This window comes from Rhamphochromis longiceps, linkage group LG15, assembly GCF_057381845.1.
Source record: "Rhamphochromis longiceps isolate RC_006_pf linkage group LG15, R_longiceps_female_GT1.1, whole genome shotgun sequence".
Lineage (NCBI taxonomy): Eukaryota > Metazoa > Chordata > Actinopteri > Cichliformes > Cichlidae > Rhamphochromis > Rhamphochromis longiceps.
In genome coordinates, this window is record NC_140571.1 from 35212130 (window position 1) to 35333697 (window position 121568).

A 121568-nucleotide genomic window follows, 5' to 3' on the forward strand; every position below is an offset into this window, starting at 1 on the left:
TCCCTCTAGCTTTGTCTTCAAACCACTCAACCTAAGTTGTCTCTCTCCAGGTCAGCATCCTGTTTTTTGTTTGTTTGTTTGTTTGTGTTTTTGCATTATACTATCCTTCTGTCACAAATCACTTCTGGCACTTATCTCCTGCTACTCCACCCTGCCTCCCCTCACTTCTTTACTTGTCTTGTATGTGTCCGTTGCTTTGGATGGTTGACACCATGTATTTAAACTCTCTGCTGTTTGTATGTTCATATTTCCACCTGTCTCCCTCTCATGCACACACAGATATTCTGTCTTGGTTCTAGTGACTTTCCTTCCTACTCTCCAGGACATACCTCCACCTCTCCAGACTCTTCCACCTGCTCCCCAGTTCAGTTTCAGTTTTATCATTTTTATTTGTCATATGCAAGTTAACACAGGGTCAACATTGCAATGAAATGTATTTGAAGAGCAGAAGACAGTCACTCAGCAGTATAGTAGGGTGACGGAGGGAGGGTGGGGCACGTAAACGAGAATGAACAGCTTGCAGAACTGGGACAACCAGAAGGAGTGTGGTTGGAGGCGTGGTCCTGCTCCTGAAATTCCGATACATAATCTCCAATACTTTTGTCATCTAACACCATCACAAAAAAAGGGAGTCAGAGCCGATCCCTATATAATCCCACCCCAGTGCAACCCCTTCTGGCTTTCTCTGATTCTAATATACAGATCTTTTCTACTCTCCCCGAGTACTCAAAGCACTTAATACATCATACCACATTCACCCACTGACACAAGCACTTTCTTCTATGATTTAAGTGCTTACTGAGTAACATTCACACACATTCATACTCCAGTCAGATTAGGTTAACATCTTGCCCAAAGATATTTGGCATGCAGCCTAGGGGGAGCCAGTGATTGAACTACGAACCTTCCGATCAGTAGATGACCTGCTCTACTGACGCTCAATGATCATCACTCTTTTCTCAGTTTAACTTCAGCAGCTGAAGTATAGCTTCATAATATGGTTCATCAACTTTGTCCTCCTGTAGTTACTTACCTTCCTGCCCATCTGACCCTCCCTGAGCTTGGTTTTTCGTGAAAAAACCTCATGTTAAAAGTGAGTTTTTTCTTCTCATTGTCACCAAGTGCTTGGTCATAGAGGGTTGTCTGATTGTTGGAGTTTTCTTTGTATGGTTGAAGGTTCTTCATATTACAATATAAAGCACCTTAAGGAAACTGTTGGTATCAACAGCTCTATATCAGTAAAAATGAGTAGAATTCTTTAAAATAGATACCAGTTCTCAGTCTCTGGAATTGTGTTATAGAGTCTGGTCAAAAAGTCCACTCTCTTTTCTCCTAAGCATCACCTGTGGAGAAAAAAAACAGGTAATTGATCATGTGCGAAGGAATGATTTATTTGAAGAGTTTCAGTCAGGTTTTAAAGCTAATCACAGTACACAAACAGCTTTAGTGAATGCTGTGAATGATCTCTGTGCTTATGCTGCTACACCACATTGCAACGTTCAATACCACTGACTATAGTATTTTATTACAGTGATGAGAGCATGCTGTCCGTATTAAAGATGTTGTTCTATTTACATTATGCATTCTTCGTTTAGGCTTTAGGCATCATTAAAAGGCATAGCATACATTTTTACTGCTATGCAGATGAGACCCAACTATTAAGTATTGTCACAGGAAATTAACTGTCTGCAACACAACCAATCTGACTGTAGTTGATTGTTTCTCCAAAGCTGTACATTTAAATGCACTTCCCAAGCTTCCCAGCTCCTCATTAACCATGTCTTTCAGCTGTACAGCGTACTATTTTTCTTTGTTTCTGACTTTGTCTCTGAGCAGTTCACCTCTCAAGTTTGGAAGGAGTTTTGCTCCATTGAGACAAGGTAAGTCTGTCTTCTGGTTTCCACTATCAAACAGCCAAACTGAGAGACTTACCATGACCTGGAGTCTGCACTACAGTGTGTGGTCCAGCTAAACTAGTCCACATAAACCTGGCTTTAGCTGAGTATACACACAACTGAATGATCTCTTTAGCCACCGTGTCCCCTGTAGAGGCTCACATAGGATATCAACCACCTCTGTTTATGACCCAGAGGAGCAAATCGTCATCCAGAATCATAAGCAGTGCTTATAACACAAAAATAAAACAAACATGAAACTTAAGGTCATGGGACCCCAGCGACTGACTACTCTCCAGATTATAAAGTCTGATTGTCTATTTGAAAGATTAAATTCAAGTTGAATTCAAATTCGAAATTATAACAACAGTTGCCTCAAGGCTCATTATATTGTACAGAGAAAATTCCAACAATCAGACGACCCCCTAAGACCAAGCACTTGGCGACAGTGGGAAGGAAAAACTCCCTTTTAACAGGAAGTAACCTTTGGCAGAACCAGGCTTAGGGAGGGGCAGCCATCTCACTGGTTGGGGTGAGGGAAGGAAGATGGGACAAAAAACACACTGTGGAAGAGAGCCAGAGATTAATAATAACACATTACTAAATGCACAGAGGTGTATAAACCCTCGAGTTTATAAGAGAAGGAGAAGTGCCCAGTGCATTATGTGAAGCCCCCAGCAGCCTAAGCCTATTGCAGAATAGCCAAGGTCACTAAAATCCAGCTCAAGTGACGCTATGTATGTTTTGGGGGCTATTTTTGCCATTTGGTGTTAGTGAAATACGAAGACAAATTCCCCACAAGACTTACAAGCATATTTCCTATAGTAAAAACAAAAACATGCCAGAAGACTTTTATTTAAAACACACAGACATGCACACAACTCTGAAAAGGTCATATCATATTTATTCACCCCTGGATTTTTTATTTACTCCACAACTAACACACAAAGTATTGTTAAGGTTTTTACTTTTAATCTTGATGGATATTCTAAGGTGTTTGTGTTCATAAAAGCCTGGCAGCTGCACTCACTAGCCACTTTAGTAGGTATACCTTGCTAGTACTAGGTTGCACCAGTCTTCTATTGTCCAGTTCTAGTAGTACCCAGAATGGTTCCCAGGGTGGTCTTTTATTGCTGTAGCCCATCTCCTTTCAGGTTCGCTGAGCTTTTCTCTTTTTCATACCTTTGTCTGTAAACCCTAGAGATGGTTGTGTAGGAAAATCCAGCCGATGAGCAGTTTCTGAAACATGCAGACCAGCCAATCTGGCACAACCAAGTAGCGTTCAAATTGTCCATGTCTACATACCTGCACTGGTTTGCGCCCAAGTTGTTTTTTGATTAGATTAAATTTGGAACCACTCAACAACCTGGGTGTGTCTAATAATGTGGCCAGTTAGAATATACACTCAACAAAAATATAAACGCAACACCTTTGTTACTGCTCCCATTCCCCATGGGATGGACGTAGAGACCTAGAATTCATTCCAGATACACAATATAACCATCCCTCCCAAACAGTGGTCACAAATCAGTCCAAATGTGTGGTAGTGGGCACATCTGCTATATTGAGATAATCCATCCCACCTCACAGGTGTGCCACATCAGGATGCTGATCTGACATCATGAGTAGTGCACAGGTGTACCTCAGACTGCCCACAACAAAAGGCCACCCTGGAATGTGCAGTTTTGTCTCACAGCAATGAGGGAGCGTGCAATTGGCATGCTGACAGCAGGAATGTCAACCAGATCTGTCGCCCGTGCATTGAATGTTCATTTCTCAACCATAAGCCGTCTCCACAGGCGTTTCAGAGAATATGGCAGCACATCCAACCGGCCTCACAACCGCAGACCTCGTGTAACCACACCAGCCCAGGACCTCCACATCCAAGATCGTCTGAGACCAGCCACCCAGACAGCTGCTGGAACAATTGGTTTGCACAACCAAACAATTTCTGCACAAACTGTCAGAAACCGTCTCAGGGACGCTCAACTGCATGCCCGTCGTCCTCATCGGGGTCTTGACCTGACTCCAGCTCGTCGCCATAACAGACTTGTGTGGGCAAATGCTCACATTCGATGGCGTCTGGCACGTTGGAGAGGTGTGCGCTTCACGGATGAATCATGGTTCACATTGTTCAGGGCAGATGGCAGCTGAGAATGTCCCAGTTCTTGCATGGCCAGCATACTCACCGGACATGTCACCCATTGAGCATGTTCGGGATGTGCTTGACCGGCGTATACGACAGCGTGTACCAGTTCCCACGAATATCCAACAACCTCGCACAGCCATTGAAGTGGAGTGGACCAACATTCCACAGGCCACAATTGACAATCTGATAGACTCCATGCGACGATGTGTTGCACTGCATGAGGCAAATAGTGGTCACACCAGATACTGACCGGTTCTGGGTCCCCAGACCCCCAATAGCGCAAAAAACTGCACATTCCAGGGTGGCCTTTTGTTGTGGGCAGTCTGAGGTACACCTGTGCACTACTCATGATGTCAGATCAGCATCCTGATGTGGCACACCTGTGAGGTGGGATGGATTATCTCAATATAGCAGATGTGCCCACTACCACACATTTGGACTGATTTGTGACCACTGTTTGGGAGGGATGGTTATATTGTGTATCTGGAATAAATTTTAGGTCTCTACGTCCATCCCATGGGGAATGGGAGCAGTAACAAAGGTGTTGCGTTTATATTTTTGTTGAGTGTATGTATTGCTTTACTCCTAGATTTCTAGACAAGTCCAGAAGACATTTATATGTTCCTTTGAATACTGTTGACTCCATTCCACTGAGTTTTGTTTTTAATGTTGTGGCTACAGTACAGTGTTTGTTGACGCAGCAGATGAGAAATTAATGTATATGAGATCAAATTTAGGGAGCATTATCAAAAGCCCGACGGAACTTAAATCCCACTATATTTTTACCTGAAGGATGTGATTTCCACCTTGCTAATACACGATTAATGATACTGATTAGCACGCAATGTTGATTAATACTGCAAATATGTGACAGAAATAGAAATTGGCAATATGATTTTAAGATAATATATTGTTACTTTTTGCTGGTTGTGATACAAAACTCTGTGGTTTTTGCAGGATGTAGAAGACATATTTAACAGGCGTGCTGTGAACAAGGGTGCAGGCTGCCAACGCACTTCACATGAAAAAGTTCTGAAAACTTGTAACTTGAATTTGTGACATGATCTTGTGCAATTATTATTGTTTGAATTATTTCTTGTGATTTATATTATAAGTTCTTATTTTGCCAAACCATTAGAAAAGCAGCCAGCAAACAAAGCTGTGCTACAGACTGTTGTACTTCTAGTTTGTAAGCCCATTTTTGATGGTGGGAAACTATAATTGTTGTGTTTATGTGGCAAGAAACTGGCTTCCCACCCATGTGAACTCTCCAGCTCTCCGCCCACATGCATGCATGCATGCAATGCACACTCATAGACAGTGGACAAACACACACTGACAGCCTGTCATTGGTGGTGGCTCAGATTTTTACCTTTTAATTTGGGAGAAACTGAGAGACCTGCAAACTGTATCTCAGTGCGTCAGCTGCATTATGTGCTATATTGTGCCTTTTGTGTGTTATTGAAGATCTAAATGTGTTTTTTAAAAGGTTCAGTGTCTACGTATGTCTAAAATGATCCCTAAAGTGTAGATATAGTGTATCGACAGAGGCAAGTAAATTTAAGTCAAGGCCTTGTTGACCTCTGATGTCCTCTTCTTTCATGCTCTTTTGAAACAGAGTCTAGAAAGTCTATTGACACCAGTACCACCTACAACTCAAAGTTAAGATGCTAACTTGCAACAACATGACTTGTTGGTAGGGCATATATCAGATAACTGCCTTTTAATGAGGAGAGGTCATTTGGAAGAACTGGACATAATTTTCTAAGAAACAAAATTCAATTAATTTATTTTGCCTCAGTGGAGTTGGGGAAGAAGCAGGTTGCAGATATAAGAGACTGAAAGACAAAATGATAGGGAAGGTAGTCAAGAAGCATGGATGTAAAGAATAGACTAAACATCCAGTAAAGCAGGCGGATTGGTGATTACAGGTCTTCCTTACTGAACTTAGGCATATGCTTCATCTCTTGTGCTACAGAATTTGCCAACAGATTTCCTTCAGGAGTATTTAAGTCAGCATCATTTAAGTCAGCATCATAAAGTCTGCAAAGAGGTTTAGTGATATAAACAATAATTCCATTTAAATATATAAAGTCTTAGAGGCAGGTAATACATACTTGATCTGCATAAAACATCATTTCTTTGATGATGGCTGTTTGCAAAACTGTCCTTATCGCTACGCTTTAACTGACCAATAAAGCAGCTGTAAATAATGTATTCACACCACTGAGGTCAGTTATGATTTACACATTTAAGATGCATTTTGGGAAAGGAATTTGAATTCATGTTACAATGAAAAGAAAAGAAAAATTACCCTTAAAACATAATTTTTGCAGAACTCGCACGCTTGTGCTAAGTCTATATGCACATTTAACGTGGCAAGGCCAGAAAAAAATCTGCTGTTTCAGAAAGATTTGGATTTGAAGGAGGTACAAGCTGTATAACAGAAGTGTTCTAGTTATGCATATATAATCACACATAAATGATATCAGTAGTCAGGTTCTTCAAGGGCCTGTTTGCAGAAAACACCCATGATGGCCAAACTGTTAAATGAGAACACAGGACAGTTTGGAAAATCTCTGTATTTTTGTTCAACAAAGTGTTTCGTCCAATACCAGCTATATAGTCGAGGGTTTTTATCTAGTGCAGTTCAGTAAATTTACACTATGAGCAAAACAGGTACATGTACAGTCCTGCATGCACTCAAAGCAATGACTCATAAGAAAAGTGTTCAAAGCAAATCCAAAAGCACATAAAAAAGCCTCTGCTCAGAACGAAAGACATGTCGGTCAAAGAGTCATTACTTCGAGAGCTGGGGTGACTCATTTCTAAGTGATTCATCAGACTTTTGCGGTCACCCAAATACGACCGCCAGCCAAAAAGAACTTCCATGAATTTGCTGGATAAGGAGTGGGGCAAGTCCAGACAGAGGCACAATCACGTAAATGCAGTGCTGTTGTCAGCCAGCAAGCATGCCTTGAAGCCAAATGCCTTTGATTACATCAATAGCTGCAAGTCTGAGAGGGACCCAAAGACCCAGCTAACCACCATTCATAACAGGGGCTTCCACAGACCGACCCGTCAGGCTCGTGTTACCTTCAGGCCTGAACGGTATTCTTGTGTTTTAGGATTACGGATCAGGCCTGAGGGTTCCAAAGGTTCCACTAGCATCCCCTCACTACACATCACTGCATGGACCTTCTTTTTTCTGTCATGAAAAAACGGCATGCTGTTTTTATTAGGTCTAACACTTAGACTTCCTAGATTATTCCTGTGTAGGCTCTGTGTGGTAAGGCTAGTACATTGTAAACATTTCCACTACCACTCCTGCGTTAATCTGCCACGGTTTCCTCCAATTCCCCCACTCAGCCCATTTCAGTCATCTGCCTGTCCTGAACAGATCGGGTCATTGGGTGCAGGAATGGCAATGTGTGTGTGTGTGTGTGTGTGTGTGTGTGTGTGTGTGTGTGTGTGTGTGTGTGTGTGTGTGTGTGTACTCTATAATTAATACTCTATAATTAAATTCTCTGTATGCATTGGGAGAATGAGCATATGGATGACTGTCAAAAATGCACACTGAGACACAAAGACGTGACGCTCATCTCCCAACACCCTTTAGACACAGGGCTGCTCCCACCTCCTGAAGGCCCCCGGCCCGGCTTTGAAGGCCCACGGCTTTGCATATAGGAGCTAAAAATCCTCATATGTCCTAAAGGTTTTTGCAAAGATTCATATGAATATGAATATCTTTACTAATCTGGGGGATTAGCTGCTGCATTGTCAAACAATGTCTTTAGACTCCCAAAATCACCCTTTGACAGACTTCTTTGCTTTTCAGTTGTCATTTAGCTCCTTATTTATGGGTGCCCTCATTTTCCTCTTCCACATTTGACGTTTAAATTATGAGTAATGCATGCTAAAACGTGATTTTCCTCCAAACCTAACAAGGTAGATGGAGTGGCTTTTAGTATGTGGGGTTTTTGTTTATTTGATTATTTATTTGACATTTTATGTTAATTTTATGATTTTTTTCTTTATTTAGTTCGAAAGCCCGCCAAAATATTTATTTCTTATCTAGGCATTGCAGCTTTGATCATCAGAAGGATGATTTCTTGACATATCCTTTAATTAAGACAGTCCATGTTTCATCTCTGACTGTTTCATTATTCTCTACATGTTAATTGCATGTTCAGTGTTCATGATCAGGGCTTACTTATTTACAAATTCTTGTTTATGAGTTATACTAGAAGAAAATTTATAAAATGAACTCACAGTCATGAATTATTATCACCACCTCCCTATTCATACTGTACAAAAGTATAATATCTCCCTGCCTTTTATCTGAACACCTTAAAAACTGCTGGCTTTTTTATTTTGATGTCAGGAACAGTACAATTTCAGATTGTTGGTTCAATGCTATTCTCTGAATGCCACTCAGTGGAATATCCAGTATCCAATATCCAAGTAAATTGGATATTGGATACATACAGCCCCACAAAGAAGGGGCTGTATGTTTTACAATGATAATTCATAATTATATGCAAACTCCCCAGGGGACATTTCTCCCGTTAGAAATTAAAACATCTCCAGTGAGTGTTTACTTGTCCAAAAAGGGTGCGAGTGCCTTCCAGGTATTTAAGCTGAGCAGAGTTCTTCAGCTTACTCCCCTTTCACAACTTCGCTCAGCTCATAAAGCACCATTCATTTGCATTTCCGTTCGCGAGAAAAAACGAAGTGGTTTTTGCACTAATTACAGTCTCCAGGTTTGAGTGTGCACATTACAATATTAGAATATATTCCTTAAAGAGAAATATGAGCACTCATATTCACCACCATCAAGGCAAACTGGCAACAGCCCCACAGCCTGACGCTTTTTGGTTCCTAAGACCTCCTCTGTGTCAGATGTGAGGAGTTGATCGAATTTTTGTAATAAGTTGTGGCCCAACTGACAGTTGACTGCAGTTCAACAAAAGAGCAACTTGAATACATCTGAATTGTTTTTAAAGAACATATGAAATAATACTGTCAGCTGTTTGAGGAGAAAATAGAGACATTCTTTTGTCTTCTGTCCGTCCTATTGTACAATCTTTTTTTTAATGCCAATGTGTTACCAGGAAACTAACTATATTTAAAATATGAGACACGCAATGAAGTTTCAGAGCCACATGTTCGAAACAAACAGTAGCACTGAGAGTAAACTCAACTATAAAATAATTAACTGGAATTAAGATGTCTTTTTACCACTATGTTTGATCAATTCTAAAAGCAACAATTTTCTGCAGCATTAATCTTTTGTCTTATTTGTAACATCACTGCTTTTTACTGTTGTATGTTCTTTAGAGATTTCCAATCACCATTTTCTCATCGCTATCTGATAATGTCTCTGATTTGAGAAGGCTGCACTGATAAGGGTCATTTTGTGTGAAGAAGAATAAATGGCTCCTCCAAGGTGCTCAGGAACTTTTACTCGTGCACCATAGAGAGCATCCTGACGGGAAACATCTTAACCTGGTTCAGGAACAGCACCATGCAGGACAGACGAGCTCTACAGAGGGTTGTGCGGTCAGCTGAGCGCACCATCCGCTCCGAGCTCCCTGACCTGCACTCAATCTACAGCAGGCGGTGCTGGACCAAGGCCAGGAAGATCGTGAAGGACCTCAGCCATCCCAACAACAGACTGTTCTCTCTGTTGAGGTCAGGAAAGCGATTCCGCTCCCTGAAGACCAACACAGAGAGACTGAGGAGGAGCTTCTTCCCGCAGGCGATACGGTCTCTCAATCACACCACCACACAGTACTGACCCACACATATGGTTCTTACACACACTGGACATTCTGGACATTGTTTTCACTTCATTACTTAAATCACTTTAAGCATATTTGCACTGCACAAGACATAATGTGGATTGCACAACACTGGTCACTATATTCTTCATTTCCAGTTAATACTTGTACAGCTGCTGTTATTGTGTGTGTGTGTGTATATATATATATATATATATATATATATATATATATATATATATATATATTTATTTATTTCTTCATACATTCTTATATAGTTCTATACTGTGTATTGTGTATTTTGTTGTACAGTTATTTCATTTTTAACCTTAATTTTTTATATTTTATTCCTTCCTAGTTAAATTTACCCTTTTTAATTTTTCATATTTATTTCCTATCTTATTCATAGCCTTTCCCTTTTTTTTCTTTAGGTCACGAGCAATTGTCTAAACATTTCACTGCATATTGTACTGTGTATGACTGTGTACGTGACAAATAAAATTTGAATTTGAAAATGGTTAATAGACTGGTCCGCATATACTGCTTTTCTACTCTAGCATTCAAAGTGCTTTTCATTCACCCAATTTTTTCTATGTCAAAGTGTTTTCTCTCGCAGATTCAAACTCCAGGAGCATCAGGAGCAACTCGGGGTTCATTATCTTGCCTAAGGACACTTTGGGTTAGTCAGGGATCAAACCAATAACTTTACAACTACTAGATGCCCTGCTTCACATGCTGAGCCAAACCTCCTTTGAGTAGGATGGAAAGTTAATAACTTTCTCTTAATTGCTGTGATACCTGTTATCTCCAACTGGAGTTTTAGGTTTTTTCAAGCCAGCTAATGCAAAGAAAGCTTGGCATAGTTGAACTTCATTTGCACAATATCCCTTAGATGCTTACATCTATTTGTTTATTTATTTATTTAGTAGCTAAGTTATTTAGTAGAGACCCACTTTACACTGCACACAAAACATGTGCGTTATAAACATTAATTAAAATGATCACAGAATAAAAACACTGAATTTCTTAGGTGACAAATTTTTCATTAGTTTTTCATGATTTCATTTTTGTTTTTTAAGAACTTACACTAGCCAGAGTGCTACAGTACTGTCAAACTGTTGTCATGACAGGACATGGAATATAACTTTTAATAAAGTTTAAACACTTTATTGAAGTAAAGTTTTAGTGTAGTGCTATTTTACTGTATTTCTGTGATATGATAACATTGCACAGTTGTTGCAAATTTGTTGGCGACACTTTTAAGATGTGAATGTCCTGTTCCATTACATCCCAAATGTCTGTTTGTTCTGACTGTGGTCATAAATGGATGGCTATAGTCGGAAAGAACACTCGGATATGCTGTGGCAACTAAACAATGCTTACTGGGTACTAAAGGCAATGGAAATAGCCAAAAAATATCAACCATGCCATGACAAAAGACCATCACCAGCACTGAATATTGCAGTACAATTTAAGACTCGTCATGGCAGGCAGCATTTTTTTCCAATCTTCTGTTAACCAATTTTAGCGAGTCCTTATGAACTGTTGCCTCACTTTTTGTTCTCAGCTGGCATGTGTGGCACCTGGTGTATTCTTCTGCTGCTGTAGCCCATCTGCTTCAAGGTTTACTGTTGTGTGTGTTCAGAGATACTCTTCTGCATAACAAGTGGTTATTTGAGTTGTCTGACAATTCTCCTCTGATGTCTGACATTAAAAGTGGCATTTTTGCTCAAAGAACTGCTTTCTCATTGAATATCTGCTATTTCTTCACACTGTTCAATAGTTGCGCAGGAAATTCACAGCAGATCAGCACTTTCTGAAATACTAAGAGTAGGCTCCTTCAACCATATCAGCTTTAGCGTCACTTAAATCACCATTCCGGTCCATTCTAATGGTCAATTTTAACCTCAACAGGTCATCTTGATCATATCTACACATCTAAATGCATTCAGTGGCTGCCATGTAATTGGCTGATTAGATATTTACTTTAACAAACAGTAGAACAAGTATCTAATGAAGTGGCCAGTGAGCTTTGTGTTACACAACATTTATTTTCTAAGATTATTCTTACTTATTATTATCCACATTTAAAAATATCAGTCTTCTTAATATAAGTTATAAGAGATAAATGTCTTTGCCAACTGTTGTTGTTGTTGGGCACTGTACAGATAAATTCTAAATGAATTAAAAGTTATCCCATGTACAAGTAATTTAATAACATTATAGCTATAAGTAAATAAATAAATAAATAATTTATAAATAAATAATATGTGATTCTGAAAAGGCTGAATCTGCCTAATGATTATTTTTACTTTGGGTACTTTTAAGTATATTTTCTGATACACTGGCGTTTGTGTTGTTAATTACGTGGAAGTTGGGAGCTGAAACTATTAATTATTCTTTTTGCAAATGTGTGTCAGGTAATGAGTTCAGTAAAACACATTAATAAATAGAAATGGTAGAGGAGCGTGTGAATAATAAAAACATTAAAGAAAATAGTTCCCACACTTGAAAAGAAAATAGATAGGTTTCAGTGTTCCCTTATCAGGCTTTTAATGCGATCGGAAAATAAGTCAGCTAAACATCCCCTTTAATTGTTCTCACATGCGAAAAAAATGCCTTGTGTCATCATTAATCGTAATTTTCCCGCTGCATTCACGAGAGGGGGGAGGGAGGACCAGGAGAAAGCATGGTGTGCAAGGGAGGGAGGGAGGGAGTCCAGAAAGCCGAGGGGGAGGGATTTGAGCTAGAAAGTCAGAATAGTGCGATTCTCCAAGCTCCGTTGCGCACTTTCGAAGGACTACGCACCCGCTTCCCGCCGGCTTCAACGCAACGCCGCGTCGCACTAACGATGTTGTGAATGAGAGGATGAGTGACGTCAGCGGGCGAATGTCAACAATGTAGCGACTGAGAGTAGGCGTTCCAGTCGAGTGTAACAAACAGCAGAGAAGGAGCGGCACGCCGTGCAGGATCAACACGCACACACGCGCGCGCGCACACGTACACAACAAATCGTAAAATCACAGACACTGTAGCGTGTGTGTCTGTCTGTGTGTGTGTTTTAAATAAACATTCTTGTAAGTGACAAAGAACCGAGTTGCGGCAGCGAGAGAAGTCATCCATCTGCAATCAGGAGGGTTTGAGGAAACGGCAAACCGAGTCATCATGTGAAAGAACTTGTGGGAAACGGACAAAAGGGCTGGAGTACGAGCAGAATAGGACGGAAAAGGTGAGCTGGCGTGCACGTCTTTTTCCTCTCTGACCACTCTCTCTCTCGCTCGCTCTCTCTCTCTCTATCCTTTTCTCGCTCTCTAGCTGTTCTTTTTGTTAGCTTTCAATCTCGGTCTATTGTTGATGCTCTCATAACCGAGACGCAAACTTGCATAAGTGACGCAGTGGTAGTGGGCTACTACCAACAGAGCCCCCTGCTGAGATGCATAAAAAAATCGACTTTATAGGGGAAAAAAGCAGAACCGCACGCATGAATCTTGAAAGCCTGGCGCGTGGTACGAATATTGAAGCCTGTAATGTGATGGGGTGTGAACGCGGGTTCAGGAGTGAAACACAACTCTGTACCGCATCCTGTTATGCTTTGAGTCACCGCTCTCTGTGTGCTCCTCTGTACTGTTGTTTTTTTGTTTTTGTTTTTTTTATCCAATATGGTAAAGTAGTCGGTGGTGATCCGTCAGGATGAGCTGCCACATGCAGAGTCATTAAACACCTTCCTCGTTCAATACGTGTGCATCTAGTTCATGTGGAGCTCATTAGAACTGTTACTACCGCTATTCCAGTTTATTTCACTCTGTGTGAAATCATTGTATTACTGTAGGGTCTTTACCTTAAAATATAAAGCCCATTGGGCGTTGTGATTTGGCGCTATATAAATAAAATAAACTGAACTGAAATAAGCACACCTTATCATTAATCCACATTATAACAGTCAATCCCTCGTTTGACGTTAAACCCATATTTCATTATTACATATATATATTTCTTAGTCTGCCATCATATTCGAGAATATAAAATAGGCATTTTTAAATCAAACTGCACCCTTGTGCGCGGAGCTGCATTGTCATGTGAGGAGATGCTGCAATCGCGTCTTATTCAATCTTGAGTCAGTAATGTGCTGAGATGCACCTCAGTCGATAAAAAGGGGCATTTTTAAGGTGACTCTTAAAAAAATTGTGATCGTGGATAATATATATATAAACAGTGTTGTCTCACGTGCTGCCATGCATTACGACCTTTAAAAGATTTATGAGAATGTGCTTCGTTTGTGTTTACAGTAAGATTAGTTGGCTTCATATCGGTGGCTGCAGGCACTCGCGTTTGCATTGTTTCCCTCTGTCGTTAAAGAGACGCGTGTGTGCAGGCAGGCAGGGCTTTTTCTTAATAGTGTTTGTTTCGTCATGACTATTGTTTGATGGCCATGTGTTTGCCTCGGCAGCGGAGGAGCCTGGAATCATAAGGGAGCGGAGTGATGCTGCTATAAATGCGGTGATGCAGCATTTCGAGGAAGCATACCATCCTCTTTGTCTGATAGTGCTGATGCAAAGCAAACGGCGGAACGATCGCAGCATCATGGATGGATCCTCCATCATCATGATCAAGAACCTTTGTCATGATGCGTCGCGCATTCTTTTGAAACGCCCGAAACGCCTTGACTCCACGCAGCCGCCACAGGGATGGGTTTAAGCTGTGCCGAGAGCAGGTGCATAGGTAATAGGAGCTAATAGGATCTCACTGGTGGTGTAAAGGCAGCTGACGTGAACTCACATTTTCACAGACAACGCGCTGCTTTGGCGACGCGTGCACGGCAGTGGCACTCATGCGCAGTTTTACGCACGGAACCCTTTGTTCTCTACAGTAGCCCCCTGCCTTTCTTTTCCCAGGCATGGCAGTCCTCTGTGTACTGTGAGGAGGAGAGGGGGTGGAGTCCATACTGTAAACCTCATAGTGACTTTGTCAGCTTACGTCAAGCTTTGGTTTCTTTGCTCATTAGTATAAACAAGACACGCGAATCGCATAAAAATAATACTTTCATAATTGCGTGTCACATTTTATTGTAAGCACGATCAGTTTAATAGATCACCACTGAGAAATCTCTTTATTACATCACTCAACAATCATTAACAGCAAGAAGATTTTCAGTTCCAGCTGGTCTGTTCTCTGACCAGCGTTTAGTCTCGTGTTCTAACCATGTGGAATGATATGTGTAAACCAGTGACTGTGCATTCAGAAAAAACTACAGACTTTATAAGAACCAAAGAATTCAAGATCCTTGAATGAAATCTAGAGGAAAATTTCACAACAGCAGAGATGGTGAAATAGCTTTTTAAAACCTTATGATGGGGCAGTGTTTGCAAAGTTTTAAAGCCATTATTATTATTATTATTATTATTATTATTATTATTATTATTATTATTATTATATTCAGCTTGTGATTCTATATTTGTAGTTTTTATGTCCCAAAAACAACTTACATTTAAGTAATGATTCATAGTAACTGCCCAGACGAGTTTTACCACAGCTAATAAGTTGCACTGCATAAGCATCAATTTATTTGTAATATATACAAATATACTTACACTAGGTGTCCGTAACAGATCAGAGCAGTAGTACAGTCACAATAGACCTGGAAGATTACAATAATGCTTATCAATTATCTGCAGCCTTACAAAACCCAGCAATAATGACTGCGATGAAAAACTACCATATCTTGTTTGTTTCTTTATTAAACTCTCTTCTAATTTTGGCAGCATCATTACACAAAATTAGAATTGTCTTGTCACACTGTAATTCCCACAGACAACAGTAAAACAGGAATATTGAATTGTTGCACAGTTATTGCATCACGTTTTGAATTTCTCTCTCCCTTCTGCCTCCTTAATTACCCCAAAAACCTGCAGCTTGAAAGTCAAACCAGTGCACAGGCTGTAGCTTGTAACCGCAAGCCTTGTTTCTACCTATTTTAATGTGCAAGTAATATATAAAATCCACCCATCTTCTTCTGTTTATTCAGGGTTGCTATTATATGATATAATACATCTGTAATAGGAACAAAAAGTACAAACTAGTCATATGTTCAGTAATATGTTTTCTGTAATGCGATGAGATGTAATTTATGATCAATTGTTACTTGTTTTATTGTAATCCTTGTTTCCATCAAATTTTGTATTCAATCCAAAAGGACTGAAAAGAGTCTGTAGAATAAATAGTGGTTAGATGGGGCTAATGTCATCACAATGCAGTACTTCTTAATTGTTCAGAGTGTGATTAAGAGCTGAAAGAACATTGTGAGGACAATGGCATCACTGATGATACCTAAACCTAAACCTAATTCTGTGTTTGAGCCCAAAAAAGGAGACACACTTGTGTACAGCCTCTTTAAAAAGTCAACAGCATGCAGCCTCATGTTGATAATGCTACATGACATGTAGGTAGATTTCTGACTGACTGAAAAGTTGTGTTTCAGGTATTTCCCACTACTGACAGTGCACAACTACAGCACAGTGTATAGATGTGGGTTAGTAAAAGCTCTGCATATTACCTATGGACAGTCAGCTCACTACAATGGCAGGTGCTTTGGGGTTAGGATTAGGAATATTCAGATGTCAAAGGGTAAATAGTTTATTTTTATATTAAGATCCCTTCCTTTCCATGGCACTAAATAGGAAATAGGAAATAAATAATAACAAAAACAAAGCAAACAGAAGGACATTGGTATCATGATGTTAAACCATTGTAAATGTTTAATTGAATAGTTGAATTAGTTTGCCATAACCCCCAAATGGCTAGATTTTTGAATTTTTGTGCTTTGCTTAAAGCTTCCAGATTTATTTTGGACTTTTAAATACTTTCTATTTTTTTTTATCTCTATGTGCATCCAAATGAAAAATGAAGAAGGCCCTTCTGAAATCTGTTTAAAAATACATAGGACCATCTCACTGGTATTATATCAGAACATCTCACTGTGAACAGTGCTGTTCTGGGGATCTGCTCGAGTCCCTCAGGATTGTCTTCGACAGCTAAAATTCCGAATAACAACAAGTTCCTGTCATGTGACCATGAAGGGATCCTGAAGACTAAAACAGTCTAAAACATCCAGGGCTAGCTCCTCATTGTTTCTGCTGAGCCACATGTAATCATCCTGCTATTCAGCTAATTAAAAAATGACTGGAAATAAATGACTGGAGAAGGTGCTTGTGTTCCAAATGAACCAAGTACTGGTGGGTTATTGATTCATGAAATTTCAGCTGGAGTAGGACAACATGAAGTGATCAAATTCACAATATCAGCAGCCTTTTAAGGTCTATTATTTCTGATTTATGTGAAGAAAAAAGCAGATAGTGTATGCAGCAGGTCCCATCTCTCCTCTCTTTGCATCTTTAAAGTCTTCTTTGCATCACTAAGGGTATCTGAGTACCCCTGACCGGCTCAGTTGAATATCCCAAGTCACTGCCTTGGCTAGGGAAAAAAAAAGATGTTGCTATTGCACTCTCAAAGGCAGGTGATTGGGCATCTGCCAGTGATGGCATAGCTGGAGAAGCACTGCTTGGAGAAATCTCAGATTCTGTACATTACAGCAAAAGCTATTGTTTCCTTCTCCTTTTCTCCCTGTTGTGATCCCTTCTTTCCCCGTGTCATGTCATGGCTGCTCATTCTTCTTCTCTTTTCCCACTTTTCTCAGTAGTGATGTGCACTGGTGTTCTCATCACTTGTGTGAAATCAGATTGCATTATACACCCAGCCCCAGCTGCCATCAGTCTGCGGCTGCAGAGTCAGGGCCTGTCTGTGTGTGTTTGACTCTTGCCAAGAAGCTAGCAAAACTAAACCACCACAGTCAATTTTCTGATTGTTTTGGTTTGTGTTTGTGCCTTTGTGTGCCTGTTAGAAACGATGGAGTAAATGACCCACCTATTTGATGACCTCTTCCCTGAGTGGAGGACTTCACCTTCTGAGCTGTGAATGAAAACTCAATTCAGTGAAGGGAAAGGAGGGAGGTTTGGTGTTTAGAAGAATGTAAAGTAGCATTCAGTAAACAAAAAGAAATCATTTAGCGTAACCTGTTTATATTAGATTATTGCAGCACTGTTACTGTTGGCACAGTTGACTCATCAGAACGAGGCTGAAAGCTGCTTTAGAGAAAACCTTGAAGTGCTCTGAACAAGGGAGGAAACTTAGCCTCAGTGTAGTAAAATGGTTGTAATATAGTAAAGTTTTCTGATTTCTGTTAAAAGACATTTCCCAACAGAGAAGTCCAAGTATATTTATAATTCATCCGTTAAACAGTACCAGTCAGAAGTTTGGACACAGTCATGCACTCATATCAATGAATGAGTCTTCAGACATTTAACTAGTACTGTATGTGTTATCTGCATTTGTAAGAACTGATTAAAGTGGCATGAGTTCAAATTATAATCATATTTAAAGTTTAATTTTCACGTTAACCTAATTCTGGAAATCTTAAATCTCAGAAACCAATCTGAGAAAATAAATAAATAAAAAACCTAGATTTAAACCCATTAACCTTTCCTTAAAAGTCTGATTTCACCATTGATCAGTTAAAGAGTTTTGTAAAACTGTAAATTGGAAATTGTTCAATCTTATTTTCTTGTCACAGTTTGACTTTTTCAGCTCTCTCACGTACATGTGTTCCATTATCTGTCACAAGTTTAAACATAAATTGAGAATATGAGACAAAATTTACAGTTACGCCCCAGACGCCCATTTACATTACGACTCAGCTCAGAAGCAACAAGAAACTGACATTAGAGTTTTAAGAAGTGTAGTTTTATTCTAAATGACATCCTAACTTAGCTAAAACAACTGGTACCCCAAAAAGACAAAACTGGTGTGTGTCTCTGTAGAGTGACCCTCAGTCTTGCCTTTATCCACACCTTACCAAATATGGTTAATTAGCAGTGAAGCCCAGGCAACCTTAAGAGAATATAGGTTGCAGAGGGACGTAACACTTACATAAACTTAGCTTCATTCACATCTTGATTCCTAAAATAACTTAGCAGTTGTTTCAAATATCAAATAGTTTCATAAAACCATTCAAAACCACAAGGATGTGTAGCAAATTCTGGGGGGAGGGAAACAGACATTTTAGTTGCAGGTTTCTTTCAGCTTTTTCCTTTTATATTTAATGGCAATTCTCAAATTTTCTTTGTAGATTTTATTAAATAATATTCCTTTTTTCCTTTTCTTGTGGAAAAGAAGTCTCATTTTGTTGCTCTCATGTAGAGACTTCACTTACGAGTGCGCCTATAGTTTGATAAAAATAGCTATGTGTTACAGTTGACGCATTCTCATTTATGCACATGTGAAACACACGCCTCCACATTTAAACAAGCTCTTTGATGAAGCTTTTGCACGCTGTTTTTCAATTCCACTGACTTGTGTGTGGTCTTTGTTTTATTTTTTCCAAGCATCACTAAATGTGAATGACATGTGCGCTACAGTGTTTCTTCCCCTGGGCCAACTGGCAAAATGGCGGCTAGAGAGCCTCATCCAGTGCTTTTGCAGCGTCTGGATATTCACCACGGTGACGATAACAGAGCCTATATGGATGCGTCCAGCTTAAACAGCTCCTCCATATAAGAATGCTGGATTTTCTCAGCATTGCTTGGGTTATTCTTAGTAAGGACTGTTGTCTGTGTGGTCCCCAGAGCCCATCCCCCTGCTGCCACCATAGAAATGCTATGCATACCATATCACATTAGAGCACTTTGTGGTGAAAATGAGGCAACGTAGACAGAGAATTTCTCTGGGGTTAGGCCCCCTCGTAGTCCTCCCGGGGAACACTGAAGCACAGAAGTAGTCTTCTGGTTGCTCTCTGGAGCTGCTGAGTCACATGTGAAGTGTATATATTCAGTATATATATACGTTGTCTTTGCTGTTTTCTTTTGACTCATCAGGATGTTCTTCATGGCAGATCTGATGATTACACTTTCGCTGTCCCAGCCTATATTTCTGGTTGACAAAACTATTTTACCTAATTTCTGTTTTGTTCCCCTGATGTTTATTAGCATACGGATTTTGTTTTTCGATTTGGCAATAAGCTTTAAAATTACCTTTTTAAACCACAAAAGGTCCATAATTTATTTACAATGTGGAGTAAAGATCCAGAATGGCTCTATAAGTACAGAATCAACCAAATAAACTTTTCTTAACATTTCTTACTAATTATTATATCTTGTAAATTCATAAAAATATACTTTTTCAACAGATATTAATGATTCACACAATGAAAACACGTCAAATGGGAGCTTCGTTATAAATATATCAGGGAAAGGAAAGCTTTAAATCTTACAAAGACTCACTTAATTAAGCCTGAAACTATGAAATTTATCATCAGTAAATATTCCACCAAATTAAGATATTGAGCTGAACTGCTAAATAGTTAACATAGCGGCTAACAGAAAAAAAACTAGTTAATTATAATTAATTATACTTATTTTATCAATCCAGTAAAATGACCTTGCTTTGCTTTTATGTATAGTAGAAAAGAATCAGTCTGCACAATGAGAGTTAACTCATTCTTTTTCCAGCTATAAAGGTTCTTCTACACTCCTGAATTTGATATTGGCTGTTGACCACAAACATTTGTGGTTAGAAATATAAGGATGTCTCAATGAGACGTGTTGGTTTTGGCTGGTTATTCGTGCTCCCGCGTTAGAAGAAGAACGCTGCTGTGTGCTTTTTTCTCTGAAGCCTGAGGTCATTTAGTTCTGTGTAGCACCCTTTTATTCCACACGCTGACATCACAGGTTACACATTGAAAAGCTCGCCAGTGCTGCTGCAACACTGCCTTCCTCCTTCTGCCCAGTTATTGGTCTAACATTAAACTAGTTCCTGATAAATACTCAGGACTGCAACATTAATATGTTATTAAAACATATCTAACAGCCATTTGTTAGATGATAAACCAACCAATAGGACCTTAGGCTGTATTCAAGCATGTAAATGATTCCCGTGTTGGCAATATAGTTCAATTCAGTTCAATAATTAATATATATCTTCACGAATAATATTAATTTGGCACAAAGCACAATATAAAATAACTGTCATTTCACCTAAATGCAACGATGTAACAACACAGAAAATATCGTTGAAGATTTCTGCCAATATAATGGATATATGGTTAAATGATTATGTATAGTTTAAGGATTCTGTGTGTATTAGTCTAATACTTTATTATAGTGGTCTTGACCTTACAATATAAAGCGACTCAACGCAACTGTTTTTGTGATTTGGTCCTGTATGAATAAAAGTGAACTGAATTATATCAAAATGTAAATTTAAGAGGTGGCAGCACGGTGGTTAGCACTGTTGCCGCACAGCAAGAGGGTCCTGAGTTCAATTCCACCATCAGGCCGGGGTCTTTCTGTGTGGAGTTTGCATGTTCTCCCCGTGTTTGCGTGGGTTCCCTCCGGGTACTCTGGCTTCCTCCCACCGTCCAAAGACATGCAGCTTGTGGGGATAGGTTAATTGGATAATCTATATTGCCAAAATTATTTTATTCAGCTACTCACAGAATAGAATACTGACATATCAAAAGAAATATAGCAAAAAATATCTTTCCCGAAATTATGATCCCAATATGATGGGTAATCCCCGTACACTGAATTTCTTTTGTACAAAAAATATTGTTGATGAACATGGGTATCTTTGAAGCAGACGTCTGTATAGAAAATTCTAGAAGAAGATGAGTTTGGGAGGAGCCCAATCTTTTAACGAGTGCTCGCTTGCACTTGGAGACAGTTTACAGTAAACCAAATCTTCACTGATGTTGTTGAAGCAATGGAGTGTAAAACAACAGAGCACATTCAGTATGTGGTTTGGCAAAGACGTGCAGCTGTAAAGGAGTTTGTGTTGCGGAGGAAAGAAGGCTTTAGGGGTGAGGGGGGTTCATCCTGTGAGACCAGCACAGGTGGTTAGGAGGGGGGTTGGTGTAATGGAGGGAGGGAATAGGGCTGCTGTGGGCGTGGAAGTGCAGTAATGTGCCCACTTCCTGCATCAAACCCCTGCGCAGCACTGTAAAAACCATGAGGTTACAACAAGATCAGCACAATTTGCTGCTCTTGGCCTTTTTTTTTTCCAGTTAACAGCAGGCAGTCATGGCTGACTTTTTTTCTAATCATAAAAGGGAGGCGAAAAAAGAGAAAGATGAAATTATACAGCGAGAGAAACCTGAGAATTGACACGATGAAACTGAAAACGTGATGTTCACCCTATGGACGCTGCTTCCACTAATAATAAAGTAATTGAGTTCTTTTACTCCAGTTTATTTATTTATATTTATAGCACCAGAGACGCACCAACAATCAGATGACCCCCTACGAGCAAGTGCTTGGCGAGAGTGAGAAGGAAGAATTCCCATTTAACAGGAAATTCCCTCAGAACAGAACCAGGTTCAGGAAAGGGTAGCCATCTGCCGCAGCCGTTTGGGGTCAAGGGAAGGAAGACAGGACAAAAGACACACCATGGAAGAGAGCTAGAAATTACAGTAATAACAACAACAAGTAGAAGATGTAGGTAGTTTTTCATTTTTATGTATTATGCAGACTAATATTTCTCTCCCTTTTTTTTTTACAATATAGTATTTGTCTGACAGCTTTGAGTTACTCGTAGCTTTACAAGTCGAAATGTGTTGATTTTTACCTTTTTCCGATAACCAGAAAGATTAAATGTTTTTGTTATGGGTTCATTTTAGAGATGTGCTCATTTCACAGGGCAGCCAGGCTACAACACATACAAACTTATGATGTTAGTAAGGTTAGGTTTGATTTAGGTTAAACTGGATAGTTCTTCTTCTTGTTCCTTTCCTAGTGTATTGTCATATACATTCTGTTATAATACTGATTGTTCATCTTAAAAGGGCCAACGTTTAAAAATATGGTAAATAAGTCAAAAACTCAGTTTTCAATATTCTTTACCAAGTTTTTAACACGTGTGATGTCATAGAGCACCGACATCCCAAAAATGAATCATCTCAGGCACAGCAGCCCCACCCACCTGCTGTTCTGACTTTCTCTTTATGAGTCTCTACAAGCTAGTCTGAAGAACGTTTCAACCCAAATTTCTTTGGCTTGAAAGGTTAATTACATTAATATCAGAGGTGGTAAAATAATTTGTTTTAGACTGGGGATGAACTGCAGGGCTGCACCAAAGCCCAGTGTAAGATAAAGGATGATTTACAACTATGAATCATGCAAAGCAAACCTGGTGGAGTCTGAGAAAATAAGAAAACATGCTAAAATTTCTTTTGTTTACTAACTGTTCTGATTTTGTAATAAAAAAAAAAAACAATGCAAAAATCATTATCACTCCCTACTTGTGACACAATATAATCCAGGGTAACTAGAGGAAATGACCTCAACGTAAGCGGATGTCGACATCTGATAGTCTGCCGTTCCTCGTTGTTGAAAAGTTTAAAAAAAAAAAAAGTCTAAAAAATAGTCTATGCGACATCCAGAAAAGTTAAATAATGGCAAAAAAAAAATTTTCCACACGAGTATAAGCTCTGGTTAGTCTGTTCTCCAAGCCTCAGCATCAATGACCCAAATTAATTGTAAACCAGCAAGGGAAACCAGAAGTGGGTATGATTTGAGTTCACGGTCCAGGTGTCAGTGGTTGTCCACTTGTGTCTCCCCATGGTCTACAGTGAGTAAGCAGGCACCAGCTGTATACCTGCAGCAGTCACATGCTCCTGCCTGCAGTCCACCAGCCAGACTCTGTCATTAAGGACAGATGGCAAAAGGTCAGCCAGGCAGAGCTGTTCCACAGTTGAGTCACAACACAACATCATCTTGTCATCATCATCATCATCATCAACACAGTTCATCAGCATGTCAACACAACACAACACACATTAAATGCTTCCCCACAGATTAAAAAAATGGATATTATTCTTAATAAGAATATGTTCCTCTGTTACTGGAAAGAGTTCATTTCGATGGTCAGACGTCACATAAATTTGTCTTGACTGGTTTCTTGCAGTCATGCAGTTTTGAAGCAACCATACCAGCTTGATTGTGTGCGATATACGTGTGAGTGTCTACATGCCTAGGGCTTTTTGGTGTAAAAAAAATTCACTGTAATTCCTTTTACAGGTAATATCGATGTATATAGCAATATGAATCAAATGACTGTTTCTGCGCAGCGCAAAGGTTCCTTTTTACTCCTGACAGGTGAAAATATGAGTTCAGTATGAGTTTGTTAATAAGGATTTTTAAATTTTTTAGTTTTTAATTTATATATTTTTTAACATTAATTTGTTGAGCATATCAACAGTATATGCTGTTCTCTTTCTATTTTTATAAAATTACTGTAAATGATGATTTTTAAAAACTTTTTTAATTGAGTTGGTCAACACTTTGTGCCATCTTCTAGCTGCACACATTTATGTGAAATGCTGCGTGTTCGTGTGTTACTTAAATTTTTAGTCTAATTTAATATTGACATATTTTCTTTGGTGCTCCTGTGTCTTCTCCTGACTAATCCTGGTCAGATGTTCAGTCCTTTTGTCTTTATTGAATATCATTATTTTACGCAATGACTAGAGAATAATAATATAAATTAAACGACATCCTGGCGGCTTTTCAGTTCTGCAGATGTTTCTTTCCAGCTTTTCAGAGGTTAAGTGAGAGGCAAAACTCAGGGGAGCCCTAATGGAGACGGTGCTGCACGTTTTTAAAGTTACATAGATTTTCCCATGAAAAGCAGAGAAGATGTCTGAGAAACAAAAGTAGAGGACAGAGTAACTGTGGGATAGTGAGAGCAGCTGAATGAAAGGCTGTAAAGCAGTTAGCAATTTAGATGGATTATAGTAACAAATTGGCTAATCTCTCGTTCTCTGCTCTGTGCACAATCATTATCATATTTATGTGACAAACACACTTGGCCATGCTAAGAAAAAAAGTTTTCTCAATTGATGTGAACGTGAAAGTGAAAAATTTTACAGGCACGGTGCCTTTAACTCTTACAGCCAGGACATTACCATTTAACACAGCCAGTGGGTTTTAGCAGCTGTGTGATGGCAGCAATGTGACTCTGGTTAGTTTGTAATGTGACATTATCAAAGAGTCAGAAATCCTCTTCTTCCCATCAGTTGGCCAGGGTTTGCTCGATTTGGCACGTTATTCGAAGATCTCAGAACTATTATATGTGATTGCAGCTAATGAGTAGTTTTACTATCAGTACAGTTGTATTATTTTATTAAAATTAAAAAGCAATAGGAATTAGTGTTTGTTAAATGAAATTATATAATATGAAGTGTTTAATAGTAAAACCAGATAAAATAATGAAATAATGAAGGATGCAATATAAAATTGCTGTGCTGGTGACATAAAACCACTGCAGTATAAAAACAAACGTACTGTTTTAATGATGTGAAGCAAAACAGAAAATTCTGAATCAAGATTTTTTTTAAATTTTAAACATTGTAAAACATGTATTGTGGAAATGGGGGTGAACCAATTTTTGCAGTATTTGTCATGCAGATTATTATCTACCTGTTGGCAAAAGGGGTGAAATTTTGCAATTTTACTGAATTTGCGCAGCATGATGAAGAGCTGAAAGACTCTTCTTAAAGATGTTTTTTTTCCTGGCACAAATGAAAGCACGGCAAGAGCAGAACAAACATAAAACCTGGAGTGATTATTAAATAGCCAAACCAAAGGCTGAAAATCCATATACTTTAATTAATTATTAAATATTTGAGGAAACTGCTTACTTTAAAAAAAAAAAAATCTGTGAGCTGCTATTATTTTCTCAGCATTAGTAAAATAGGGATTTCATGTAGTTTACATAACCGAGGTTTTACATCAGTCAGGCAAAAAAAAAAAGTAATATATGATTTGTTTGTGTACTTTGCCCTGTGAGACCCAACCCATCAAAAAATAGCCAGAAAATTCAGATTTTGGGGAACTTAGATTTTGTTAACCCTTATAACAAAATCCACAAAATTTTTGCTATATCATGTTGTGTATGATATATTTTTGTTATATATTTATTATATGTTTTTTGTATCGCTTTTGATACATTGGATGTTTTAGCAACTTTTTGTTAACAACAATGTTAATTTTAGACAAAAAAAAAAAAGTTTTGTCCATAACATTTTTGGAATTATGGCAAGTATTTATCACGCTGATGAGATAGAGGTCTCAGAAATTCATGTATCAAATATGATACAAAGGGGATTATAGGGTTAAGCGCTTTGCCCAAATAGTAATGAAAGGAAAAATCAAAAGTTCATTTGTTCATCATCTAAAGTTTTCCTGTTTGTGGTTTAATTTGTAAGAGTACGCTTTCTTTTACTTTGATTTTTGCAATAAATTTTGTTTATTATTATAAATCCTGAAAAACTAAACTTGTGCTTAATTAACAGATTTCTTGACTTCTCTTGAATTTTCTCGTATTAAAACAGTTTTTTTTTGCAACATTCTAAAAAAAGCTTTCTTGTAAATGTGCCATTGTGTCCAACATTTTGTGAATAGTCTCTGTTTCTGTAATCTTTGTATCCGAAGTGTGTGTGACGTGACAATGGTGCACATGTTTGCGTAGAAAGAAAAAATGAGTAATTGTGGATGATAGGAGGGTCTGTCTTCATGCTGCAGGGACGCCCTCCCCACGCTCCACCAACCTGCCAATCATCTCTCTGACCTCGCACCTTTCTAACTGATAGTGATGTAGATGTGTCCGTCTGCTGCTCGTGGATAAATGATCACTAATCAGCCAAAGAAGATGAAGGACAATTTTGTAAGTAGAACTGTTACCATACACGCTCACCTTTTGGTTTTATATGTCAAAACATGATTTTCTGCTGGCAGGAAGGCTGTTTTTTCCTGTTGTGGTTAAGCTGCTGAAGCCGAGGCAAACATTTGTCATAGTGATACACACAAAAACAAAACTTCAGGCGGAGCTGTTTTGTAGTTGTTTATGTTTACTTCCTACCTTTTTTATATTCAATAGATCATTTAGAGTCTCAAAAGCAAAAAGAAACACAACAAAAACATACGTCTAGCCCTTGAACACAGAGTTTTTGGACTCAAAAACCGAAAACCTTGCTTTAAATCAGACCATTCAGAAAGGCTTACGAACTGCCTTGACGTTCTCAAACAAGAAAACCACACGGTTCAAAACTAATAAATTCTTTACAATGTTCATATTTCCATTTATAACAAACTATTGCAAAGGAAATGCAGCTTCCTTCTCTGACTTCCTTTGCAGGTGGTAGAGTAGCAGCTGTAGAAGATTTAATATTCAGTGATAATTAATCCAACTTTTTCTCCTGTGCTGGAGTCGGTCTTTCAACGATCGTTATGATCACTCCGGTTATAAAATAAGTCAAAGAAACCTCTACTTTAACCTTGTTCTCGCAAATTTGATTTATGTCCAATTTCCCTCTCAATACATGCTTGTTAGAAGGGAAACGGTAACTCTGAAGTGACATGTTGCAGCTCTCACGTGCTTTGCGTATGAACATAAAGACGGAACAATTATGCCAGTTTGTCTTCACAATCTTCAAGCAAATGCAAATGTGTTCTTTGAGTGTCATTGGTTAGTGTAAATGGTGGCATTAAAGCTGCTATAGTAATAGTACAGACTGTCAGAGGGCTCAGCCCAGACCACGTGGAGCTCTGGCATCTGTTTCACACCCTGAGAATACTTTTACTTTTGGCAGCAGTGACATGCTTCCCTGGCCTGGACCTCCTGCTGTAAATCATTTGACGATGAAAATCTAGCTAAAATAAGTGTACTCTGTATCCTTAGTACTGCTTCCTTATGTTTCTATAGCGCAACATACCTAACCCCAAACTACGTCCTATATCGACATACCGCCAAATTGGGTGGTAGTTCACAGCCATCACTCTGTATGACTGGGTGAATGAGGCAATGCTGGATAAATCTTTTTTTTTTTTACAAATTCCAGCCACTGAGGCATTATTACCTGCAAGATATGTGCTGTCCTTTGCAGAAAAACACAAGCCACGCCAGGTTTGAACCTTGTTCAAACTCCAGCTTGGGTTGCAGTTCAAAGATATGCATGTCATTCAGTAATTCTAAACTGGCCATGGATGTGAGGTACGCAAAGTACTAGTAAAAACTGAGTGGCTCAAAAGAATAGAAAAGTGCTATACCCTAACCCTCTACTAATGTCATTCTGTACTCTAATGGCTGAAGTCTTAGCATTCAGAAAAGAGAAAGTAAAGATAACTGACAGACGTGAAAAACATATTTTCTTAGGATTTTTTCTTTTCTTTTGTTGTGTGTGTGTGTGTGACTTTATTTCAGACAGCTTAAGTTATCGTTAGTGATTTTTAAAAGATGGCTGTATATTGTGGTTTTGTTAGTGTGTTTTCCCCACGGTAGCCTGATATATACCAATTGGAAGGTCGGTGGATCGATCATATTCTTGGGTCAGATACTGAACCCCGAGTCTCTTGCGAGATCCATCCATAAGAGTTTGAGTTTCTATGTGAATATTAGAAAACACTTAGGCATGGATAAATGCACTTTATGTAACTAGCTGAATGAGACGTGCACTATAAAGCAATTCTCAACTGTAAAAGTACCATATATACTTTTGAACCTTACGCTACTCTGTAACAAACAGTGCCGAGGTCACATCTGGATCTAACACAATTAGATTAGCTTACCCCTCTACAATGCACTTCTGACTCAGCAGATGTTTCACAGCAGGCATTTTGACTTGTCACAGCAGTTCAAGGCGCAGTTGTGCATTTACTACTACGCTACATTAAAACTAAAGGCGCTCCTTTCAGCTGGATTTGTTCCAAAGTCCTAAATGTGTGACACCATTTTTCCTGTAGGTCCAAATGTCTAGCACGCAAAAAGGAGGAAGACTAATACAAACTGAACTGCACAATCTTTGCAAAGGTCAAGTGTCATAAAATGAGCTACAGCTGAAACAGCTTCAAGGATACATCAGTGCTATTTCACAGGGTTTTAACCTAATGTAAAATTGGGATGGTGCTTTTTTCCTCAACTGCAGCAACACGGTTCCAACCCTAACTCTAAACCTGACCGTGTTACCCCAACCAGAGACCCTTCCAACACTATTTGGAAAATCCATGCACTAAAGCTAAAATGCAGTTCATCCTTAATACGGGAAAGCATGTCATAACAATTGATATTTTAGCTGCCATAGCCAGTTCTAATCCAGATACAAAGTTTTGTCATGCATGTGTTTTAGAAAGCAGGACTAATCCCAGCATGTAATTCACACACGACCCATGTCTGGGCTTTAAGTGCCACAACTTGCTGCCTGGGTTTGTGTGAGGCCCCTCTGAAGTATCTGCACTCAACTGTACAGCCCTGTCTGCTTCCAGTGATGCACCTCCCCATCCCCAGCCTGGCACTACGAGTGAAAGAGGCTATTGTTCCTAACACTCTGAGGCATGTAGCATGCACTTATGACACCAAGTGGGAGAAATTGTTCCCATTATACCCCTGGAATGTCTTTGAATCAATCAAGTTTGTATGAATACATGCTGCTCTTTAGCAGTTACAAAGAAATGGTGCCTATTAAATGGTGAAATTAACAAAAGGCAACTTTTTCTGTGCAAAAACTATTATAAAGAAAACAGTAGTGCAACTTTTGAATCAAAAGCAAAACGCCGTTTAATCTCCCTCTTCATGGACCATTTTTCATCCATACCCTGACCTGGAGCAGAGACCACATTCAGATATTTTGAATTAAGATGACTGGTAACATTGTACAAGAAAACAATTGATATTTGGGCATTCTTTCTCCTGAGTTCCCTCCTTTTCTTACTGAGCTTTAGTGATGTGTATCAAAGCACAGCTGGGAAAATTTGCTGCTCCGCTCATGGATATTTCTGTGAAGATGTAATTGTTTCTTTTTTTTTAGTAGTATGGCTGTGCAGTGGAATTCAAAACAGAAAGTAGAGTTCTCAGTTTTCTCAGGCAGATCATTTATTCTTCACATACCATAAGGCTCTGAGTCCTCAAAACAGAGCATTCTTGGCTTTGACCTGCGTGAAAACGTTTGATTCTGCTAGTGGTGCAAAAAACAATAAGAACAGCAAAACCGTTTCAAAAAAATCTTAGGACACTTCACTACAGTTACTCAAAGGCTACGTTCACACTGCAGGCGAAAGCGGATCAAATCCAACTTTTTTGACCCGATCCGATATTTTCAAATCCGACCCAGGTCACTTTCGTGTGTGGTACTGAATCCGATACATATCTGACGCTTTAGAAAGCGACTGTTGTTTGAATGGTCATGTCGCATTAAATCCGTCTTTTACGTCACTGACACAAGACAGACCCCAATTATCAGTGCCGGAGAAGCGCCCGAGAAGACATCGTGAACGCTTCCTGGCCACCCAGCGTAACTGTTGGGAAGACAACGTTGGAGAAACATGAACATTTTATTTGTACTGTATAATCTGCAGATTCTGACAGAAATCTGCAACTATCCTTTGAAGCACCGCTCCTCTCTAAAACAGCAATAAGGATCATTATTAGGCCATATGTAAATAACAAAATAATTTTATAACTTAAAGCAAAATTGGGAAACGTAAAGTGTGAAACAAGTCTTTATATTAAGGGCCGTCAGTCAAACAATACTGTTTGGTCTGGGTCTAAACAGAGCGCGTTGTATGTGACGTCTTCTTTTGCGCATGCGGGCCGCTTTGAGGGTTCACACTAGAGCACGTTTGCTGTCACATTTTATTTGTAGTGTGAACGAGCAGACAAAAAAATCGGATTTGATCAAAAAATCGGAATTGAGCATTAAGACCTGCAGTGTGAACGTAGCCAAAGTGTAAACCAAGAGCACTATGCAGGGGTCATGAAATACAGCTCTATTTCCGTCAGCAGGCTATTTTTAACCCTGCTGTATCATGTATCCCTTCTTGCCATTTTGTTCCTTTGTTGAGTTGGGAGGGATAGCATGGCAGGCTAGGTAAGGTAGAACCTCTGTTAGTGTGTGTGTGAGGGAGAGATGTGATCTGTTGCACGGGTTGAAAATGTTCTGTCACTAACTCATTAGCCCGATCTGCCTATGTTGGTACTTACTGCTTTCACTGCATCTGCATTTGTGGTCTTTGATAGGATCCAGATGTCTGTCTGGAACACAATACAGTCCTTGTACAAGCTTTACACACGGCCATACATATAGCAAATAGAAGAAATACTGAAGAGCAACCCATATAATGTGTCAGTTTAATTCATTTATAAATGCTTCAAAAGTTACCAACTCACTCATGTGTAATGCTGAGTGCATTATTGGTGGCAGTCTAGGCCTATTGTATTGGTAACTTTAAATTCAGCTCTGAATTTAAAAGAGAGCCAATGAAGAGAAGCTAATATGGGAGAAATACCATCTCTCATAGGGTTCACTGTCAGAGACCCTAAGAAAATCATCCGTAACCTTCTCTAGTGCTGTTTCTGAATGGTGATAAATTCTGAATCCTGACTAAAACTCTTGAAATAAACCATTTGCAGATCATTTAGCTGTTTTATAACTACTCTTTCAAGAAGGAGGAGGAAGGAAGGTTAAAGATTGGCATATAATTAGCTAAGAAATCCAGTCAGAACTGAGATTATCTGCTTGTTTGTCCTCTAATTAAGGCTTGTCAGATCTAATATAATGATGGTTGTTAATTGTAAACCCACTACAGAGCAAACAGGAACTCCTTGTTGTATCCAACTCTTAATACTCTATTTTTTAATGTTTTCTCTTGATAAAAACAGTCTACAGCACACTGGCAGCATTTGTGAATAGCTGTTCTGTAAATGGTGACATTGCATTGCTGTACAGGCAAAGCACTGAGACAAATAAAAACTGAAAAATGTTGTTAAAGGGTTGATAAAAAAAAAAAAGTAGTAGTAGTAAGTGATCAGGGCTTCTCCCTGAGTTAAAAGCCTGCAGGCTTGCCTGCTTTGGTTTCAGTTATGATCCTTCTATCTTCTCCTTTTTGCTCTGATTTTTCTGCTGTTAAGAATGTGGCAGGGGAATGTGCGTGGGATGGGGTAACAGAGGGGAGCTCAGGAATTCCCACTGACTTGGTTCATCTTGTATTAGCTATGCTTCTTGGGCTGTTGTGTTTGTTTTGTTTGTGAAATCCAGCGCTCTCGCCACCATGCAAACGTTCCTTGTTTTTTAAGCACCACGGACCTGGAGATGTTGCATGATGTGGCTTCTTGGTTAACAGTGCTGCACTACTGAGTTCATTCATCTCGAGGGCCCCTTTCTTTCTTTTATTTTTAGCCAAAATCCATCAGGCCTGACAAGTTGAGGGCAGCACTCCAGGTCTCTTCCACAAACTAAGTCTTCTCCTCCCCTCTTAGGAAAAATGCTCTGGACAGCCCTGCTCCAAGGTTGGGCTTTTGTTGAGTCATGTGAGATCGTGTACACAGAAACACACAAGAGGTGGGGCTGAACATGGAGGGGGGCTTTGGAGAGTTGAAGCCAGGGGCAGCAGGAGAAGCTAAAATCTGATCACAGGCCACCAGACAGCAGAATATGCTGGAGCTAGCTTTGTATAAGGTAATGTCTAGCGAGTGTGTTGGGGTGGGACAAGTGCACAGATTTATTTTAATACACAGCTGGCCCTGCCAGCGGGGGGAGGGGTGTTGAGTCTGCCAGCTTATCCCAGGACCACTGTCACACTTTGGACAAGACAGGACATTTTAGTAGGCAAACCCACTACTGGCAACAAAAACACAGTGAAAAGAGGCAAGTTTGAGGCAGAGTTTGACCTTTTAATCTGCATGATCAGACTGGATTGCTTTTACCATGTGCCGAATGCTCTTTGCACTTGTTCTTCTCATGCTGTCTTCGCACAGCTAGAATAGCCCCTGTATCAGATGTCATTGTGTTCACTGCACTACAGGAAGGTCTGGATTTGGTGCTAATGTCATTACTGATTATGCGTATAGTTCAAATTGCTTATCATTTCCCTTTGTCAATTTTCCTGATCATTTTTTGCATGAAAAAAAGTATGTAGGGTTTATATAAAAGATAAACACATCCATGTCACCCATTTGTTTCTGGAACCTGCATAGTGAAACCATAGTGTTATGTTTTTGGAAACACCATGTTGGTCTGTTGGAGCTAGAAGTTACCATATTTTGACAGGGTAGTGAGCTGGATTAAAAAACTGTACTGCAATGCGCACATATACAGTGGGGGAAATAATCATTGATCCCCTTTTTTTGCTCACTTACACAGAAATAAGCACTCTTTAATTTTTATGTTAAAGAGGAGAGACAGAATATGAAAACAGAAATCCAGAAAAAAAGCACATTACATAAAAGGTATACATTAATTTGCATATCATGAAGTGAAATAATATTTGATCTCTACAACCCAGCTAGAATTCCATTCCCACAATTTAGCCATGGACGCACAGATTACAATCAATCAATCAAGCACAGCTCTCAAAGGACATCATGCACAATATTATAGACTGCAATCGGCTACAAGAAGCAAGAAGCTTGGTACGAATTATAACATGACTATCAATCATCCTCAGTTTAGAGGTCGAGCCGAGATCTTCTGTTTCGCTGTGTTAATTTCTTTGTTCAGCAGGAGATCAAAAAAAATTATTTCCTTTTCTACAATTCGTGCAAAGGAACAGTCACCAAAACTGAAGCACCACGTTCTTGGGTGCTCTGTACCTCAGAGCATGTGATCTGAGTAATAGTGTTCTAGCAAAGCATTAGCAGCTAGTTCCTAAAGTTCTTTGGTTTTTGATCAGAAACCTACAACACAAATGGGATTCCCATTTCCTAACAGCCTCAGCTTTAAAAAAGGGGTATCGGGGATAAGAATTTAAAGCACCACTGTGTCTCAGAGCTTGCAGAGGTGCTACTGTTGCTCCGGTGTTTTAAACAAGTCAAAAGAACAGGCGTACCTATTATGCAGCAATATTGCATCTAAGGTAATTTTGAAGTTGAATTGTCACTGGATGCTTCTATCAGGTTGACTTAATGTTTGGTAGCTGGGACAGTACATTTATAGATTAACTTCCTTCCTGTGCACTATTACCTTAACAGGAAGAGGCCGTGGCTTTTTACTTAGTAGGTATTATCTGATGTGGATGGATTTAAAGTGTTTAGAGGACATTCGGTGGGTTAATAAAAATCTGCATTGCTCTCACTGGATATAAATCAGCACAGTCTGTCTTTGGAAGGATGTCAGAAACACGGCTGCAATTCATTCCAGCCCACCTTGAGCAACAAAGGTCACTCAAGAGGAGAGTTAATGAGCAAACTCACAGTGCAACTTTAAGGAGTCCTGAGCAAGATTTTTATTTAAATTCAATTGCTGACTGTCGTATCCTTAAGTTGTCATATGGTGTTTTTTGTGTGTTTTTTTTGTTGGGGGTTTTTTGCCTTTGAAAACCCGAGCAAGTTACAAGTGGAGCATTTAGAAACTTGGTGGGCTGTCAATAATTGTTGAATCATTAATATGACTCTGAGGCATAAGCTGCAATTAATGATTAATTTCATAGCTGAATAATTAGTTGTTGTTTTTTAATAGCAAAACCTAACATTTAAGAAGGTGTAATACATTTATACCTAATAAACTGCATAAACACTTATTTAGATTTGAATATTATAATGGTATGTGGTAGATGATTACATAGTTAGGTATGTACCCACTCATGTCTCTAGAATGGTTTAGTCCCAAAATTTATGGTACGTCACAGTAACAAGTGCAGCAGAGAACAGTAGAGAACTTTAAAAATTTACGAAAATACGAAAAAGGTTTTTCGTATTTTATAGTGCACCCCTGTGTCTGTGATGTCAACCCACACTGTCAATTCTGTTCATAGAAAATATAAACAAAGAAGGCATGACACTAACCCCAACATCAGCGCATGTTCATGCTGATAGGCCACCAGCTATGGAGCTTTTCTCTTCAGTGTGATTATTTCATTTGCTTTTTCCTCTTTCTGCTGTAGATTGCTCAGCTATGTGAACAAATATCTTTATCAAAGTTCACTGATGAAATTTGTTCATAATAAGTTTATATTGCACTATAGGGAAGATAAGGCACTGCTTCAAATCAACATTGTAAAATTCCCAGTTATCTAAAATGGAAATTGACTCTCTGAAGGGAAATGGTTCTTCAGAGTTGGGGAAAGAATGTTGTTTTCTTCTAAACTATTGATGCATACAAATCCCAAATTCCAACTGTGTTGTCAAGACTATAGGCTGAGAGGATGGCTCTGGAAGCTTTAGCATGTGTTTGTGCTTTGACCATGGAAATAATGGGAACAACAGAGATGGAAAAAAAGCAGAATTTATTTTCTGTAAAGTAAAGTTTACTTACCTTCTGACACAGAATGGAAAACGAGCCCTCTGAAAAATAGTCTGTAACGTGGTGAAAGTTGGGGTCATTGTTCTGTCAGTTCATTTCTGTACTGCAGGCCTAGCTCTGAGGACCTATCACCATGGAAACCATTATGTGGGACAACTGGCAGCAGAGCACTTTACAGATCTCCTTGGAATATATTACTAGATGCAAAGGCCCAACTCTTCTCACCTTCAGCCTGTTGTTATTGTCTCTGAGCTAGTTTACTTCAGGCAGTTTTCTCAGGATTTCAGCCCTTGAACTCAAGAATATTCAACCTTTAGACCTTCTCCACACAGAGATACCAAAACAATAACTAAGATGCTCAGGCTGGAAATCTCAGATAAACAGACGTGATAATGGTAAGGTTCCAGTGCCCCTGAATTTTCTATTTTAATATAGGAAAAACTTAATTACAATGAGTCATTTTGTTGACTCGTTCAAACCTTAGCTGTGTTCAGACAAACCATTTGCACCATGGAGCTACAGTTTAGATACAGTCCTCATGGACATGAATGTCATGGTAATCCTGGGCTTTTTGTTTTGTGATTTCTTTTAACTGGGGGGTTTTTCAGGGCGGAATAACCATACAACGCGTATTACTTTAAACAGCAAGAATTGGGTGCACAAGTTTGAATTTATTTTGGATTTTCTCAAATCCAACCAGGGTCAAAGCCCCCAAATGATCCTGACATTCATGCCCATGATGAGTGTATGTAAACAACCCGAACCATATACTGTTCTTTTAGTTATGTGGCAGAAAAACAAACAAATGAGTTCACATGGAACAGTTATGCTGACACTCATTCATTAGGAAACTGAGGCTCATTCACAATGCAGTATCTCCTTCTTTTTCTTCAAACGCATTCCCATTTAGTGTTTTAATGGTAGCACAGGTTTCTCCAAATGGTTTAGCATAATTGTATTCTGTCATTTGGGATCACTGACCATGATACTGCTTTTTCTGTTTATAGTTTTTTGTTGTTGTTTTTTTAAAGGAGTGCAGATTTGTGTCTTACTTGAATGGGAAAACAACTTTAACTCATCTGGATGAGATGATGAGTAAAAGCTGAGGCAGATGCTTCCATAGTCAGAATCTGAATTGCTTCGGGGGCATATTAATCTGTACACTTGTAGTCAGAGGTTTACGTACACCCTGACATGTATTTATTGGTTTTACCCATTTCTTTGAACTGTTCTCTCTCCAGGATGGAATGATTATAGAGCGTACATCTTTAATGGCAGCAAGAATCGGGAGGACAGATTTGAATTGATATTTTTCATTTTATATTTTTTTAACAGTTCAAAGAAATCATTAAAAGCCTCAAATCACCATAACATTCATGTCCATGATGAGTGTACGTAAACTTCTAATCACAACTGACAGCCACGTCTACCTACCAGAGCTGTGGTACACAATCAAATACAAGCTCAAAAGCCAGTCAGCAGCAGCACTACAAGAGCTTTCTGAGAGAACAACCTCGTATGACTGGGGCTGTTAAAATGCTTCTGTTAGGGGACAAGAGTTGTGTACCTTCGCTTCTTCATCTGTAAACACACAAAAAGTGAATGAGCTACGCAGCAGCTGCCCCACCCCCTTTCCCTGCTGGCAGCAGGGTCTGGAAATGTTGACATACAGAGCAGCCCCAGAAACCCCAGGAATCCCCCCGAGAAGACGCTGGGAAGGAGGGTGAGGTGGAGCCTTGGAATGCAGTTGGAAGAGTCAGTCACTTATTTACTAGCTGAACTCGGTGAACCCTGCCTGAGTCAGCCACTTCCACCCTGGCCAGTCTGTCCCACCTCTCCCTCCTACTTTCTTCTCTGTTTTGTTTGTTAACCTAATGCTCCTGATTTTCCCACCCCCCAACAACAACACGCCCCTTAATGACAAATGCTTTTGGCTCCTCACTGGGAGTCCTATTTGGAGGTGCTTCAAGCAGCCTAATCATGCCCTCACCTGACCCCTGTCACCCTGTTGCTCTCCCTCAGGCTGCAGAGGTTCAGGTCACAATCCCATGATGAGTAATAAAACTAATGTCAGCAGGAGTGTGAGTCAAGCAGTAGTGCGTGGACTACAGCCAGGGTACAGGAAGTACCACTCGCACTTGAGCTCCATGAAAAATATTATTTAGCTTTCAGGGAATCCGACCTCACCCCTTCCTCCAAGTGTTTTCAAACAGGTTCATGTGCACAATAGACTTTTTGGCTAAAAGTCCATATATGTATATATGATTTTTTTTTTTTAAATAAAATGAAGTAATCCTTGTCTTTAGACACAGAGAAGCATCACATCATAGGAGGAGATGTTATGATTTATTGTTGACCACTGATCTAGTGAGAGAACAATAATTAACAGTATTACAGACAGGATCTTCTTGTAAAATGTAAATTTCTGCAGGAATTCCTGTTTATTATTCCTACTGACAGATAAAATCCCCTTTTAAGTAAGTTTATTTATATAGCGCTTTTCACTTTTCGGTGCTTTTCAGACATACAGTCACAAATTGCTGAACAAAAAAGCATGTTTAAAAACAGAATAAAAAAACATAACTATAACACACACACAGAGAGATACACAGGCCCACACAACTTTAGTAATTCATTAAATTAAAAAAACAAAACAAAACAGTACGATAGTGGGCACAAAACAAATTTCTCTTTTTAACTGTTTACATAAGATGTAAAAGGCACAGTAAAGATGGTCTATAAAGATAATCAAAGTTAACAGCAATGTAAAGTGAACTTTGCTGGTGTGAAACTTGGGGGCACTCAAACATTAGGAGTTATATTAGAACAAAGGAAAAATGCTGATTGAATACATAATGCATATGCAATAAATGAGGGACCCATACTATCTCAGAGACTCGTAACTGACCAGCAAATCTTCCACCTGCTGTATAAAACAAATGTTTAGGATTTTTTGAAGTTAGTATTAAAACAGTAAGTGGCTTTAGAAGTTCTCCCACAAATGTTGTCCACTTGAGAAGATTATGTTGGTTTGGACGTCTCAACTTGAAAATATAATATATTAGCTGAGTGTCTGGTCATGGGAAAAAGTGACATTACTAGCCTTTATATTAATGCTAACATTGTTGTTCTAACATGAAAACAGAAATATTTCTGGGAGTTATGTCAGGAGGTTAATTTCTGAAGCAATCCATGCTAGGAACTCTGCTGTGTCATTTTTCACAACATCATCTTCATTTTTTTCCATAGTGTGCTTTTTCTGTCTGTCTGGAAGTAGAAGAGTACGAGGAATTCTGAAAAACAAAAAGTGTTCAGATTTGATAGACAGATAGATCGGTAGATTGGCCTCTGGCCTCACCGGGCCCAGGTGTGTCTGAGCCCAGACGTTTACCACCCCAGAGAAATGGGCTTTAAGCTTGTCCAGCTGTTATCAGTCAGAAAAAGCTTGTGGAGCTGAGCTGATGGGAAAGATATGCACACATGGAATACACTATCCACACAAATGCTATCAAAGTTTACCCATAGGACCTTCTCCCTAATTCTCAGATAAATGTCATGAGCTGAGGGAATATCTAGATTTCAATCAAGCTGTTTGCTGAGACTTTAGCAGAGCAGTTGATTTTGCGTTATATCAAATTTAGCAAGCTAGTTCATTATCTAACACTAGCTTGGATTACAAACAAAGTATGCTGAATATTGTACGGCAGAAAAACTTTTTACTTCTATAACTTATTCCAAGATGTGATGTTGTATTACTGTACACCAGGTTTTTCTTCTGCTTATGATATCGTGCTGATTTTTGTGGCTACTCAGTACTACGTGTTTCCCCTAAATCATTATTAAACGCTGTGATTTTACACTGTGGCACAGAGGAGCTAGAAAAGACGCTACCCTAAAATGATCAGTCCAAATCATCCTGCAAGCAAGTGAGCCTTTTGTTTCTCTTACTTTTTTGTTTTGACTTTCCACATCCCAGCAGAAAGTAGGTCACAGACGGTCCGAGGTGAAGTATGAGGCAGCAGTTTGCAGGCCGGCGCCTGTCGAGGCAGATCAGGAAGCTTGTTGCAGAGGAGACGTTAAACACACAAGTTCCTGTTTGACATCTGTTTCCATCAAACCTTGTAGACCAGTATTTAAACCCCAACCCCTCTTTCAGAGGCCTCTTTTACCTAGCCCCTTCTCCCAAGTAGGTTTGTCAGTTGAACTGCTCTGTGAGCCCTTTCCTACCCTCCCTTCCTCTAAAACCAAAAAGGATTGTGATGACGTGTCTGATGTTGATTCTGTGCCCAGAAAAACGAATTCTTGAGCGATAAAATCATGAAAGACTGGTTCTTACGCAGGCACCCCTACTAGACTGCAGACCACCTTCGGGGATGTAAATAGTGAGCCAGGTGTATATGGTATTTGAGGAGACGAGACAACACATTCTGACGTTTCAAAATTAAAATTGCTCAAAAAGTGCAGTTTAAATGGAAACTTGATCTGGAAGAGAAAACTGCTTGAGGAATTCTCCAAACAAGCCAACGTCACAGTAGCAAAGTTTGGGGCTGGAGCTCAGAGATGGCTCCTGTTAGTTCTTACATCATGAAGAAACTCATTGTGAATTCTCATTGAAGGTCCATGATGAGTGTATTCAAACCTCCAGTCCTTTTCCATGAGTTCCTGCTGCAACACACCTGAATACAATTAGTAGGTCATTAGCAAGACTCCGTAGAACGTGGCTGCATGCTAGGGACGATCTGATATCCTCGTGTCTGTGTTTTTCCCTCATCATCATATATAATGTTGTTCCAGGTTCAACATTGCAAGTGACCAATCACCTTCTCCTGACGTCATCCGCGACCTTGAAAAAAAACAAACGCCTACTTAACTTGCGAGAAGAGAAACCGCCTCTGTAAGGACAATATGTATAATGCTTACCGTTTATTAAAGGAAAGTATCCTGAAATGCAAAGTATTTAAGTTCCTGGATTGGCACAGAAGCGGTTTCTCTTCTCACAAGTGAAGTCGATTTTTTTAAGGGGGTATTTTTCAAAGGCAAAAAAGGGGGACGTCACAACAATGTGATTGGTCACTTGCAATGTTGAACCTGGAACAACATTTATTATGTTGATGTGGGAACAACACCGACACGAGGATATCAGATCATCCGCATGCTGAGGTGGCAATTCAGCCATTTGATTCATGATACAGCAGCACATTTATAAAGTGAATGAACAAGTACTTTTCCAAACACTTGCATTTCTTTAAATTGACTCGAGTAGGGTTAGGGTTGCCACCTCAGCATGCAGTCAGGTGTGTTGCAGCAGGGACACATGTTGTAAAAGTTTCAGGATGCTGGCCCTCGAGGACTGCAGTTCGACACCACCGCCCTAGATTGTCTTTGAGTGAGTGACAGAGTCCAGGCAGAGAGCCAGCTGAGTGGAGGAGCTGGGGAATAGTTACCCCATGTCACAGGTTCTAGAATCTAAGCTCCACAATCCAATGAACATGGCTCTTGATTTGACTTTATGTTACACTACAAAACATCTCTCATAAAATAACATTCCCTCTATTAAAACATGACATTTTGTTCTCCACTTTCTGGTTAAAATAAAATCCAGAAATTGCCACTAGAAGGACAATTTGCAGAAAACCTTGTTGTCTATCAATACATCCTTTCACCAAATACCATAGAGTTAGATGAAAGCATCATTCTGCCCACATCCCTCCTCAGCACAGACAGATATCCTGCAGTCAGGCATGTGATACAGACTGATTTTTTTTAAATAGGTTAAACCCCTGTACATTTTCCTGTGTGGAAACAATGATTGGTAGTAGGCGCAGCCTACATTTCCACTGATTTTTTTAGGGGTTGAAGCATCACAGTGGGTGAATCACATTTTCCACTTACTGTAAATCTTCTGGCAACTCACTGTTCTCTGTGAGTAATTTGCAAGCCGTTAGAATGTTTTGCACAAACTTATATTTCTCAAGTCAACATCAAATCTGACAGAAGCAGTAACATGTCAATATTGTTATCAAGGGGTTTACTCTAAAATCCATGATGCAGACTGAGAGCAACTGCTTTCTGAGCTGCAAGTTGTGTCTCCTTAATGATTGCTTTGCAGCAAAACCAATTCAGCTAAGAGGGATGAAAAGCTTTTACTTACTCTTTGTGATTGCACACTTTAGAATCTCAGCTCTATCAGTGTGGTGCTGATCAATGTGGGGTGTGAGAAGGGAGGCTGGGTTACAGCATTTTTTGTTTTTTGCAGATTATGTGGGAGTCAGTGGGATGTCAATGGAAAAAAAGAAGAGAAAGAACTGTGTGTTTTGTTGCTTCCCAGCACTCCAGGCTGAGATCAGACTAATCAATAGCAGGGATAATGTTGAGATGAGTAGTATGACATCAATACTTGGTTCAGAGACCTATTGTGCTGCTCTGCAGCCCAGCCTGTGCTGAGTAAACAGTAGCTCCCTGGGGAGAAAGAAACTCATTGATAGGTCCCTTCAGCTGCATTGCCAGTGTGCATTGTTGAGCATCCCATACGAGTAATTTACTTCTTTCCCCTGAAACTCTATCATAAGGTTCAGGCTTTGGATTTTTGGTAAAATATCTAGAGGAAGATTTGACGGATTGTGGTTATTGGTGATGGATGGGATTAGATGAAGGGTGGAGCCGATACCCTGTTAACCCTTTGACATCTAAGTTTTCATCAGCCATGTCCCCAACATAGATACTGTAGATAAATTCACTCACTTTGAACCAATACTCTGAGTATCAGTGCTCAATTTGTTGATCCCTGTGTCTGTGAAAGACCTCTGTTTGACACTGTTTTGCAAATTATCTGCATTATAATAATTTAGGATTTGTCTCTTCTGCTAAGGGGCCAGTGTTTTGGCAGCAAACAGAATAGTTTGATCAAAGTTCTTACATCTTTGGAAACAAAACATAATTAATTGGTGCTAGAATAATAATAGCAAAATATGCCAGTCAGCAAATGAGACACCAACTATGAAAAAAATTCCTCTAGGTGTACCTTGTTAAAATGCAAAGCCAAGGGTCCCATTCAAGCAAATACATGTAACAACTTGAGACTTCAAGCTTTATATTATTGTTAGTATTTTAACACTGCCAATAACAAACATGTTAGCATGTTAACGTTAGCATTTCACTCAATTACAGCCACAAGTTGCTAGCATTGCTTCTCATTCTTATAACTTTTTAATGTTTTATATTCTTTAACATTGTTGTTATCATTACTCAAGAAGTAGTGTATTAAATAATACTCATTGCTTTCTTAAAAGTAATGCATTACTTAATTACTCACCAGAGACAGTTCCTTGGCAGTTCATTACGCATTACATTACATTACGTTCTCCTTGCAGTATAAGATGAGCTGAAGCGCATTGTCACATAATTACCAGGTAAAAATATAAACCTGAGGCTACAGTCCCACACGCCAACACAAATCCCTATCCTAATGAGGACTCACATACGAGCTTTGTTTTTGTTTTTATGCATGAACACAAAACTGACAACAATAAGAAAAGATTAAACATCAAGGCAGTTGCCATAGTGATCCTACCGGTAGAAACAGAGGCTACAAGTCTGACTTCTCATCGCTGCTTTTGTTACCTGTTGAAGATCAGGCTCTGGCTGCTGGGCCAGGGGTTGGCATGAACTCAGCTTTAAAATCACTCTGGGTTCTTGGCTAGCTTTCTGTTAACATGCTGTCTATGCAGATGATTGCAAAGAGCCTAAATTCTGGTAGCAGTATTGATTGATTGGTAATTTATTTCAACATGTGAACAATATACAAGTACATTTAGAAAAGAAATAAGAGAGAAAAAAAATACTATACAAATTACATACAAAAAACCATTCTGATTAATTTACATGTTGAAAGGGAGTGGGAAGAAGTATACACTTATTTAATCCCACCCCTTTGCCATAAATTATCAGTGAATATTTAGTCAGCTTCCTTACTGATATAATTTGTAATAAAAATAGTGAACAGATTTCTGATATACTATATACTATAATATCACATCATGAATATTTTGTTTGTTTGTTTGTTTTTAAATAGAGACATTCACTTAATTTAAATATTTTCCTTTTCTTTATAGATCGAGAAGATCATATTTTTATAACTCTTTTTGAACAGTTTTATGTTTGGACATTGCTTTAATTCCATATTCAGTTTGTTCCATAGTTTCACTCCATGAACAGAAACACAAAAGCCTTTTCTTGTAGTACGTACCTTCATTGTTTTGAAGTTACAAAAACCCCTTAAATTATAACTTCCTTCTTTCAAAAAAAACATACTCTGAATATTACCTGGCAGTTCTTTATTTTTTGCTTTGAATAGAATTTGTGCTGTTTGGAATTTCACTATATCGTCAATTTTCAATATTTCAGACTGCAAAAATAGTGAGTTTGTATGTTCCCTATAACCTGCATTGTGGATGATTCGAATTGCTTTTTTTTTGAAGAGTAAAAAGTGAATGTAATGTGGTTTTATAGTTATTGCCCCAGACCTCTGCACAATAGCTTAAGTATGGTGAAACCAGTGAACAGTAGAGAATATGAAGTGATGTTCTGTCGAATACCTGTTTTGCCTTGTTTAGTACTGCAATGCTTCATGATACTTTGGAATGAATATATCTTACGTGAGCTCTCCAGTTAAGTTTTTCATCTATTATTACCCCCAGAAATTTATTTTCACTGACTCTTTCAATATCAACACCATTTATTTGAATCTTTGCATTTGTATTTAAACTACTATTTCCAAATAACATCAGTTTAGATTTATTCAAATTTAATGATAATTTGTTTTTATCAAGCCAGAACTTCACTTTACTTATTTCATTAGTCATATCCTCCAATAAATTCTGCAGATCATCACCAGAGCAAAAAATGTTTGTATCGTCAGCAAAGAGAACCATTTTTAATACTTTGGACACTTTACAGATGTCGTTAATGTACAAGTTGAAGAATTTTGGACCCAAAACTGACCCTTGGGGTACACCACAAGCAATGTCCATACATAAAGAGCAACCACCATTTATTTTCACAAACTGCTTTCTGTCACTTAAATAACTCCGGACCCAATCTAAAACTACCCCTCTGACACCATAACGTTCCAGTTTTCTTATTAATATATCATGATCTATAGTGTCAAATGCCTTTGTCAAGTCTATGAATAACCCAGCCACATATTGCTTTTTGTCTATGGAATTTGTGATGTATTCTATTGACTCTAATAGTGCCGATGATGTTGATCTGCTTGATCTGAATCCGTACTGACTCTCAGTGAGTAGTTTATGTTTATCTATAAATTTTTCCAGTCTGTTTTTAAACAGTTTTTCAAGAACTTTTGAGAATTGAGGTAGTAAAGAGACAGGCCTGTAGTTTGTGAAATGGTGTTTGTTTCCAGATTTGTATAGAGATATAACTTTTGCTATTTTCATTCTGTCTGGAAATCGACCAGTTTGAAATGATAAATTACAGATGTATGTAAATGGTTTTATAATAGCCTCAATGACTCTTTTAACCACTATCATATCAATATCATTACAATCCAAAGATTTGTGATTTTTACATTTTTTGACAATTTCAAGAACTTCATTTTCATCAACGGCTGTGAGAAACATAGAATATGGATTTCTGTCAATCAGTGTATCGGGTTTTTCCTGTGCTTTCCCAGGATGAGTGATTGTTCTTGCTAAATTTGGTCCAGCAGTTACAAAGAATTCATTGAGACTATTTGCCACAACATCCATATTGTATTCTTCATGGTCATTACAAATGAAATACTTGGGATAGTTCTTTTGTCCAGTCCCACATTTTATAACACTGTTCAGGATTTCCCATAATCTTTTATTATTATTTCTATTTATATCTAATTGCTTCTTATAGTATTCCTTTTTACTAAATCTAAGTATATTAGTTAACCTATTTTTATATCTTTTGTATCTGATTTCAGCATCTTTAGTTCTCGTTCTTAAGAACTCTCTGTATAGAGCATTTTTCTTTATACATGCATTTTGCAGACCTTTTGTTATCCATGGACAGTCCATATATTTCTGTTTCCTACTATATTGCTTTATTGGACAGTTGGTCTTGTACAGTAATGTAAATATTCTAAGGAATTTATTATAAGCACTATTAACGTCCTGTTCCTGATATACTTCACCCCAGTTTTCCTTCAATAAATCTTTTTTAAATGCATTCATTCTTTCTTCTGTTCTTACTCGTCTGTACTCTTTTTTACTGTCCATTTTATTGATCTTGTAATTCCTATCATAGATTGTAAAAATTGGAAGATGGTCACTTATGTCGTTAATCAGGAGTCCACTTACAGTCTTATTTTCAATGTCATTTGTAAAAATGTTGTCTATGAGAGTTGCACAATGTGATGTAATCCTGGTAGGTCTAGTAATTTTAGGGAATAGGTTCATACAGTGCATTGTGTTTATAAATTCCTCAGTGGTTTTATGTTTATTTGGGTTTAGTATAATCTGGTTGTTTCTGTCATCGATGCAGTTTCCAGTTTACCGTTGTGCTCTTGTCCATTTGTGCAAAAAAGTCATGTCCTTATCTCCGCTCCTGTACCACACCACCATTTTCGTCCTCTTGTACATGAACTGAAAGCGAGTGCCAAGCTTAGCTATAGACAACTTTTACCTTTGTGACGTAAGTAAGGACATAATTGTAACCATAATGTAATTACCAATCACGTTACTGTGATACTTAAAAGTGTAATGTCACTACAGTTATGCGCTACTTTGTGTTGCCCCCAACAATGCTCTTTAACAAAATTAACAAAACAAACAAAACACATTTTAAACTCGTTTATAAAGCAAAGTTTCTACCACATTTAGAGAATATACAAATCTATATCTGGTAAAGCTAATCTTTAAGTATAGAGACGAACAACAGCTCCTAGCTCTGAATTTTGCACTGCAATTCAGTTAAAATAGCAAAGGTGTAAGTGATTTTGAAATCTAATCAAACACAAAAGGAATTCTCAAGTGACGTGTCAGTAGGACAGACAGACATGAGTCAAAGCCTGCTTCCATCCCCCCTCAAAGCATGCCTCGCCCTCTCAGCGGAGTGAGGATACCGAATGTACTCGGTGGAGCTTTGAAGTGGGGCTGCTCTGCTAAGCCTCTCAATTCAGCACTTAGCACTTAACAATGCACATTTCTTTCATCTGCAAAGCCAATTAATTTATGGCATAGAGTAGAATTTCAAAGAGTGGTTGCGCACAGGGCCATATATATTTTGCAGATTTTTCACAAGAGAGTGATTTAGGATTAGCATCAGACAATGCATCTTCTTTGTATCTGCAGATTTGCTCAATTAAACTATAGATGGTTGTAAACTCTCCATTTTTCTATCCCACTGTACAACATGTCTAATTTGTATTTGTCTTTTGTTGCATTATGCAACATTCATTAGTGAAGAATGAAAATGACCAGTCAACAGATTGCAAGTTTTTGTCTCGTCACTGGAGTTATTTATTGTATCTAGAGACAAACAGTCCCTAACAATCATTCATGCAGTTCTGAGATGTACTATTAAGATTGTGGAACATTTTCTGACTCATTCCTGGCTTCCTCCTTCATATTGTGACTCAGAGGCACAGGGTGAAAAAAACATTTCAGACACTAGAGCATTCTTTGTGCGTGTGTGTGTGTGTCCGTGTGTTCCGCTATTTGTGTGCACTCTTTTCAGCATTCTGATCCTCGGAATTTCACAAGACATGTAATAGAGGATATAAAATCTGGTTAGTTTACAGAATAATCTAACTGGCTGAAGAATGCAGAGTTTCAGCAACTTCATTCTCCCCAAGATATATTTCTGAATGTACCTAATCCCCTTGCTGTAAGAACAACCATAGAGCTCACTTTATATTTAAATACAGCAAATGCATTTAAATCTATGTATGACTGAGGGAACATGTCAGCTGTCACCTAAAGAAAACGGGTGTAAAGCCATTCACATGGCTGGAAATCACCTCAGGTACATTTATAAAGTCATTTATACAATATTAAATATTTGATATAGTCTCCAAATACAGTAAATTGGCTTCAAGAGTTAATATGTCAATTTATGTACTGTAGTATTGATACTGTAAATACCACGATTTGGACATATCCAAATAAATATTTGTTAGTGCTAATGTTTAATGTTTAACACCTAATTAGGCGTTAAACATTAGCACCTAGTGTTAATTTACTATCATAAACACCCAATTAGGCGTTTATGATAGTAAATTGTTCAATGCCATGTAAAATGAAAAGAAACAAAAAGTGATTTGCAACATTATGATAAAAATCAGCTCTATCATATTTGTTTTTGTTATGACCTTCTCTTTTGAACTGCATGTGTGTTCCTTATTTGCGATAAACCAATTTTATTTTAGGAAATGTACATTTATTTCCCAAAGTTGTTGAACCCAGCTGATTTGCATTGGAAATGGACAAAAATTTGACTACACTTGTGTAAGTACAGTACAAGAATGACCTGGAAGGCTTTTTTTTCCAGTGACTAAGTTTAATTGATTTGTTAATTTTATCTCTTTCATGCAAACCTAGAGATTTGATTGCACTGGCTGCTCCTGCAGTGCAGTAGGGATGTCTTGCATGGGTGTAGAAATGTCTTCAAACTGCACTGTGCTATTTGTGTGGGAATGGGGAAGTGAAATAAAGTCCAAACGAACTAATCTTCCACTGCCACAGCTTCCACCTCCTTCAGAGCAGTGTGAATGTGTGTTTCTCTGTGTGTTAGAATGGTAGGCGATATATGTCATATGGCAACCCTGGTGCTTTGTGAGTTTTATGAGTCAACTTTAAGGCCCTCCCCTGCCTCCCAGCCCTACCACCTCGCAATAAAGTGTTTGTTGTGACTTGACACAAAGGACGTGAAAGACTTCAGAATAATCTGATGTAAAATGTATTAAAGTTATAGAGTGAGGGAAGGGGAGTTTGCTCAAGGAAACAGAAACAGAAATGGACATTTTGTAATTTTTATGATAGTTTTATTTTAAAATACAAAGACAAAATATTGACCAAAAGTACAGGGGAAAAAATATTGCGTAAAAGTTATAAATTGATTCACACGTCATTGACTGAAATAAGCATTTGATCCCCTGCAACCCACATGGGCTCTGTACCCATGTGGGTTGCAGATTACAATCAATCATTGAACCAACCTATGGGCTCAAAATGTGGTCATAAATATTTTGTACTGGTAAAAAAAGATTTGTATGTGTAAAAAAGATTTGTGTGTGCGTAAAAAAGATTTGTATGTGTAAAAAGAATTTGTGTGTGCGTAAAAAAGATTTGTATGTGTAAAAAAGATTTGTGTGTGCGTAAAAAAGATTTGTATGTGTAAAAAAGATTTGTGTGTGCGTAAAAAAGATTTGTATGTGTAAAAAAGATTTGTGTGTGGACTTAGAAAAAAGACCCCTGCAAGTTACAATTACGGATTTTTGACCCTATTTTTCTTCCCTTCATCTGATAGGTCAATGTCATGTCAATCACAAATGTAACAATCCAATCAGAGAACAGATGGGTTTGGCTGTCGAGGGGTGCTTTTTTTGAACTGCAGGTCTTTGAAAGGAATAAATGCCCTTTTACATGCCAACCCAGCGTTTTCCTTCATCACCACGAAGGAAAACAGTCTGTGGTCGTCCGAGTTTGGTGATTTTTATGTCACAGGTCTACATGTTTAATACAGGGACTTCCACAGCCTTTTCAACAGCGCTGCGGACCGCGGGGTGGGGGCGGGCAGTGTTTTGGAAATGACAGTCTTCATTACAAAGCTTTCTTCGTTATGAATTAGCATACATGTTTTTATTGAACATTTGCAGAACTAGCAAAAAAAACAAAGTCTTGTAGAGGACATAAAGTCAGAGATAGAAAAGACATGGAGCAGGTGCATCTAGTACAGGTAGAGCTGCTGCAAAAACCCACAGAGCCCAGCAGCCAGCATAACAAATTCTGGATCCTTTGCTTTTAGTTAGCAGTTAGCATTAGCAGCACATCCTGCGTCCGATGTGAAAGGACTTTTATGCTGCGCACTGTGACTCACAGCAATGGTCCTGGGTCAGCCCTGACTTTGTGTTAAACTAATCCTAAAGTAATAATGTTATTTCTAACCACTGATATACCACAACTTTTTCCTTTCAACAGCTACTGAAAGTTAGGGGACCTAGCTACTATCGGATATTTATATAGCGATCCTCCAGCTTCAAACGGTATCACCCTTCAAGGACCTGCAGTTCAAAAAAGCGCCCCTCCGACAGCCAAACCCATCTGCTCTCTGATTGGATTGTTACATTTGTGATTGACATGACATTGACCAATCAGATGAAGGGAAGAAAAATAGGGTCAAAAATCCGTACTTGTAACTTGCAGGGGTTTTTTTTCTAACACAAATCTTTTTTACACATACAAATCTTTTTTACGCACACACAAATCTTTTTTACACATGCAAATCTTTTTTACAAGTACAAAATATTTATGACCACATTTTGAGCCCATACCAACCAACCAGTCAGAAAAGTCACTCTACAACCAATGACAATTCTTTAATGGGATACAGCATATAGAATACCTTTTAACTTGGAATTCTTGCTAACAACAGTTAATAAAACATGTTTTAACTGTCATCCTAGACTGAGCAAAAAATACATTATCAGTGGATTGCCCTATCAAATAGAAGAAAATTCTAGAGTTTTCAGATTTCACTCCAACTATAATTGAGAAAATATGAGTTAAAAATGTTCATATTTTTTTTCCAAGACCTAATCTATCAGCCTTTTCAAGACACACGGTCCTGGAGTGTCTGATAATCCAGGTTAACATTCCAGTTAAAATATACTTTAAAGCATTAAAATGTAAATGTTTTCACACGTAAACATAATTATAGCAAAACTTAAAAATACAACAGAATATGTATTGTCTACATATATATACACAGAGGTGGGACCAAGTCATTGTTTTGCAAGTCTCAAGTAAGTCTCAAGTCTTTATCCTCAAGTCTCAAGTCAAGTCTTAAGTAATGTCAGGCAAGTCAGAGTCGAGTCTCAAGTCACTGGTGTAAAAGTCCGAGTAAAGTCACAAGTCTGAAATTTTGAATTTCAAGTCCTTTCGAGTCTTTAAAAAAACAACAAAAAACCCCCGAAAAAAGCATGTTGCAGTTATATGCTAAATGTAAATCTTAGACCATGTAATTTTTAAATCTGTGTTTTTCTCAACACATGACAAAATAGTGAACTTAGAAAATATACACAAATTGTGAAATTGCACCTCTTTAAAATGCAGCTCAATTAAACCTAGCTCCAAGAATAATTTTCACCGACAGTTCTGAGATAAGCTGCATGTTATTCTTGGATGCGGTTGTAGGACCGGCTTTAAAATCGCATGACAAAAATATCATACATATTAAAAAAAACTGCATCACCAACGTAGCCTGGACAACATTTGCTAGTTAGATGAAGTCAGCTATCTCATTGTAGCATATTTATATGCATATTTATAATTATATGGTTCTTGGAGTGAGTGCATACACTCATGAAGTTTAGTAACTTCAGGTCACTGCAACAAGCCCAGGTACAGTTTACCGCCGGATGGGTACAGGACCTTGAAATGCACCGTGTAGAACGAAAGACCATCGTACCTATCATAAGTTTACCAGTCTCACAAATTGTCTTCATAAATACACATTCGTTAACCGTTTATTAATAGGACCTTTGAGCTTAAGGGTAATTAATTAGTAGTGGAAATAATTTCTGGTACCCATCACAGAAATGTAGCAGTGACAATAATACTGTATGCTGTAATCGTACTGGGCAGTTAGTGATACAAAAAACCTGTTTTATCCTGTGAATAAAAGTATATGTTTTTGTCAATGTACCATAATAACAGAAGCGAAACGCAATATTGTGTCAGGACAATTCACTATTTATGCACAATAAATAAAGGAGCATAGCGCGACAATTTCTGTTCAGCGCCAGACTTCCTTGTAACCTATATCACCAATTATGTTATGAAAATGACCTATTAACTACTAAAAAACACTGACCTTCGTGTAAATGCTTGGAGCAGACTAACCTGTGAGCTGGAGTGTTCTGGGACGTTATATTTGATCTTTGAATGGCTGCAATCCAGGCCATCCGTCGCCTGTTTGTCACTTCGGAAACATGGCTTGAACAATTTCTCTTCAACGACGTAATCCGATAACAACCGATCTCTTTACCCGTCGGCTTCCCGTGGCTGTCATGCGACCGGCTATTGCAGTTAATAATACAAAAGCTTCTTGACATTTTTGTGTTTCTTTTTATCGCTGTGTGACTGATTTCAATTGAAAGCCTGCGTGCGCTAGTACCTCTTGCCACGAGTTCCCAGAATCCTTTGCGGTTTATCCCTGAATGACGTCACATTTTCAATCTCTATATAATATGCATGTTAAATTTTATATTTGGGGTGAAATATCAAGTCTTTTCAAGTAAACCGGTTCAAGTCCAATTCAAGTCCCAAGTCATTGGTGTAAAAGTCCAAGTCAAGTCACAAGTCTTAGAACATTTTTTCAAGTCAAGTCTAAAGTCATAAAATTAATGACTCAAGTCTGACTCGAGTCCATAGATAGATAGATAGATAGATAGATAGATAGATAGATAGATAGATAGATAGATAGATAGATAGACACACACTAAGGAATTCCCTCAGCCAAGTATAAACATAATGCAGTGACTGCTATAGGTAGGTAAGCAGGAATCAGGCACAAGTTATCATATTTAATCCAGGAGTAGTCATGTTCATGTTGAATTTTTGTAGCATCATGACTTGCTCTCAAAGTGGGTGGAAGTAGCATTTTTTTAAGTATTTTATATATGAAGCTACAATTTCATGTGTCAAAACTTATAAATAATTTAACTTATGTAATATAACATTTTTTGACAAATCTGAGATTTTCAAGCAAAGCATGTTCTAAATATTTGATGATTTAAGATGGAATGTTCCAGCTATTGTTGAGGTCACATTAGCACTTCCCTCAAATAACCTGAAGTCAGTGGAGGTCTGTTGAATAGACTCTGAGTCACTCAGGGCTGTTACTCTGACAGGTATAGTCTGGAGGGATGTGGAAAATTCCTCAAAAAGCAAGTGAGGAACTGCTAAACTATGTGAGCAGTAAACTTTGCTCACACATTCATCCTTGAAAAACAACAGTACAACACTCGTATCTTTGGAGTTTCATTGTAAGGAAATTTTAAATGGTTATGTCCTTTCAGACCATACCCAGCAGATTAATGTTCCTGACAGTGAATGATGACACTGACTAATTAGGGATAAAACTGGATGCTAATAAAAGTTTGTACAGTCTATATCTGATCATAGATAAATAGTTACAATTACAGAGGAGAAAATGTGCTTCATATAGTTTGTGCAAAGCAGGAGAGACATTTCTACAAGTTGCACAAGCAAATTAATGACGCCATCAGACACTGGAAGAGTTGGAATCACCGACTGAGTGCAGAATCTCTTCAACAAACAGTTTGGTTTTGTAATTTTCAAGTGGCACCTTGCCGTAAAGTGTGCTGCACAAACCAATGAATGACCTCTTTCGAGTTCCAGTGAAACTTGAGCTGCCTTCTTTCTTTTGACCTGCTCATCCACCCAAAAAAGGGTAGATCATTAGTGTAGATGTCTGTTTTGGTAGTGGCCTGCAGATGCATTAAAGTACTTTTTGGTCTGGACTGGTGTAGGGACTCCTAGGCTGAAAAAGGTTAAAGGGAACACCGGCTATTAAGACATGTTTGCGCTAAAATATGTACTGTGCTTTCAATAACACATATGTGGTATTAAAATACGCCAAATGTTTTCCTTTTAAGCACATTTTATATAAAACCGATTTACCAGTAGGCCACCATTGTTATTTACTTCTCAATGCACTCTGGGTAGTGACGTCATACGGTTGCACCGCATCCAGTTCACAGTTAGCAGCGCACTGGAAATGGCTTCTGTTCAACCTTTCCAGTTTGAACCAGAGTAATCCGAGAGAGAGAATGAAAATAGTCAATCAGTACTTAGTTTAGATGAAGATGAAAACAATCCGTCACACGAGGATGCGAGAGTCAGGGAAAACTACTGGTATCTATGCGGCTACTGCTTGCCAATGGCAACGACGACTGAGAAGGTTTGTTGTAAAGCACCAAAACTTTTTGAAGCCGTATGTCTTAATCCAGATGTTCTTTGGGCAGCCCTTGTTAGCCTCCATGACCGGTATCCAGTCTTTAAGTGATAACATTATGAATCCTGCTTCTGGGCCCAAAGTGTTCTGCATTTAATAAGACTTTTGTGTTTTTAACATGTTTTAATGCTTTGTATCTTGTTCGATTTAATCTCAACAAGCCCCTAAAAACAGTCAGTGATCACTGTTGGCTTCTCATGGTTTTTATTACCGCGAATCATTTTAAAGCTCAGTTTTTAAACCCTTATGATGTAACTACAGCCATGCAGCAGTATATTAATGACTAACCTTGTATTGTGGATGGATTATCTCGGTGGTTCTCCTGACTGACGTTTGGTCCGTTTACAGCATCCTGCCATGCGATTGCATTTGCCCCTAATGTGGGGACGCTCACATTAACTTTTATCGAGTGGAAAAAGTCCTCCGTTCGTTAGCATTCGTCCTCCAGCTTTATTGTTTATGTTATGCTAGCATAGCTTGTCGCACTAGCGGTCACTTAGCGCATCATTATATACCAGCTAGCCCAACTTCAGTAACCCTACAAACGTCGCTGCTGTTTACTTTCCTGTCGTCATTTATGTTGGAAGTGATAGCAGAGCTGTACGTTTTAATTTGTTTAATAAATCTCTCAGTCAGAACATGGTATATTATATTTAGATGGAAGCAAATGAGGTAACTCCCTGCTAACTTCTAACTCAGTTAAATGTCAAAAATTCAGTTTTCATGGATGCCTGGATGTTAAACTTAATTGTTACACCTGGCAGAGCAGGCACACTGATCATTTTATTACAAATGAACACATTTAGACAGTTTTTCAACTCTCAGTAATGCTGCAGTGATCATTTGACTTTTGCAGCGGAGTTTGGGCCCAGACATGGCTAATAACGTCAAACTCAAAGACCGGATAGTGCTGGTCTACCAAGTCGTAACCAGGTCACTAATAGGCAAGTTAATTAATACGGTTGCTACACTATAAAAACAAAACCGGTTATCTGAACGAAAGCACCTATACTGCCGACAACCAAAACACGTCATCGTCCCAGAATGCATTGTGTGCGAAAAAACATGGCCACTCCCACGGCTCCAAAATAGTTTTAAACAACAAAGATTTAATGAATAACAAAAAAAAATTGTAGTTATTCTCAAGTATGTAGTGGAGATCATTTGTAACATATTTAGAGTAACTTAGTAGTAGTCGGGGTTCCCTTTAAGAGTTGACTGATGACATCACTAGTTTACATTTCAATCATTGTGCCTCAAGGCATCAGTAGTCAGTAGTATTTAAGTTTTTTACTGGATGGTTTCGACTGCCTCCATCTATCACAAATACATTTAAAATGAGAGAAAATGAAACAGTTGTAAACCTTATACAGTCTGCACTCTCCATTACAAACACTGCTACTCTTCCCAGTTACTTATTGTTCAGAATCATGGTTTATATCCCAGAAATTATCTCGGGTTCCACAATAAGGCTGACATCTGGCAGTTCATAAGTAGGTCTATATGATGCAAAGGGTCTTTTTCTTGAATAAAAGCAGCAGTGCAAAAACGATGACAGGTCAGTTACAAACCCAGTCTACATATTTGTGTTTATTTTTGCTGTTTGGCCAAGCCTGAGTGATTATAAATCTATTGAAGGATTAGGCAGCTAAAAATAGCCTTTACTATAGGGGTCTTAGTGCACAGTTCAACCTATAAACAAATAAATGGCAATTTCTGCACAGCCCTGTCTGCCAGCTTTTTAGGGAGTAATTTGCGGTGTGGAGAGAGGCTGACCTCAGTCAGGAAACAGCAGCAGAATAAAGAAGGGCCATTTAGCCCCATTTGGAGCTTAAGAGTGGCCTTCTCACAGGCCATGGACACTGTGGCTACATGGACACTATGGCTACACAGCCACAGACAGGCTAAAACGATTAAGACGGTCGAGCAGAGATGTGCATCAATCATGCCTTCCAAGAACTGTGTGCCACTAGAAAAGCTAACCTCCTCCCGCAGACTGTGGTCCAACATGTCATTTTAGCCAGCGCTGTCTCTCATCCACAAATAGCAGCAGCTTGCGTCTGCATTTTCTTCCCCAGAGGTTCAACGGGGCTGATCTGGGAGGAAAGCTTTCCTACTCCATCAATCAGTGTAGTGTTTGCTCTGCACTTGACTTGAGGCTGAGTGGGAGTGGCAGCAGAAGGTGACCTTTAAGATGGAGGACAGTACGTTTCAGTATTTGTGAGTGACCACTGAGAAACAGAATAGTCTTAAGAGATTTAAGTGTAAAGCTGGTGGACTTAATGTGTAATGTGTGTCATTTAATGTGAATTTAAATCATGAATCATTTAACCCAGAACTGTCTCAGACTGAAAAAGCACCAATATAACACAATATTGCACAAATCAGCCACAGCACATCTGCACAGAAGCCACAAATGCCAGCTAGCTAGCTTTGTGGGTTTCATAATACTATAGGATGTTAGCTTAAAAGCTGCACATTCTAAAGGGGGAAACAACTCCTCCAGTACTGGACACTACATTGAACTGAATATGTTTAAGCCCTTATCTCTTAAAAGAAGACAACAAAAATATGTGAACACACTTGAAATCATCCTCACTATCATTTGTGGCAGCGCACACTGCAATACTTTAAACACCACAAACACCAGAATTCCTACCAGAGCTCTTTGGTGATGTTTTACAAACCTTATATATTTTGGAAAATAGCACCTCATACACTGGTTGAAAGCATACAAAGCAATGCAGTTCTATGTATTTTTAGCTAGAATAGTTAATAAGGACGACAAATCTCCCAGCAGATGGCCCCGCCCCTCCCTGAGCCTGGTTCTGCCGGAGGTTTCTTCCTATTAAAAGGGAGTTTTTCCTTCCCACTGTCACCAAAGTGCTTGCTCATAGGGGGTCATATAATTGTTGGGTTTTTCTCTGTATGTATTATCGTAGGGTCTACTTTACAATATAAAGCACTTCGAGGCGACTGTTGTTGTGATTTGGCGCTGTATAAATAAAACTGAATTGAATTGAAATTGAAATGATTGTTAAAGTTAATTGAAGCTAACTTTAGCTGGCTACCTATTTTAGAGCCATTGGTCATTAGTTTAGAAACACTATAGTCACCATTCCAACAATGCAAAATGCTATATAGTATGGCATTAATATTATATATACATTAATTATATTAATATCAAAGTGAAAGGAATATTTACAGCCAGAAAAGTAAGTGTTTTCTCGTATCAGGAGATATTTCTTTTATTATATAGTTTTGTGTTTGTTTTTATAGGGATGTGTTGACAGGTGGAGATGTGAACTCAAAGCTTGACATGATATTCATCAGTCAGCCTTGCTGCTCTCAGCTATAAAACTAACACTAACAAATGACATAGCACTGGCTTATTTACCCTCACAAGCTGCAGAGTCATTGGGGCTGTATGGGTGCATTATGTTATACTGGAGAACAAAAGTGCATCATATATAAAATTACAGCAGAAGATGATCAATGTGTGAAAACACACAGCTCTGCAGTTTCCTCTGGATGTGGTTCTTTCAACAAATTATTGGATTAGTAATTTCAAGCCATGATGGAAAAATCAATCACACTTATTGTGCAACCTATATGCCATCAGCCCCTGTGCTGTGGACAGAGCGTACACTGTTGTAGTGAACTCAAGTGCTGCCCAAGCGATATACCTGCCTGCTTTTGCAGCCTGTGATTCTTCTTGAACTTGTTACAAAGCCCTGTTTAATGAAACAGAAATTCATAGTTATAGAGATTAAAACAGATCTTTGCAGAGCAAAGACTATAACCAAGTTATCTAGCCTGCTGCTGCTTCTATAAGGCCACATACAGTGCATCCCAAAACTCACACATCACTTGTTCCAGGTTTTGTCATTTTACATCCTTATCCCAAAATGGATTAAAAAATTCTACACAATACCCCATAATGACAAAGTGAAATCCTTGCAAATTTAGTTTTTTAAAAACTAGAAAATATGACATGTATTTAAGTATTCGCAACCTTTGCCATGAAACTTAAAACTGAGGTCAGACGCTTCCTGTTTCCTTTGTTCATCTGTCAGATATTACAACAACTTGTTGTCCACCTGTGGAAAATTCAATGACTTGACACACATCTGTCTTTGTAAAGGCTCAAACAAAGCTTTCAATATGTCATTTCATATAAACAAAATTAGAAACAAAAACTGTGTCAGCTGAAATCACACAGTAGTCTGTTACTTTCTAATAATTTGTGTGGTTCATTAATTCATAATTAATTCATAATTATTTGTATAGATTGTTTCAGATAATAGATTGTGATTACGTTGAAATTTTTTCAATGTCTTATCAAAGAGGCTTTTTTTTATTGAATGCTATGCGATTGTATGAAAAAGTGCACAGTAGCAGTCAGTTTTCTATACCCACACTGTGTACTAACATAATGTGAAAGTGCACAGCAAATATTAGCAGTCAGATTGCTACAGTTTGCTTGAACAGATTGCTCTAATGGCGCCATGACACAGCTGGACCACCTCTGTGCAGATAAATCACAGGTTTGGTACCAACACACTAATTGCTCTGGAACGGGTGTATGACTGAGGCCACTGCTTTACCTCCTGTTTGTTATGAACGATCTGAAATGTGCAAATGTCTCTATCAAACAGACAACATCACAGGCACAACTGCACAAACACGGGCTATGTTTATTTCCATGATTTAGAGATATATCTATAACTCAGTGTTGCCAATATCTCCCTTTTTCATTTCATAACCAAATGATGAAAACCAAATAACACCTCAAACATCACACACAAGCACAGTAGGCTGGAGATACAGTTCCTCCAGCCTATGACTATTTCCACTGTGACTTGTGGTGCTTGGTTGTGCAAAGGGGTCTAATCAATAAGCACTGCTTTCTCTTCTCAGTATGAGTCATCGATACTGCTGCCCAAAAGCCACTAAACCGCACTCTGTGTCACATCTGCGCACACTTCAAACCATAACCTTTCAGTCTGTGCCATAGCATTAGATGTGAGGGAATTGGGACTTGAGTTGGCGTATTTTGACAGTTCTGGCTGAACTATGTTACACCTCTGCACTTGCCTAAATGCATATATATATATATATATATATATATATATATATATAGATATATAGATGGATATACTGTATTGTTAGTGGTATCTACTAGTTTTTACTTGGTATGCACAGGCTAAAGTAGTACAGTGCTAGATTTTGAGTCATTCTGCAACAGCATCACTTTACAGTCATGTTTAGAGATGCCTTAGCTTAACTCGTTCAAATCAGCTGACTAATGATTGCTTTGTGTGAAACCTGCAATATCTTGCATATGTTTGAGACAGCCAAGCATCACTGATTGCTGTGAAATATGATCAGCGGTTACAGAAACCACAGATACATGCTGCATATGAAGACTGAGAAAAGTATACTTTCGCAGCACTATAGTGGCTGTGAGCGCTACAGTCTGATTGATACTATAATATATTACAATGCATTTGCACTCAGTGCAGTGGCATCAATATCACAGTATGTTTTCTGACAGACTACTATCAGCACATGGTGATTACTCAGGCGGAGTCGTGTTAACATTTAAAAGTGAAAACAAAAAGGAAAAGCACTAGTGAGTGCGTCAAGAGTTTCCCACAGAGGTATTTACACGTATTTTTTATCACAGCCAAGTATCCAGTTTTTTTCATTTTCATATAACACTGAAAAGATCCAGTGTAAAAAGTACATTTCCATACAACAAAGCATTATTTTATAAATTTTAGGGAAAAAAAATTTTTTCTTCTACTTTTTATACTACTCACAAATACATTTGTAATAAATCTTTTCTTTTAAGTTCTTGTTTTCCCACTGCAGCTGCTTTTCAGAGCACCAAGAATATGGGGGAGTTGCTATGCTAAACAATGATCGAATCCTAAACTTAATCAAGTAGTTTAGTGAATCCAGGATCTATCCAAAAGGTACCATTTCCTTTTGTTCAAGAAAATGAATTCCAATTCCATTTTTCATGACTCGTGTGATTAAAAAAATCTAAAATCAACATCAGAGATGGAAACGCAAAGGTAAAGGAAACGCAATATATCGGTCTGCACACAGCCCACTAAAGAAAATCAAAGAAGTCAACTTTCAGACGTGCGTCCGTGAACCTATTTATCACCACAAGTATTAGAAAAAGTAGCTAGTTTACTAACCAAGAGTGGTGGTTTGCTGTCCAAGTCAAAATGAACCTCTTGTGTAGACATACTGAGAAAAAAGGAATCTCCTCTAACAACAGAGAAGCTGTGTGTAAGCGGTATTGTGGTAATTTTATTTGTGTGTGTGCACATGAAGGTGCTTGTGCACATGAAGGCGCGTGTGCACACGTGTGTTTGTGCGCATATGTTTTCAGGATAACATCACCTCCCAAATTAGCTCTCCCACACAAAACTGCAGAGGTCATCTAACCTGGTATGGCCAATCGCCGGGTGGGTGTGTGAATGTTATGCAGCCTCCCCCCACACTGACTTTACTGCAGGCAGAGAAAACTGACAGCAGTGGTTGTTCAGCAGATTTGTAGGGATCACCCCAATAACATAGAAGTAGGCGTGTCAAAGGCGAAGAAGTAAGCACAAGATAATAAGAATCTCCAGACTATTGTTCTGTCTGAAATGTCACTTTGAATTGTGGAAAATGGTTAGAAGACAGTCTGGGGTGTAATGTCTTCATGTGACACAAATATGACTTTTTCCAAACATATGGAGGCTAGCTGTGTTGGACCTTTTATTGTTTATATAAGTCTTGCTGTGCAATGAACTTAGTTTTACTTTCAATTTGGGTTTTGACTTCTGACAATTTTGAAAAAGAAGAAAAAAAGACAAACAGTTATTACAAAACTCAAAATTGAGGGCTTCCTGATTGATGTGCACAAGTCCAAAATCTCTGCAGCCTCCTAATGTGGACAATTCAGACCAGTTAGTCTTAACACCTCAGTTACATCACTGCAGTAATGTGCATCATATTTCTGTTGGCATAAAAACTAGTGACACAAGATCAGATCACTGGAATAAGCAGAATTGTCTTATGGAGCTGCTGGACATCAGAGCAGAGATGCTAAAGGATGGCCTTCATTTTTATTACCTGCTTTAAAGATTGCTTTTGAAACACAGCAATTTATTTCTGCAAGACCCTAAATGGACTGGACTGAAAGAAGTCAGAATTCTAATGCGTTTAATTAATGCTCTGGACAAGAATTTGGATGAATACAAAACCTGCAAAATGCATTGTGAAACGAATGAACTGAGTGAATGGATGATCAACAGTTGAGTGGGGCCTACTCCCACGCTTACCTGTGGTCTTTTCTGAGTACTCAGAAATTGCAAAAGCAAGATGATGACACAAAGTAGATAATCAAGGAAGAATATGGTGTCCAGCTCCTTTTTAGCAATGTCGGACATTTCTTTGTGCTCACTGAGCAGGATATTAGTGATCAGTCACATGATTAACATGGTGTCTTTCATTTCTTCACCCCTCAGATCTCAGCTGGATATTTGCATTGTACCACTATAGTTTTGCACATTTTTTCCCGTGCTTAACATTTATAAAACATCACTTATGTGTATTCTTAAAGCTCGAGATGTCACACATGCGAGAGCAATGTGTGAAAAAATGTTTTTTCTCTGCTATCTCAGCATGCTTGTGCCCTCTAGCCCACTCACACATGTACACACGCCCACATACACATCCACATGCATCCAGCCATGGCTTTTGAAGGTTTTGACGTGGGCGAAGCATCTGTGTCAACTCTTTCCTGTGGGGAGACTTTCCACTTGCTTTTATTTCCATGAGGGTTTTGCGCATGAGTCTTTGTGAACCTGACAGTTGAATTTTTTCTCTTTGTGCACGCATAGAATTTATTGTATCATGTAGCCCGTCCACTTCTGTTCACTCTATCTGTTCTTCTGGGCTTATTTAGTAATACAGAACACAGGCTGGTTCTGGGCAATCACTTTTCCTGACAATCACTGGCATAATTTGTGCATCTGTTCCTTCTCAAAATGTATGTTGGAAAGCTCTGCACATGCTCTAATCCAATCTCTCACAGGCTGCTTTTCTTTTCTGCACTTTTTGGGTGTTTTATTCCATCATCAGTTACTTGCAAGCAGTCTGCAAACTTGTTCCCTTGTTGTTTTTCTCAATTACACAGGAAGAGGTTAAGACAAGCAGATTTTTTGGGTGCGCAGGTGTACCTTGTCATCGTCATAAGATGCAATATTCTTTCTAGATTTAGTGCATATACATATACATGCTCTGTGGCAACTGTTGTGCTTGTTGTGCAGTCGTCAGATTTAAGGATAAAGCTGTGCCTCTGGAAACCAAAGTGGGTCAGAGTCACACCAAAATACTTGGCAATTGCTCAAAACTAGAATTCTGAAATGTTGACAATAAAAGAAAAGATTAGACTTGGGATTAGGTTTGAGACGCAGCAGCTCTGCTTCAGACATTTGAGGCAGTAAGCTGAGTCTATAGATAACCCCAGCGCTGCTATCACATGTGCAGTGTGTTACCATATAAGACAGCAATATGACTCACCCCACTCACTGACCTACTATGTGGGAAGTCATGATTCATGCAAGCTGCATTTAAGCAGGCAGAGTCCAAAAATATTCCAGCATGCCATCACACAAACACATACACAACTGTCACACGCACACACACTTACGCATAGCTCACTTGCTCAGTCATACTCACCTCCCACAAACATTGATAGGCTCAGATTCTGTTGGTAACACACAGTGAGAGACTTGACAAAGTTGTCAGAGCAAAGAGTGGAATAACAAGATGACTGGATGTATGCTGATGCCTTTCTGAGGTAATGCCAACTGGCACCACTTTATTGTTATGAATATTATCTGTTTTTCTGTCTTTGTGTTGAATGAAAAGATGACAGAAGAAGTAAGTAAACTCTTATGCAGGTGTTTGGTTCAGTGAAAGTTGCTGTATTTTGGTGAAATGCAGCCATAACTCTGGATAATATTCTCTGTTGCTTTACACGACTTTGTTCAGCAGATTTTTCGAGACCAATTGTAGTGGAATACAACTATAAATAGCTTCTTGATTCTTATGTGATATAAAACCAAAATGTCACAGAGTATTTGAAGAAGAGTCTAGAATATGGTTAGAAAACATGTGGCTAACACTGTTAACCATCAGTTTAGATGCCTTTATGCAGCAGACAAATGTTTCAAGCTTTCACTCATAATATTTTCTCGATGTCGGTGCACTTTCTATTTAGATGCTGACCTTCTTATCAGATTCTTCTCATTGTCTTTGATGATTTCCATTCAGCTCGGGCTCCACATTATTGGCCTTTTAAAGGTCTGTTTTTTTCAGTGATGTGGCTAAGGTCACTGTCAGGACCTTTCCAAAACTGAGAGATAAGAGTCATGGTGTTAGTGAGGCTGTTTGCAGACTGATGCAGGTTTATGGTCTGTAGTCTATAATCAGTTTCAACAGCAAGAACACTTCAAGAGGACGCAGAGCTTGGGTTGGGATGAAGAGCTGTTGAGGACGTTTAATGGAAGGATACAAAGTAGGTTCATCCTCAGCCCAGAAAATGAAATCAGTAGTCTAGCAGATGTAGTCTAGTTCAGTGACTGAGTCGTTTGGTGCCACGGCGCAAGAGTTGATGATCGGGTGTGAAATTTATGGTTTTCGGGGTATTTATCGTTAACTCGGTTTCCCTGGGTCTTTTCCCGTGTTGTAGTTGTGTGTCTTATTTTGAAAGACATATTTACGTGTTACCATAGCGACCAGAGAGCATTTAGGGCAGAGATGAGGATTTTAATCTCAATGTTGTTGGCACATTTCAGGAGGACACTGCTAATAGAGTTACACAATTACACATTATTATTATTTTTGTAAAATACCACAGTTTTTGTCTTGGTTGTATCAATTCATTTCACAAACAACTTTTTGAAACATCTGAGGTGTGAGGAAGCAGGGCAAAGTGTCTTTCTTTCTGATTACGCTTCCACATACCTCAGCATTTGTATGTATCAGCAGAATGTCTCAGACATGGATGTCTTGCATATATTATCTCAGGATCGATATCAGCAGCCTAGTGACCTTATAAAAAGCCGTTCGCTTTATCAGTACCTCAGGCATGGATGTTTGTGAACTTTCTGTGGTAAGAGTGGAAAGCCCCCAAAAAACAGTTTGGCAAGAATCTCAATTCATAGTCTTAATAGAAGCAATTCACTTCTGGGATGATTTTATGTTGGTGTTCAAATGAAAAATGCAGAGGATGTTCTGTTTAAAATCATCCATCTTTCTTGAAGGTGTGAAGAAAAATTGGATTTGCATTTAAATGCTCAGTTCCTTCCTGTGTTGCAGTTTGCTTGCAAAGCTATCAACCTTGTGATTTAACAGTGTTGGCTGAATACTGAGAGTGCAATTAAAAATGTTTAGACACTACTGTGAGTACATAAGATAGCATGTTTTGTCTGTGACACTAACAGCTCAAAGACGGAATGAGTAATTATAAATTTGTATTTTTTCTTGAACTATTTCTGGAATTTAATGTGTGTGAATGTGTGTGTGAATGGGTGGATGACTGGATCTGTAAAGCGCTTTGGGGTCCTTAGGGACTAGTAAAGCGCTATACAAATACAGGCCATTTACCATTTACCATTTAATGGCATTCAACGGGTTATGCAACAGGCTTATGAGCCATAGAGGTCAGAGAGTTTTATCAATTCATAGATTAGCCCTACTGAAGTTAGAACATAAGTAACACAGATCATTGTGATCAAGGGAGCATGTTGAATATGTGTTTTAACTACTACACAAATTGCAGCCTTCAAGTCCGAGTTTTTGGATGGACAAGCACATTGTGATGTCACATAGGGGGAAGCTATCTGTTAAAGCCAAAATAAATTGGCCTCATGTGGCTCATATTGGAACTATAGTCTTTACCTAATCGTTCAATCCCAGAGATTTGGAATTTGTATGAAAGAGCACGGAGTTTCCTTTCTGGTGCACTTCTTCTTATCTTATTCTTATTACTCACTTTAAATGTTTATTTCAGGCACTTCCACACAGAAGTCCAGTTGGTCAGATGCGGAGTCTTTTATTTTAGATGATCAATTGCTCTCTCTAACCTCATCATGCGTACTTTTTCATCTATTCATCCATGACCACTTATTTACTTTCATCGCAGGTACACCCTGGACATCGCAGGGCAGACCTGCAACATACTTTGTTGTAGTGAGATCCTAATTAAGCCCCTTTGCTTTCATAAAAAGATTTAAATTGGAGGAAAATCTCAGCATTTCTGTGGGTTGTGAACAGCGAGATTGTGGCTCGATTTTTTTAATACATATAAACACCATCTTTTGGGTCATATCCGATTTGGACCTTGGGACCTACTATGTCAGCCGCTTGGTTATAGAGTTCCATGCCCTGCCTGCTACCATCTTGCACCCTGTTGTTATGTGCTAGATTGTCTCAGTAGCAGCCTCAGTCCAGCTTTGTCCAGTCATTGGTACGATTTTTCAATATCAGCCACTTCATCTATCTTCTGGTCATACATGCCATGCAGGGGCCTGTCCTTCTACGATGGTTCCTCTTCTTGCTTCTATTCATCACCCGGTTTGTGCTGTGTGAAGTATTCACTAAGCACATGATTGGTTGTGGCCATCTTCCTGATGTATTCATTGATCTTTTATGTTTCATTCTGGGTAGTGGTTCTGATACTCACCAGCCCTTGGCAAGGGTCTTGGACTTGAGATGAAACCCACCAGGTGAGGAACTTTCTTGTCTTGATGTCAGTGGCTTTTACCGCCCTATTATCCCAGCAAGGTATCTGATGACTGGCAGGGCATAGGTGTTGTTCTTCCCATTCAGCATTGAATGATCAGCAAAATTGATGTATTGTTCACTCCTGGCTTGATGTCATCCATGTAGAGGAGGCAGTATCCATAGCCAGTCATGCTAATGATCTGGCCAAGGGGGTTCAGTAGGAAAAGAGCACTCCTTGATAAATCCTGCACTCGATGGTAACTTGTGCAACTGGCTTGAAGTTGGCCTCTAGGGTTGTTCTCCTTATCCCCATTTAATTCCCAATGAAGGCTCTTAGGGTTCTGTTGAGCTTGTATAGTTCGAAGTATTTCAGGATCCATGTGTGAAGTGTTGAAGTGGTTCAAGTGGTGCGCAGGTTGACCACTCTGGAGCTTGAAAGAGACTAGCCATCGGCCTTGGCCTGAAACTGAGACCCAAACCTAGCTTGTAGTGTTATCCTAGATCCACTCTAACTGCACCTGGTTGGCACTCCATTAATGTGACACCAAAACTAAAACAGATTCTAAAAGCTATATAAAATCTTATATAAAATTTTCCAATGATGATAATAGGACAAAACAGGACAAAAGGTTGGAAACGTTAAACATCTACAGTTTCAGTCAGATAGATCACGTTTGAAATATAATGTGTGTACAGCCTCCCTGCCCTTTACTTCAATTAACTATGATATAGATAGAAATTGAAGTATTTAAAAATCAGATAGATGGATGTGCTCTTCTAAGACAGTGAAACTCTATTGCTATGAGGGTAAAGAGAAGTAAACTGTTTCATTTAAGGAAGTGAAGCCTTTCTTAAAATAATAACAATAATAATCAGCATGTTGTATTCAACGACATTATATGTGGATGAGTGTTGCGAGTTCCAGGAGAACTGAATGCAATTTTAATTTGTACTTTACTCAGTATGACTATCTAATGACATAGTCATACTCTGGATTAGAAGCTTCTACTTACCTCAACATCATCATCACACTTCTTGCTGACATTTGCCACCTTGAACAGTTCCAGGGGCATCCATCGCTTTGCCTAATTTGATAATTCCAATTAAAACTGTGTTTATCCTCAGTGTGATTACAGTCATCTGTCTCGAGTGCTCCCCACTAATTGTGTACAATGATACAGCTTTCATGTTAGTTTCCCTCTGAGTGTACTGCCTCAGTAGATAATGCTGTTAGACTGTAGTAGCAGCAGTTGAGACTAATCTTATTTATTACAAGACGCCACAGTGTGCAGACTCACATGGATTCAGACACAGTCATGTTGTTTACATCCTTGGTCACAATTTTTTATAAAAAGAAAGAAAACAACAACTCAATGCCTATTAGACATGATCTTCCTACACTAAGCTGTAGGGAAAGCCTTTCTACTATGCCTCCTTTCAGACTTGTAGCAGGTGTTAATGAACATGCCTGTGGGGCTGATTCCATATTCTTGACAATTGTTATGATAACTTTAAAGGTAAATTCCAGAGAGGTTTAATACTATAAAAATTGCCCATGCCTTCCTTGTACAGTTTTGGCACCATTACTGACTGAATTTGACATGTTTTTTATTCAATTCAATTCATTATAGTTTTATTTATATAACACCACATCACAACAACAGTCACCTTTACACAGTCACAATAGTCTTAAGCCTTTTTTGGGAAGATAAAGACTCTACAATCATACAGAGGAAACTTCAACAATCCCATTTTAGCTAGCACTTAGCGACAGTGGGAAAGAAAAACTGCCTTTTAACGGGAAGTAACCACCAGCAGAGCCAAGTTTAGGGAGGTTGCATCTGCTACAACCGTTTGGGGTTGATGGGAGAAGACGGGATAAACTGTGGAGGTGATTAAATGCAGACTGGTGTATAAACACATAGTGAGTTAAGGAACTTAACCTTAACTATGTGCTTTATCAAAAAAGGATAAAGCACATAGAGCTTATGGTTAGGGCACCCTGCCTATTTTCAAGCCTAATGTTGAAAGTAGACAGGGTGTCTATTTCCCAAATTTAAACTGGGAGCTGGTTGCACAGAAGAAGGGCCTCAAAACTCAAGGCTCAGTCTCCCTAAGACCCCTAAGAACTACTAAGAACTACAAGTAAGCCAGCAGTCTGAGAGCAAATGACTGAATTTGGGTGATGTGGTAGAATGAGGTGTTTAATTAAGATAAGATGGGGCCTGTGAGAACGTGTGCGGTTTTAGATAGAAAGAAGGCAACAAATCAGAGATGCTTGATTCCCTTGTATATATAACTAGTGATAACTAGTGATCCTGAACCATGCACTAGTTATGCCTCAACAGGCTTAGGCTTCTCACGATGCAGAGCATTTCTTCTTCACTTACCTCTTTTCACTCTCTGTCTAAATATAGTAGTGGAGCAATTAATAAACTGGCCCTTCCTCCTATAGTTTGCCTTTTGTCCCATCTCTCTCTGCTCTCTCCTCTTTTCCCTTACTCCTAACCAGTTGTAGCAGATTACTGCCCCTCCCTGATCCTGATTCTGCTTTCTCTGGAGCTGCCGTCCTGCTAAAATAGAGATCTTACAATATAAAGTCACCTAGGTGACTGTTGTGTTGTTATGAACTGGCATTATATAATGAAATGTAATTGAAATAGGACTGAATTGAATGTTTTAAAACTAGGACTTAATGGATGATATTTCCCCATCTCCTTCATGGTTTGAGACTCAGCTAAAGAGGAAAGAGGCTAGTTTCACATGAAATGCTGGAGTGCACTGATATCATAGTGTTCTCTGGAACAGTATGTTTTTTATTATAGGAAAAAACATGCATCTGCCACTAGGGCTCAGTCTAATCATAACTTAGTCCGTCTCCTTCCTTCCACCCACACTGCATGTTAGCTAGTCTGCTGAGACACTGAGAGAAAGGGGAACACTTTATAGAGCACATTATAGCACACTGTCACACATTACAATCCCACCTTCTTAAATCCCCCAAACCAAAACCTGTCATGTGATACAATCAAGCTGAAGCTGACTCACACATTCTGCTGTTTTTCCCTTTTCACTTCACTGATTTTCTATGCAAATGTGATTTTTCTCTTCAGGGGCTAAACGTTACTCAACTTAGCTGTGTTTCTCCATAACAATCATGAGACCTACTGAACAGATTACAATTGATGTGTGTGACGGAGGAAAGAATGATGCAGGAAGCCTTAAACAGGCCTTAAAAACCTTTTGGCTGGTAGTATATTAGCAGAATAATCATTTGCTAATGTTAGAGAAGAATGCAGTAATACCCGTAATATTATAAAATAGATGTGACTGACACATTTAAGCTAAGTAGATAGGAAGAAATCTTTTACATCCATCTGTGCATCTAATCAAACTTCTGCCACAAACTGCTATTTTGTGGTGTGTGTGTGTGTGTGTGTGTGTGTGTGTGTGTGTGTGTGTGTGTGTGTGTGTGTGTGTGTGTGTGTGTGCGCAGACACGTGTGTTATGCTGCATCATTGTGTTGTGTTATCATTGCATTTTCCTCCGACTGCAAGTGAATTGAATTCTAGGGTGCAAACATCACGTTCACATGGCCTTGAACCTTGCAGCTACATCTGAAAACATTATTCTTGGAAGACAGATCATGATCCTGCAAAACTAACTGAGTGTCACGGCTGGCGGAGCGAGCCGTGTGGAGTGGAGGAAAAGGAGGACCCAAAATGCAGCAAACTGATGATACGAGTGAAGTTTATTTACACGGTGGCAGTGGCAAAAACAGGCAATGAAGCATGAGTAATGACAAACCTAAACTGGGAGAAACTAAAGAGCAAACCTGAAATCTTACAAAACGGAGAGCGGAGCAGAGAGACGCAGACCAAGGACCAGGATACCAAGAAACACAGACGAGCCGACAACGAACACAGACCGACACCCACTATATATACACACACACACACACACACACACACACACAAGGTAATCGGGTAATCGCACACAGGAGGGAAGAACAGCTGATCTAAATACACATGACTGGAGGACACAAGCTGAACACAATGACAACAGACACAGACTTTCAGAACAAAACAGGAAATCTAGAACCCGAACCGGACACAAGGGGGGAGGACACAGAATAACTAGAACAGAGGGAAATAATCACAAAACACAAAACGCTGGGTCAACGACCCAGGACCATGACACTGAGAAGTGTTTAGTGAAAGTATCATAACTATATATCATTTGGACCAGACTAGACTGACATACTTCAACAACAAGAACAGCTGTCACATCTTACTGTGTGCTTTGACCACCCCAGTCAAATCATTATTACAACTCAGTCACAACAAAGGCCACAAACAACCTTAATGCAACGATTTCTTGCAAAGGCAGCTCACAGTTTTCACTTCCCTTATTTGTGGTGTATGCTCAGTATGCATTTGTTTGTATCAGATATTTCTAATAGACTTTAAAAAAGTATAGAATAGGTGATTGACAAGTATTTTGTCCTCAGATGTCTTGCACAAAAGACCAGAACCCCAGGCTGTGATTTCTCATTTTCAAACATGGTTTAAAGCAAAATCAGTTTCTTCATAAACCAGAGGTCAAAAACGGGTCATGCAGTTGCTAACTCATTTGTATAATTGCAATACTTCCTCCCTTTTATTTATGTCTTTATTTATGTTGTCAAATTCAACTGGCCAATTTATTGTTGGCTAGTTGGAGAAAGAAGAGGATGAAGATTGTAGTCCCAACTACATATCTGCAGAGGTATGGAGAAGACGGAAGTGAGCGGGGGTTTTGGAACAGATTGTATAGCACACTCTTGGAGAGTGAGAGGATGTTTTAGAAATGGTACTGTGTACTCGTACCAGTTTTCAAGATCCAGGGTGATATGGAGAGTTGTAGTAACTACAAAACAATACATTCATGAGCCATACCATGAAGCTGTGGGAAAGAGTTATGAAGTGAGGTGATGATATAGTCATAGGTATCGCTGTAGCTCAGGAGGTAGAGTAGGTCTCTTCTATGAATGGGTGAATGAGGCATGTTAGTAAAGTAAAGTGCTTTGAGTGCTCTACCAGAGTAGAAGCGTGCTACATTAGAACCAGTCCATTTACCATTTACCTTTATTGGTTTCAGGCCAAGAAAGAGCAAGCGATAGATATGATGGCTGCTTTGAGAATGTTAATGGAGAAAATAAATAAGGTTAGAAGGAGTTGTTTGTGGAATTCCTCTTCCAGAGAGCGTTTTCATTCAAAAAAACTGTAAGTCAATTAGAGTTTTTGTTGGTTTATAGGTTATTTGGTATTTTATGAGTAAGTCATAAAAGTGCTTTCTTGCTAGGTCTAGTAAAATTAGCTACACCTGCCCACACCTTTCCCACTTTCCGTGAGATAACCCAAAGAATGGGAAGATCCAACAGGCTCAGAAAACTGATTTGTGATTGAAGACAAAATCATTGTGAAGGTGCTCATCAGCAGATTTTTAATGTTACAGGATGCTAGTTGTGTTTTCTCCACTAGCGCTTTTTCTCTGCCAGAAAATGTCTTCATATGTAAAACTGTAAGGCACTTAGAGTTTCCTTCTGTGTTTACATGATTATTTGGCCATTTTAACAGTAGGAGTTTGTGTGTTTTCCCATATTTTATACGTATATGTTTTAAAAAAGAAGCAAAAAGTCCACTGAGCACCCTTTTCTGTAAAAACAGCCCTGTGGCACATTATCTGTCAGTCAAAAGCATCTCAGTGTATACAGCGTCCAGCACCATGCATTACTCTTTAATTAGTACAATTCCACATAGAGGCGTAAAGGCATTTCTCTCTGTAATCAGATTTTTTAGACATTTGTCTGATAGCTTTTCACCTTTCCTGCTTTTGTGTGTGTGTGTGAAGGAAGATACCTCTAGGTCTGTCGTCACTGGGGCGAGTGACCAGAATGGAACGTTTGACATGAAAACGTTTCCACAGGGGCACGTGCTGCGTGTGCATGTTCCCAGAGTTCAACTTCTTGTGGTCTGAATAGGAAATTAGGCGGACTTACTGCCATGACAGTCAGGCACAAAACCTCAAAGGCCATGCCCATTTGATGCTATTTACTTTTACACACCTAAGAATGCAACTGCGATAGGATAGGCCAAAAGACCCATTGTGGAAGACTCTGATTCTCTCTAGCTCTCCTATAGAGCTTTCCTAGTAACTGTCTTCCCTTATAACTATTCCCGTAAATCCAAGCGTGGATTACCAACCAGGCTCAGTGGATGACTGTCCTGTCCACTTTGCCTCCAGGTTATCTTTGTGTGAATACATTAGTGGTAGTTTGATTAAAGGCAACTAAAACTGTAAGGGTCAGACAGTCAATCCTGTCTTACTGTGTATCCTTGTGTTATTGCATGAAATCAGGACTTATCTACCCAGTCTGAGCAATGAAGACTGAAAGCACTGGGAAAGAACCAGGATTTTTATTTGAACTGTGTTAAGGTTCACTGATTTGTTTGTTATAGCATTTTATACTAATTAAGAACAATATTCTGCTAATGTTTTAATTTATTTTTTCTCTCCAAGGCGTATAAATTAAGGTTTTTTAACAGGAGCACAACCAGTAGTGGTAAATAAGAACACTGGACTGGGGGACAACAGACCTGCCCCAATAATGAGTTAACCAACTTTTTTTACTGGGTCGACTTGACCTGATCATTAGCATTACACTCTCACAAGCGAAAAGGTTTGGGGTTCAAACCTCTTGGACAGCAAGGCTTTTCTGTGTGGAGCTCTTCGCTGTGACTGTGTTGGTTTTCCTCCCCCGGTTACTGTATAGAATAAAGCACTGTGTGAATGTGCCTTGTAGTTAAAAGTGTGCAGTCAGTTAAACTAGAAAAGTAGTATTTTGGTGCCAGGTTATTGTGTTAAATAATCTTTAAAAGCTGATAATAAAACTGTCCCCATTTGCCATAGGAGCAGTTTGGTCGTACAAATATTAGATGAATGTCTGTTATTCTACTTTTCTCAAGTTTTCTTGGAGTCCACCTGAAAGATGTACACTTAGTTGTGCAGTGTAATTTAAGTCAGTGTCTTCATAAAAAATAGGTGTGCATGTGGATGTCCACAAGAAGGGTAATTTCAAACACTCATAGACCTCAAAAGTAAATGCATCAAAGTGTACAGTGTGGTTTTGTTTCCTGGTTATTGACTGGATATGATTTTAATGTGACATGACAAGCAGTAATGTAGGGAATACCTGTGAATTTCAGGTGTATATGCATATTTTGTATTGAAACGTGCACAACAACAATCACTGGCTTTTAAATGTTGAACTAGGAGTGAGCACGTGAAACAGCAGTCAGTCATGAGGCTGGCTACAGCAGACCACTGGGGCTGATGTCAGCCCTGCGGTATGTGCCTGCCGGGCTTGGCTGTAAGCTGACCCCCCCTCTATTTTGCTTCTATTTCCAGGGCGTGAGCGGAATGTCCGTGGATGAGAAGTCTGAAGCCCCCATGTATGTGTATGAGTCAACAGTTCATTGTACCAATATCCTCCTCTGCCTCAACGACCAGCGGAAGCAGGATATCCTGTGTGATGTGACTGTCCTGGTGGAAGGCAAGGAATTCCGAGGACATCGGGCTGTGCTGGCTGCGTGCAGCGAGTATTTCCTCCAGGCGTTGGTGGGCCAGGCAGAGAATGGCTTGGTTGTTAGCCTTCCTGAAGAGGTAAGTGTATCTATCGTATTGTTTCCCCTGACAGGTTTTGGTTGCAAGGGTGCAAAGGGTGCTGCGTTTTAGACAATGCAACAATAAAAACTCCTTGCTGGTGCAAATACAAAAACAATAGCAATAGCTTTTGCACACTTGCAGACAATCTTTGACTATGCCTTCTATCTACTCCCACCTCAAGCTAAAACACACAGCTCTTAACAACTCATGTGTTTTTATCACGTAAAAATCAACAAGGAAGGTTGCTGGTTTAGCTCAGTGCGTTGAGCAGCTGGCCTGGGTTCAAGTCCCGTCTCTCTGTCTCCCTCTGCTTTCCTGTCATCTCTTCACTGTCTCTGTCAATAAAGCTGATAAAAGACAAAATCTTACATGAGTACTACTGTGATGATTTTCTATGGTTATTATTCAAATATGGCTTATGCCTGCACAATAGATCCAAACAAGGAACAAAATATACAACATGGCTCATTAGGAATACCACTGTGTTTCATAGAGGGAGGGGTCATTTATGGCCAGGTGTGATTCTGTTTTCGTTCAGTAAACCATTCTTTGATCTTGATGATGTTGTAGTGTGTATATAGTGGATAATTATGCTTATCTAGATCACTTAGAGCTGCTTTGGAGTTCCCTCAGAACATGAGGAGGAAGCTGAAAGCTAAATAAATATGCTAAATAAATTCAAACAGGACCCTAGGGTGGGGGCAGGTTATCTACGTGTTTAAAACATATTGTAATATGTCACAGCAGCTATGTAATACATTATATATCATTTTTTTTGTGAACACGAATCTGTCCCAGGACCTCCCCACCCTTCCACATACATACATGGAAAACATCTAAATACTTTCTGTCACTCCGATGAATACATCAGGAGCAATTGCCCAAGGACACTTTGGCATGCAGACTGGAGCACCTAATTGAACCACCTGCCTTCTGAATAGTTGATGACCTTCTCTACCTTCTGAGCCACAGCCACCCCAAAGTAAGACTCAGTATGACATATGGACGTGGCTTGCATCTGGACGTGGCTTGCAAAGTGGCTTGCAGATGTGCAAATGTGCGCTTAAGTAGCACATACTTTGTGAGAGTTGTTACCTATTGAGGAATCAGCTGATGCAGGCTTGCATCAAGATCAGATGAGCTAATCTCATCTTTGTGGCTTGGCTCAGCTGTTGTGCTCAAGAAAAATGCAACTTATTAGGGTCAGGAAACTTAAAGACACTTGAGGTCTGTGACCTTAACGTCTGAATTCAGGTCATTTCAATTGCAACACAAAGTATATGTTTGAAGTATTTGATTATCACAATGCAACATTTGCTATCGCACGTCTAGCACAGCCACGCTACAACAGCTAGCTAATCATACTGTTTCAAGATTTATCAACAAATGCAAACACAACAAGAAAGTTTACTGAACAAAAGCAAAAAACTTTAGGAAAGCAAAAAGAAAAAAAGGACTGAAGAAATATTCACATGGAAACCTGGAAAGTAAAAAAAAGGACACGACTGTATTGATGCAGATAATTACTAAAGGAAGCAAAACAAATGGTCATGCACAAAGAAAGTCACTCCAAAAATAAAACAGGAAGAATTTGACATAGGCAAACATTATTAGACCACAGAGAGAGATTCACATGAGACACAGGGTAAAACACTAGGAAACACAATGAAAATACTTCAAACCTGACTCCATGACAGAAACATGTAAAGAAGCTGCACATGTGGACAAATAGCAAAGTAAGGAATATGGAGATCTCTAGTGCAGTTCCAGGAAAAATTGATATTACTCTTTAAGATGTTGCATCTGGGTTTAAATACAGGAAAAAACAAAGCATTATTTTATGCCATTTAAAGAAGGAAGTTATTATGACAGAGCAGAGGTCTGGGGAAGGTTTCTTTTATGTTTTGAGATAAAATCAGAAGTAGTCACTTGATTTGGATTCATCTTGGTCCCTCTCTCTAGGGGCTTGGCCAGCCCTTCGGGTTTCACAGTGGTACTATCAAATATCCCAGAATTTCACCTGAAATCCATCTGCTTCTGTTTTAATAATTTATTACTTCTCGGCCACATGTACTGATTTTCTCTTCAAGTAATTTGTTTGTTTTGCTTGTTTTTTTACTGTGTTCTGTTGCTGTAGAACATAGGCAACATAGATATTACTGCGTATTTTTATTTGTTCTCAAAATAACGTCAAAAACATTATTAAACATTCGTTTAGCTTAAATCACTAGAGATTATTAGCTAATTGTAACCTTCTGCTAGGACATCGCTATTTGCCAGCCAAGGAACTGATGTACATTATTATTTTAGTTTGTTAAAAAAAATTCTCTTCCTTTTCTGATCAAATTGGGCTTCAGCATTTGTTTACAGTACAGCTCCAGATCCAGGTGACAGCAAGTCAAAATGATGTTACCTATGTCCAGCAGCAGCCTGCATTCAGCTATAAATTGATATGGATCAGTTAATGTCTTTTATTCACTGTAACATTTAACTTTTGGGTGATGCCACAAAAAACGGAGAGAGCAAAAGAAACAGGCGAGAGTGGACACGTAGTCAAAATCACCAGAAATGATAAAGCTTTGGCTTCTGTTTTACCCACAACGATTGTGCAATCCCCGCTTGCGCTTATAATAATTATTGTAAGATTATATTTTTGATATTTTCTAGTTTCTAGTTGAGTGATGAGGATGGAGAAGAAAGGACAGATTATACACGAAATAGAGAAGTCGGGTGGAAAAACAAAAGTTATTTTTCACAAAGTCGTTTTTTATGTATTTCGCAGATGCTTTGTGTGTTTTCCAGTAGCACACTTAAAACATGCCACTGGCCATTCTGAAGAGAACACATTGATATGAATGGGAGCGTTTTACAGGATTGACTGCAAACATGGCTGCCACTACATTGCTGTGATGGACTACAAATCTATTCTTCACTTGTGAAATTAGGGTACACAATGCTCTGTGCTGAGTCTGAGTTTGCATGAATTCAAAAGCGTGTTGTGCATGTTTCTCATCTTGTTGGGTTTGCCGCAAATAGTTAATTAACCTCTTTAAAGACTGCGTCTTTGCCTCGCATTTGATAACTAAAGGCTGCACCCTCGAAAGGCTGGATTAGATTTAAATGTCTGCTTATTCACTCTGAATTATTATTCTTAGACACTTAGGGATGGGTATTGATAAGATTTTCACCATTCCATTTTCGATTCTGTTTAACAATTCGATTCTTTATCGATTCTTTTTTTAAAAAAAAGGAGAGCACTAAGGTCGATTAGCTTAGAACTTTGTTTTATATCTTCTCTTTGAACAAGATAGAAATTTAGGAGCAACATGGCCTTACAAACCCAACAGTGAGATCTTAAGAGATCCACAGCCTACGGCTCTTCAATGGGGTGTCACAGGGTCCCCAGGAAAAAAATTGTTAATTTTAAAACAATAAAATAAATATTCTTCTGTAGCAATAACAAAGTATAACAAATTATTCTGTAGCAATTACACAAGAATATCCAGTAATGTCCCTGCCTACAATTAAACACATTCACTTACTGAAAATCGGGGGCATCTGCTGTGGCAAATGGGTGCAAGCCTTTTACCACAAACTTAGTCTCTGCTTGGTGACATTGATCTATCCTGGCCTGAAAGGAGACGCTACCGGTAGACTGCAGCGAGAACTGCCAGCATCTGAGCCAGACTCTGTCTCTCTCATCATGGTCACCTAAATGCACAGTAATGGCAGGTTTTGTAATAAGGCAGATCACGCTAACATAATATGCACTGTTAGTTGATTATTTACCTGCCGCATTAACGGGAGAGGACGTGCAAACGTTACCGCTGCTGCTGGGTTGAGATTCACGAGTCCAGAGCAGAATTAAAAACACGACATTCATTTAAGGTCATCGCATGTTTTGTGAGCAAATGCTTTTGCATATTCGTAGTGTTTCCTCCCTTAAATGAAGTATCTACTTTGCAAGTATTGCCCTGAGTCGCCATGTTTCCTGCCAGGTAAATGACGCTCCGCAACGTGGTGACTTCATTCGGGTGACTGGAATCGATAAGGGAATCGTTTGCAAAAATGGCAAACAATTCCAAGGAATTGAAACAGTGGGAACCGGTTCTCAACAAGAACCGGGTTTCGATACCCATCCCTGTAGACACTACAATAGGTCATCCAGCTAAATAGGTTTGGTTTTGAAGGTACCATTGTCATGTTGATGACATCTGCAAACAGCCTAAGACATTAATATTAATTACAAGGCACTGCATGCATGACATTATGATTGGGAGCAGAGCCCCCGTAAAAGTTTGAACCTAGAATCACCCCTGCTATAGGATAAAGATTCAGGGAAAGGTGTACAAAGTGCTGATATTGCCAATTATCACCTGGCAGCTGCTGCTGGCACTGATGCTAGAGGCATGTAGCACTTTGAGGTGAGATCAGTGCCACCTTGGGTTCTGTGCTCATCAGGTTCAGCAACACTTCTCACTCTTCCTCACCTCAGATCTCACACTGTCGCTTTAAACAGAGCTACTTCAGAGCTCTTCAGCCAAACACATGATAAAAGCACCTTGCTGATGTATTGGTGTCACACATTCATATTCCTATAGACATGCGGTGCTGTGAAAACTGGGGCGCATCCCACTTGTGCTGCAGCTCCTCACTGGTGCTAGCGTGCATTAATAAAGTAATGCCTGCCAAATGACTTTGTTCCTGCACTTACTGTTTTTTTTATCTGCTTAACTCAAAGAAAGACTGCAGAGAACAGCTCACATGTGTTCAAATCAGCATCCCTGTAATTAAATGATTGCATGCTTGAATGATGTACCAGCTGCTTTGTGTTTCAGGTGTGACACAGAGTGTAGAAAGTAATATCTTTCAAATGCAGTCTTAAATGTGCCACAAAGAGTGAGTCTCACTGGGAATTTGTTCCTTTTTATTTCATTTGATAACGCATCGTATATTATTCACATTTAATCAACATGGCAGGACAACACATGAATATGAATAATCTTATATATATGAACATTAATTTGTTCTGGAGAATCTATGAATAAGGATATAAACATCAGACAATGTTATAGAATAAAGGTGATCCCCTCGCTGTAGGGTTTCAGGTTTTTCTTTTATTTGTCAACTTGTGAACTTGTGTATTTATAGTATTTTTGATATAAGACACACATTTGTAATGTAGAATGGTATACAATAAAAGATCAAAATGTCACTTGTCAGGTTTTTTTTTTTTAGTCTTTTCATCTTTTTTTTATTTTAACAGCTTTCTGTGGTTCTTCTTTAATATATCTCTCCAACACTGCAGCCATGATGTTCCTGTAATGTAACATCAGGGGTTTTTTGACGTTACATTACTGTTGTTTTACTTTCAGTGACTGAAATCTGCTGAGGCACCTCTGCCTCTAGTTTAAATGCCACATTTTCTCTGTCGCTGGAGTTGCTAGCTCAACCCTCACTGTCTGTGTCAGCTGTAAGCAGCAGCCTTTAGCTTAGCTGCATATGTTCAACACTTAACTGACACTCAGGTGTATGCAGTCAGGTGTTTCTTCAGCTATAGAAGTCCACCGCCAATGATAGGTGGAGTAGCCAGGTCTCTCATCTATAAATAATGTGACTGTGGGCTTGCACGGGTGACTCTAGTTTATCATAGGGATAAAAAAGCAGAAGCATGGTGGGCCCATAACCCAGAGGTCGATTGATGGAAACCATCCTCTGCTAGAATGGTAGAATCATTTCCTCTGGGATTAATGCAGTATTATAATTCTGGGGGGGAAATAGGTATTATTCATTTGCACATTTCCACCTATAGAGCACTAGAAAACAGGGCAATGGAGCCTATCCCGGCTACCTTTGGACTGTGGGAGGAAGCCGGGGTACCTGGACGGCACATGCAAACTCCCAAAGAACCACTGGCTAAAATCACATTATGCCACTTGAAATTTAAAATAAAAATAATGTGCAGTACATCATTACATTTTCATTTTCAATACTTAAACCTAACCAGCAAGTCAAGGTAAAATAAGGGGAGAGTAAAAACAAAACAAGCAGTATACCAAGTACATTACTGGTTCTGTCATTTTTGAGCCATGAATGAAATGAATTAGCAGCGTCTGTTTGCTTATAAATGTAGAAATTATAAATTTGCGTAGTTTAAATTTGACTCTGTCTGTGGCTGAGAGAGTTTTGGACGCATCAAAATTCATAGAATATTTCATCCTCTACTGTAGCCTATGGCAAGATGGCATTATAATTATGCCCCAGTATATGATCAGCTAGAAAATTACATTAATGTTTTGTTGTTACAGTATTTTCCCACCTCTAAGATGACACTTGTTCACCTGGTCCTTAAAAGCAACCTCTTGCAGCAATGCCAATAACTGACTGTCTTGGTATGAAAGCAAAGACAGATGTTTGGTGAAATCAGTGTTGTGTGACTTCTGGAACAGAAAAGCATTATGTTCCACTGTGATTTTGCTTCTTATGAATAAGACTACAAATAGCTCTTCAGTCATCTTTTTCCAAGCTTTACCAAGTAGTTGTTGTTGCCTACAGTTTGTTTGTTTTTTTAAATCACTTACAAGGCAAAATGTCTTGAGGTACTCCATCCACCAACTCAGCTTGATCAAGGACTCCATCTGCAAAATGCATCTGAAGGTGCCTCACACAGTCTGACCCCATACCAAGCACCGGCGCTGAACAATCACATATATAGCTTGTTAGACAGATGGTGGTAGTAAGAGCCCAGAGACAGACCCCTGCCTTCCTTAAAGATGGGGATTAGGAGATGAAGAGGCGGCTTTACGGGAATGAGCTTCAGTGGGAGTAGTGCTCACCCAACCCCCTCGATACAGCAGGGAGCCTCTATTTGGGCCCCGTTGTATTCAAATGCCACCAGAGGCATCAACACCCAGACAAATCAATCTAAGCTCGCCATTGTGCCACAGGTAGCCACTGCAGTATTGCCCTCAACAAGAAGTGTCACCATTCACAAATGTTCATCTTTTCAAACTGCTGCAACATCTCACTCTGTTTAATCTGTGAATCTCTGAGCTGTGGTAAATGGTAAAATGGCCTGTATTTGTATAGCGCTTTACTAGTCCCTAAGGACCCCAATGCGCTTTACACATTCAGTCATCCACCGATTCACACACACATTCACACACTGGTGATGGCAGCCACATTGTAGCCACCTGGGGCGCACTGACAGAGGCGAGGCTGCCGGACACTGGCTGCCCTCTAACCACCACCAGTAGGCAACGGGTGAAGTGTCTTGCCCAAGGACACAACGACCAAGACTGTCCTAGCCAGGGCTCGAACTGGCAACCTTCCCATTACAAGATGAACTGCCAACTCTTGAGCCACGATCGCAATTGGTATTGACATATCATTAAAATGCTGGTAAAAATCAACATGTATTCAACCCAGCTACGATAGCAGCAGGACAATGTGTCAAGTTACAAAAATCAAGAGGTGCACAACCGGCAGAAGTAGTCAATATGCCAACAGCTTTGTCCTTTGTCCTTTGCCAGGCAGTACGGGACAAAGTGCTAGTGGTAGCAAAGAGTGATGACACCTATTGTTCAGGAGAATACTGCCTAACTGCATCGCAACACGCGCAAAGGGACTAAAGCTACACTGGCACTTTGGGCAATTTCTCTGCCAGGACGAGAAATGATATAGCAAAGACGTATCATTCCTAAGATGCTGTTTTGAGTGTGCCAGGGAGAGTAGAGGAGTATAATCCCCACGTTTATGGTCTTTGTTTTTAACCTCCATAACCAGGCATTCCATCAGTTTGGGCTAAGCAAGTATTCTATAGAAGCATAGTGAATAAACAACATTTGCTGAATGTCATGTTCCTAGCATTTTATTTCGGTTTTCTACATTTTTTTAGAAAACAACACTATAATCACAATCTTGCTGTGTCTTAAACAGTGGAGGTGAGGTCATGTCCTCCCAGTGTCTGGCCTGTACTGTAAGCTGTACTGGCAGCAGATTAGACATACACTATCTGATTTAATCCAGTGTCAGGGGAGGTATACTTCCCCACAGCTCAGCACCAGGAACGTCTGAGCTTCTGTTGCCACTGAGGATGACACTTTCCTTATGCTACCAGTTGTCTCAGAATTACAGAGATGCTGTACTCAGTATCTCTGAGCAGACTATCAGGGGAAGTGGGAAAACAAGACACAGCTGAACTAAATCTCATAATGTGACAAGGGGTAGTGAAACTAAAAGCAAGGTACAAGCATAGTTTTATTGTATTCGTTTATGCTGCAGCTTTGTGCTCCATCTCCATCTCAATTTCCCACTTCTCAGATTTATCTTATGTCATCTCAGCGTACAGTAAAGGGCCTGTTTCATTTCCATTAGGGCTTCTTACTGTTTGTTTGAGCACACAGAGAATAATGCCAGGTTCCTTCAAAAGCTACTGTCACCAATAGAGATGGAGTGTTTTTCTCTTTTGCAGGGGAAACACTCATTGTGATGCTATGCCATGTCCTCATTAACATGCATGACATGCAGGAATTCACTGGAGGACATTTGAATAAATTATAGGAAAGTAAGAGCAAGTGCAGGGTGAGGGCAGAAGGAGAGAGAGCCGGTGTACTATTGTTAGTTTATGAAAGGATATTTGGCAGGTTTCCTAAAGGTGCCATGTGAATTGTCCGTGTGTGTATGATTTGTCACTGCTTGTAATTTTCTGCCCTGTAATGTATGATCTATCCACTTCTGATGCAAAGCAGGGCTGTTACCCTAAAATGGGCCCAGTCTGTTGCACTGATTAATTTGTTTCTTTGTGTTAAGTTGTACACTTACCATGACTTTCAGCTGCTAGCAGCACCAGTGAGAAGGAAGCTCTCTTCCCTCCCCTACTGTTCTCCCTTTAACAGCTAGTTACCAATAGTAACAGTCTCTCTTTATCTCATTTCTTCTGTGCTAGTTCTATATACCTTCAGTATCTATTCCCTCCCTCCATCCATCCTTTGTTGCTCCTTTTACACATTCCTTCATTAAGTGGCTGTGCTGGTTGTAACAGTGGAGTAATCACATATGGTGCAGGGCACACATAAAGATGTGCTCCTGCAGGCAGCAGCTGCTGATACTAGCTGAAAATAGATTCCTAGTTCACTCAGCACTTTTCCTCCAGCAACTTTGCTGTTAATGCAGCAGGCCGGCCACTCAGCCTCACTTAGGCTGCCACTATCACAGCAGATGTGCAGAGTGTAAAGGTGCAGGACACAAGAGGCAGATTGTTCCAACAAAAAACTGGCCTTTTATTTGGCCAAAAGTGAAATCAATCCTGCCACATCCAGAGCAGACAGCAAGCACAAAAGTGGAGGTACACCAACATTTTAACAATACATCTATATAGCACTTTATTTTACTTTTTGAGGTTTGAGTAGGGTTCATGGTTTGTTTTTGTTGCCTTGAAGTTTTTACAAGTGTAATTATCTCACTGCAATGGCAGATAAGTTCTTATCCTACAGAATTGTGACTTTATGATAATAAATCTGTAAAGTAGCCTTATAATGCAGAAATTAACATACTGTCATCAAGATGATTTAAGATGCAACAAGAACGGAAGCAGTGTAAAAGACACACAGTCTGTCATTATTGAAGTTCATTATTGGATAAATACAGAAGTATGTTGTTTATTAATTGTGCTGTGCTTATTAGCAGATAGTCTAGTCAAAGCCCCTCCCTCCACCCCAATCTGTCACAGTTGAACGCACTCACACTTACTCTAGCAGAGGCACACTCACCATCACAGATACAGCATCAGCAGTTTGCTTTTAACAATGACTGATGTCAGTGATTGTGCTCAGAAGTCTGTTGAGCAGGAACCCACTTTAAGGCGCATTGCAGCAGAGGCATCTGGAGACTGGATAAACAGGGATAGCTTCCAGACGCAGTTGCATTGTACCCTGCAGGTACAGGATATATTCTTAAACTAAGGGTATATCCTGACTAATGTGTTCTTGTTTCTTAAAACTATTAAAACTATTACTACATCTACACCAACTGTTTACATTAATCCAGTGTTGAGGACCCTTGAAAGTTCTGTGACAACTCTGGGACTGTGCTGAAGTTTTGATAAGCAGACACCTTTTTTTTGAAAAGGATAAACCATCATCCATTACCTGTCTTAGAAGTCACCAGATAAACTAAAATATTATAGAATTCACACATCTTTTGTATATGTATCTTTCTTTTGATTGTACTTGTGCTTGTTCTCAGTACAGGCTTCCTCAGGTGGATGGAAAATACTCCAGGTGCTGCTTTAATGTGTTACTATACTGACTTTGTGACAGCTGGTCATGTATCTTTAAGAGCTGCAGAGCCGCCAAGTTAAATGATTGGTCCTAATTTTTACCATTGGGGCAGTGTTTTTTTTCTGCAAACTGTGATAATGTGCACATTTAAAAAAAAAAAAAAACTTTAAAAATAAATTATTGGTGTAACCTAAGTAATGGGTATTCATATTCTAAACACTTATATCTATCGATCATAAACAAGACTATTTGTAATCATGTCACAGCAACAGAGAAACTCAGTTAAACTAATTATGCAAGTCAAACTTGCAAAAGGCAGCTGAAAATTCTGGAGAAGAATGTTGAGCTTTTACAGTGTGAAGTCATTTAGTCGTAAGAGAGACTTGTTTTAATTAAGGAAGAGTGATCCATGAAAGATGAAATGTTATTGTTATAATAGTCAAAATGTAACTTCCATAAAATCCCAAATAAGGATTATCTTTTGGAAACCTGTAATAAACTTTAATTGAAAACATACACTGCATTAATATATTTAGTGATGAAATAAACATTTTACACTGTATTTCATTTCATTACAATCTTTTTTTAAATATAAAATTTAGTTATCAATCGCAAACCAGTAACAAGCAGTGCAGTATCTGGCTGCTCCAGTCTGCATGCTAAAGTATACTTGGGCAAGGTACTGAACCCCGAGTTGCTCCCCAATGGTTTTATCAGAGTATAAATGTAGATAGAAAGCAAATAGGTGTAGAAAAAAGCGCTTGTATAAATTGGTATGAATGGATTAATTGGGCATGTGGTCTGGTTAATGTGGTCTCAAGTAGAGTAGAGAAGTATGAGTATAAGAACCCATACATTTACCATAAACACAATGCAAAAATGACAAATGGCACCAAAATACAACAGGAAGCAAGAAGCAATAATGAAACAGGAGAACGCAGACGCAAAACTAATCTTAGCATAGAGGAATGACGTAGAAGGAAACGTCAGGAACACTGAGTAAATAAAATAAACACACTGAGACTAAATAAACAAAATTGAAAACACGGAGGGAATACACCAACTTGACCATCTAAGTAATAAGCACAGAAAAGAATCAAACATACAATACTAAGTCCAGCAAAACATTTGATTTTTTTATTTAGTATGGTTTCTATATTTTCTACAGGTTTGATTACATTTGATTACAAGTTTGTATAGCCCACTAATAAAAAAAATACATACTTGTGCTGTAATTCATGAGGTAGACTTACCTTTTCCAGTCTATATGCTAAAGTGTCCTTAGTTAAGAACCTGAAACCTAAAATAGTTACTGATTTATCACTGATGTGTACCAAAGATATCACTAATTTTAATTTAAACTATGTGGATGTGAGCAGTGGAAAATTCTAGAAAACTCTAGGAAGTTCTTAAATTGTAAATATGTTGGTCTGTAGTATAACAAGAAATAATCCAAAGCAAGAGTAAGACTCTCTCTGACATTTGTTCTGCTAGCTCGTACTTGTTGGACTGATAAAAACCCCGATACATGGCAGTTTGTATCTTCTTCATTCCATACAACAAATGAGCTCAAGATATATGTACATGTACATACTACACTGCTCCTACTTGGACTTCTTTCTGCAGAGTAGCTAACTGAGTAATGGACATAATGAACAACTAAAGTTAAATATTTTTGTTTTATGTGTCTTTTTTCTTTTAGTCTGAAATACACTCAGTTGAGTGGCATTATTTGCTGGTATATTATATTTATTGTATTATATTATCTATCTATCTAGTTTATATTACAAGTACATTGTCAATTTGATATTCTTACAGTTGTTTGAACTACTTTTTATGAACAGCTTTAGTTGCTTTAGGTTCTTAGGTGATGTAAAGTGCTCTGAAAATGTAAAGTGGATCCACTGAAACACTGAAGCTTACTGTCCCACAGCCTGATAAAAGAGACATGGAAATCACCTCGGTTTGTCGCACATCAAAGTGAAATGAATGTGACTGATTAGGAGGGTTAGGTATTGCTGTATTGTTGTTGCCAGGAGTATGAAAGAGGTAAGTAGAATTCAGTAGAACACAGCATTAATATACCACATTTAGTGCACTTTGTGGTTTTGGTAAAGTGCAACAACGTATTTTTATACTGTTTTTTTTTTTTAAAGAATCATAGAAAATTTGGTTCTTTCAGCTGATTTTAAATCCAAATTCTGAACATGACCGGCTCCGGACAGTTTTAGTTTTTATTTTCTTCTTCATTCATTTGCAGACTATGTGCTGTTTTAGGGTTTGAGAGTAAAGACTAAATATAAAGTTCCAAATTAGTACAAATTTGATGTGAGGTCAGCAAGTACAGTAGTCATTTTTTTGGATCATAACGAACAATAAAATTATTATAAATTTGTTCGCCGCCAACAGAAGAAAAAAGAAAACAAAGAATAAAAATCCATGGGGATCTACCCTTGTAAGAAGTGAACCACATTTGTAGTGCAGAAAACCCAGGGTGAAGTTACCTGGGTAAGCCAAAATCCGGAGGGTTGGTGGTTCAAACCTTGGCTGCTCCACTCTACTAATAAATATCCTTAGATGCTGGATACTGACTCCAAGTTGCTCTCTGATGCTTCCATCGGAGTGTGAATGTGTGTGAATATTAGAAAGCATTTAAGCTAAAAAAAGAAAAAAAAAAAGGTTCTTGTGTTAAAGGCGTGAATGAGGTGTCTTGTATAAAGCCCTTTGAATGCTAGGAAGAGTAGAAAAGTGCCATATAAAAACCAGTCCAGTGTAAAGTGTTAAGCCACTGGTAGTCAAAGCAGTTTCCCCAACAGTCCTTATAAAAAACAGATTGTTGCTGCTGCTCTCTGGGGTGTCTGACAGTGACTGCAGCACCTTTGGAAGCTACTGCTATTCGAGCACACCGAATACCATGGGTAATTTAGCTTCTTGCTTCCCCCAGCAAAGACAGCTAAACAACTAAACACTGGGCTTATTAAACCCATATTATGTTACTCATGCTTTTCATCTACAAGCATCTGCTAAAGACTTTACATTAATGGACACTCAAAAGTAGCTTCTATCACATTCCCTTCACTGTGTTTGTCACCAGTGAAGTAACCTAACCTGCATGTACCTAACCTAACCTGGGATAAACCTGCAGGAATTGGTTGGTAGAGCCAGAGTAAAGAGCTGAACACAACCTAGTGTGAATCTAATGCTGATCTCCATAAAGTATACAAACATGGAATGGAAAGCTTCCCTCTATTAGCCAATGCCACATAGTGACAATGGGAATAGGTGGAAATCATACAAAATGTGAAAGGAAAAGTGTTTTTATGTATTATTATCCAAAAAGTATTAATTTATTATCAATATTGAAACTTTCACTATGATCTACTGTTCAGTTTGTGAAGATCATTGCTAATTATTTTAAAAATTACTATCATATAGCTTTGAAGTACAGCTATCTCTTTGTTTTATAGTTCTCATGTCAAGGGTAAAAATAGGTAACTAAACATAAACCACTGCATGTGTTTATACATCTCAATGCAAATAAGAATTTTGCAAATACAGCAGTAGCAGGACTGTAGGCAAAGCCAACTCTGTATGACTGTGGAGCAGACGTGTTGATGCTGGAATGTCCCACAGATTGGTATTATGAGCACAAAGATGGACACAACGTACCTACGTCCAGTATAGCACCAGATCTTCTTTTACTTCTGTATAGAATGCTCAGTGCTGGCCCAATAAAAAGATTAACCAGTACTTTGCAGTGTTTTTGTATGTCATTGGAGCTGTCAGTTTGTCTCACCACACTCCAAGTGCTCTGAACAATAGCTGCGCTGATAGTAATGCTGGCAATTTCCCTGTTTTTTGCAGGTCACTGCCAGAGGATTCGCCCCATTGTTGCAGTTTGCCTACACTGCTAAGCTGTTACTCAGCAGAGAAAACATTCAGGAGGTCATCCGCTGTGCTGAATTCCTGCGCATGCACAACCTCGAGGACTCATGCTTTCGCTTCCTGGAAGCTCAGCTGCGCAGTGAGGAGGACGGCTTGCTGCTTTGCCACAAGGTGGCAGGAGAAGCAAATAACTTGGAGGATGAGAACATGCAATCAGAAGCAGAAAGGCCCACCTCCCCCATGGCCCGACATTGTGCAGATGCCCTTACTTCGTGTCGAGACCCTGACAACGATCGGCTAACGATGGCTATGCCTGGTAACTTCACAGATAGCCGGCCAGATTTCGATCGCCATGGAGCATCGGATCTGCCGCGATGCCCCAAGTACCGGAAATACCAGTGGGCTTGCAACAAGCACAATAATGACTCCTCCTCACATACCAGTACCTCAGGTTTTCCAAGCACATTAAAGGAGACCACCATTAGTGGGGCAGTGGCAAATCAGGGCACACTGCCTTTGGCACAGATCAAAGTGGAACCACAGGCAGAGGAAGAGGCCATTCCTTTGTGCCTGTCAGGGGATGAGCAGGACGCCAGGGATACGGATGTCATAATAGCCATGGAGATGGATAACCCTATATCTGTAGAAAGAACCAAGAGACCCAAGTCCCCTTCCTGCCTGCGAGCCTTCTTCAAGAAAGGAGTTGACATCTCCAGTCTGCCCAACACGTCACAGCAGCTATTCGCCAACAGACTTATCTGCCCACAGGACAAAGGAAACTCTCAGGGAGATCATACAAAAGACTTAGGCCCTTTCACTGGGGAGGTGGCTCTATCTGTTGCATCCCCAAAAGAGGTGGATGGTTTTCCTGCTAGTTTGTCCCACAAATCAACTTCCTGCGATGGGGTTTGCAAACAGGAAGTTGAAATCGACCGCCGCAGTGTCATATTTTCCTCAGGGGCTTGCAATCGCCTGGGAAACCCAGCGCATTCCTACCCTGTTGGGAACTCTTTGGAGATTGAGCTCTCTGAGCACATGACAAAGGGGCTGTGGGCTGGAGCTAGCCATTCCCTACCCACCTCCCAGTCCTATTGTCCCAGCACCACTTCTTCTGAGCCCCAAGTCCTGTGCCGCCCTAGGCCCAACACCAGCTGCCCAGTGCCAATCAAAGTATGCCCGCGCTCACCGCCTTGTGAGACTCGCACCAGAACTTCCAGCTCCTGCTCCTCATACTCCTACGCAGAGGATGGCAGCGGAGGGTCTCCCTGCAGCCTGCCCCAGTTTGAGTTTTCTTCTTCGCCATGCTCTAATGTGGCTCGCTGTCTCAATGTGGACCAGCAGGAGCAAAGTGTAGGAGGGGAGGTTGTTTTTAACCAGGTGAGGCCCAAGATCAAATGTGAGCAGTCCTATGGCACCAACTCTAGTGACGAGTCGGGCTCCTTTTCAGAGGGAGACAGCGAGTCCTGCCACGTGCAGGAGCAAGGATCAGAGGTGAGTATAAAACATTGTTTTTCACATCTAACACAGAGTGTAACTATTATACTCAAGTCCACCAACACTAATTATATTGCATTTACCTGCTCTCCATTAGTGGTCATTAAATCATTGTGTAGTAAAAGGAATGTTGCAAGCAAGATTTACAGCAGCACAAACTGTCACGGTAGTGGGTCTGTGACCCAGTGTTTTGTGTGTTTTAGTTGTATTCTTTGATTATTGTTATTCACGGATTTTGGTTCTGCTTGTGTTATATTTCTGTTCCTTTGCCTTTCTCGTGTTCCTCGTCTTGTCACTCTTGTCTCCATGTTCCTTCTGTCTTCCCAGTCAGTCGTGTCTCTGTCTCAGTGTCTAGTCTGCATCTTTGTCCTTGTCTTGTGTTTCCTATTTTACTTTGAAATTCTGTGCCCTATGTCAGTGTATCTAGTTTTGCTTCCCCTTGTCTCGTTATGTCTGATTAGTCTCAGCTGTGTTTCCCTTCTGTTTCCCATTCCCTCTTTACTCCCTTGTATATTTAAGCCTTGTGTTTTCCCTTGCCCTTTGTTGCATTGTACCTTCACCATGCTGTGTTTTTCCTCCGTGCTTCTGGTTCTCTGTTTCCCAGTTTTCTAGTTTGAGCTTCTTGTTTTGAGTTCCTAGTTTAGTTTTCTTGTATTTTATGTTCGAATGTTCTCCAGCAATAAAGCTGCCACCTTTAGTTAATCATTCGGTCTCTGACCTAGACGTGCTTTGATATTATAGATGCATTTTATGCATTTTCAGAGATGTGTGTCATGAGTCTAACATTTAGAGCTGTCATTGGAGTGACATCTTTTATAAGTCATTTTTGGACATCCAATTTTGGTCCACTGAAGAGGTTGTTTTGTAACACCAGGCAAGGTCTTTTTTTCGTTCAACATCTCTTGAAGGTCTAGTGTTGTCGTCTGTACGAATCAGAATCAGAATCAGAATCAGAAAGGGGGTTTATTGCCAAATGTTGAGCAGGTTTACAACATTAGGAAATTGCTGCGGTGCTTCAGTGCAAACATGGTGTCATAAATAGCACTTAAATAGACATGAAAAAAAATAAAAGTAGGGATAAGAATTAAAAGTGCTACGTAGAAAGATATGTGCATGAGATATACATGGGATATATACATGAGAATAAGAATTAAGAGTGCTACGTTGAAAGATATATACATGAGTGCAGGTGGTGATCAGTGCCAAACATGGAATGATGCAGTGAACACAGCGTAGGGTCATGTGTTAGTGGCGGGAACAGTCATATGGTTATTGTTCATGTGTCCAACAGCAGAGGGGAAGAAACTGTTCTTATGGCGAGAGGTTCTGGTGCGAATGGACCGGAGCCTCCTGCCTGAGGGGAGCAGGTCAAACAGACTGTGTCCAGGGTGAGAAGGGTCAGCTGAGATCCGAGCTGCACGCCGCAATGTCCTGGAGGTGTACAGGTCCTGCAAAGATGGGAGTCTGCAGCCAATCACCTTCTCAGCAGAGCGCACAACACGCTGCAGTCTCTGTTTGTCCCTGATAGTGGCTCCAGCGTACCACACGGTGATGGAGGAGGTGAGGATGGACTCGATGATTGCAGTGTAGAACTGCATCATCGTCCGTGTTGGCAGGTTGAATTTCTTCAGCTGCCTCAGGAAGTACATCCTCTGCTGGGCTTTCTTGATGACGGAGGTGATGGTGGGCTCCCACTTCAGGTCCTGGGTGATGGTGGTACCCAGGAAGCGGAATGAGTCCACAGAGGTGATGGGGGTGTCAGTCAGGATGATGGGGGGGAGTGGGGCTGTGTGCTTCCTGAAGTCCACAATAATCTCCACTGTCTTCTGGGCATTCAGCACCAGGTTGTTGTGGCTGCACCAGGACACCAGACGTTCAACCTCCCTCCTGTAGGCAGACTCATCCCCGTCAGAGATGAGCCCAATAACGGTGGTGTCATCTGCGAACTTGATTAGCTTGACAGACTGGTGGGTGGAGGTGCAGCAGTTGGTGTACAGGGAGAAGAGCAGAGGAGAAAGAACACAGCCCTGAGGGGAGCCGGTGCTGATGGTCCGGGAGTCCGAGACATTCTTTCCCAGCCTCACATGCTGCTTCCTGTCCGTCAGGAAGTCAGTGATCCACCGGCAGATGGGATCAGGCACATTCATCTGGGAAAGCTTGTCTCGGAGATGGTCTGGAAGGATGGTGTTGAAGGCAGAGCTGAAGTCCACAAACAGGATCCTGGCGTAGGTTCCTGGGGAGTCCAGATGCTGCAGGATGAAGTGTAGGGCCATGTTGATGGCGTCGTCTACAGACCTGTTGGCTCTATATGCAAACTGCAGGGGGTCCAGGAGGGGGGCCGTGAGGGTCCTGAGATGGGAGAGAACTAGGCGCTCAAAAGACTTCATGACCACAGATGTCAGAGCCACGGGTCTGTAGTCATTTAGTCCAGTGATCCTAGGTTTCTTGGGGACAGGGATTATGGTGGAGGACTTGAAGCAGGCAGGCACATGACATGCCTGCAGTGAGGAGTTGAAAATGCCAGAAAACACTGGGGCCAGCTCGTTTGCACAGTGTCTGAGGGTGGCAGGAGACACGCCGTCTGGGCCGGGAGCTTTCCGAGCATTCAGGTTCTTAAACTGCTTCCTCACATCTGCTTCATGAATATGAAGAGTTGTGGTGGGAGGAGGTGGTGTGAAATCCTCTTTTGTGTGGGGTGAGGAGGGGGGTGTTGTAGGTGAACAGTTTGAAGGTGGTGATGGCTCTATGGAGGGGGGAGAGGTGGGGGAATTAGTGTCCAAAGTGCCTCTATTGTACGACCTCTGTGTACAGGCTAAAGTGTGGCTGTGGACGTCTTTTCAAAGTCAAACAGACTCATTCTAGACGTCATTTTTGTACTGCTTCTATAGGCTCTGTAGTGCCATGTTTCCAGAGGGTGGAGGGCATGTTTTCTGTAAAGAAACAGTTATGTGTAAAGGTGTGATCAGCGGACATCTCCAAGATACGGCAGGCACCTGAGCTAAAAACAAAAGTGAGCAGTTCCACAGTGGGTTTCAAATAGAAATCTCCTCAGCCTCTCACAGGCAGCTTGAAAAATGTGTGTATCAACAAGACTGTTGAGCAGATAGTCCAGTTCATACTGGACTATTAATTAAAATAAACCAGTTAAAGACAAACAGGAAAATGTAAAATAACAACAACAAAGAAACATGGGTACTGAATAATTTAGCAGGCTAACACATAATAAATTGTGTTTGTTTATAAATAATCCATATTCATATGTATCATGTTGATAACAACATTGTTAATATTTGTAAATTAAAAAATATTATATTTACTAATCATGTAAATTCCCTGCATCTATCATGGATGTCCAGATGATGTCCAAAAAAATGGCCTGGTATAAAGTTCAAATGGTTAACGTTATACTGACGTCAAAGTTGGGCCATGGTTGGACGTCCAAATTGTGGACCTGGTTTGGATGTTGTACAGATGTCCAGAATTGGTCGTAGTCCAACAGAACCAATATATAGACAAGTCCGCACATCTAGCCGACGTCCAATGTCTAGTGAGTAACCACCAGTGGTACTAACACTGAGGCAGATTTGAGGGAGTCCATATTCAAAACTAAAGATATTTTGTTTTGCATCTGCTATTAACAAGCACAAGAGCTTCTAAAAGTGCCTGAAAAGCCTTCAGTTGATCCAAAATGCTAGAGTGAGGGTACTGACAGGGACTTGACAGAGAGAGCTTGTTTCTCCCATACTCTGCATTTGCTCCCTGTTTAATCCAGATGAAATTTAAAAGTGCTTGCTCTCAGGGAGGTCTTCCCATTGTTAGGGATTTCTCTGTATTAATGTCTTTACCTATAAGGGGCCTTGAGCCAGTTGCTATTGTGCATCCCCAAAGGCTAAAACTGAATTGTTATTTTGTTGTAGTTTCATTTACGTAAGGACAGAATAGTTTTTTTATAGATCTGTCTGATCTGTAATTTTACCCACTTATATGATATGGTACTGATATGATAACGATAGCGGACAGTAAAGGTTTAGTGAGAGACCCTCACCTGGCCCCCTTTGGCCACACTTCTACCAAGCTTTGCATATTGCAAAGTAATTTCAACCACTACTTTACAATGTCCTGTGTCAGTAAATTTTTAATTGTCTGGGGTTGCAGTGAGTTGGAAGTGAGTAGGTGTGACATTCATGATGGAGCCGTAACACAGCTCAACAGTGCTGACAAGCATAACAGCAAATCCTCTAATCACCCCACCCCATCCCTTCACATCCTCCTCCCTCAGTCTACCAGACTCCTAAATGTAGACAACTGTTGTTTACCCGGTAAAGATCATTCATAGACTCTTTAATTCTCAGAAAAAGTCCAGTCTTGGTGTAATAACATGGAGGAGATTTCCCATCTGAGAGAAAGATAATAAAATCAGTTCTCAGAGAAAAACTTTATGGCCTAAAAATGCTGTTTTTTACAAGCAAAATTTCGATTTTCGCTTTGAATCTTAGATCCACGGTGTGGTCAGGGCCTTTTCCATGTTCTCCTCGTGTTAGCGTGGCTCTGGGTACAGTCCAAAGCCATGCATGTTACGAGTTGGGTTAATTGGTAATTCCAAATTGCTGTTTGGTGTGAATTTGAGTGCAAATGATTGTCTGTCTGTGTTAGGTGAAAACATTGCATCTCCAAAGTGTCTCTTTCTAAATATTTTGTTGTATTGTATTGTATTTATTTATTTATTTTTACCTTTGATTAGTAGCTGTTAATAGCACTAAATTGTATATATCTCAAATAAGCTGTGACACACTCCCCAGACAGCTGGATTGTACAGTCTTTTTGCTCCAGTGTTTGAACTTATGACCTTTTGGCTCCAGGAGGCTCCAAAAGAGCACATGTCTTATGATATGACATTCACTGATATTTGCTTGAAGTGTAGGCAGAATTGGTTTTGTTGAACTTGAGAGCAAAAAGAGAGAGAGAGAGATAGTGGAGTGTTGCCATGGTGATTCATTTCACAGAGCGAGATAGTGCGTTGCAAGGTTTGGAGCTACATGACAGGATTGTGCTTTACTGTGGAAAGAATTTTGTTCTGCTGCACAAACAGAGCTGCGAGATAAAGCAGCTTGGCAGTTATGAGTAGTTAATCACATTCACTGCACGATGCATACCAGCCTCTACCATCAGATTTATGGGCCTTTGAAGGGCCTGCTAAATATGCCACTGTAACATGGGATTAATTTATAGCACTGAGCTATAAAACCAGAAGAACAGCCTAAAAATTACATTTCAATTCCAAATGGTAAATTGGAACATACAGCGTACGGCGTTGTTTAAGTCGCACTACACAACTAGCCACACACCAGTGGCGCTCTGTCACCATCAGAGTAACCAAAGCAAGCAGTTATTATCTAGTGAAATAAAAAAAATCAACATCAATTAAAAATGGCAAAAGTATGAAAAATATCTTGGTTGACCAAATATACAAAGTTTAACCAGCAGTTTCACTACTACTCTGCCTTTTTTTTTTCATTAATAATGTGTCCAGTGTAATAACCACATCACACAGGGCACAATCCATTTATTTCAACTGTGATGTTTGAAATAAATGATCAAGATAATTTTTTAATGTATTTTTAAATACTTTTGAAATCAAGATGTAGGCTTGTCTTTCTGAGCTGATGTCCACATATAACAGCCGCTACAAGCATATCATTTAAGAGATATAATGCATTTCTGTAGACTAAACAGAATACAAACTGTTTAAAGTGAGCTCGATCTTAAACATCTATGACAAAAGTGTCCCAGCTGCCACAGGGCGAGAGGCAGGGTGCACCCCTGACAGTGTTGCCAGCCTCTCACAGGACCACTCACTTTTTCCAGGATCTGGAGAAAAGCCATACAAACACAGGGAGAACATAGCCAGATTCGTAGCATATTTAATAAATGAAATTGTGTCACTGATTGTTGCATTTATTGGCAGCGATCACATTAGTGGTCTTGATTTGAGCTCTTTTGCTGTATGCGTGCCAGAACCACGCGACTAGTCACTAGTTGAGTTAATAAAGAGACCTGAGAATTTCGATCACTCAAATCTATAGCTAATGCTGTGTTGGTTGCCACAGTCCTACTTGCTTATGACAGTGCAGGCAAATCTCCACTAGCAGCACTATCTAAGCTGAGCATGTATCATGCATCTGGCGCAAGCAGCATTAGTACCCCAGTTTGTCTCCTTGTAGCTGTCAGACCTCCAGCTCTGGCTGTGGTGTGGGCGTAAAGCTCATTCTCGCGTATAGTCTGGCCACAGCAGTGCAAATATTGATCTCAGAGCTAGTGGGAGGAATAAGGAAGTAGTCCTGATACATCAGCACATTGATATTTTTTTTCCTGTCAGGCAACACATAAAATAGGACAGGAAATGCACAGACCTTAATATCAGTTCCGCTCCTCTTGCAAAATGCCAAAGAAACTTTACTCTAGTCTAGATATGATGTGGCTGTGGTCTAAATAAAGATTTGCCATTCATAATGTTATCTTTGGAGCTGTTTTTTAGGCGCATGCAATAGTGATACCAGTACATGAATAAGATGCCACATTAAATTTTTGTAACTGGTGCCTTTGTTACCTTACCATCTCCAGGCAATTGTAGGCAGTACATTAGCATCAACTGGAAATAAAGTACTCTTTGGAATTATAGTTTAATGTTGTAATGGAATCAGAAATATGATGGTAAGAACATCTATGTAGGCAAAAATGGGAGAGCCTTGTTTCAACTAGGAGGATGTTTGTTTATTGCTTTCCATGCTTCATACGGGCAATACATCTAAAAACACAGGGCTGTCTGGGACACAGAAATGACTCCAGTGACTCTCGTCTTTGAGGCTTTGCATAGGTCCTGGAAGCACAGAGACATTTAGCATCCAATGGTAAACTGCAGAATTCTTGCAATGTTGACTTGTTAGCCACTGGCAAACCAGTGTTGTGATGTTTTGTACCCACATTCCCAGTAATAGTGTCAAGTACTACAAGGTTTGTTTTTGGATTTTCTGTGATGAAGTTTGACACACTTTTCTTATTTGCCAACCCATTTCTTTATATCTGTTTCCTCTGCAACTCATTATTTTGACAGTTAAATGTCTGATATTGTTTTTAATTTGCAGTGGCACTGCAGAGTGCTCAGAGTGGGGCAGAACAGTTACCAGTGAATGTCTCAACATTATCATGATCTTCATTAAATGCTGACTAATGGCATGCATGGGAAATTCTACTCTACAATCTAATTTATAAGCATGTGAGATGGGATTAATTAAACGCATGCAGAATTATAAACTGCACATTCCAGTATAAAATCCAATTTTAATTTGGATTACATGAGAGGCAAATATTACACGGACTTATGCCAGAGGTATCAACTAGAGACAATTTTAGGAAATTGCTTTATCTTTTAAAGAAACTTCCAGAGCAAATACATTTGTGTAGGAGTAAAGTGAGGGTTGTGGTGGATTCTGCAGGTGGAACGCAGACCACAGTGAACTGTCCCACTGGGGATCATCCATCGAGGTGTCCCACTCAAGCTTGGCTGGCAGGTCTCCTCATGGTACCTGCGTGTTGCTGAAACTAAAGAAATCAAATCAACTTTATCCTATACCATTTTTTTAACTCCCTACACACACACACACACACACACACACACACACACACACACACACACACACACGTTGGGGACATTTTTTTGTTGTATAGTATCTTGCCCATTCACATTTTGACCTGCAAAGTGTAACTGAACAAAGCAGGGACCAAACCACTGAGCTCTCGATAAAATCCAACAAATTGCTCTTCCTCCTGAGCCCCAGTCGTGCCCATGTATTTAATACAGATATTATTATTTCAGTCCAGATCACTACAGCCAAAGAGATTTCTGGAAAAATTAACAACTCACACCAATGAAGAATTCTAATTTTACCTACTGATTGCATTTTAGCGTGTGTAATGTTTCACGTTCACCTGTTAAAAGGGATTTTTTTTCTTCTTACTGTGGTCATTTACTTCATTATAGGAGGTCATCTGAATGTTGGGATTTTCCCACTGATGTTGTTTGGTCTTTACCCGAAAATATAAAGAACCTCGAGGTGGCAGTTGTAATTTGGCACTGTATGAATGAAATTGCATCGAATTGAATCAAATAGCTTAATTGGCAACATCTGTAGTTAGTGGAGACAAAAGGAAATGCAGTTTAATATTACAGGCCAGACAGTAATTGTCTTCTTCTATCATTCTGGCATTGGCACAGAGCTGGTTAACTCTCTAAGAAGTTGGAGGTGTTTATTCAAATGAAGAGCTTCAACATTGCAACATTAAAAAAGTAAATTACCACATCCTGCTTTACACTGAAGGCACTGGCATGAGACTGATACTGATCTGTAGCAAATGTAAAAAACAAAACAAAAAAACAACAGCAATTGTATGGCAGTATTGTTAGGCTGACATGAGTACCCACCTGCTCATTGTTATTTTATTAAATTTTTTTTATCTGCCTCATTTCACATCATTAAAAAGACATTGAGTCATGTTCATCTTGCTGTTTTCATGTTCTGGATTGTTCATATTCAGAGAAGCAGACAGATAGGGTGATGTTGCACTGAAGACAACAGTATAAGCAGTCAGACAAATTTTAGTGCATGGTGTGCAGACGCTCCAAATTTGTGAGAGAACTTGTCTCTTCTCTAGTCGAAAGCATCACATAAGTAATATTTGTATCCTGAATTTGAGACTGGAACATCAATTATTGTTTAACAGCACACGTCGCCCATGCCTGGCACCGCACCGCTGCTGATAACAGATGAGCCCTACTTTTCACTCTGTACCCCATTTCCAGCATAATGACCCAGAGAAGTAGACTAAGGGTGGGGAGGAGAGCTGCAAAGAAATGTAAATCCAGAGCAGTTGGCTGTGAATTTATGACCATGGCTGAAGCGTACTCTGTCATCCCGGCTGTGCTGCTGAACTCGTTAGTGCGGTGGAGTGGTTATATTTATCCATCCCCTGTGTACTAGTGAGTAGTCGAGAAAGAAAGTATTACAAGGTCATGGCATCCCCTTCCCTCTTGTTCTTCTTCGCCTGTTTTGGCCAAAGATCCTAGAGTAATCAGCACACGGTCCAAAGACATGAATGTCAGGTTAATTATTGAGTCTACATACAAAGAACATAGAAAAATTCACTAAATCGTTAAATTAGGCTTGTAGTTTAAATAGCTTGTGTGCCACATAGAAATATCAGTCCGTTCCACATTATGGTACATAATCCTTCTAATCATAGACGAGGAGTCATCTTGCCCTTGGCTTTGTGTGAACCTGGCTGCTCCTGATGTTTCATAGGTCTGTCTGTTTTTGTCTTTGAGGCGTTGTCGTGCCCTGGAGGAGCACACAGAGCTGAGTGTGGCCTTGAAAGCTTGCGTTATTATTTATTCATGTGTCTGCATGCAGATGTCGAGTCGAGATGAGGGTCCCTGGCAGCTCAGAGGGCTGTACCTCTAATGAGGAAACTCAAACCTTTTTCCTCTCCTAGAGACAGACTGAGATCTAAATTTGCTCTTCAGTGAGAAGTCATTTTGATTCTGTCATGGGTAGGCACAGTGCTTTATCCCCCTGAGTGCAGCACTTGCACCAGGTGATGCCTCAGCCACCGCTGTACACAATCTGGTGGAGAAACAGAGGTGAGCTGCCTCTGCCGTACCTCTGTCTGTAGTCATCTAAGTGTCCAAAGGTCTCAAGGGAGCATCTGCCGAGCCCCATTGGCCAAGTATAGTAGAAGCATGGAGCTGCATCTCTATCTAGTCTCTTCCTCCTTTGTTTGACTTTGTTCTTCCTGTGCTCCACTGAGGAAGCCACAGAGAGAGAAAGGGAAGGGGAGAGGAGAAAGGGAGAGCTGCAACTCCTCTCATCCCTGCCAAGCTCTCTGGCTGTCTTCCTCTGGCTCTTTGTTATGCCTCTTCTCTTTCCCTCACTGCCTAAAGCTACAGCTCTCTGGTGCAGACAGATACCACTGGGGTGGATCTGCCTGTGATATGCTTATTGTAAGGTCTGCCATCACCTAAGAGAGAGAGGCTGCCTTATTGTTGCTCTCCAGACTGAGAGAAAGAGAATAAACAGATACAACCTTGATTTCTTGTCATATCAGCGACCAAGCTTCTGGTGGCTTTCTGGATTTGATTCTCCTGGCCTATTTAAAGATCTATTTAGCACATTAATTCTTTTGTTCAGCAGCATAAGAGGACTGCTGCTAAGTAGTGCAGATACTCATGCACCCACAGTTCACCTGATACTGATTTAGATCAGGTTGACAAGTCACTGCCCCTCTCAATCTGTCAAACTGGCACACTTCCAGGTACTAGGGGACAGATGGAGGGGGACTCTTTTCTTGGATCACCTTTGCCCCATCTGCTGAGGATGTGCTGTGTGTTAAATATGAGGCACAGAGAGCTGAAATCTCACCAAGTCGCTTATTCTCAGGCGTGTGGAGTGGGGCTTTTTTGCCATCTTGTGGTCAGATTTAGAAACTGTCTGACAGCAAGCAAACCCAGAGAGAGAATCGTTTACCTGGTAGATTAATTTCAAAATTACCAGTAAATTAAAATGTAATCCTTCATTAATCTCGTGATGTGTAACAAAAGCCAAGTTTTAAGATATTAATAAAGATTTTATTGTTAACTGTTGTGGGGTTTAAATTACGTTCAATTTTAAAATTTTGAAACTGTTTTTTTTTTTAAATCATTAAAGAAAATAAACAGTGCAAAGTTAGGAACTACACGATATATATTATTTTGTAGTTCTAACATACGTAAACATTAAAGGCATTCTTCCGCATTTTTGTATTGTTTTTTTACTTTATTTTTATAAACTTTTTCAAAGAGAAAGTAAACGTCAGTCACATCAGTCAAATAACTATACAGAAGGTTTACGGTTCATTTGTGTCCACCTTTGGTTTATTTATTTATTGTTCATTCGTTTTTTGTTTGTTTGTTTTTGATATTCAGAGGGTTCTCATAAGTCATATCAAAAGACAAGTCTCTCAAGAGGGAAAGGCAATATTCTTATCCAGAAACTCATTGCCAGCCCCTAAGTAGAACAAGATGGTGATAGTATTCATAATGAACAAACAAGCGGAAGTTAGTTTTTTAAGTATTCTGTCCCAGACTGGTATGATATCCAAGTACTTTCACGTACTTGCAGTCTTAAGTCTCCTGAGGAAGCAGTCCGGTGTTCCATGTTAACCGTAAACTATGTAATACTATACATTTAGGTGAAGAAATACCCATCTATGCATTTTTACTGGTAAACTGTGTCAAATGCCACCCAGTGGAATTATCATGCTTTTCTTTCAGCTTTTAAGTTATTGGATTCTTTCTACTAGATGCCTGAAGATGTTGCAGTGGAGATAGATAAGTTCTTGGAAGCTTTTATTTCCAGTCCCAATAAAGACTGGAAAGGTATATTTATTTATCTTTGATCTAAATACTGTCACGGTCTGCGGAGGCAGACCGTGCGGGAATGTGTATGGTGGACCCAGGTGCGAACACAAGCGAGGATGCAGGAGTGGATTTAAACAAAAGCGAGCCTTTTATTATGGCTGATGAAAGGAACAAAACAGAGTGAAGGCAGCATATGAGTAGTAGCTCAACAGAAACCTAAACTGGACAAACTATGGAAAGGCTATGGCTGGAAATACGGAACACAGGGGGTGGGAACACAGACGACGCGACACAGACTGTATGAAACACAGAGACTAAATACACATGAGGGATGATCAGGGGAAGTGGATGCACACGGGGAACACAGGTGACACTGATAATCATAACAAGACACGGCAGGAGTGAACGTAACACTGATGGGAGATGGGCAAAGTAAAACAGGAAGTACACAGAGGTTCAAACAGGAGGAGAGAGAGCACGGGGAGAACGCAGACATAACGGGCTGGGGAAAACATAGAATAAAACACAAAGAGAGACGAGGGCTCATAAATACACAGAGGGGCACACAGGGGGTAAGAGTCACGAAGGGAAAACACATAAGGAACAACGTAACAGATCAACCCAGGAAGCATGGCCTAAATAAAGAACAAAATACAAAAATACATGAAAACTAAGAATACTGGGCCCACATGGCCCAGGACCATGACAAATACTTCACAATTAGGGTTACACCAGTGAGTCAAAATGCACAGCTGTGCTTCTCTGTGCTAATCCTCCATGCAAAGCACAGACATCCCCCCTGTATCCGTATGTAGCCCTAATGCCTGAAATTTAATCCTTGATTCTTGCTCTCCCCAAATGAAAACAGCAGTCGCCTCAAGATGCTTAATATTCAAGGTAAAGACCCTACAATAACAGAAAGGACGCATTTCTCCTTTAATTATTGCTGATAAGCGGTTTATTAGCTAATCATGATTTAAAAAAGAAATATTAGTGTAGGCAATGTATTCATTTTTACCTCAAAGCCATAAAAGGCTAATGAGTTATTGTTGTCACCCTGCTGGGTGGACAGCGTGGGCACCTAATTCTGTGAATGCAATGACCTGAGAACAACGTAACATCATCTATTATAGGTGCATCTACAAAAAAATCTTACACAAGTTCAAAACTAAATAAATAAGAGTCAAAGGTCAGAGGTCAAGTTTTTTGAAAATCTTATGATTGTAATAACTCAACTTCAAATTGATACCATAGTTGCATTTACTAAAACTCCTGGACACGTTCAAATCTCAGTGATCTTGACCTCAAGGTCAGGGTAAGTTTTCCGAAAACCTTGTGAGTGTGATAACTTGAGAACAAGGCGACATAGAATTCTGAAATTAATACCATAGATATGGCTAATAGGAGGCTGAGGAGTAGCACTGACAGTGTCTAGTATGGTCTATGAAACCATGGGAAGTACAGCAGAAAATGTTGGCTATTCTCGTTCTTTCTTTGTGATCATGTTCTTTGACATTACATTACAATCATCGAACCTTCTTGATTGGTGTGTCAGTTAGACACAGGGAACACTCACTTAGTGTCTTTGTTTCTTTGAAATCCCCGTAACTTCTACTTGATGTGGCTCTATCAGCACTGGCGTGATGTCAAATCTTCTGTTTCCCAGGAGTGATATCTCAGTTTCCCCGTAGTTGTAGTTTTTACGTTGCTCTTAACGCCTAGACAATCTGAAGGTACTCCCCTCTTTTTCATTTTTTCCTCCATTGGCTCAGGTGTGCCAATGTAAATGAAAAAACACTCTGAGCCCTAGCATCTGGGAACAGAGTCCGTTTTCTTTAAGTGGTTTTTTTTATGCTGGTATGAGTCTTTCTTTTCATGAGATTTGGTCAGGTACTCTTGATCCACAAACTTTCTTCTCCCATTTTGTAGAGTCTTGGCTTTTTTGCTATTCTTTGGTTTTATATTCCAGGAAATAGGCACAGACAGACACTGGTTTGGAGCCTTAGGGTGGTTTGGGTCCCAGTGACTGGCATCAGGACTGAACACCAAGTATCATGACTTCTAGTCTATCCAGTAAATCCAGGTCCAGCTTTTATTACACCTACACATTTTTGTTTACCCAGCCTTATATTATCGCATCAAGCTACAGTAAGATCCACCATAGCACAGATACTGATCTTAGTATATCACAAGAAAACATAACATGCAAATACAACTGATTTCTTTTTTTTTTTTCCCCTTTTTTGAACATGTATTATATGTGTATGTGTTGCTTTCAGTGATTTATAGATCAAGGACTTATTTACTTGTATTACATATCTTGTTAGGGCTTGATGTGATCGGGTCCAGGTAGACAAGCATTGCGGGAGCTCCTGTACCCAGATATGCGCTCCAGCATGTAGTTTTGTGGTTTCAGTACAACAAAGATTTGGTATCTTTGTTGTACTGAAACCTCTGGCATCATTGGCATGCCGCTTTCTTTGCTTGCAATTTGTTCTAGGGGTCACTCTTGGATTGTAGGTATTTCACTGGTCTTTGTTGTCCTCTCTGGGTTTTGTGCATATCCAATTTGTAGTTTAAACTGTCTTTTTAGCTGAAGCATTGGTCTGGGGGCTTTGAGGACTTGCTGTGACATGCTGAAAATCCAATGATTCTGCAAACTTCTCATGAGCTGTAGCGTGCCCTGTTGTCACTTCAAACTGTTTTTGGGAGGTCATGTCTGCCAAATACTCCCTTTATTTTGGGAACGAGAGCAGCTCCGGCGATGTCATCTTTGGATTTTTCGACACCCAACATCCAGAAAAATATTATAAACAACTAAAGCTCACTGCTGCACATTGAGGATTCTGATTGTTTCTTTGGTTAAAGAAGCAATTGTTATTGCAACTAGATGAGGTCATGACCAAGAATGACCAAGCTAAGAGAAGGAAACACTGCTGATGGCTAACTAACTGGACATAGTGATAGTGGACAAGCAGAGGACCAGTGACAGATCTAACTATACCAAGTGATAGAAACATCAAGTTGCTCTAGTTTGGATCCCATCTGAGATCTCTTTAACATTGTCAGGGAAATGTGGATGTACTAATTAGGTGATTAAGGAAACAGAAAATCTGTTGGAAAGTCCCTTTTACACTGCCGAAGCTGCGGCTCCTCAAATCCAGAAGACAGCAAGAACACTTTGATCTGGGACAATCAAGCAAGCAATTTCCACAGCTACATTAATAGGCTAGGACACATCAACGTTAAATGTTTCAATGGATCCATTTTAAAGTTTCAGAGCTTTAAGTCATATTTCTAAGCCATCACCTTAGAAACAAACAGCATCACAGAGGGCGCCCTTATTATTGATATAATTAACTAGAAATAAAATGTTATTGTAAGACCCTACAATATTACATACAGAGAAAAATCCAACAATCATATGACCCCCTATGAGTGAGCACTTTGGCAACAGCAGGAAGGAAAAACTCCCTTTTAACAGGAAGAAATCTCCAGCAGAACCAGGCTCAGGGAGGGGCGGGGCCATCTGCTGCGAACAGTTGGGGTGAGAGAAGGAAGACAGGATTAAAGACTGTGGAAGAGAGACAGAGATTAATAACAAGTATGATTCAGTGATTCAGAGGTCTGTTAACACATAGTGAGTGAGAACTATATTCTTTAGCAAAAAGGAAGCAAAAAGTTTTAAACCTAATCTTAAAAGTAGAGATAGTGTCTGTCTCCCGAATCCAAACTGGAAGCTGGATTCACAGAAGAGCGGCCTGAAAACTGAAGACTCTCCCTCCCATTCTACTTTTAAATACTCTATGAACAACATGTAAGCCTGCAGAGCGAGAGCGAAGTGCTCTAATGGAGTGATGTGGTACTACAAGGTCATTAAGATAAGATGGGGCCTGATTATTTATGACCTTGTATGTGAGGAGCAGGGTTTTGAATTCAATTCTGGATTTAACAGGGAGCCAATGAAGGGAAGCCGAGGCAGGAGAAATATCCTCTCTCTTTCTAGTCCCTGTCAGGACTCTTGCTGCGGCCTTTTGGATTAACTGAAGGCTTTTCAAGGAGTTTTTAGTACATCCTAATAATAATGCTCAGGTGGACGATAGGTTTTTGAGTTTTCCAGCTGGGGTGGACAAAGCTAAGCATCAGGCTTTCCAGTGAATTAAAAGTCTGTTTTGGTCTTTGGTTGATTAATTAGCTGGTGTGGAAAATTGCTGCCACACCGCCACCTCGACCTGTGCTTCGAGGTTTCTGATAGTTGGTATGACTCGGGGGTGTTGATTCTAATTCTAATAATCACCCTGCTGTAACCAGGTTTCTGTAAGGCAGAATAAATTGATTTGTTGATCAATTGTTAAGTCATGTACTAACAGAGACTTGGAAGAGAGAGACCTAGTGTTTAATAATCCACATTTCACTGTTTTACTCTGTGGTGCAGATGTGGATACTGTATTGTTCTTTCTTTGTGATTTTTATTAATCTTTAAATCATTTGTTGTTGTTGTTTTGTTTGTTTGTTTTTTGTCTGTTTGGGAGCTGACACAGTCTTTAAGGGGATGGGGTTTGGGGGGATAACAGGAGGAGAGAAGCTGCAGAGAGGCGTGTAAGACTGCAACTCTGCATCCTGGTCCCAACTCTGGATAGTCACGTTTTGGGGGTTTAATAAATTTGGCCAGATTTCTAGAAATAAGAGCTGCTCCATCCAAAGTGATGGATGAATGCAGTCTCTCCTAACAAGACCAGGTTTCCTCCAGAAAGTTTCACAATTATCTATAAAGCCCACATCGCTTTTTGGACACCACTCAGACAGACAGCGATTTGCTAGAGCATTCATTTCTTCTCCTTTTTACCACAGTGGTGCATGTTTCTGTAACACTTTTTATGTTGTTTATATGTAATGTCTCTGTAGTAGATGGCACTCATTAGGTTGGCTGCATAATATTCTTTCACAATTCATTTGTTTCAAACTAACATTGCCCATATCCATTCATTTTAGTCTTTAATCTTAGTTATTTGTTTAATTGTGTAGTCATTAACATGTTTGCTTAGCAAGCAAAGGTTGCTGATTTGATTCCAGCCAGCGAGATAAATCCCCTTTGGAGTTTTATCAGTAATGGCATTCGGTGTAAAAACTCTCAAATCAAACATCTGTCGCAATGAAGCAGCTGAAAGTAGCTTTTTTTGTGCCTTTTCTTCTATTTTGGTTATTTGTTTAAAATGAGTTAATTAAAGTCATAAAGTATTCAGTCAGTTTATACTAGTTTAAAATAAAACTGAATGTAGAACTAATGTTAAATAATTAATTTGGTACATATCAGACTCCATACAACAGTTGGAAAGTCTTTGGTCTTAAAGCTGAAAAAATGCTTATCCTTTACGCAGTGTTTTTATTTTCCTTATTTTGCCAGGTCAAGCTTCCTTTTCCTGTAGATCAAATCACAAATCTTCCAAGGAATGACTTCCAAATGCTGGTGAAAATGCACAAACTGACTTCAGAGCAACTTGAGTTTATTCATGACATCAGGCGGCGGAGTAAGAACCGCATCGCAGCACAGCGTTGTCGCAAGAGGAAGCTCGACTGCATCCTCAACTTGGAGTGCGAGATAAGAAAGCTGGTGAGTGGATTGATTGTTCTAACACACTGTCATTAGCCGTCACCCAGTGAGAAGCTGCTCTCTTCTTTGGACACGGACTCACCTTAGTTATAACCATTTCATTATAATCAGTAACATTTTATTCTCCTCAGCACTTTCAAACCATTGCTCTCCAATGACTGTTCACTGGAGCCCTAACCCTGCTGTACTCTCTCTGTGCAGTCAGATTGCGGTGGTCCCCCGTCTTCTTTCTGTTTATTTATTCTGATGCTTAAACTGAGCTGATCCTGTTCTTCTGCAAGGGATCCCTCTTCTACAGAAGCCATCCTTCTGGGTGTCACTTCTAACGACAATGTTTGTTGTGTTGACTTACTAACTATACAACCCCCACCCCCCCCACCCCACTCCCCGAAAAAAGATGTTCCTAGGCACCCTCTTTTATACTTTTTTGTCCATTTGTCTCCCTTTCTCTTTCCTCCTCTCTGGACATCCAATCACGCTGTTTACATATAATCACCTGATGTCCAGCCACACCTTATCAGCTTCTCCATCTCCAACCTTTCACCCACTTTTAACTAGGGTAAAGGTTACTTCATGAAAACCACTTTATCATATTTTTATCTTTTCTATGTTATTCTCAAATTTATAGATTCCGTTACATATGAGCATTCAGTCACATATCAATATAGTTCATTTTTCATGCAGTTTATGCAATCTTACTTAGATTTCATTAGCTAATTCTTACATTGATTTTTACATATTCTCTTTTGATTCAAATACATTGTTCTCTTCAAAACTCCTTGTTTGCTGTTCACAATGTAGTCAGTGCAATTTCTTTTATTAAATCATACATTTAGGTCAGACATTCTTTTGGATCAGTGGCTCTTTGGTGTCGTTCACTGCCATCCTACAGACACCCCAGATCAGTATTACGGAATGAAGTATAATTAACTATCAGCAAAATCACAGATGAATTATGGTTCTGTGTTCATCTATTACAACACATAATACCATTTCTTGTGTTCAAAATCATGTAATGTAGCCGCACACAAACAGATAGGATATCTATCTCCTGACATTGGACTCGTTTCTGTGCTTGTCCTGCTACACCTCAGTGCAGCCTTCGATGCTATTGACCATAATATCCTATTAGAGTGATTAGAGCATGCTGGTATTAAAGGTACCAGACTGCAATGTTTTAAATCATACTTATCTAACAGACTTATATTTTTTCATAGAAATAGAGTGTTATCTTTACATACTAAAATTAATGATAGACTTCCGTTAATGCTTCTCTTAAACTCTATCAATAGAAGGCATAGCATACATTTTCTCTGCTGTGCAGAGTATCTATCAACAAAGCCAGATAACACACATAATGACCTTTAATTTCCTGCATCTAAATTCAGATAAAACTGAGGTTATTGTACCTAAATATCTAACCAGGCTTACTCTGGATGGCAGTACCTTGGCCTCCAGGAACACCGTGAGGAATCTTGGATTTGTTTGAGGATCAAAATAAAGAAACACAAAAAGAAGACTTTGAGGGGACCATATGGATATGTCCGTCAGTGTGCATATTAAACAAATATGTAGGACTGCTTTCTTCTATTTTGGCAATATCTCTAGAATTAGAAACATCCTGTCTCAGAGTGTGTATTTGTTCTTCACTCATTCTGTGTTAGTACACTAATCTGCGTTAAATCAGTGTTAACATTCCCAAGCCTGACTGGAGCAGCCCAAAAGCCATGGTGAGTTGGGGTTGACTTAAGACACAGTCTTTCATTGCTGTAGTTGTAGGTTTAAGTGACTGACTTTGGCTGAGATTGTCATCTATTTGCCTTACTGAAACAGAAATCCTAAGAGGAGTGCTGGGCAAAAATGCACAGAAGAGAAAAAAGTAGTTTGTAAAAAGCACGAGAATGAATGGAAAGTTCAACAGGCAATGAGTGGAAAGCTTTTTTGTAGTGCTGTACTCTTGTGCACAGACTTATCGATTGCATCTTGAAATGAGTCATAACCTATGTATGTGTGTCTGTGTGTAGGTGTGTGAGAAGGAGAAGTTGCTGACTGAGAGGAACCAGCTAAAGGCATGTATGGGTGAGTTGTGGGAGAACTTCTCCTGCCTGTCACAGGAGGTGTGCAGGGATGTTCAGCTCAGCCCCGAGCAGGTCCAGTCGTTACACCACTACTGTCCCATGCTGCGCCCCGCCATCTCCACTGCCAGCAACAACACTGCCCACGAGCCCAAGGCCTCCCTCAGCACCAACACCACCACCAGCATTGACCTTACCACCCACTCGGGCTCAGCCACACCAGAACCAACCTTTCACGGTTCACCCGGGCCCTCGGAGAGCGACCCTGACGTGGCTGTCAGAAACAGGGCAGACAAAGATACAAACGGCCAAGACGCCACCAGCTTGTATACAAAGTCAGGGCCACCGGTGGAAAAATCCAACCAGACGGTAACGGTGGATTTTTGCCAGGAAATGACTGACAAATGTACAACTGACGAGCAGCCGAGGAAGGACTGTACTCAGTAGTGGTCGTTCTCTGTTTTGTTTTCTTTTTCATTATTTAATTTTGCTCTTCTGACAAACCCTCTCTCAGGGTTGTTGAGACAGTCAGCATCTGCCAGTGTTCAGTGAAAAACAAGCTTTGTTTGTATTTATATCTTTTTTGACGGTCGACACTAAAGTTGTCTTAACAACAGCAATACTGTTCTCCAGGAATTCTCCTATTACCGTGACAGAGTGGAACTTCTCACCAAACCCTTACGATGGTGCTATACTTGCCCCGGCAGCAACCTCTACAGTGGAGACTTTGTTCTTCATGTGTCACACATCACAACTCAAAGTCAAACCTCATTGGACCTAAACTGCAGCTCGCTTTGTCTCTCTGCATACCAGCAGTATGTCAGTTCCTGCCTTTGTCTTTTCCTCTTCTCTCCTTGCCACTCTGTCTCTCTCAATCTCTTCTACCTCTTTCTGTCTCACTCTGCATCTCTCTCTCTGTCTGTTTCTTCTTTCACTATATCTGAGTGACACTTTTGGTCACAGCAATTCAAACTCAGGAAGAAAAAAATCCTCTGAATGTTCAACCTAATTCATGAAAAATGAGAAAACGGCTTCTGTACACACGGAAGTTGCAAACTGTAAAATGTTCATATGCAAAAATGTCTTCAAACGTCTCTCATTTGTATTGCTGTACAGAAGAAATTTGTACAGATTGTAACCGAAAACATTCCTCCTATGCCTTCCACGTGGAATTGAAAGGAGAAAAAAAAGGCTTTTGCAGGCAGTTAAATGGCTATTTTTATTTCCCACTCATCAGCAATACCATTGTATTTGGATGTTGTACTGGTGACTTTCAAGTGCTTGTTTGGCAGAAGTGTATATAGCATGATGACTGTAACAGTGATTTTGTACAGCTAGACGCCTAGATGTTTCTTTTTCACCGGGGTTATAACAAGGGAAAAATTGTTGCTTTGCTGTTTCCTGTCCTGCCTAACGAACGAGGGGAGCGTTCTTATACTCAGGAGATCAGCTCGATACACATTTAGACACAGTACACACAGGCACGCACACATCGACACACACATTTTGAGCCCCTTGCATGTATAATTGAAGATGTGTTTTCGAGAGCGTGGCTCAGGCTGGCTCTTCTAAATCTTCGACACCTCTTTAAATGTGAAAAAAAAATCCTTGTGTTTTCTTTTTGTTTTTTAAGGAAACGTATTTGTTCCCAGAACTTTAATATATCCTATTTGTTTATACACAATGTTGTCATTTGATGATAGGAGACAGCAAAAAGCCTCTCCGATTTTTTTTTTTTTTTTTCAAATTTATGTTGATTACGATAAAATTGACTAATGAAAAAATGAAAAAGCATACAAACATAAATCATGCACTTTTTTCCTGGCCCCAAGTAAGGGTCTTTACTTCAGACTGCTTAAAAGTCAGAGACTGGAGCACTTAAATTGGCAAAAAATATCTATGAAGAATATGAAAATATGCCGAAGGAAGCTAATATTTCATCTTACATTTTTATTTCTTTAGAAATTGAATAAGCTAATTCAGTTCCTTTGACGTGAAAGCAGTGTGTGTGTTGTTCAGATGATTGAGTAGCAATCATATAAGATAGTAAAGTGTTTAACCTACTTGTGCATTTGTTTTAAACACCCTACTTTGTAATGTGCATGCATGCTACCTAATAGCTATAAACCTAGTTAGTTGGTTTAGCTTTTTTTTATTTTTTTTGCTTTGTGCATTCTCTCTGGAACATTCTGCTATAAAAATGCATTTTCACATTTCTATATATAAAGAATCTGAAATATGTCAACCCTTGCTAGAGGCAGAAGTAGCAGAGCTCCACACTCCAGTGCAAAGGTTGAATGAAAATGTTCATTGCACTTTAAAGCTCCAATCCAAATTGGCACTCCCTATTAGCCTAACAGGGCTGAAGTTCATGTTTTTACTGTAGTTTCTTTCAAATGTTTCCTATAAAAAAGCTATGCTTATGTTAAAACAGATGAGTATCTAATACAGTACTTTGAAAATGAAATTCCTTAAAAGCTAAACCTTAATGTTAAACTCATTTATTAGCATAGTTGAAAAGCTGCTCTGTTGTCACAAGGGGTCACCATAGCAGGTAGCGCCGCACACAACCTCAAAGAGGATCCGTGTCTCCGGCCAGCGACCTTACACGCAAATGTACAATCAGTAACATTATGGAGACACACAAGCTTATTTGCATTTAATAGCTTACTTGAACAAAATATACTTGTTTGAAATTTTTATGAGCCACTGATGTTCTCACGTTTTCAAGTTTTCTCTGTTGTCTAAACAGTATTGCCCTATTTTACTGCTTCCAGGCTAGCTGAAAGCCATTCAGCTGGCTTTGTCATACTAGAAACCTAATTTCCTCCATGCATGTGTGAAAATGCAATAGTTATGTAAGAAGTAAATTAAGTCATTTTAAAACTTTACTTTAAAGCTTTACATTTTTATTAATAAAACGTGTTTCTGTTTTGTTTTTGTTTGTTTTTTTCAAATAACCTGTAATACAAGATGCTAAAGAAATAGATTATAATTTTACTTAATAAAAATATGTTCCAGGTTTTAAGAATCTATAGCTAATTTGCCATCCGTAAACATTTCCTTATTAGGTTATCAAAAATTAAATAAATATTAGTGTCCATTTTATATGATCATTTGAACCTATTTAAGTGGGCCAGTAGCTTTTGATAGTGCTGTAAAAGGTATATGAAATGTATTTTATCAGGTTATACAGTGGTGCCCTCTTCCTGATTTCCTTTTTATATATGTTTGTCACAATTACACGTTTCAGCTCATCAAACAAATTTAAATATTAGACAAAGATAACACAAGATGAGATGTTTGTCCAGTCTCTTTCTTCTTATTGAATCATGAACATGTGATGGACATGTTTAATGTTGTTCTGGGTTCTTCTGTTACCTCCTGGATGAGTGCTGGGAGGTCACAGATCTGCTCTTGGAGTCATACTGGTAGGCCTGTCACTCCAGTTAATTACTGTTCCATGTTTTCTCTATTTGTGTATGATGGCTTTCACCGTAGTTACAAAGGCTTCAAAATAGCTTTGTAACCCTTAACAGACTGACAGACGTCAGTTACTTTGTTTTTCACCATTTTCTTTAGATCTTGACAGTCTTTTAGCCAGCTTCACCTTGTCAGACAGGTCTGTCAGTAATCAGGCCTGAGTGTGTTTAATGAAACTGAATTCAGCTTTTCAAAAAATGTGGTAAATCACTTTTAATTCATGATTTAAAAAGAGGGGCAATTATTTTGGATAACTTTTCTACCTCTATCAATGAAATCATCATTCAGCTTACTCAGGTTATCTTTATCTAATATTAAAATTTGTTTGATGATCTGAAACAAGTGTGACAAATATGTAAAACACTAGAAAATCAGGAAGGCTTCGACATGTTTCTAACGATTTGTTTCAATTGTTCTCCCCGTGGCTCCGTATGTTTTCTTGAGGTATTCTAGATTCCTCCTCAGTTAAAATGTGGGCATGAACTGTGAAAGCCCTTAAAGACTGGTGACCTTTTCAGGGTGTACATCACACTCACCCTCTGACAGCTAAGATGGGCTCCAGCCCTGCTGCAACAATGAATGGGCTAACCAGTTGAGAGAATGGATAGATATTCCAGTTATCAACATAAAATAAAAACACAGAAAGGGGAAGAGTAAACTGTAATAATATATCATTTGACATCAAGAAAAGTAAATGATATTAATAATTGAATTGACTAAAACATGTCATTTAAATTTGTACAACTAAAGTGATTTATTCATTTTCTTAACCTTTTTCTTTTTTCAATTTTAGAGGTGACAGGAAATTCATTCATTTATTCATTTAATCGCAAAAGTCATTTCTAATGTCACTTTAATTTACTTTAGTGAACAGAATTTTAGCATGACATTTGGGGGATGTTAATATACCAAGCATAGCAATTAGCCATACTAGCCTTTTTGCTGATTTTGAGGGTTTTTTTATTGTTTTCTACCCAAATGTTTCGAGGATTGGGGCTTTAAAGATTGCATGACATTTTTCGGAGTTCTCCCCATGACCTTTACTGATGTAAATCCTAGATGTAGTTTGAATGATGACCTTGTTTGTAAGATAATTTCTGTTTCACAGCCAGACAGAGAAAGTGTAACTGTAGTTTAAAAACCTGTTTTAAAATTGTTCAATCGTCCCTGTTTTGTACAAAGACCCACACATGCACACATATGATCACATACACGTACACGTATTGGCACAGAATGAGTGTGGAGCAATAGTGACTCCTCTACAACTGAGCTTGTTTCTTGTTTGTTGAACAGTTTATTTCTAATTTGTTCTTTTATTTGCGTGCACATATTTACTAAAGCAGAGCAGTATTTTCCCATGTTAGCATTCTGTCACATTCAAACAAGAGAACTAAAGCGAAATAATCGACATTTTGACATTTTCTACAAACATTATGCAACTCTTTTTCTAATTCTTTTGATTTGTTTAGAAACTGAGGAAACCTCTTTATATTGCTGTTTGCACACAATGAATTCAAACAGCTGTCTCATGGGAGACGATTAATTCCAATATTATCACAGAATTTCTCTGTGTTATTAATTTAACTTGACATTCCCATAGAGGGAAAATGAACGATGACACAACACTCCCCGTGCATGGTCCAAATTATGGGCATCCTCAGCAAAAATGGTGAGATAATTTAAACATCTTTATTTAACATCAACGCAGCACAGTTTGTACCATTGCTATCGCTAACACTGCTGTTTAAAATGCCACAACAACAAAAAAAAATGCTGTCTTGCCTCTACTGGTATCAACCCACACAGATGGTTTTGGTTTAATTTTGTCCAGATTTTAGTGCATGTGCTTTTCCCTGCACTCAACTATAATGGAAACAAAATTTCAGTCATTCATTGCATGATAATAATGCGATGATAAACTCTCAAACACTGACATGTCAAACCAAAGCTATCTGTAGAATTGGGAAATGTTTTATTGTTATTTGGGTGAACCATCCCTTTAATATCTCAGGGTGCCAAGCATTTACACCTGCTCTCTGCATTGTACTGAAGCAGACTATTTTTTTTTCTTTGTTTGTTTTTACCTGCTTTGTTTGTGCATCAAACCAAAATTTCCTTCAAGCGGTTTTGATATCATTTAACCTTCAGTGCTAATTGAAACCCACACCACTCTGCCCCGCCACCTCCACAATTTAAAAACTCACACACACTTACACACACACATAGCCACTCTCTTTGATGCTCCATTGTCCAGCTAGTGGCCAACGGTCTATTTCAGCCCTCTGTGGCTAATAGCACACAATGAATTAAACTATGCAGAACAAAGGCAGATGCACAGTCGATCATTCTCTGCATGTTCACAAAAAATATGAATTAGTGCAGCTTTAAAGTGATTGAACACAAGTAAAATGAATTATGAATTTGATATTTTGCTAAATGAACTTTTCCTGTATATTTTTTACAGTCAAACAATGTGTTTATTGCCATTACATCAGTTTTTAATTATGTGCACAATTTTGCTGTTGTTGTAGCTCTTTTTGGTTGTTTTTTAATTTTGGATTTGTTTTGTTTTGGGGGTTTGTTGTCATTGCTTCTCTGAAACAAACACTGGCTTTTTAACTCCAAAGGTTGTTCTATTGAAGAATACGAACAAAAACATGCCTTTCTCACAGATTGTTCAACTTTCTTGAAAAAAAAAAAGGAAAAAAATTCTGGTTTCCTGGTCGAGTGCACAGGTTGAGATCACTGAGTAGAATATAAATATAGAATATGTTTACAAATAGGTGTCATGTCACATTTGATCAATTTTTGCCATGTAAAACTTGCTCGGTTCAGTTGAACCGATTCTTGGTGTTGTGGAAGAGACAGAATGAGTTTCCTCACCTTGTCTTTAATCCAACTATTGGGATGGGTCAGCATTACATGGATACAAGTGCACCTCCAATATTTGCCTTAGAACTTGCAGAGGCCATAGTTCACATTTAAGTGAAGCGAGTGTATGCAAGGGCCTGAGCCCCCATCCCTTAGTCACCAGTGCGGACTTTCTCACACTTATCTACCTGTGAAATCCTTCATACCTCTCATAACTGGTCAATGACTGTATCAGCAAACTGCATCAGGTGTTTTTTCTACATGCTTTTTACACAGATTATATGGATTATTGTATTAGTAGGTGCATCATTTTTAATGTAATAGCTCTTAAGCTTGTAGGTGTTGTTTTTTCTCTCATTTTTCTAAATGACTGTTTTGTGTTAATATTGTCAATTTGAAATTACTGTCATTTGCTTATTCTCTACTAAGAGTTCTTACCTAATTTTAAATGCTACATGACCCTAATTAATTAAATGACTTAATAACCATTGTAAATACGGTATTGTGAGAACCCCATTTTCATTCATTTCTATTGCTAGTGTTATATAAATGATTTTTTTTTTGTCTAGACACCATTTCTCTTTAAGAAATAAAGAAACATGCATATCATGTGTTGTGCTTTGTTTTTCTCTGTTTTTGGTCAACATTTGAGGTAAATGTCTCCTTACCTTTAATTATTCCACTCAACAATCTTTGTGTTTAAGCCTTTTCACTTAAAAAACACATTTAAATTACTTTAGCTGATAGTACGCATACATCTACTGCTAACATTTTTATATGCTACTTTAACACCAGCAGATTTGGGCACTGATCAAAAAAAAAAAAAAAGGTAAATCTGCATGCTGTGGCGACTGTAACTTAACTTTAAATTCAGTTTTAGCTAAACAGTGCCTGTGTGTGTGTGTGTGTGTGCGCGCGCGTGCGTGCGTGTGTGTGTGTGTGTGTGTGTGTGTGTGTGTGTGTGTGTGTGTGTGTGTGTGTGTGTGTGTGTGTGTGTGTAAATTCCCCACTCGTCCTGTGGGCAGTCTTCATCCTTCAAGCTCAGGTCCTCTGTTGTGCAGATCTCAGATATCATTTGTGGGATCTGCTGTAGCTGCTCACCCAGTTTGGGGCTTAAAGCCCTGACTGCAATCATTACCATGGGGACTATTGTTGCCTTCGACTTCCACACCTTATTTAGCACTTTTCTCTGGCCTTTGTATTTTGCTATTGTCTTGTGGTACTTTGTTCTAATGTTGCTATCACTTGTTATAGCTACATCTGTCACTGTGCCCATATCCCTCTGCTTGTCCACCACTACTATGTCCAGTTGGTTAGCCATCACCAGTTTGTCTGTCTGTATCTGGAGGTCCCACAGGATCTTAGCTCCATCATTCTCAACCACCCTAGAGAGCGTATCTTATTTTGACCTTGGGACTTCCAGGCACAGATGTTCCTGTATACTATGATAGACAGCTTTTATGGTGCTCCATGTATGCCCTGCCTGCTAGCATTGCACTTGCACTCAGCTGTTATATGCTTGATTGTCGCAGAAGCATCTTTATACATCCAGTACTGCCATGATTGGTGTCACAATGATCTTTCTTGTTTCATCCTGGATAGTCGTTCTGACACTCACTAGTACTGTACTGTAAGCCTCCTTCTTTCCGCTTACAGTACAGTCTCAGGATACTGGTATAGGAGTGAAACCCTCCATAGTAAGGAGCTTCCTTCTCTTGATGTCAGTGGTTTCTATCTCCTCCTTTTGCCATCCCAGCAGGGTATCTGATTATTATTAATCAGATTCAATTATTAGGCCCCTCTACTATGGAACTAGATGGGAGGTGTATACAAGAGTATGTAAAAACAATAATCAAAATACACATTCCATGGTTTCAAAAAATGATATGTAGCCAGCTAGCTAACTAGACAACTAGTAGTTTATTATAACATTTTTAAAATGTGTGGTATGCATTCACAAGGAGATATGGGAACCTAAACAACACAAAGTTCAAAGAATGTATTTTTCTCTCGCAGATGGTAGTGGTACCACGTGATACTATATCTTCAACAGTGACAGGCAATATTTTTTAGCTTCACTTTTGCTTTGTACACAATTATATAATACTAATAATAAGCCATAAACACCAATTCCAAGAATTCTTTCTCTTTTTTGCAGTTTCAGATTTCCCTATTTCCTGTTTATTCTGACAAATATCTTCGAAGACTTTTAAACTGATTTGATAAATACGTGCTTTGACACAAATAGCATTTGAATTCATGCCTGACTTCTCCAAATTCTCCAAAACTACCCACAAAGTAGCTCACAATTTATAGACAGAGCAGATAAAATAAGTACTGAATATGTCATTAATTTTCTAAGTAATTGTATCTCTAAAGGTACTATTGATATGAAATTCCTACTAGATGGCAGTAACAACCCATCAATTCCACACATACAAAGAACTCAGACCACGTGTTGATAAATTAGTGGTAATAATGAGAAATGATGCTGTGAAAATGTATTGAACATGCGGCTGAAATGAATTTAATACCTCTTACAAAAGCTGTTGGTGGTGATGACAGCTTCAAAATGCCTCCTGTATGGAGCAACTAGTTGCATGTATTGCTCAGGTGTGATTCTGGTCCATTTGTCCACACAGTCTTCAAATCCTAAACCAGACCGTTTGAAATAATGATACCTGCTGTTTCAAGTAGTCCTTGGACAACTTTTTTGATCATTCTTTTCATTCTTCTAGTAAATGGATTGGCATTTTTTCTACACTATCTGAGAACTCAAAGGGCTTTACACAACTTGCTTAATTCACGCATTCACACCAGCACTTTTTTCTTTGCTCTTTTTGTCTAACATGCACACGCATTCATGCTCCGATGCATCAGAGAACAACTTGGGGTTAGTATCTTGCATTTTTCCCAAGGATATTTGGCATGCAAACTGGAGGGATCAAACCACTAATCATCTGTTTAGCAGATTACACAGCAGATGGCCGCCCCTCCCTGAGCCTGGTTCTGCCGGAGGTTTCTTCCTGTTAAAAAGGAGTTTTTCCTTCCCACTGTCGCCAAAGTGCTTGCTCATAGGGGGTCACGTGATTGATGGGTTTTTCCCTGTATGTACAATTGTAGGACCTACCTTACAATATAAAGCGCCTTGAGGCAACTGTTGTGATTTGGCACTGTATAAATAAAACTGAATTTAATTGAGTTCAGATGACTTGGTTTACTGCCTGAGCTACATTCACCTTCTGTCTCAAATCTTGAGGGAAGCACTTGGTAGCGGCCGGTTTGTGGTGACATTTGTTCTTTCCTCTTTCAAACTATGCCCCCAACAGTGCTCACTGGAACCTTCAGTAATTTAGTAGTTTCTTTAGTAATTTCTTCTGTAACCAGTGTCATCAGTATCATCAGTTACCCATCATGAGATGCTTCTTGTGTGACATCTTGGTAATGAGACACCTTTTTTTAGGCCATTTGTTGGAACTGAAGTGGCAGGATTGCTTTCAGCTGGTGCCATGACTCTCCATGCCTTTTTGCTTTCTTCATGCATTCAGTACTTTCTCCCAATGCCATTTTTTCATTTTCACACATAGCTTAATTTCTGGACATCTATGATTTGATTTCTCGCATGAGTGGATTGGATGGGTAGTTACCGACATCTGGTGATGTCAACAAACCTTTTGAAATAGATTTATTTAGAAACGTCAGTATTGACGTTTTCAATACTTCTTTTATCTGGTGTAAACTTATAATCAAACAGTTGATAGGAATAGCAATCACACATTACATAAAGCAAATTAAGTGTCTCTTGGATGTGGAAAATAACTAAATTATTCATGCAGAAAACATACTGTATAAGCACACTGTGGACATATAATGTTGCTGCAGAGAAACAGGATGAGACTCGGTTTGAAATCAGGCTCCTTTGGCTAATTTAGAACTCCCATTGGCACTCGTTTGGTCCCAGAACTGTACTTTATAGTTTACTTTTTCATGATTGAAGACAGCTCCAGAATCATGCTCTGAAAAGGGAAAAAAATAGGTACAATGTATAGTTATTATTCTTGTCATAGTCATGATGACACGTTTATGTTTTGTTTTCTAACCTCAAGTAGTATATAGTAAATAGTAATGTTTGACTTTCTGCTAATATCTCAAGACTATCTTGTCTTGAACAGTATTAGAAAAATATATGATAGTGAGAAAATGTCTGTAAACAAGCTTGACCTTTGTTGTGGTTGAAACTGACAGGTTACTTATTTATTTTATTTTATATTACTCAATTCATAATGATCACTGGAATTAATGAAATAAAAAGGGTTTTCAACTGAGTTTATTCAAGTAAAGTTGATTGCTATCACTGACAACAGATTTCACCAAGGAAGGGAGGAACTGAGAATGATGTTGATTATTAAGCAGCAGGAAATGTAAAGTAGTTGTGGGCCAGCTAATGAGATTTTCCAACTGGATATGTAAAAGGGTATGAACTGGACTGGCACTGAGATCATCTGATCAGCTGAGCTTTACATTGTAGATGTAGCTGCATTTGATTTTCAATATTTATGTTTACTTTTTGACAGAATGAAATTAAAAAATATATCTATGTGACTGGGTGTGGTTTGTGGCTCAGCTGCAGGAGAGGGGTGGAGCGATGGGTTTGGGGTGTGGTGTCATGGGAGGCTGACCCACACAGCCTCCCCGGGTTGCCGTGACCTGACGGGTGTGTGTGGTGTGAAGCAACAAAGGTAGCTGGAAGGCTGCTCTAATAAAAGCAATGGAAAACACCGCTTGACTTGCAACGCTGTGTACTTCAGGAACTTCTCATTACAATCTATGGTAAATTTTTTCTTTGGTCATAACTCCATCTTACAACATCATTCGGACTAATTACACTTGAATTGACAAAAAAAGTGGAGTTGGAGGGAATTTAAGGTAGCTTGACTTGATCAGACAACAAACAAACAGTGTATCTATAACCAAATCTTTCAACAAACAAGTACACGCTAAATCACACATATGAGACTATAAGCCTTTATTAATAGCCAAAAAGAGACATTAGCTTACCATGGACATCCTCCTCCCTCCAGCTGGAGGTGGTGGAGACACCACTGGACTCTCCCCCTCGCTAAGATGCTGGGATGCATTGTCCGTTCCACTCTGACAGTCTCCACTGTCAGACGGACTGGCCAGCTTGCCCTCCGACAGTCCTCTGGACATAAAACTGCATTTTCTGGCTGTGGGATAGTGTTCACTCTCCGGAGAATCACTCATATCGCTGAGCTCCTTACATACACTCACTCTGCTCTGCTTCCTCTGTGGGTTTCTAAGGGCTGCTGGGATTTCCATGTGGCCGGCCGTCAGTGTAGGTCGAGGCCCCACATAGTGTGGTTTACCAGAACCATGGGGTCCATTTGAGTCATCGCTGCTGCATGACGGTTTGCGATTTTCCAGAGTGTAACGTCGTTCCATGACACCCAGCTGGTGCAGACCTTGGATTTCAGCTTGGCTGGGGCGGCAGGAGATGCTGTGACCTTCGATACTCTGAGGGGCCACTAAGGCCAAATTCAAAGGCTGACTCTCTCCGTGAGTTTCAGGCACAGCAGAGCAGGTCATCTGCGTGAGCTGGATTAATCTCTGTGGTGAGGAATTTGAGAGCACACAGATCTGCTGCACCATGGAGTTCTTCTTTGACCTGCACATACTCTCATCATCCCCATATTTATATCCATACAAGATTTGTTTAATCTTCTTCACCCCCAAATGGGAAATCTCTAGGAGATTGAGGAATAAAGAAACTCCGGCAATAACCAGCATGAAAACCATGAAAATGTTCTTCTCTGTCGGTCGTGACACAAAACAATCAACGCTGTTAGGGCAAGGCATCCTTTCACATTTGTAGAGTGCAGACAGTCCAATCCCATACAGAGCAAACTGTCCTATAATGAAACCCACCTCCACTACAGATCTGGTCAAAATATGGAAAACATATGTACGCAGCAAAGAGCCCCTGAGAGGAGCTTTCCTTACTTTCTTCTGTTCATCTAATTTCCTGAGCTCTTTCTCAATTCTTTTATGGTCATCCAGGACGGGATCTGTACCTTCCAGCTCAGCTTTCAGACACGCTTTCTTCCTGTGTCTCTCCTTCTCAAGGGTCCTCAAATGATACAAGGCGTGACCCATGTAGACCAGAGAGGGTGAGGATACAAAGATAATTTGCAGGACCCAGTAGCGGATGAGAGAGATGGGAAAAGCTTGGTCGTAACAGACAGTCTTGCAGCCAGGTTGCTCTGTGTTACAAACAAACTCGCTCTGTTCATCATCCCAGACATCCTCAGCTGCGACGCCGAGCACAAGCATCCGGAAAATGAAGAGGATTGTGAGCCATATCTTCCCAACGATGGTGGAATGAATGTGGACCTCTTCTAAAATACTCCCTAATAGATTCCAGTCCCCCATCTTCTGTCATATTAATATTACCTGTGAACAAAAGAAAACTTTGTAGTTTGCAGGTCTTTCTACAAATTTAAATCATGCAGCAAAATGTACTTTACTTACATATTTTCTAGAGTCCTCGTCCCTGTGTGTTTTGGCATAAGGCCATTAATCAAATTGTAGATTCGAGTGTGGTGTAAGTGTGATATTTTAATCCCTTGGAGACAGACAACACCCTACTGTGCAGTCTGACTGACACTATTTTAAAGCTGGAAAGTAGGTCGGTTTGAAGCTATTGATCCATCAGTACCATGACCTTATAATGCCCTGAGGTTAGGTTCATCCTGCCACTTTTGTCAGGACACTAAACTAGAAATAGCACCAACTCAGATGCCAATACACAGCTCTGGACAATGTTTTCAGACTCATTACTTCTAATCTTCATGCAACCTTTTTCTAAATCTTGAACTCTAGGTTTTTGATAGTTTCAGGTTTTATGCAGTGAATGAAATGTGCCAGCATGCATGTCTTCAATAATCTTTCATCTTTGTTGTAACTGTTTTTATACTGTTTGTATAGTGTGCTAGCTAAGGAGCTAGCACACTGTCAGTTACACTATCACACCTTTTCACACAGGGCTCTGCGGGTTCCATAATAAACACTCTCATTTAGAAGCTGCATTTTTTGTGTTGTATTATCTTTCTCTAACATTTAGATTTGTTTGATGATCTGAAACATTTCCGCGTGACAAACATACAAAAAAATAGGAAATGAGGAAAGGCGAAAACACTTTTTCACACCACTGTAACGCGATGTGGAATTTTATTATTACTTAAAAGGACAAGATTGCAGTGGTAAAGTGGACAGAACAGAAATAACATAGTGCTAACAGAACTATCATCTGCATAGATAACATGTTAACGCAAACCTAGACTACAATCCAGAAGAGTCTTTGTTTGTATTCAGAAGGATAGGGATTTGTGTTGGTATGTGCCCAACGTTTATATTGTTAACTGGTAATTATGGGAGAGTGCGCCATTTTAGGAGTAACGAGAAAGTAAGTAGCAGTAACACAAATTACTTTC

At 39.4% G+C, this 121568-nt stretch overlaps 2 protein-coding genes across 4 annotated transcripts; one reads left to right on the forward strand and one right to left on the reverse strand.

The window, feature by feature from the left end:
• Positions 1 to 12718: 12718 nt before the first annotated feature.
• Positions 12719 to 114655, forward strand: bach2b (BACH transcriptional regulator 2b). Of its 3 annotated transcripts, XM_085383236.1 has the most exons (6): positions 12719 to 13056; positions 26453 to 26594; positions 72652 to 72906; positions 87054 to 88565; positions 105422 to 105628; positions 107653 to 114655. In XM_085383236.1, exons 2-6 carry the CDS (start codon positions 26556 to 26558, stop codon positions 108148 to 108150), a joined length of 2511 nt encoding a protein of 836 aa, XP_085239362.1. In that variant the 5' UTR covers positions 12719 to 13056; positions 26453 to 26555; the 3' UTR covers positions 108151 to 114655. The 3 variants fall into 3 exon arrangements, with proteins under 3 accessions (XP_085239362.1, XP_085239363.1, XP_085239364.1); XM_085383237.1 differs by lacking the exon at positions 26453 to 26594; XM_085383238.1 differs by lacking the exons at positions 12719 to 13056; positions 26453 to 26594 and adding an exon at positions 61801 to 62272.
• Positions 114656 to 117922: 3267 nt separating this feature from the next.
• On the reverse strand, positions 117923 to 120507 carry gja10b (gap junction protein alpha 10 b). The gene is made up of 2 exons (XM_085383239.1): positions 119116 to 120507; positions 117923 to 118073 (listed from the first exon to the last, which is right to left on the reverse strand). Exons 1-2 carry the CDS (start codon positions 120505 to 120507, stop codon positions 118035 to 118037), a joined length of 1431 nt encoding a protein of 476 aa, XP_085239365.1. The 3' UTR covers positions 117923 to 118034.
• Positions 120508 to 121568: the final 1061 nt, after the last annotated feature.

Bases quoted from the DNA above. Each gene is read 5' to 3' on its own strand.
- bach2b (XM_085383236.1), top strand. From the start codon at position 26,556: ATGATCACTAATCAGCCAAAGAAGATGAAGGACAATTTT. The intron at 72,907-87,053 runs GTAAGTGTATCT...TGTTTTTTGCAG, and splicing joins TTGTTAGCCTTCCTGAAGAG to GTCACTGCCAGAGGATTCGC. The intron at 105,629-107,652 runs GTGAGTGGATTG...GTCTGTGTGTAG, and splicing joins AGTGCGAGATAAGAAAGCTG to GTGTGTGAGAAGGAGAAGTT.
- gja10b (XM_085383239.1), bottom strand. From the start codon at position 120,507: ATGGGGGACTGGAATCTATTAGGGAGTATTTTAGAAGAGGTCCACATT. The intron at 118,074-119,115 runs GTAAGCTAATGT...TTCCCTTTTCAG, and splicing joins GAGGGAGGAGGATGTCCATG to AGCATGATTCTGGAGCTGTC.